This window comes from Pseudophryne corroboree, chromosome 6 (assembly GCF_028390025.1).
Source record: "Pseudophryne corroboree isolate aPseCor3 chromosome 6, aPseCor3.hap2, whole genome shotgun sequence".
Lineage (NCBI taxonomy): Eukaryota > Metazoa > Chordata > Amphibia > Anura > Myobatrachidae > Pseudophryne > Pseudophryne corroboree.
In genome coordinates, this window is record NC_086449.1 from 256,886,798 (window position 1) to 257,030,976 (window position 144,179).

The 144,179-nt window shown below is 46.3% G+C and overlaps 1 long non-coding RNA gene across 1 annotated transcript; it reads left to right on the plus strand.

The window, feature by feature from the left end:
* The first annotated feature begins 31,075 nt into the window (after positions 1 to 31,075).
* Positions 31,076 to 119,122, plus strand: LOC134935170 (uncharacterized). Its single transcript, XR_010179955.1, has 5 exons — positions 31,076 to 31,174; positions 61,334 to 61,503; positions 94,682 to 94,813; positions 98,342 to 98,497; positions 118,624 to 119,122. It is a non-coding gene; the product is annotated as an uncharacterized LOC134935170 (long non-coding RNA).
* Positions 119,123 to 144,179: the final 25,057 nt, after the last annotated feature.

The window sequence follows — 144,179 nt, forward strand, 5'->3', positions numbered from 1 at the left end:
TGTAATACAGTAGAAAGAGACACAGTGTAGTTCAGGTCCAAGGCACATATGTATGTAAACCATCACACAGGAAGCAGCAATATTTTAGCCTTACAAATACCATCTGCCACATAGAATAAGGGGTTCATGTTCTCATTGTTGAAGACTGTTACCATGAAGAGAGATAACGTTTTAGGCACTATTGCCCAGATTTATAAAGCCTTGCAGAGTGATTAATAGCACGGTGATACAGTACCAGCCAACCAGCTCCTGTCATTTTTCAAACACAACCTAAGCCATGGAAGTTAAGAGCTGATTGGTTGTACTTTATCACTGTGCTATTTATCTCTCTGCAAGGCTTGATAAATGGGGGCCTATGTGTTTAACTCACTTGGTCCTGCCTGCTTGCCTGGAACTTTCACTGTCAATACTGTTCTGCACTGAAAACACATGCATACACATACATACACTTGTAGAAAAATATGCTAAAGTATGTATACCTACAGTATCTAGCAAATATTAGCTAAAAATTACTAACAGTCTTATGTGCGCCCGCAAGTGTGCAAGTAGCTCTGGCTGGTGGCGTCCTAAGTCGGACCACCCATTCTCAAGCTGGACAATGGTCCTCCTTATACCAGTACGCAGGTGGCCCGCTTAATTGCGTTGGGTACATACGCAGCATGGGCTGCGGGGCCCATGTGCCTGTCAATGGCGGTGGTGAGGAGCAGCAGCTCCCTGGTGCTGAATGCGGCCGTTCTCATGATGGCAATAGTTTTGCCATATGTTTCAACTATTTATGTATTTTACTAGTTGCTGATTGGTTCCTTTTCTCAAAATGGATGACTGTATGCAAATATTCAAGTTAACTTTATTAAAGTCAAACACTTTACTTAAGCAACATGGTTTACCTGATGGGGTTGACAGCAAAGCCTTGAAATTTGCATATGCTTGTTACTGTACATCAAAACGCATCACCATGTAGAGTTTTTTTATATTATACATTTGCAAATGGTACTGTAATTTAAAATATCATGCATACAGTACTTAACTGTTTTGTTGTGTCCTTCAGCTGTACATTCCAAATGTCCATTATTTTAAAGGATATATCAAATCTGTAACAGGGTGCGACATTTGATTTGTAATGGCCAATTCTGATGCGATTCCCAAACTAGCGTCTGATGTGTACGCATTGCTTTTTATAGCCTACGATAATTCGCTCAGCAAGCGCAAAATGGCGCCTAAGAGGAAGAAAGATCCTACTGCACAGCGTTTGTCCACAATAACAGCAGACCTTCGTGCTAGGTCTGAGAGAGAGAGGTTGGCAGCTGATGCACAAGTGCCACAACTACCATATGCTGCACAAGGGGAGGCACTCAATATCCCAGCTGTCAGGATCCGGTGCTCTGCATACCGGTGCCGGGATACCGACAACTATTCTCCCTCTTGAGGGAGAATAAATAGCATGGCGCACAAGGGGCTGTCTGCGCTCGCCCCGCTGCCGGCATTCCGGCGGTCGGGATCCTGGCACCGGCATGCTGGGCGCCGGGATCCCAAGCGCTGGTATACCACAGTACACCCCTGGACAAGTGACTGAAGAACCATCTGCGGAACAAGTGCATCAATCGGGGCATTTTGAGGAGGAGGCAGCAGAAACTAGTAATCCACAAGAACCAGCATAGAGAGTTGTGAAAAGGAGATGGCCCCACTTTCTGAGGAGGGAGTTGGACATCCTAGTCCCACAGGAAATGGAGTACTTTGTTCATAGGCCAAAAATATGACTGCTGCAGCTAAGTAGCGTATCTGAAGAGACATTACTGATGCTGTCAATGCAGAGGCGCCCATTGTCTGGGAGTGGACAGAAGTGAAAAGATGGTATGTGTAAACATTATGGACACATGTTGCTTGTTGTGCTGAGACCTTAAGTTTTTCCAAAGATTTTTAGATTTTTATTTTTTTTATATGGTTAAATATATTTCCCAAAAAATCTATCAAGAAGTAGGACAGAGTTTAGATAATTCAGGGGTATTTGTGGTTTGTTCAACCACCTTTTCTTGGGGTTAATTTCCTTTAATGGAAGATCAAATTCAGATGGGATGTTGCCCATAGCACCCAATCAGATTCTACTGAAAATTGTAAAAGTCACTTTAAAATCCAGCCTGCTGTCACTTTTTGTTTGCACCCTTTACCAAATTATACTTTTTTTATTCTTGAAGTTCTTCTCTTTTTTAACCTAATTTACAAATTCTGGATAAATGTAATAAATGTCCAGACATATATCAGGGATCTCTCTGACATAATTGCCCATTCTTTCAGAATGTTCAGGAGACTCCAGAATATCTGGGAGACGAGTTGCCACTGACCTCTGGGAGAGCAGGTCATCCTTCTACATGCATCCCGTTCATATTCCAGTTAAATGGGTCTACTGATCATGTACAAGTATGACATTTGATCATTTTCATTACAGTGTTTAACCTAGCCACCATTACAAGATATGCACCGTTACATTGCATTGGAACACTTAAGTATTGTACAGTATGTTTGTTGACAGGTTTTGCTGCTACTTACATTAGAGAACAAATATCTGGATAACAGTTCTACAATCACCATAATCCATGCAATTTGTCATTTTTGTAGAGTAAGAATAATTACACACTTAAGCCCAATAACCAGGATAACAATCACAAACTTCTAGAGAAAGCAGATGCTCCGGAGGCCTTTACACAAGCCATATGTTGTACAGTTCTCACAGGGATCTCTAATAACTAGTAAATTATGTTCATCACATCTGGCACGGCCATTGATCTTTTGTCTATAGCCTTAGTGTCATGAAAAGCAGAGTGAGTTTGTTTGCCTCCATTAAACCCTTATTCCCCTCTTTCTTCTGTGTTGCCTGGTTTACAAGCTCTACAGTGCTGGTGTCCTTGAAAGTGTGATTTAATCTGCCTGTTAAAACAGCACAGGGAGCCCACTTGAGCCCAACTGTGTTCCAATACTCACTGCTGCCAACAGAAATTGCGGGGCCCAGGACTGTGGAATACCCGTGCCTTTTACCCATCATGAATGTAAATGATGTCATTTTTTTTGCCTACGTAGTTGACCTACAGTATTCAGTGAATAGTGACTAGCATATAGTAAGTATTATAAATTAAACTATATACCGGTATATAGAAAATTATATATCCTAATGGTTTATGATATAAAGTGGCATATATCCCCTTAGAATGTAAGCTCTCACGAGTAAGGCCCTCTTCCCTCATGTGCTTATCCTTTTCTTACTTTAATAATCCACAACTGCCCAAATCCCGCAGTTTTGTGGCCACCATGGAACTTATCTCTGTCATTTACTAGTATAGTTATGCTTAGTTACCCTGTACTTGTCCTATATTGTCTTCAACTGTAAGTCACTGTCTTCCTGTTTTGAGTATGTGTATATGTACTCTGTAGTTGGGCGCTGCGGAACCCTTGTGGCGCCATAGAAATAAAGGATAATAATAATAATAATAATAATAAAAAATTAATAAGTCAGTGCAGGAGAGAAGCCTGGGATGGATCAGAGGAGGCTGGTGGCCAGTTACAATTAAATTAACATAATCTCCATGGCGAAGAAAAATTTGTGAGCCCCCTCTCTGGCCAGGACTGGAGTCCCAGCAGTCCCCCCCTGATGGCGGCCCTGCCAATACTTTCTTGCTCCTCTTTGTCCCATCAATTCAACAGTAATTCTCTAATATCTAAAAAAGAGAGAAAGCCTTTAATATTACAGCGGCAAAGTCAGGATGTCTATTAAGGACTCCTGGGAAGATGTATCAAACATGGCACATCTAGGAAACAGAGCGGCACTGCAGTGGCAGACAGGATGGCTGTTTAGTATCAACTATACAACCAGGGCTGGAGCTACCATTAGGCAGCTTAAGCAGTTGCCTAGGGGCTCTGGCTCCTGGGAGGAGGGGGGGGGGGGGAGGAGGGGTGTGCTATTGAGGTCGCCAGCGCAAGAATTAAAGTCTTTATGCTAGAGATGTGCACCGGAAATTTTTCGGGTTTTGTGTTTTGGTTTTGGGTTCGGTTCCGCGGCCGTGTTTTGGGTTCGAACGCGTTTTGGCAAAACCTCACCAAATTTTTTTTGTCGGATTCGGGTGTGTTTTGGATTCGGGTGTTTTTTTCAAAAAACCCTAAAAAACAGCTTAAATCTTAGAATTTGGGGGTAATTTTGATCCCAAAGTATTATTAACCTCAATAACCATAATTTCCACTCATTTTCAGTCTATTCTGAACACCTCACACCTCACAATATTATTTTTAGTCCTAAAATTTGCACCGAGGTCGCTGGATGACTAAGCTCAGCGACCCAAGTGGCCGACACAAACACCTGGCCCATCTAGGAGTGGCACTGCAGTGTCACGCAGGATGGCCCTTCCAAAAAACACTCCCCAAACAGCACATGACGCAAAGAAAAAAAGAGGCGCAATGAGGTAGCTGTGTGACTAAGCTCAGCAACCCAAGTGGCCGACACAAACACCTGGCCCATCTAGGAGTGGCACTGCAGTGTCAGGCAGGATGGCCCTTCCAAAAAATACTCCCCAAACAGCACATGACGCAAAGAAGAAAAAAAAGAGGCGCAATGAGGTAGCTGTGTGAGTAAGCTAAGCGACCCTAGTGGCCGACACAAACACCTGGCCCATCTAGGAGTGGCACTGCAGTGTCACGCAGGATGGCCCTTCCAAAAAACACTCCCCAAACAGCACATGACGCAAAGAAAAAAAGAGGCGCAATGAGGTAGCTGTGTGACTAAGCTCAGCGACCCAAGTGGCCGACACAAACACCTGGCCCATCTAGGAGTGGCACTGCAGTGTCAGGCAGGATGGCCCTTCCAAAAAATACTCCCCAAACAGCACATGACGCAAAGAAAAAAAGAGGCGCAATGAGGTAGCTGTGTGAGTAAGCTAAGCGACCCTAGTGGCCGACACAAACACCTGGCCCATCTAGGAGTGGCACTGCAGTGTCACGCAGGATGGCCCTTCCAAAAAACACTCCCCAAACAGCACATGACGCAAAGAAAAATGAAAGAAAAAAGAGGTGCAAGATGGAATTGTCCTTGGGCCCTCCCACCCACCCTTATGTTGTATAAACAGGACATGCACACTTTAACCAACCCATCATTTCAGTGACAGGGTCTGCCACACGACTGTGACTGAAATGACGGGTTGGTTTGGACCCTAACCAAAAAAGAAGCAATTAATCTCTCCTTGCACAAACTGGCTCTACAGAGGTCATCATCATCCTCCGATATATCACCGTGTACATCCCCCTCCTCACAGATTATCAATTCGTCCCCACTGGAATCCACCATCTCAGCTCCCTGTGTACTTTGTGGAGGCAATTGCTGCTGGTGAATGTCTCCACGGAGGAATTGATTATAATTCATTTTAATGAACATCATCTTCTCCACATTTTCTGGATGTAACCTCGTACGCCGATTGCTGACAAGGTGAGCGGCGGCACTAAACACTCTTTCGGAGTACACACTTGTGGGAGGGCAACTTAGGTAGAATAAAGCCAGTTTGTGCAAGGGCCTCCAAATTGCCTCTTTTTCCTGCCAGTATAAGTACGGACTGTCTGGCGTGCCTACTTGGATGCGGTCACTCATATAATCCTCCACCATTCTTTCAATGGGGATAGAATCATATGCAGTGACAGTAGACGACATGTCCGTAATCGTTGGCAGGTCCTTCAGTCCGGACCAGATGTCAGCATCAGCAGTCGCTCCAGACTGCCCTGCATCACCGCCAGCGGGTGGGCTCGGAATTCTGAGACTTTTCCTCGCACCCCCAGTTGCGGGAGAATGCGAAGGAGGAGATGTTGACAGGTCGCGTTCCGCTTGACTTGACAATTTTCTCACCAGCAGTTCTTTGAACCCCTGCAGACTTGTGTCTGCCAGAAAGAGAGATCCAAGGTAGGTTTTAAATCTAGGATCGAGCACGGTGGCCAAAATGTAGTGCTCTGATTTCAACAGATTGACCACCCGTGAATCCTTGTTAAGCGAATTAAGGGCTCCATCCACAAGTCCCACATGCCTAGCGGAATCGCTCTGTGTTAGCTCCTCCTTCAATGTCTCCAGCTTCTTCTGCAAAAGCCTGATGAGGGGAATGACCTGACTCAGGCTGGCAGTGTCTGAACTGACTTCACGTGTGGCAAGTTCAAAAGGTTGCAGAACCTTGCACAACGTTGAAATCATTCTCCACTGCGCTTGAGACAGGTGCATTCCACCTCCTATATCGTGCTCAGTTGTATAGGCTTGAATGGCCTTTTGCTGCTCCTCCAACCTCTGAAGCATATAGAGGGTTGAATTCCACCTCGTTACCACTTCTTGCTTCAGATGATGGCAGGGCAGGTTCAGGCGTTTTTGGTGGTGCTCCAGTCTTCTGTACGTGCTGCCTGTACGCCGAAAGTGTGCCGCAATTCTTCTGGCCACCGACAGCATCTCTTGCACGCCCCTCTCGTTTTTTAAATAATTCTGCACCACCAAATTCAAGGTATGTGCAAAACATGGGACGTGCTGGAATTTGCCCATATTTAATGCACACACAATATTGCTGGCGTTGTCCGATGCCACAAATCCACAGGAGAGTCCAATTGGGGTAAGCCATTCTGCGATGATCTTCCTCAGTTGCCGTAAGAGGTTTTTAGCTGTGTGCGTATTCTGGAAAGCGGTGATACAAAGCGTAGCCTGCCTAGGAAAGAGTTGGCGTTTGCGAGATGCTGCTACTGGTGCCGCCGCTGCTGTTCTTGCGGCGGGAGTCCATACATCTACCCAGTGGGCTGTCACAGTCATATAGTCCTGAGTCTGCCCTGCTCCACTTGTCCACATGTCCGTGGTTAAGTGGACATTGGGTACAACTGCATTTTTTAGGACACTGGTGAGTCTTTTTCTGAGGTCTGTGTACATTTTCGGTATCGCCTGCCTATAGAAATGGAACCTAGATGGTATTTGGTACCGGGGACACAGTACCTCAAACAAGTCTATAGTTGGCTCTGCAGTAATGATGGATACCGGAACCACGTTTCTCACCGCCCAGGATGCCAAGGCCTCAGTTATCCGCTTTGCAGCAGGATGACTGCTGTGATATTTCATCTTCCTCGCAAAGGACTGTTGGACAGTCAATTGCTTGGTGGAAGTAGTAAAAGTGGTCTTACGACTTCCCCTCTGGGATGACCATCGACTCCCAGCAGCAACAACAGCAGCGCCAGCAGCAGTAGGCGTTACACGCAAGGATGCATCGGAGGAATCCCAGGCAGGAGAGGACTCGTCAGAATTGCCAGTGACATGGCCTGCAGGACTATTGGCATTCCTGGGGAAGGAGGAAATTGACACTGAGGGAGTTGGTGGGGTGGTTTGCGTGAGCTTGGTTACAAGAGGAAGGGATTTACTGGTCAGTGGACTGCTTCCGCTGTCGCCCAAAGTTTTTGAACTTGTCACTGACTTATGATGAATGCGCTGTAGGTGACGTATAAGGGAGGATGTTCCGAGGTGGTTAACGTCCTTACCCCTACTTATTACAGCTTGACAAAGGCAACACACGGCTTGACAAATGTTGTCCGCATTTCTGTTGAAATACTTCCACACCGAAGAGCTGATTTTTTTGGTATTTTCACCAGGCATGTCAATGGCCATATTCCTCCCACAGACAACAGGTGCCTCCCCGGGTGCCTGACTTAAACAAACCACCTCACCATCATCCTGGTCAATTTCCTCCCCAGCGCCAGCATCACCCATATCCTCCTCATCCTGGTGTACTTCAACACTGACATCTTCAATCTGACTATCAGGAACTGGACTGCGGGTGCTCCTTCCAGCACTTGCAGGGGGCGTGCAAATGGTGGAAGGCGCATGCTCTTCACGTCCAGTGTTGGGAAGGTCAGGCATCGCAACCGACACAATTGGACTCTCCTTGTGGATTTGTGATTTCGAAGAACGCACAGTTCTTTGCTGTGCTTTTGCCAGCTTAAGTCTTTTCATTTTTCTAGCGAGAGGCTGAGTGCTTCCATCCTCATGTGAAGCTGAACCACTAGCCATGAACATAGGCCAGGGCCTCAGCCGTTCCTTGCCACTCCGTGTGGTAAATGGCATATTGGCAAGTTTACGCTTCTCCTCCGACGATTTTATTTTAGATTTTTGAGTCCTTTTTTTACTGATATTTTGTGTTTTGGATTTTACATGCTCTGTACTATGACATTGGGCATCGGCCTTGGCAGACGACGTTGATGGCATTTCATCGTCTCGGCCATGACTAGTGGCAGCAGCTTCAGCACGAGGTGGAAGTCGATCTTGATCTTTCCCTATTTTTGGAACCTCAACATTTTTGTTCTCCATATTTTAATAGGCACAACTAAAAGGCACCTCAGGTAAACAATGGAGATGGATGGATACTAGTATACTTATGGATGACGAGTGACTGCCGACACAGAGGTAGCTACAGCCGTGGACTACCGTACTGCGTCTGCTAGTATAGACTGGATGATAATGATATAAAAAATATATATATATATCACTACTGCAGGACAGGTATATATTATATAATGACGGACCTGCTGGACACTGTCAGCAGACTCCTAAACTACTAGTATGAAGAAGATAGAAAAAAAAACCCACCACAGGTAGGTATACAATTATGGACGAGCACTGGCGACACAGAGGTAGCTACAGCCGTGGACTACCGTACTGCGTCTGCTAGTATAGACTGGATGATAATGATATAAAAAATATATATATATATCACTACTGCAGGACAGGTATATATTATATAATGACGGACCTGCTGGACACTGTCAGCAGACTCCTAAACTACTAGTATGAAGAAGATAGAAAAAAAAACCCACCACAGGTAGGTATACAATTATGGACGAGCGACTGCCGACACAGAGGTAGCTACAGCCGTGGACTACCGTACTGCGTCTGCTAGTATAGACTGGATGATAATGATATAAAAAATATATATATATCACTACTGCAGGACAGGTATATATTATATAATGATGGACCTGCTGGACACTGTCAGCAGACTCCTAAACTACTAGTATGAAGAAGATAGAAAAAAAAAAACCCCACCACAGGTAGGTATACAATTATGGACGAGCACTGCCGACACAGAGGTAGCTACAGCCGTGGACTACCGTACTGCGTCTGCTAGTATAGACTGGATTATAATGATATAAAATATATATATATATATCACTACTGCAGGACAGGTATATATTATATAATGACGGACCTGCTGGACACTGTCAGCAGACTCCTAAACTACTAGTATGAAGAAGATAGAAAAAAAAAAACCACCACAGGTAGGTATACAATTATGGACGAGCGACTGCCGACACAGAGGTAGCTACAGCCGTGGACTACCGTACTGCGTCTGCTAGTATAGACTGGATGATAATGATATAAAAATATATATATATCACTACTGCAGGACAGGTATATATTATATAATGACGGACCTGCTGGACACTGTCAGCAGACTCCTAAACTACTAGTATGAAGAAGATAGAAAAAAAAACCCACCACAGGTAGGTATACAATTATGGACGAGCACTGCCGACACAGAGGTAGCTACAGCCGTGGACTACCGTACTGCGTCTGCTAGTATAGACTGGATGATAATGATATAAAATATATATATATATCACTACTGCAGGACAGGTATATATTATATAATTACGGACCTGCTGGACACTGTCAGCAGACTCCTAAACTACTAGTATGAAGAAGATAGAAAAAAAAAAACCACCACAGGTAGGTATACAATTATGGACGAGCACTGCCGACACAGAGGTAGCTACAGCCGTGGACTACCGTACTGCGTCTGCTAGTATAGACTGGATGATAATGATATAAAAAATATATATATATCACTACTGCAGGACAGGTATATATTATATAATGATGGACCTGCTGGACACTGTCAGCAGACTCCTAAACTACTAGTATGAAGAAGATAGAAAAAAAAAACCCCACCACAGGTAGGTATACAATTATGGACGAGCGACTGCCGACACAGAGGTAGCTACAGCCGTGGACTACCGTACTGCGTCTGCTAGTATAGACTGGATGATAATGATATAAAAATATATATATATCACTACTGCAGGACAGGTATATATTATATAATGACGGACCTGCTGGACACTGTCAGCAGACTCCTAAACTACTAGTATGAAGAAGATAGAAAAAAAAACCCACCACAGGTAGGTATACAATTATGGACGAGCACTGCCGACACAGAGGTAGCTACAGCCGTGGACTACCGTACTGCGTCTGCTAGTATAGACTGGATGATAATGATATAAAATATATATATATATCACTACTGCAGGACAGGTATATATTATATAATTACGGACCTGCTGGACACTGTCAGCAGACTCCTAAACTACTAGTATGAAGAAGATAGAAAAAAAAAAACCCACCACAGGTAGGTATACAATTATGGACGAGCGACTGCCGACACAGAGGTAGCTACAGCCGTGGACTACCGTACTGCGTCTGCTAGTATAGACTGGATGATAATGATATAAAAAATATATATATATCACTACTGCAGGACAGGTATATATTATATAATGAAGGACCTGCTGGACACTGTCAGCAGACTCCTAAACTACTAGTATGAAGAAGATAGAAAAAAAAAACCCACCACAGGTAGGTATACAATTATGGACGAGCACTGCTGACACAGAGGTAGCTACAGCCGTGGACTACCGTACTGCGTCTGCTAGTATAGACTGGATGATAATGATATAAAAAAAAATATATATATATCACTACTGCAGGACAGGTATATATTATATAATGACGGACCTGCTGGACACTGTCAGCAGACTCCTAAACTACTAGTATGAAGAAGATAGAAAAAAAAAAACCCCACCACAGGTAGGTATACAATTATGGACGAGCGACTGCCGACACAGAGGTAGCTACAGCCGTGTACTACCGTACTGCGTCTGCTAGTATAGACTGGATGATAATGATATAAAAAATATATATATATATCACTACTGCAGGACAGGTATATATTATATAATGACGGACCTGCTGGACACTGTCAGCAGACTCCTAAACTACTAGTATGAAGAAGATAGAAAAAAAAACCCCACCACAGGTAGGTATACAATTATGGACGAGCACTGCCGACACAGAGATAGCTACAGCCGTGGACTACCGTACTGCGTCTGCTAGTTTAGACTGGATGATAATGATATAAAAAATATATATATATCACTACTGCAGGACAGGTATATATTATGTAATGACGGACCTGCTGGACACTGTCAGCAGACTCCTAAACTACTAGTATGAAGAAGATAGAAAAAAAAAACCCACCACAGGTAGGTATACAATTATGGACGAGCACTGCCAACACAGAGGTAGCTACAGCCGTGGACTACCGTACTGCGTATGCTAGTATAGACTGGATGATAATGATATAAAAAATATATATATATCACTACTGCAGGTATATATTATAATATAATGAATGACGGACCTGCTGGACACTGTCTGTCAGCAGAATGCGTCTATAGAATAAAAAAGAAAAAAACACCACACGAGTGTTTAACTTTTTCAGGCAGACAATATACTGGTGGTCACTGGTCAGTCACACTGGCAGCAAAAGTGTGCACTGTTATGTACTCCTGCTATAACTGCTCCCCAGTCTCCCCCATAATTAAGCTGTGTGAGCAGTGAGCACTCAGCACAGTCAGATATACATAGATGATATTATCAATCATGCAGCACACTGAGGCTGAGCACAGATATGGTATGTGACTGTGTATCGTTTTTTTTTCAGGCAGAGAACGGATTTTAAATAATAAATAAAACTGGTGGTCACTAGTATAACTATCAGCAAAACTCTGCACTCTCTGAGTACTCCAGTCCTAATGCTCCCCAAAATTACTAAAATTAAATTACTAGTAAATCAAGTGTCTCACTCTCTATCTAAACGGAGAGGACGCCAGCCACGTCCTCTCCCTATCAATCTCAATGCATGTGTGAAAACGGCGGCGACGCGCGGCTCCTTATATAGAATCCGAGTCTCGCGATAGAATACGAGCCTCGCGAGAATCCGACAGCGGGATGATGACGTTCGGGCGCGCTCGGGTTAACCGAGCAAGGCGGGAAGATCCGAGTCTGCCTCGGACCCGTGTAAAAAGGCTGAAGTTCGGGGGGGTTCGGATTCCGAGGAACCGAACCCGCTCATCTCTACTTTATGCTACTTAGTACTGACAGCAGAAGTGTATTATATAGACAGCTGCTGCACTCATACTTTTATTCTGCTCTTACTCCTATTAATGTATAACGTGCCTGGCTGGTAAAGCTTTGCAGACAGACAGCAGTGTCACTCCCCTCTCGTCCCTCCCTGCTAGTGATTCACAGGTGAAACAATGAGCTCAGCTAATCTCAGGCAGCACAAATCAATCCCACAGGTGCATACAAGGCATTGCTATGCTAGCCACCCTGCGCTGCTGCTTTTGAGTATGAGGAAACCTTGCGCTACCAGAGGAAGTAAGAGTGAGGCATCCTCTGGGCTCCATGCACGGGATGGGTACCCCACTTCTGCCAGGCAGACGTCCACCAGTAGTGCTGAAGTACTCTGTGGGGTTCGTGCAATGCTTTTTTATTTATTTTTAACGTGCCCGCCAATAGGACAATTTTTATGCAGTCGAGTGCTGGGGGGCGATAGGCCAAAGCTATGCCTAGGGTGCCCAGAAACCTTGCACTGGCCCTATATACAACCCCATAGAAACCAAGAATGTTTTCATTAATCAAGAACTAAGCCCAAGGGAGGTGGAGTATGTATGTAGTGGAATGCAAGTAAATGAATGAAGGAGTGATTAGTAAGTTAATTTAATTTGTTTGATTCCAAAAACTTTAATTAATCATTGGGTGCATTGATGACAATCTTTGTTGTATAGACAAAAAATGGATTGGTTATTGCCCTAATCTGACCATTACATATTTGCACCACATTTTTAATAACCAAACCAGAAAAAATTTTAATAGGCAAGGATTTCTGACAAGGTTTATGAAGCCAAGAAAATGAATAGCTGCACAGCAGAGCTGCAAATATTCCAAAATGCATAAACAGCCCATAATAAAAAAAAGCAGTGCAAGATGGAATTGTCCTAGGCCCCTCCCACCCACCCTATGTTGTAAAGGACATGCACTATTTAACAAACCAATCACTTCAGCGACAGGAATTACCACTTTTGTGGCTGAAGTGCTTAGTTTGTTTGGGTCCCAACAAAACAAACTACCAATGGGCAATTGACAGTGCTGGCAATGATCTTTACAGAGGCTCTACAGAGGCAAGCTGTCATCACCATTATCATCCCCACCATCATCAAGGTGTACATCTTCATACAATATTATTCATCCTCTCTGGAATCCACTGTTATAGGTGCATTTATACTGTGACTTAATTGCTGGTCAAAGTCTTCCTCATGGAATTTGTAGTTCATTATTATAAACATCATAATTTCCACATATTGAGGAAGTAGTTTTCTACACCGATCACTAATAAGGTTCCTGGCTGTACCAAAAACTATTTCAGAGTACACACTGGAGGGTGGGCAGGGGGTGCTTAAGTCATGCAAAGTCAGTTTGTACAAGGGCCTCCAATCATTTTTTTCCTCCAGTACTCAAAGGGACTGTCTGATTGCCTATTTGTATGCTGTTATTAAAGTAATCCTCCACCATTATTTGGATGTTGACCACATCAGATGGAGTCATGGTAGATACATTGTTAGTTTTGGGCAATTCTTTTAGACCTGACTTGATGTCAAAATGTTGTGTTGTAAACTCTTCTGCATCACCTATGGGTCTCTTGGAAAAGCTCAGTTTTTTCCTAGCAGCATCAGCTGCCAGAGAAGTCATCTTCATGTCACGTGCCACTTGAGATGACAACTTGCTCACCATGAGCTCTTTGCATCTCTTAAGATCTGTGTCCGTTGGAAAGAAAGACACAATGTATGACTTAAAGCTAGGATCAAGTACAGTTGCCAAAATATAGTAATCTGATTTCAAGAAATTGACAACCCTTGGATCCTTGCAAAGCAAACAAAGGACTTGATCGACAAGTCCAACAAATTTAGCCAACGTTTAATCTCACCTTTAGTTTCTCACACTGCTTTTCCAAAAGTCTGATTTGGTGAATCACCTTACTTAAGCTGCCAGTGTCTGAACTCACTTCACAGGTGACTACTTCAAAAGGCTTCAGCACTTTTCACAACACAGAAATTATTCTCCACTGTGCTGGAGTAAGGTACATTCCCCCTCCTCTCCCTATGTCATGGCTCGTTGTGTTGTTTTGGATGGCTTTTTGCTGTTTCTCCATCCACTGAAGCATATAAAGGGGGGAATTCTACCTTGTTACTACACCTTGCTTCAGTTGATGGTAGGGCAAATTGAACTGTTTTTGCAGGTGCTGCAAGCTTCTATAACATGCAGCTGCTGAATGGCGAAAATGTTTCATAATTTTTAGGCCACAGACAGCATCTCCTGCTCACATCTGTCATTTCTTAAAAAAATCTGCACCACCAAATTGATTGTGTAAGCAAAGCATGGGATCTTTGGAATTCCCCCAGCTGTAATGCACTCATAATATTTGTGGCATTATCAGAAATCCAAAATTTTCGATGAGAGTCCAAGTGGGGTAAGCCATTTTGCAATGACATCTCTGAGTTTTTCTAAGAGGTTTTCATCGGTATGCCTCTTAGTGAAGCCAGTGATACAGAGAGTAGCCTGCCTCTGAATGAGTTAGTGTTTGTTAGATGCTGCTGCTGTTCCTGCTGCCGAAGTTAATTCACTAACCCAGTGGGCTGACACAGTCATGTAATATTAAGTTTACACAGTTCTGCCTGTCCACATAACTGTGGTTAAGTGGATAGAGGGTACAACAGCATTTTGGAGGCCAATAATGACTTTTTTTAACGTTCATGTACAGGTGCGGAATTACTTTTCTAGCAAAATGGAATCTAGATGGGATTTGGTAGTGTGGACACAGGACCACAATTAACTGTATAAAACTGTCATGATCCATATCGATGCACTGCACAAATATTATGGTGGTAGCCCTGACTGGACCTACTGACTGTTAGACAAGGTAGCATAGCCTTCCTGTGTTGGCTGAATGCATGCGCACACACACACACACACACACACACACACACACACACACACACACTACTTTCTAATAGTGATGAGCGGGTTTGGTTTCCGAGAAACCGAACCCCCCCGAACGTCACCCTTTTTACACGGGTCCGAGCCATACTCGGATTCTCCCGTATGGCTCGGTTAACCCGAGCGCGCCCGAACGTCATCATCCCGCTGTCGGATTCTCGCGAGATTCGGATTCTATATAAGCAGCCGCGCGTCGCCGCCATTTTCACACGTGCATTGAGATTGATAGGGAGAGGACGTGGCTGGCGTCCTCTCCATACTACTACTAATACGAGACAGTTGGTTGATCTGATTGCTTGTTTTATTTTACTATAATTGTGGGGAGGATTGGGGAGCAGCTGTTAGAAGGAGTACAGTACAGTGCAGAGTTTTGCTGATAAGTGAGTCGTGACCACCAGTTTTTTATCCGTTCTCTGCCTGAAAAAAACGCTCCATACCATATCTGTGCTCAGTGTGCTGCATGATATATCTGTGCTGAGTGCTCACACTGCTTAATTGTGGGGACTGGGGAGCAGCTATAGCAGGAGTACAGTGCACAGTTTTGCTGACAGTGACCACCAGTATACGTTTGTCTGCCTGAAAAACACTCAAGTGGTGGCTTTTTTTATACTAGTTTAGCAGTTTGCTGACAGTGTCCACCAGGTCCATTATACTGTATATAGCAGTACGGTAGGCCACTGCTGTACCTACCTCTGTGTCGTCACTCGTCATCCATTAATAATAATAAGTATACTATCCATCCATCTACATTGTATACCTGTGGTGGCTTTTTTTTTTATACTAGTTTAGCAGTTTGCTGGCAGTGTCCACCAGGTCCAATATACTGTATATAGCAGTACGGTAGGCCACTGCTGTACCTACCTCTGTGTCGTCACTCGTCATCCATTAATAAGTATACTATCCATCCATCTACATTGTATACCTGTGGTGGCTTTTTTTTATACTAGTTTAGCAGTTTGCTGACAGTGTCCACCAGGTCCATTATACTGTATATAGCAGTACGGTAGGCCACTGCTTGTACCTACCTCTGTGTCGTCACTCGTCATCCATTAATAAGTATACTATCCATCCATCTACATTATACCTGTGGTGGCTTTTTTTTTATACTAGTTTAGCAGTTTGCTGACAGTGTCCACCAGGTCCATTATACTGTATATAGCAGTACGGTAGGCCACTGCTGTACCTACCTCTGTGTCGTCACTCGTCATCCATAAGTATACTATCCATCCATCTACATTGTATACCTGTGGTGGCTTTTTTTTATACTAGTTTAGCAGTTTGCTGGCAGTGTCCACCAGGTCCATTATACTGTATATAGCAGTACGGTAGGCCACTGCTGTACCTACCTCTGTGTCGTCACTCGTCATCCATTAATAAGTATACTATCCATCCATCTACATTGTATACCTGTGGTGGCTTTTTTTATACTAGTTTAGCAGTTTGCTGACAGTGTCCACCAGGTCCATTTATTATACTGTATATAGCAGTACGGTAGGCCACTGCTGTACCTACCTCTGTGTCGTCACTCGTCATCCATTAATAAGTATACTATTCATCCATCTACATTGTATACCTGTGGTGGCTTTTTTTTTATACTAGTTTAGCAGTTTGCTGACAGTGTCCACCAGGTCCATTATACTGTATATAGCAGTACGGTAGGCCACTGCTGTACCTACATCTGTTAAAAACAAATGTTAAAAGTAGGCGCAAACACTAAAAATGAGTCCTTACATAAGTATCCTTATGAACGGACAGTAGTAAGATCTTGGGTTAGTGTATACTTCGTGTTCTTGGATCCCTTGTCCACACAGCCTCAATGATAAGGAGTACTTCTTTTTCTCAATAAAGAAGAAGAGGTCATAGTGCAGATCACTTTTAACAGGGATAACATATTTATTTTACACAGAACACTTACAAAAATCATAAAACAACAAGCATATAACCACTTCTAGTGGGAAGAGAAGGGGTGCTGATATGGGGTATCTTCTAGTTACCCTCCCAAGATGGCACAAGGGGAAGTACCGGAGGTTCCGGACACCACAGCAGTACCAGGGAAGTCGAAGTACCAGGATCAGTCCACCCACGGTCCAGAGATCAGCTAGCACCACCTGCTTAACGCGTTTCGGACACTCTTGGTCCTTCCTCAGAAGCATGGTGGTGAGTGGCACTAGTAAGCATATTTATACCTATATCCTAATTACATAACCAGGTCCATGTGAACAATGTCCTCCCGCCGAAAACACCGGTTTCCGCCGCAACCGGAAGTCACGTGACCGGAACCGGAAGTCAGGTGCTTTCCAATATCTACTTCCTGAAGTCCCTTATGCATTCCACCGGCCGAATTCCACGACCGGAAGTCACGTGACCGGAACCGGAAGTTAGGTGCGTTCCAGCAATTCCTTATGCGTTCCACCTGCCGGTTTCCGCGGAAAACAAAGATTCTCAGGTCCAGTTCCAAATTTAAAATATTCTCAACAATATTGTAGTCCAAATAGGTTTGGGAGGTAGATCCATTACATACCCATAACAAAAAAGAATAAAAATAGAAATCAGATATAACATAATAAAAACATCTGAATAAAAACTTTGAATGATAAAAATACAATCTAAGAATAAGGGAAATAGCAGCAGGATATAATTCATAATTTGGTTAAAACATCCACAGAGGTTTTTTTTTAAATCTTACAATGAATAATAGATATAACAAAAGGTAGATAAATAAGGAGGATCATAGAGAGTGAGGGGATCTACAGGAACCACTTGAGCTCAAAGTCCCCGTTCAGCCCTACCGGGGACAGGGTTTTCAACATGTAGATCCACCTCATCTCTGCCTTTGCAAGTCTTATTTCAACATATTTTTCTCTCCATGAAGGGGTAATTCCCTGTATGCCCCAAAAGGCTTTAATAGCAGCTGGGTTGGAATTATGGAACTTTTTAAAATGTGAAGAGACAGTATGGCTTTCCAGACCCTTTCTAATATTATAGGTGTGTTCTGCCAATCTCACTTTTAAATTTCTACTAGTCTTCCCCACATAGACAAGGCCACATTTACATTCCAATCCATAGATCACATTTTTCGTATTGCAGGTCAGGAATTCTTTAATACTGTAGGACTTATCCTTCACACAGAATTCCTTCAATTTACTCGGACCTTTAACTAGTTTACACATAGTGCAGAGACCGCATCGATGAAATCCAATTGTTCTAATACTGGTCCTTTTAACCTCATCAATCGAGCTCTTAACTAATTTATCCTTAAGGGATGGAGCGCGTCTATATATAAAAATGGGATTGGCTGGTAATTTTACACCAATAATGGGGTCCTGTTTTAAGATTTTCCAATTTTTTTTGAAGACAGCCTCAATTTCTTTATGGTTGGAATTAAATTTACTGATGAAAGACCAATTAAATTGGTCAGTAGTTTTATCCTTATCTTTTTCAACCAAAAGGCTTTGTCTCTCTATATTCAAGGCTCTCCCTTTTGCCTTTTGTATTTGGGCTCTTTCATATCCCTTTTCTAAAAAACGCTCACCCATTTCTTCCATTTGTTCTTCACAAATTTTATCCTTAGTACAGTTACGTCTTACACGTAGGAAGTACTGGCCGTAGGGTATACCGTCCAGCCAGTTCCTATGGTGCAGACTTTGCTTATCTATGTAGCTGTTAGAGTCTGTGTTTTTCCTATGGGTTTTGGTCTGTAGTACCCCATCTGTTACATAAATACATAGATCGAGAAAAGACAATTCCTTCTTACTAGAATTAAAAGTGATCGAGATATTAAAATGATTAGTATTAAGAACTTCACAAAACTTTTTAAGATCTTCTTCTGTACCTTTCCAAAAGAATAAAATATCGTCAATGTATCTGACCCAGGACACCAGACCCGCACCCAGCCACCCATCACACCACACCACACTGTTAGGTCCTCCCAGTATGCCATGAAGAGATTAGCGTAGCTGGGTGCGAATCTGGTGCCCATGGCAGTCCCCACTATCTGCATATAATACGTGCCATTGTAATAAAAATAATTATTATTTAAAATAAATTTAATGCTCTCTAATATGAAATTCCTAACATTGAGAGATACATTTGACCTATCTAAAAAGTAGGACACGGCTTCTATTCCCAGATCCATGTTAATAATTGTGTATAGTGTGGATACATCTCCACTTACCATTATCATGTCTTCCTGCCACTCAAAGTTTCTAAGAAGGCGTAAGACATCTCCTGTGTCCTTAAGGAAAGCTCTAGTTTCCCTAACCAAAGGTTGAAGGTGTGCATCTATGACAGCAGATAAATTTGACGTAATACTGTTAACGCCTGACACAATAGGTCTGCCAGGTGGGTGGAGGGGGTCCTAATTGACTTTAGGTAATATATAGATAGTAGGTACTGACGGATGTAGAATATTGATAAAATCGGCTTTAGATTGACTCAGGGCACCATTAGACACTGCCTCCTTAGTAAGATTCGATAGTTCATTTTTAATTCTAGTGGTGGGGTCATTTTTCAATTTCTTATATGTCCCACCACTGGATAACTGTTTATCAATTTCCGCCATATAGTCAGTCTTGTCCATAAGGATCACCCCTCCACCCTTATCTGCAGGTTTAATTATTAATTCCTTGTCTTCTCTCAAGGACTTTAAAGCAAGGCGTTCTTTACTTGTCAGGTTACATTTTTTGTTATTCTTTTTCTATAAGATATTCTCCACCTCTTCATTGACTATCTTACCAAAACAGTCTATAAAGCTTCCTTTACAGTGGGTAGGATAGAAACTAGATTTAGGTTTAAAACCTGATTTTGAGGGTCCTTCATTTTCAATATCTGATATTCTATCACCCTCTTTATTTAAAAATAATTTTTTAATCGTTAACTTACGAGTACATTTTTCTAAATCAATGTAAAATTCAAATGGATCACTTTTACTTGTGGGGGCATATTTTAAGCCCTTTTTTAAAACACTTTCTTCATCCTTAGAGAGCTCTTTTTTATTAAGGTTAAATATTTTCATGGTCGGTAGTTTATTGTGATTTTCCTGACTACTGCAAATGGGTTTAATTTTCTTTTTATTTTTGATTCCTGCCCTCTTTCCCCTTTTAGACTTTCTCTTATTTAAAATCTTCTCCTTACAGACCTGGGACCCCAATCTAAAAAAGGGGTGTGCACTTCCTCATCTCTTTCTAAAGGTTGGAATCTATTCCTATTAATAGGGAAATCTTCCCTTAACGAATATTTCCTATTCCTCCTTTCACTGAAGATAGATGGGGTGAAAGAAGTGAAAGGAGGAATAGGAAATATTCGTTAAGGGAAGATTTCCCTATTAATAGGAATAGATTCCAACCTTTAGAAAGAGATGAGGAAGTGCACACCCCTTTTTTAGGTTGGGGTCCCAGGTCTGTAAGGAGAAGATTTTAAATAAGAGAAAGTCTAAAAGGGGAAAGAGGGCAGGAATCAAAAATAAAAAGAAAATTAAACCCATTTGCAGTAGTCAGGAAAATCACAATAAACTACCGACCATGAAAATATTTAACCTTAGTAAAAAAGAGCTCTCTAAGGATGAAGAAAGTGTTTTAAAAAAGGGCTTAAAATATGCCCCCACAAGTAAAAGTGATCCATTTGAATTTTACATTGATTTAGAAAAATTTACTCGTAAGTTAACGATTAAAAAATTATTTTTAAATAAAGAGGGTGATAGAATATCAGATATTGAAAATGAAGGACCCTCAAAATCAGGTTTTAAACCTAAATCTAGTTTCTATCCTACCCACTGTAAAGGAAGCTTTATAGACTGTTTTGGTAAGATAGTCAATGAAGAGGTGGAGAATATCTTACAGAAAAAGAATAACAAAAAATGTAACCTGACAAGTAAAGAACGCCTTGCTTTAAAGTCCTTGAGAGAAGACAAGGAATTAATAATTAAACCTGCAGATAAGGGTGGAGGGGTGGTCCTTATGGACAAGATTGACTATATGGCGGAAATTGATAAACAGTTATCCAGTGGTGGGACATATAAGAAATTGAAAAATGACCCCACCACTAGAATTAAAAATGAACTATCGAATCTTACTAAGGAGGCAGTGTCTAATGGTGCCCTGAGTCAATCTGAAGCCGATTTTATTAATATTCTACATCCGTCAGTACCTACTATCTATATATTACCTAAAGTCCATAAGGACCCCCTCCACCCACCTGGCAGACCTATTGTGTCAGGCGTTAACAGTATTACGTCAAATTTATCTGCTGTCATACATGCACACCTTCAACCTTTGGTTAGGGAAACTAGAGCTTTCCTTAAGGACACAGGAGATGTCTTACGCCTTCTTAGAAACTTTGAGTGGCAGGAAGACATGATAATGGTAAGTGGAGATGTATCCACACTATACACAATTATTAACATGGATCTGGGAATAGAAGCCATGTCCTACTTTTTAGATAGGTCAAATGTATCTCTCAATGTTAGGAATTTCATATTAGAGAGCATTAAATTTATTTTAAATAATAATTATTTTTATTACAATGGCACGTATTATATGCAGATAGTGGGGACCGCCATGGGCACCATATTCGCACCCAGCTACGCTAATCTCTTCATGGCATACTGGGAGGACCTAACAGTGTGGTGTGATGGGTGGCTGGGTGCGGGTCTGGTGTCCTGGGTCAGATACATTGACGATATTTTATTCTTTTGGAAAGGTACAGAAGAAGATCTTAAAAAGTTTTGTGAAGTTCTTAATACTAATCATTTTAATATCTCGATCACTTTTAATTCTAGTAAGAAGGTATTGTCTTTTCTCGATCTATGTATTTATGTAACAGATGGGGTACTACAGACCAAAACCCATAGGAAAAACACAGACTCTAACAGCTACATAGATAAGCAAAGTGTGCCCCATAGGAACTGGCTGGACGGTATACCCTACGGCCAGTTCCTACGTGTAAGACGTAACTGTACTGAGGATAAAATTTGTGAAGAACAAATGGAAGAAATGGGTGAGCGTTTTTTAGAAAAGGGATATGAAAGAGCCCAAATACAAAAGGCAAAAGGGAGAGCCTTGAATATAGAGAGACAAAGCCTTTTGGTTGAAAAAGATAAGGATAAAACTACTGACCAATTTAATTGGTCTTTCATCAGCAAATTTAATTCCAACCATAAAGAAATTGAGGCTGTCTTCAAAAAAATTGGAAAATCTTAAAACAGGACCCCATTATTGGTGTAAAATTATCAGCCAATCCCGTTTTTATATATAGACGAGCTCCATCCCTTAAGGATAAATTAGTTAAGAGCTCGATTGATGAGGTTAAAAGGACCAGTATTAGAACAATTGGATTTCATCGATGCGGTCTCTGCACTATGTGTAAACTAGTTAAAGGTCCGAGTAAATTGAAGGAATTCTGTGTGAAGGATAAGTCCTACAGTATTAAAGAATTCCTGACCTGCAATACGAAAAATGTGATCTATGGATTGGAATGTAAATGTGGCCTTGTCTATGTGGGGAAGACTAGTAGAAATTTAAAAGTGAGATCGGCAGAACACACCTATAATATTAGAAAGGGTCTGGAAAGCCATACTGTCTCTTCACATTTTAAAAAGTTCCATAATTCCAACCCAGCTGCTATTAAAGCCTTTTGGGGCATACAGGGAATTACCCCTTCATGGAGAGAAAAAGATGTTGAAATAAGACTTGCAAAGGCAGAGATGAGGTGGATCTACATGTTGAAAACCCTGTCCCCGGGAGGGCTGAACGGGGACTTTGAGCTCAAGTGGTTCCTGTAGATCCCCTCACTCTCTATGATCCTCCTTATTTATCTACCTTTTGTTATATCTATTATTCATTGTAAGGTTTAAAAAAAACTCTGTGGATGTTTTAACAAAATTATGAATTATATCCTGCTGCTATTTCCCTTATTATTAGATTGTATTTTTATCATTCAAAGTTTTTATTCAGATGTTTTTATTATGTTATATCTGATTTCTATTTTTATTCTTTTTTGTTATGGGTATGTAATGGATCTACCTCCCAAACCTGTTTGGACTACAATATTGTTGAGAATATTTTAAATTTGGAACTGGACCTGAGAATCTTTGTTTTCCACGGAAACCGGCAGGTGGAACGCATAAGGAATTGCTGGAACGCACCTAACTTCCGGTTCCGGTCACGTGACTTCCGGTCGTGGAATTCGGCCGGTGGAATGCACAAGGGACTTCAGGAAGTAGATATTGGAACGCACCTGACTTCCGGTTCCGGTCACGTGACTTCCGGTTGCGGCGGAAACCGGTGTTTTCGGCGGGAGGACATTGTTCACATGGACCTGGTTATGTAATTAGGATATAGGTATAAATATGCTTACTAGTGCCACTCACCACCATGCTTCTGAGGAAGGACCAAGAGTGTCCGAAACGCGTTAAGCAGGTGGTGCTAGCTGATCTCTGGACCGTGGGTGGACTGATCCTGGTACTTCGACTTCCCTGGTACCGCTGTGGTGTCCGGAACCTCCGGTACTTCCCCTTGTGCCATCTTGGGAGGGTAACTAGAAGATACCCCATATCAGCACCCCTTCTCTTCCCACTAGCAGTGGTTATATGCTTGTTGTTTTATGATTTTTGTAAGTGTTCTGTGTAAAATAAATATGTTATCCCTGTGAAAAGTGATCTGCACTATGACCTCTTCTTCTTTATTGAGAAAAAGAAGTACTCCATATCATTGAGGCTGTGTGGACAAGGGATCCAAGAACACGAAGTATACACTAACCCAAGATCTTACTCCTGTCCGTTCATAAGGATACTTATGTAAGGACTCATTTTTAGTGTTTGCGCCTACTTTTAACGTTTGTTTTTCTTTGTGATTTATTCTTGGAATTTTGTGTGAAGGTTCCTTGTTTATTAGTGGGCTGCATTCACATAATAGGCAGCGCATTTGTACAATAACTTCTTTGCAAATTGTACCTACCTCTGTGTCGTCACTCGTCATCCATAAGTATACTATCCATCCAAATACATTATATACCTGTGGTGGCTTTTTTTTTATACTAGTTTAGCAGTTTGCTGGCAGTGTCCACCAGGTCCATTATACTGTATATAGCAGTACGGTAGGCCACTGCTGTACCTACCTCTGTGTCGTCACTCGTCATCCATTAATAAGTATACTATCCATCCATCTACATTGTATACCTGTGGTGGATTTTTTTTTTATACTAGTTTAGCAGTTTGCTGACAGTGTCCACCAAGTCCATTTATTATACTGTATATAGCAGTACGGTAGGCCACTGCTGTACCTACCTCTGTGTCGTCACTCGTCATCCATTAATAAGTATACTATCCATCCATCTACATTGTATACCTGTGGTGGCTTTTTTCTTTATACTAGTTTAGCAGTTTGCTGACAGTGTCCACCAGGTCCATTTATTATACTGTATATAGCAGTACGGTAGGCCACTGCTGTACCTACCTCTGTGTCATCACTCGTCATCCATTAATAAGTATACTATCCATCCATCTACATTATATACCTGTGGTGGCTTTTTTTTTATACTAGTAGTTTAGCAGTCTGCTGACAGTGTCCACCAGGTCCATTTATTATACTGTATATAGCAGTACGGTAGGCCACTTCTGTACCTACCTCTGTGTCGTCACTTGTCATCCATTAATAAGTATACTATCAATCCATCTACATTGTATACCTGTGGTGGCTTTTTTTTTATACTAGTTTAGCAGTTTGCTGACAGTGTCCACCAGGTCCATTATACTGTATATAGCAGTACGGTAGGCCACTGCTGTACCTACCTCTGTGTCATCACTCGTCATCCATAAAGTATACTATCCATCCATCTACATTGTATACCTGTGGTGGCTTTTTTTTTATACTAGTAGTTTAGCAGTCTGCTGAGTGTCCACCAGGTCCATTATACTGTATATAGCAGTACGGTAGGCCACTGCTGTACCTACCTCTGTGTCGTCACTCGTCATCCATTAAGTATACTATCCATCCATCTACATTGTATACCTGTGGTGCCTTTTAGTTGTGCGCATTAAAATATGGAGAACAAAAATGTGGAGGTTAAAAAAATAGGGAAAGATCAAGATCCACTTTCACCTCGTGCTGAAGCTGCTGCCACTAGTCATGGCCGAGACGATGAAATGCCATCAACGTCGTCTGCCAAGGCCGATGCCCAATGTCATAGTACAGAGCATGTAAAATCCAAAACACAAAAGATCAGTAAAATGCCTCAAAAATCAAAATTAAAAGCGTCTGAGGAGAAGCGTAAACTTGCCAATATGCCATTTACGACACGGAGCGGCAAGGAACGGCTTAGGCCCTGGCCTATGTTCATGGCTAGTGGTTCAGCTTCACATGAGGATGGAAGCACTCATCCTTTCGCTAGAAAAAAGAAAAGACTTAAGCTGGCAAAAGCACAGCAAAGAACTGTGCGTTCTTCGAAATCACAAATCCCCAAGGAGAGTCCAATTGTGTCGGTTGCGATGCCTGACCTTCCAAACACTGGACAGGAAGAGCTTGCGCCTTCCACTATTTACACGCCCCCTGCAAGTGGTGGAAGGAGCACCCGCAGTCCAGTTCCTGATAGTCAAATTGAAGATGTCAGTGTTGAAGTACACCAGGATGAGGATATGGGTGTTGCTGGCGCTGGGGAGGAAATTGACAAGGAGGATTCTGATGGTGAGGTGGTTTGTTTAAGTCAGGCACCCGGGGAGACACCTTTTGTCCGTGGGAGGAATATGGCCATTGACATACCTGGTCAAAATACAAAAAAAATCAGCTCTTCGGTGTGGAATTATTTCAACACAAATGCGGACAACAGGTGTCAAGCCGTGTGTTGCCTTTGTCAAGCTGTAATAAGTAGGGGTAAGGACGTTAACCACCTCGGAACATCCTCCCTTATACGTCACCTGCAGCGCATTCATCATAAGTCAGTGACAAGTTCAAAAACTTTGGGCGACAGCGGAAGCAGTCCACTGACCAGTAAATCCCTTCCTCTTGTAACCAAGCTCCTGCAAACCACACCACCAACTCCCTCAGTGTCAATTTCCTCCTTACCCAGGAAAGCCAATAGTCCTGCAGGCCATGTCACTGGCAAGTCTGACGAGTCCTCTCCTGCCTGGGATTCCTCCGATGCATCCTTGAGTGTAACGCCTACTGCTGCTGGCGCTGCTGTTGTTGCTGCTGGGAGTCGATGGTCATCCCAGAGGGGAAGTCGGAAGACCACTTGTACTACTTCCAGTAAGCAATTGACTGTACAACAGTCCTTTGCGAGGAAGATGAAATATCACAGCAGTCATCCTGCTGCAAAGCGGATAACTGAGGCCTTGGCAGCCTGGGCGGTGAGAAACGTGGTTCCGGTATCCATCGTTAATTCAGAGCCAACTATAGACTTGATTGAGGTACTGTGTCCCCGGTACCAAATACCATCTAGGTTCCATTTCTCTAGGCAGGCGATACCGAAAATGTACACAGACCTCAGAAAAGGACTCACCAGTGTCCTAAAAAATGCAGTTCTACCCAATGTCCACTTAACCACGGACATGTGGACAAGTGGAGCAGGGCAGACTCAGGACTATATGACTGTGACAGCCCACTGGGTAGATGTATTGCCTCCCGCTGCAAGAACAGCAGCGGCGGCACCAGTAGCAGCATCTCGCAAACGCCAACTTGTTCCTAGGCAGGCTACGCTTTTTATCACCGCTTTCCAGAATACGCACACAGCTGAAAACCTCTTATGGCAACTGAGGAAGATCATCGCAGAATGGCTTACCCCAATTGGACTCTCCTGGGGATTTGTGACATCGGACAACGCCAGCAATATTGTGCGTGCATTACATCTGGGCAAATTCCAGCACGTCCCATGTTTTACACATACCTTGAATTTGGTGGTGCAGAATTATTTAAAAAACGACAGGGGCGTGCAAGAGATGCTGTCGGTGGCCCGAAGAATTGCGGGCCACTTTCGGCGTTCAGGCACCGCGTACAGAAGACTGGAGCACCACCAAAAATACCTGAACCTGCCCTGCCATCATCTGAAGCAAGAGGTGGTAACGAGGTGGAATTCAACCCTCTATATGCTTCAGAGGATGGAGGAGCAGCAAAAGGCCATTCAAGCCTATACATCTGGCCACGATATAGGCAAAGGAGGTGGAATGCACCTGTCTCAAGCGCAGTGGAGAATGATTTCAACGTTGTGCAAGGTTCTGCAACCCTTTGAACTTGCCACACGTGAAGTCAGTTCAGACACTGCCAGCCTGAGTCAGGTCATTCCCCTCATCAGGCTTTTGCAGAAGAAGCTGGAGAGATTGAAGGATAAGCTAAAACAGAGCGATTCTGCTAGGCATGTGGGACTTGTGGATGGAGCCCTTCATTCGCTTAACCAGGATTCACGGGTGGTCAATCTGTTGAAATCAGAGCACTACATTTTGGCCACCGTGCTTGATCCTAGATTTAAAACCTACGTTGTATCTCTCTTTCCGGCAGACACAAGTCTGCAGGGGTTCAAAGACCTGCTGGTGAGAAAATTGTCAAGTCAAGCGGAACGTGACCCGTCAACAGCTCCTTCTTCACATTCTCCCGCAACTGGGGGTGCGAGGAAAAGGCTAAGAATTCCGAGCCCACCCGCTGGCGGTGATGCAGGGCAGTCTGGAGCGAGTGCTGACATCTGGTCCGGACTGAAGGACCTGCCAACGATTACTGACATGTCGTCTACATGACCGCATCCAAGTAGGCACGTCAGACAGTCCGTACGTATACTGGCAGGAAAAAGAGGCAATTTGGAGGCCCTTGCAGAAACTGGCTTTATTCTACCTAAGTTGCCCTCCCTCTAGTGTGTACTCCAAAAGAGTGTTTAGTGCAGCCGCTCACCTTGTCAGCAATCGGCGTACGAGGTTACTTCCAGAAAATGTGGAGAAGATGATGTTCATTAAAATTAATTATAATCAATTCCTCTGTGGAGACATTCACCAGCAGCAATTGCCTCCAGAAAGTACACGGGGACCTGAGATGGTGGATTCCAGTGGGGACGAATTAATAATCTGTGAGGAGGGGGATGTACACAGTGAAAGGGGTGATGAATCGGACGATGGTGAAGAGGTGGACATCTTGCCTCTGTAGAGCCAGTTTGTGCAAGGAGAGATTGATTGCTTCTTTTTTGGTGGGGGCCCAAACCAACCAGTCATTTCAGTCACAGTCGTGTGGCAGACCCTGTCGCTGAAATGATGGGTTCGTTAAAGTGTGCATGTCCTGTTTATACAACATAAGGGTGGGTGGGAGGGCCCAAGGACAATTCCATCTTGCACCTCTTTTTTCTTTCATTTTTCTTTGCATCATGTGCTGTTTGGGGAGTATTTTTTTAAAGGGCCATCCTGCCTGACACTGCAGTCACTCCTAGATGGGCCAGGTGTTTGTGTCGGCCACTTGGGTCGCTGAGCTTAGTCACACAGCTACCTCATTGCGCCTCTTTTTTTCTTTGCATCATGTGCTGTTTGGGGACTATTTTTTTCAAGTGCCATCCTGTCTGACACTGCAGTGCCACTCCTAGATGGGCCAGGTGTTTGTGTCGGCCACTAGGGTCGCTTAGCTTAGTCACACAGCTACCTCATTGCGCCTCTTTTTTTCTTTGCATCATGTGCTGTTTGGGGAGTATTTTTTTCAAGTGCCATCCTGTCTGACACTGCAGTGCCACTCCTAGATGGGCCAGGTGTTTGTGTCGGCCACTAGGGTCGCTCAGCTTAGTCACACAGCTACCTCATTGCGCCTCTTTTTTTCTTTGCATCATGTGCTGTTTGGGGAGTATTTTTTTCATGTGCCATCCTGTCTGACACTGCAGTGCCACTCCTAGATGGGCCAGGTGTTTGTGTCGGCCACTAGGGTCGCTTAGCTTAGTCACACAGCTACCTCATTGCGCCTCTTTTTTTCTTTGCATCATGTGCTGTTTGGGGACAATTTTTTTGAAGTGCCATCCTGTCTGACACTGCAGTGCCACTCCTAGATCGGCCACTTGTGTCGCTTAGCTTAGCCATCCAGCGACCTCGGTGCAAATTGTAGGACTAAAAATAATATTGTGAGGTGTGAGGTGTTCAGAATAGACTGGAAATGAGTGGAAATTATGGTTATTGAGGTTAATAATACTATGGGATCAAAATGACCCCCAAATTCTATGATTTAAGCTGTTTTTTTAGTGTTTTTTGAAAAAAACACCCGAATCCAAAACACACCCGAATCCGACAAAAAATTTCCGGTGAGGTTTTGCCAAAACGCGTCCGAACCCAAAACACGGCCGCGGAACCGAACCCAAAACCAAAACACAAAACCCGAAAAATTTCCGGTGCACATCACTACTTGCTAATAAAAATAACAAGGTTTTTATTTTTTTGGGGGGTGCAACATACAACACACCGACCATTAGACAAGGTATCTGACACTGAGGATGTTGATGATTATGTAGTTTGTGTAAGTCATCCACCAGTGGCTGCAGTTATTGCCCGTGATAAAAAGAAAGCCATTGTGATTCCTGGGCATAAGACCAAAAAAGCCACCTCTTTGGTGTGGGATTATTTCTTCCCAAATCCTGACAATGTCTGTGAAGGCATCTGCTCCATGTGTGAGGCCAAAGTTTGTAGAGGTAGGGGCGTTAGCCATCTATGCACCTCCTCCATGTTATGTCATTTGCGGCGAGTTCATTAAATGTACTGTACAAGATTATAATGTAACTAACACCCTTATCAACCTCCTTATTAGTTATCGGAGGTAGTCCTTCCAAAAAATTGTTTTGTGGGGGCCCAAACAAAGCATGCACTTCAGCCACAAGTGTAATTCCCCGTTACTGAAGTGCTTGGTTTGTTAAACTGTGCATGTCATTTTTAATATCCACATGGGGCGGGGGGTTTCCCAAGGACAGTTCCATCTTACACCATTTTTCTTTTCTGCTACTGCTGTTTCATAGATGTGCTACAAATTGCTGTGTGTTTGTACCACTGCTCTGTCATTTAGTAACCAGCCAGCTCGCTGCAGCCTTTGTCCAATATTGGTGAAAACAATATTGTGCGGTGAGGTGGTCAAAATTGACTGCACATGACTGGAAATTAATGTTATTGAGGTTAATAATATTGTAGGAACAAAACAGACCAAAATTCTGTGATTTTAGCTGTTTTTATGATTTTTGGACAAAAATACAGATCCAAAACCAAAACACACAAGGGCAGTTTTTAGCAAAACCAAATGCAGATTAGAAACACGAGGGAGATACATAAAAGGTTGACACATGAAAAGGTTGACATGGGAAATGGTCGTCACAAAAAAGGTCAACATAATATGTTTTTGCATTTTTTGTGTAATTTTCACCGTCAGAGCATAAAGAACATCAATTAGTGTGCTGTATTGCATGGCTCGCTTCGCAGGTTACTATTCCCAATCATAGTCCACGTGGATGGTAAACTATAAAAAAGGTGGGAAATATGGCAAAAAAATTAAACAGTTGTGCTGACCATATGTGTGTCGATCATTGTCATGTTCGACCGTTTGTACCTGTCGACCATTTAAATGTCGACCTAATGACCATGTCGACCTAATCCATGTCTATCATTTGGTGTCGACCTAATGCATGTCTATCATTTGGTGTCGACCTATTGACTGTTTAGCTAGACACTGTAGATATATAGACCACATACCCCCCAAATTGCTATACATTTAGAGATTGAAAAAATGAAAAACACATAATACAAAATAAACTTAAATGTTAACAGATTACAGAAGAGAGCATTTGAGTTGTATTCTTTTTTTATTTTTCATTCATTAGAAAGTAAAGGGGCATTAACAAAATACTAGAATAATGAGGAATGTATTGAATGTGTTTTTGAAGGTTTCTAGAGTGGAAGCATCTTGAACTGTGTGAGGAAGCAAGTTCCAGAGACTTCAAGCCAAACGTTGTACGCGTAACCCCCAAATGAAGTAACAGAGATTCTAGGTACTATTAATAATCCTTCATCTGCTAATTACAGTAAGTGAGCGTGAGTATAAGGAATCAGAAACTGCTTGAAGTACCTTGGACAATGGTTATGTGGAGCTTTGAAGGTTATTAGGCCGGTCTTGAAATAGATTTGCCCTCTTGCATGTAGCTTGTGAAGGGAGAAAAAAATGGGTATTATACAACAGTAACAGGGAAGCGTAGTTAACAGCCTGGCTGCTGCGCTTTGTACCAGCTTCACATGCTGAAATCCTTTTGCTGGGACATCCAGGTATAGTTTATTGCAGCAGCCCAAATATGAGGATACAAATGTATGCATGAGTGTAGGACGATCTCCTGAGCAAACCAGGGGCCTAATTCAGACCTGATCGCAGCTGTGCAAAATTTTGCATGGGTACGATCAACCACCCTGACATGCCAAGGGACGCCCAGCACAGGGCTAGTCCGCCCTGGATGTCTGGCCCTTCCCCTGCCGCACAGGTACAAAAGCATCGCACGGCGGCGATGCTTTTGTACCTGAAGAGTAGCTCCCTACCAGCGCAGCTCCTGCGCGCTGGCAGGGAGCTACCCATCGTTATCCGGGTTGCAGTGGCTGCGTGTGACGTCACGCAGCCACCAAGGCCCGCCCTCTGCACGGTCCGGGCACCCTTGCATTGCCCGGACCACGCCCCCAAAATGGCGGCCCAACACCGCTGGCCTGCCTTCTCCCACCCAGTGAACGCCTCTGCCTGTCAATCAGGCAGAGGCGATCGCTGGGCAGAGATGCCGATCGCATCTCTGGCATGTGCTGGAGCACTGCGGTGCCTGCGCATGCGCTGTTCAGACTTGATCGCCCGCTGTGTTGTCCACTTGTGTCGCTTAGCTTAGTCATCCAGCAACCTCGGTGCAACCTTTTGGCCTAAAAAAATATTGTGAGGTGTTCAGAATAGAATGGAAATGAGTGGAAATGATTGTTATTGAGGTTAATAATACCGTAGGAGCAAAATTACCCCCAAATTCTGTGATTTTAGCTGTTTTTATGTTTTTTTCAAAAATCATCCAGATCCAAAACCAAAACACGAAAGGGTGGTTTTGGCAAAACCAAGCCAAAACCAAAACACAAAAGTGGCATTAGAACCAAAACCAAAACACAAAACACGAAAAGTGTCAGCCGCACATATAAATATCTTCTGTGTATTATTTTAATAATTATGACAGGGGAGGCAGTGCCTCCCCTGACTGCACATCCCTGGTAAAAGGTACATTTACAAGCAGTGGTGGCACCCAGTGTGGCCAAGAAACACCCTGTCTGAAAAGGAGGTGTGGTTTCCTGGACAGGAAGCATGGACTTGGGGGACCCCCGCTGACATCACTAAAGGAGGTATTGGCTCATCGAAATCCCCCAATTACCTCACATATGTGCTGCCCCTGGAGACGCTTCTAGCACTGCTGGCTCCTAAACCTCCTATTGGCTAAGGATTGCCCTGTATTCATTGATTATAAAACCAACATAATACTTAAATATTAAATAAAGACACGGAGACATGAGTTTGGCAGAAAATTGTCAGCTATTTATTTAAATGAACTAATGTAATCTAATAACTGCATGAATATAAAAATTTAAAGTATGGAGGCACGAAAGAATGGCTAAAACAACCCTAACCCACGAACAAATCCTACTCTATAGAACTGAAGCACATCTAAAACACAAAAGGTATCCACTCAACCTTTTTCTTGACTACCCACCCGTAAAGGTGATGAGGCTGCGCCCGTGAAGGCGGTCCAGCAGATATAAACCAGTCAACGAAGGTGAGCGCACCTAAAATCAACCACCAATCGAACTCCAAGCAATTTTCTAATCCAACAAACAGGTACTTGCCGTTCTTTCCCGCCAACAGCGATGTTCTGCTTACAGAAACCACGCTCCATCACCATACTCCTAAACCAAAGAACCCACCACCGAAAACAGATCCTCAATGAATATAAACAATCCCTCTCTAGCTAAGTGAACCCCATCTGGTTTAAATAAGTAAAAATATCAAAACTTGATTCTTTGGTGCCAAACCACTGCACCTCCACTAGCTAACACAAATTTAGCTACAGCTGAATTGTCTTTCCTCCAAGCCACATCAATTGCTCTACAATCGGTCACTCCTCGTCAACATAAACGGGGCACCATACAAGACCAAACCAGTCTACAACACGGCCAAGCACTCATAATCTCCTCCAAATCACGTACCATTGACAACCGTAGATCCACTGCCTTCCTTTTACCCAGATCATTCCCACCTAAGTGAATCACCAAGATCCTAGGCAAACCAAACCATCTAGCCTGCTCAAGAAGTTTTACCTTCAATTCCTGCCAAAGCATACCCCTCACTCCTATCCACCTCACATCTGTCGACCTTGTAAAACGAGGAGCCTCGTCCGAGGCCATAAACTCAGCCGCCCAAAAAATATATGAGTGACCAATCACCCAAATACCAAATCTATCGTCCCGCAAACCTGTAAGAAGGGAAAAAGCCAATAAAAATAATTTTAATTTAAAACCACCAAAATTAAACCATAACGGGAACCAACTACTAGAAAATTGAGGATCTGCCAAAAAGAAAATATTAATAGGGAATATAAATTTCTCTTGGACAAGCTTCAGGCCAATCGAAGCAACATAAAGATACAGCAGGATCAGTCAAAATAATAAAAAGGAAGGGGGAGTGTTAGGGTGTGTGTGTGTGTGTGTGGGGGGGGGGGGGGGTTGGGCTCACACAGAAGAACTCGGCTGAAGGTGAAACTTAAAAACCTGCTGAGGGACTTTTAATTAGAATCCAGTTATCCAAATTAAAGTTTAATAAGCCAAATTCAGTCCGTCAGTCCAGGTAAAAAATTGTCAAACTCGACTCCCACTGCTAACAGTGACGAGTAGCTAGCCATTCAAGTAGGGAGGACAGGGGAGACAAAACAAGAATGCAATGACGCAAAAAAAAACACTGAACAACCGAACTGTTAATATTAACAACAACACACCTACTCAACAATGGGCCAAATGTAACGCTTGTAACTAGCCGACTTCCATCGGCCCAAAGCCTTAATTTCAGCCACGGAAAACCCTGCCGATGCTGCGGAATTGGCGGCCCCAATTCTAAACGAATGCGAGCCGAAGTCCTGAGGGGAAAGGCCCAAACCGGACAGGCAGCGCCGCATCATCCAATTAAATTGGTACCTTGTCAAAGGCAACCTATCATAATGCAGAAGCCAAGAACCCTCTAACCTCCACGTCATGATTAGCCAATGTCACCGGACAACATCTCCTGTGAACCGATGGCACCAAAGTGCCAAAGTCTTAGCCATGAGAGCCCCGGGGCCACATCCCCGCACCATACCAAGGGCATCATCAAAAGACTGATAAACTACCGAACAATACTCTGGCGGAATAGCATCGTTAACAGATGACCCTGATAGATAAGACAAATGTTGAATGAGCCGGAACTTCCCTGGGGCTTTCTTGGGCACAACACCCACTGGGGAAATGATTAAGTTCCCCAATGGAGGCCGCGCAAAGGGGCCCGCCATCCTTTTTAGCTGCACCTCCAGCTCGACCTTTCCCCGAAGAACCTCAGGAAAATCTGGAGCTGATTGTAGGTTCCTGGGAGCCCAAACCACAACATCGCCCTCAACCGGCAACCGAAAACCAAACTTAAAAACCGCAAAAAAGAAATTCAGCATCTTCTCTATTTGGATACCACCCCAACCATTTGGACATGGCCTCCAAACGTATTGGGGTGGGTGCCCTTGTTAGCGGCGGCACCACTGACTGCCTTAAGGCTGCGCCGCCGGCTGTCTTAGCGCTTGCCGTCCAAATCGAAAACAATTGGATGCTGGGTGGAATCCATTACAACGCATACAGAGGTGTTGAAAATGACACCGCTGACCAAGGGAGCATGCAGAATTGTTGAATGAATAAAGGAATGACTGATTGCGCTATATAACCAGGTGCGTATATGAATAAAGACACATTTAAAATGACCTCTCTGGTTTTTATTTAAATTAAAAAATATCACAAATGTGAATATATATATAAAAACCTCAATATGTATGCATATTCACTATGAGCTCACTTAAAAACTGTAACACTAATTCTATGTTTAAGCATCCAGTGCTCAGATCTGTTTTTAGGGACAGTTATTTCTTCCACTGATGTATGTAAATAAATAACTTGTATTCCCACAACAATAGGTGATGTTTTTCCAAATATATTGAGACTCAGTCCTCTAAATAGAGACACAGTTCCTGTTTGTATACTGGCCACAGTCTGTAGACTGTCAATTTTAAGATAGATGAATGCCGCTTACCACCGCAGCCGTGAGCACGGACATGCTGGGGAGATCCTCGCTGTGCACAGCGGCGGTGTTTAGCTCTCCCGTCTCTCTTTCGCAGTGGTGGCGGTGCTGGATGGTCTCTACCCCTCAGCGTGCTGGAGCCGCTTGTATGCAGACACATGCAGAGCAGACTCCCCACCTGGCTAGCCGCGTCTCCTCCGATTACGGCTCAGCTGGAGCGGCAGGTGTGTGGAGTCTCGTTTGTTGTCCTTAGCTCCCAGTCCGGTAGGGTAGATCCAAAAGTCGAGTAACACTTGTCAGGGTTACCCCACTTTTGGATCTACCCCTCCCTTAGCGGCCTGCTTCGCATCCTGCGCCCTCGTGACTCTCAGCCATACCTCCACATCCATGCAGGCAATCATGTTTCTGTCTGAACTGCTTGTCATAAACCATCCACGCAGCGTCTTTTCACTAACGTTGCATGTCGTGAACCAGGTGTATGTACCTGATCACGTTCATATGCTCCTCCGTACGATCCTCTAAATAACATGCTGCGAACACGCAAAACCCCGCCAACCAATTGTCGTAAGATCGGAAGGCCTCAACACCTATGCCGCCCTTCGCCTGTGCTTCCTTATACTCTTTTTTAGCATCATCCGTCAGTGTAAAAATATCAACGTACTCCCCCTGCTGAATTTTCTTCCTGCAACTCTCCCGCAGCCCTCGCAAGACAGCTGTGTAATCGCAACGAACCACGCCAGGCAAATTACGACACCTTCTGGCCTTACGCGAACTACTATAAACCCCATCACGCCTCCGCACCTCACGCTGCACATATTTATAAGCTCTCTTCTTCGCCTTCGCTGCACTAAAAGCTGCCGATTGCACAGAAGAGAATGAAGAGGAGGAAGACCTACTAAAACCCCTGGATGAAGAAGAAGATGATCTAACGACCCTCACATCTGAATCTTCCTCCAACTCACCTGAGGTCCCAGGCCAAGATGATGATGTTTCCTCCGCAACCGGCACTTCATCAAGGTCATCCTCCTCCGCCGAGTCTGAAAAAGATGGTAGAGCCGCCCCTGGAGCCGGAGCCCTACTGGCTGGAATTGAAACGGACATCCCTGCGGGGTCCCTAACACCTTCTGCCGGTGTATTGTCACCTATTCACCTATTAATGCTGCGTCAGACCCCAAATTATGGCACCCTTGCAAAGACTGCGCCATGGCGGGGCCGGAAATACTAGGGAGAGTAACCCTGCCCACCGCTGCAGGCATCGCAAAACCACTCCCCGGGGACAAAGCTGACATGAAAGGTGCAAACGCAGTGGCCACAGCAGACACCGCAGATGCAATGGCGGAGGGGTCAAATATCTCAGCTGACGCTACTCCAGCCCCTACATTCCCTTCTCTTCCCTGCTCAGAAGCATCAACAGCCCCTCTGCCCACAGCACGCTGCCCTGTCTGCTTTCTAATGGATCTTGAGCCAGCTGCAACCTGATCCCTTACTCCCCCTCCTGCTCCCCCTCCTGATGCAGCTTGCCTATGCTCCACCCCTCCTCTAGCTGCAGCGACAAGCAAATGGCCGCCACCCCCCGACAGCTCAGCCACATGAGCCTGGTCCACATTCCTAATGTTAACCTGGTAGCTTCTCCTGCTAGACTGCTGAGAGCTCCCAGGTAAAAACACTGTATTGCTGGCTCTCCGGTGCGCGCGTGCGTGCCCCCGCGAAACCGCATTATTAGGGGAATGGGTGCTACCAGGCCTCCTCCTGGTCCAACCATTCCCCACAGCTATGAATGCCTCAGCACCCTGTCCGGAGCCGGCGCCATTTAAACTGCGCCTCGGCGTTAACACGCACGCCCCCGCCCACCCGCGGCCGGAGGGGGATTCCCGCCAGCAGGCTTCCCCGCTGTCTTCCCCCACCAGCTGCGCACAGCCACCTCCTGCCTCTCATCTCCCCTTGCCCCTCCACTTACCGCTGCACCAGATTGATCATCCGGCACCCGCGGGAGCAGAGGGGGAGACAAGCCGCCATGCACCGCTGCGCGCCCCGCACACGGGCACACGCAGCAGCGCCGCAAGCACCCAAACGCTGCGAGCTCTGGCCAGAGGGGGATAAAACACTGAGACCCGTTGAGTCCAGGTACCGGGCGGGGGTCTGGGGCAGACACTACTGTCGGGGCATGGCGGCCAAACGCTATCACAACAAAAATCCCCACAGTAGCACTCACTAAAACTCCCTACCTACAACTCCTGCACTACTGGGATACAATAAGCTATGGGGAGAGCAATGTAAAGGAAAACTTTATTTTAATAAGGAAAACCTTATTTAAGAGGACTGGGACAGCACTTACCAGACCCAAGATTAAAACAAAAGAGGCTAACCCAGCCCCCTCACCAGACTCAAATAACCCCTGACCACCCCCACCCTCTAATCCCATAGGACACAAAACCACAACCCATAATGCCTCTTACAGGCCTGCCCCCAGCCTATGAGGTTTAACCCACTCCTTTCCTATTCTGTCAATTTGTTTTCTTTCTCAGGATAATGTCACACTACAGCACCCAGCTCCTGTCGCTGTGTAGGAGTTGGCATTGTGGTGTCACCCCGTGGAAGGGAGTTACTGCCACATGATTGCATTAACAAAGAGTACAAGTGTACCTAATAAAGTGGCTAATTAAAGTAGTGTATGTACATATGGAAATCCCCCTCTACAAACCTGAGTTTCTCTCTGATTATGGGCCTAATTCAGACCTGATCGCTATCAAGTGATTTTTGCACTGCTGCAATCAGATAGTCGCCGCATACAGGGGGAGGGTATTTTAGCTGTGCAAGTGTGTGACTGCATGTGTAGCAGAGCTGTACAAACAGATTTTGTGCAGTCTCTGCGCAGCCCAGGACTTACTCAGCCGCTGCGATCACTTCAGCCTGTCCGGGACCGGAATTGACGTCTGGAAGCCTCACTGCAAACGCATGGACACGCCTGCGTTTTCCAGACACTCCCTGAAAACGGTCAGTTGACACCCACAAACGCCTTATTCCTGTCAATCTCCTTGCGATCGCCCGTGCGAACGGATCCGTCGCACAAACCATCGCTGAGCGGCAATACGCTTTGTACCCGTGCCACATGCCTGCGCATTGTGGTGCATACGCATGCGCACTTTGGACCTGATCGCCCGCTGTGCTAAAACACACAGCAGCGATCAGGTCTGAATTACCCCCTGTGTGCAGTATGTTTCCTATACTGTCACTAGCAGTCCTGCAGTATGTGTGATCCCCATCCTGGAAAGGTCTTTAGCAGTCATTTGTATGAGTCCAATAGATTTTACAATTGTGTAATATTTGTGAGCTCTTTCGTGGAATGGTCTACAGGTCAATATAATAGCAGTACAAGAAATTATATCGGATTCTCTAGTGCCCCTTTTACACTGTGACCCAGGAAATTGCCGGGTCTATCAACCAGCCAATTTCCCGGGTCTCAGCTTCATGACCCTAGTCAGGAGCAGGGTCGGGAACCCAGGTAGTAAACTTTTACACCAACCAAACTCCCAGGTGAACGTTCAAAACCCCAGGATTTTTATGGTAAAAGGGGCTTAAGTGACAGAGCATTGCTTTTATTTTGCCCCTCCTCTCAATTTTCTTGTTGCTTTGGAATTTTAAACACAGGTGATCCCCTTTAATAAGGGTGTGGTATAGAAGATCTACATGCATTAAGTTTACAGGCACTAAGTCAACATGGACAAATGGCTGACAGGGTTGAAAGGTCAACCAGACGATGGTCGTCACACCTTTTTGTTTTTGCACTTTTGGGATAAGTGTGGATAGTTATGGCATACGACCATATGTGTGTCAACCTTTGTCATGTCAACAATATGAACCTGTCAACCTTTTGAACCTGTTGACCGTTTCCAGTGTTGCCATTTCATATGTCAACCTTTTATCCATGTGCGACCTTTAGTCCATGTCAACCTTGTGTCTGTCGACCATATGGGGTCAACATATTGACTGTCCACTTAATGTATGTTGACCAATAGTCGGGATCCCCTTTAATAATGTATATGAAGGCAATGAAATGTGACTATGCAGGCAATAATTTTAGTTACTGATAATGCATCAATAGATAATTACGTAGATTACGTGATATTGGAATACAATGCAGGTTATGTATATAATTAGTGAAATGAGAAAAGAGCCTTTCAGCAGAACCTTTAATCACATAATGTACGGTGACTGTTAACTTGAACTAATACAGAATAAGATTGTCCTTTAACATATTACTTAGTAGTCACAATCTTTACTCTCAGGGAATGTTAATTACAGTTGTATTAATGTGCTGTAAAGGGAATGGAATAGCTCATGTAGTTGATATGAAAAAAACAGAATCTAGTTAAGTCTATTCTAAGATTACGGGGGTCTATTTATCATCACTTAAGTTATACAAAAACAGGTGAAAATTAAAATTTTCACCTGCTTTTGTATAACTTCGGTTTCAGGGATATTCATTATAAAGGTAACGCAGGATAAAGATCAAGGATATCCCCTGCTTACCTTTCACTCTAGATCTGGCCTGTTGTCCCCATACACTAAGAAATATATTTACTAAAGTGTGGGATTAAAAAAAGTGGAGATATTACCCATAGCAACTAATCAGATTCGAGCTATTATGTTCTAGAAGGTGCTAGATAAATTATAAGTACAGATGTAGCCATGCTCATCTATCCTCTGTGTGGAGTGTAATGCAAAAGACGAGTTGCATTTTGTATGCCTGCGTCTGGTCGCGGTGAGGCGTGATCAGCTGTAAGGTAGCATATTTAATCGCAATGTAATGAATTGTTTCTCCGGTGGGTGCATTGCTTGTATTCATCCACCAGGTCGCACTATTGAAAACAGCCATTGCGCATGCATGAAGTCTCCATTGTAAAGTACTGCACTGTATGTTTTACAAGCCTTACCATGATAACAGTTGTTTCTTTACACACTTCAAATTTTACATGTAGCTGATAGCTTGTGTCTATTACCCCTCTGAAAATGACACTAAACAACTAGGGCACACATCAAGAGAAACATAATTATCAACACACTGCAAATTTTGCCTTGCTCATATGCATCTATTACCCTATTAAGAAAATGACAATGCATAGTGAAATGAATGATGGTACTGTGTAGCTGGTAGCGTGCATCTATTACCCCTCTGAAAATGACATTAAACAACTACCGCACACATCAAGAGAAACAATTTTCAACACACTGCAAATTTTGCTGTGCTCATGATCATGTGCATCTATTACACTATTAAGAAAATGAGAATGAGCAGTGAAATGAATGATTGTGCAATCATTGATAGTGGGCTACTTTAGTCTAGAGGTACTGACAACGCTTAGCATGCCCATGTACAAGTTGTAGATTCCCTGAAATAACTCTTTTATAAAAAATATTATTATATTTTTTTGTGTGTCATCTGCTGCGGCAGTGATGCTTCTATATTATGATCACCAGGGCCGCAACTAGGGGGGGCTAAGGGGGCATGCGCCCCGGGTGAAGGATTTGAGGGGACACGGAGGAGTTACAGAGGAGCAGGGTTTTGTTTTGTTTTTACTGGCAGTGCTGTGCAGCTCCAGTGAGACAGCAGACGGCTCCCGGGGAAGTGTCTCTGACCCACCTGTCTGCCCGCAGCTGGCTCCGATGGTCAGTGCCAGATTGAGGTCCATATGGGCCTGGAGCTGAAATTTCCAAAGGGCCTATTATGCGCTGCTGCTGGGGGTGTGACTAATTATGTGGGGGCATGACCAGTGGTGTGGGGGGAGTGGTCTGCGTCAATGGGCTGTGGCAAGTGCCTTCCTTCAATCACCTTAATTGTAGAGATGAGCGGGTTCGGTTTCTCTGAATCCGAACCCGCCCGAACTTCAGCTTTTTTTACACGGATCCGAGCGACTCGGATCTTCCCGCCTTGCTCGGTTAACCCGAGCGCGCCCGAACGTCATCATGACGCTGTCGGATTCTCGCGAGACTCGGATTCTATATAAGGAGCCGCGCGTCGCCGCCATTTTCACACGTGCATTGAGATTGATAGGGAGAGGACGTGGCTGGCGTCCTCTCCATTTAGATTAGGGTTGAGAGAGAGAGAGAGAGATTGACCTGAGGCTGTGATACTGTAGAAGAGAGTGCAGAGTTTAGTGACTGACGACCACAGTGACCACCAGACAGTGCAGTTGTTTGTTTTATTTAATATATCCGTTCTCTGCCTGAAAAAAACGATACACACAGTGACTCAGTCACATACCATATCTGTGTGCACTGCTCAGCCCAGTGTGCTGCATCAATGTATATATATATATCTGACTGTGCTCAGCTCACACAGCTTATAATTGTGGGGGAGACTGGGGAGCACTGCAGTGCCAGTTATAGGTTATAGCAGGAGCCAGGAGTACATAATATTATAGTAAAATTAAACAGTGCACACTTTTGCTGCAGGAGTGCCACTGCCAGTGTGACTAGTGACCAGTGACCTGACCACCAGTATATATAATATTAGTAGTATACTATCTCTTTATCAACCAGTCTATATTAGCAGCAGACACAGTACAGTGCGGTAGTTCACGGCTGTGGCTACCTCTGTGTCGGCACTCGGCAGCCCGTCCATAATTGTATATACCACCTAACCGTGGTTTTTTTTTCTTTCTTTATAGTCATACTAGTTACGAGTATACTATCTCTTTATCAACCAGTCTATATTAGCAGCAGACACAGTACAGTGCGGTAGTTCACGGCTGTGGCTACCTCTGTGTCGGCACTCGGCAGCCCGTCCATAATTGTATATACCACCTAACCGTGGTTTTTCTTTCTTTCTTTATACATACATACTAGTTACGAGTATACTATCTCTTTATCAACCAGTCTATATTAGCAGCAGACACAGTACAGTGCGGTAGTTCACGGCTGTGGCTACCTCTGTGTCGGCACTCGGCAGCCCGTCCATAATTGTATATACCACCTAACCGTGGTTTTTTTTTCTTTCTTTATACATACATACTAGTTACGAGCATACTATCTCTTTATCAACCAGTCTATATATTAGCAGCAGACACAGTACAGTGCGGTAGTTCACGGCTGTGGCTACCTCTGTGTCGGCACTCGGCAGCCCGTCCATAATTGTATATACCACCTAACCGTGTTTTTTTTTTCTTTCTTTATACATACATACTAGTTACGAGTATACTATCTCTTTATCAACCAGTCTATATATTAGCAGCAGACACAGTACAGTGCGGTAGTTCACGGCTGTGGCTACCTCTGTGTCGGCACTCGGCAGCCCGTCCATAATTGTATATACCACCTAACCGTGGTTTTTTTTTCTTTCTTTATACATACATACTAGTTACGAGTATACTATCTCTTTATCAACCAGTCTATATATTAGCAGCAGACACAGTACAGTGCGGTAGTTCACGGCTGTGGCTACCTCTGTGTCGGCACTCGGCAGGCAGTCCATAATTGTATACTAGTATCCATCTCCATTGTTTACCTGAGGTGCCTTTTAGTTGTGCCTATTAAAATATGGAGAACAAAAATGTTGAGGTTCCAAAATTAGGGAAAGATCAAGATCCACTTCCACCTCGTGCTGAAGCTGCTGCCACTAGTCATGGCCGAGACGACGAAATGCCAGCAACGTCGTCTGCCAAGGCCGATGCCCAATGTCATAGTACAGAGCATGTCAAATCCAAAACACCAAATATCAGAAAAAAAAGGACTCCAAAACCTAAAATAAAATTGTCGGAGGAGAAGCGTAAACTTGCCAATATGCCATTTACGACACGGAGTGGCAAGGAACGGCTGAGGCCCTGGCCTATGTTCATGGCTAGTGGTTCAGCTTCACATGAGGATGGAAGCACTCAGCCTCTCGCTAGAAAAATGAAAAGACTCAAGCTGGCAAAAGCAGCACAGCAAAGAACTGTGCATTCTTCGAAATCCCAAATCCACAAGGAGAGTCCAATTGTGTCGGTTGCGATGCCTGACCTTCCCAACACTGGACGTGAAGAGCATGCGCCTTCCACCATTTGCACGCCCCCTGCAAGTGCTGGAAGGAGCACCCGCAGTCCAGTTCCTGATAGTCAGATTGAAGATGTCAGTGTTGAAGTACACCAGGATGAGGAGGATATGGGTGTTGCTGGCGCTGGGGAGGAAATTGACCAGGAGGATTCTGATGGTGAGGTGGTTTGTTTAAGTCAGGCACCCGGGGAGACACCTGTTGTCCGTGGGAGGAATATGGCCGTTGACATGCCAGGTGAAAATACCAAAAAAATCAGCTCTTCGGTGTGGAGGTATTTCACCAGAAATGCGGACAACAGGTGTCAAGCCGTGTGTTCCCTTTGTCAAGCTGTAATAAGTAGGGGTAAGGACGTTAACCACCTCGGAACATCCTCCCTTATACGTCACCTGCAGCGCATTCATAATAAGTCAGTGACAAGTTCAAAAACTTTGGGTGACAGCGGAAGCAGTCCACTGACCAGTAAATCCCTTCCTCTTGTAACCAAGCTCACGCAAACCACCCCACCAACTCCCTCAGTGTCAATTTCCTCCTTCCCCAGGAATGCCAATAGTCCTGCAGGCCATGTCACTGGCAATTCTGACGATTCCTCTCCTGCCTGGGATTCCTCCGATGCATCCTTGCGTGTAACGCCTACTGCTGCTGGCGCTGCTGTTGTTGCTGCTGGGAGTCGATGGTCATCCCAGAGGGGAAGTCGTAAGCCCACTTGTACTACTTCCAGTAAGCAATTGACTGTTCAACAGTCCTTTGCGAGGAAGATGAAATATCACAGCAGTCATCCTGCTGCAAAGCGGATAACTGAGGCCTTGACAACTATGTTGGTGTTAGACGTGCGTCCGGTATCCGCCGTTAGTTCACAGGGAACTAGACAATTTATTGAGGCAGTGTGCTCCCGTTACCAAATACCATCTAGGTTCCACTTCTCTAGGCAGGCGATACCGAGAATGTACACGGACGTCAGAAAAAGACTCACCAGTGTCCTAAAAAATGCAGTTGTACCCAATGTCCACTTAACCACGGACATGTGGACAAGTGGAGCAGGGCAGGGTCAGGACTATATGACTGTGACAGCCCACTGGGTAGATGTATGGACTCCTGCCGCAAGAACAGCAGCGGCGGCACCAGTAGCAGCATCTCGCAAACGCCAACTCTTTCCTAGGCAGGCTACGCTTTGTATCACCGCTTTCCAGAATACGCACACAGCTGAAAACCTCTTACGGCAACTGAGGAAGATCATCGCGGAATGGCTTACCCCAATTGGACTCTCCTGTGGATTTGTGGCATCGGACAACGCCAGCAATATTGTGTGTGCATTAAATATGGGCAAATTCCAGCACGTCCCATGTTTTGCACATACCTTGAATTTGGTGGTGCAGAATTTTTTAAAAAACGACAGGGGCGTGCAAGAGATGCTGTCGGTGGCCAGAAGAATTGCGGGACACGTTCGGCGTACAGGCACCACGTACAGAAGACTGGAGCACCACCAAAAACTACTGAACCTGCCCTGCCATCATCTGAAGCAAGAAGTGGTAACGAGGTGGAATTCAACCCTCTATATGCTTCAGAGGTTGGAGGAGCAGCAAAAGGCCATTCAAGCCTATACAATTGAGCACGATATAGTAGGTGGAATGCACCTATCTCAGGCGCAGTGGAGAATGATTTCAACGTTGTGCAAGGTTCTGATGCCCTTTGAACTTGCCACACGTGAAGTCAGTTCAGACACTGCCAGCCTGAGTCAGGTCATTCCCCTCATCAGGCTTTTGCAGAAGAAGCTGGAGACATTGAAGGAGGAGCTAACACGGAGCGATTCCGCTAGGCATGTGGGACTTGTGGATGGAGCCCTTAATTCGCTTAACAAGGATTCACGGGTGGTCAATCTGTTGAAATCAGAGCACTACATTTTGGCCACCGTGCTCGATCCTAGATTTAAAGCCTACCTTGGATCTCTCTTTCCAGCAGACACAAGTCTGCTGGGGTTCAAAGACCTGCTGGTGAGAAAATTGTCAAGTCAAGCGGAACGCGACCTGTCAACATCTCCTCCTTCACATTCTCCCGCAACTGGGGGTGCGAGGAAAAGGCTCAGAATTCCGAGCCCACCCGCTGGCGGTGATGCAGGGCAGTCTGGAGCGACTGCTGATGCTGACATCTGGTCCGGACTGAAGGACCTGACAACGATTACGGACATGTCGTCTACTGTCACTGCATATGATTCTCTCAACATTGATAGAATGGTGGAGGATTATATGAGTGACCGCATCCAAGTAGGCACGTCACACAGTCCGTACTTATACTGGCAGGAAAAAGAGGCAATTTGGAGGCCCTTGCACAAACTGGCTTTATTCTACCTAAGTTGCCCTCCCACAAGTGTGTACTCCGAAAGAGTGTTTAGTGCCGCCGCTCACCTTGTCAGCAATCGGCGTACGAGGTTACATCCAGAAAATGTGGAGAAGATGATGTTCATTAAAATGAATTATAATCAATTCCTCCGCGGAGACATTGACCAGCAGCAATTGCCTCCACAAAGTACACAGGGAGCTGAGATGGTGGATTCCAGTGGGGACGAATTGATAATCTGTGAGGAGGGGGATGTACACGGTGATATATCGGAGGGTGATGATGAGGTGGACATCTTGCCTCTGTAGAGCCAGTTTGTGCAAGGAGAGATTAATTGCTTCTTTTTTGGGGGGGGTCCAAACCAACCCGTCATATCAGTCACAGTCGTGTGGCAGACCCTGTCACTGAAATGATGGGTTGGTTAAAGTGTGCATGTCCTGTTTTGTTTATACAACATAAGGGTGGGTGGGAGGGCCCAAGGACAATTCCATCTTGCACCTCTTTTTTCTTTTCTTTTTCTTTGCATCATGTGCTGATTGGGGAGGTTTTTTTGGAAGGGACATCCTGCGTGACACTGCAGTGCCACTCCTAAATGGGCCCGGTGTTTGTGTCGGCCACTAGGGTCGCTAATCTTACTCACACAGTCAGCTACCTCATTGCGCCTCTTTTTTTCTTTGCGTCATGTGCTGTTTGGGGAGGGTTTTTTGGAAGGGACATCCTGCGTGACACTGCAGTGCCACTCCTAGATGGGCCCGGTGTTTGTGTCGGCCACTAGGGTCGCTAATCTTACTCACACAGCTACCTCATTGCGCCTCTTTTTTTCTTTGCGTCATGTGCTGTTTGGGGAGGTTTTTTTGGAAGGGACATCCTGCGTGACACTGCAGTGCCACTCCTAGATGGGCCCGGTGTTTGTGTCGGCCACTAGGGTCGCTAATCTTACTCACACAGCTACCTCATTGCGCCTCTTTTTTTCTTTGCGTCATGTGCTGTTTGGGGAGGGTTTTTTGGAAGGGCCATCCTGCGTGACACTGCAGTGCCACTCCTAGATGGGCCCGGTGTTTGTGTCGGCCACTAGGGTCGCTAATCTTACTCACACAGCTACCTCATTGCGCCTCTTTTTTTCTTTGCGTCATGTGCTGTTTGGGGAGGGTTTTTTGGAAGGGACATCCTGCGTGACACTGCAGTGCCACTCCTAGATGGGCCCGGTGTTTGTGTCGGCCACTAGGGTCGCTTATCTTACTCACACAGCGACCTCGGTGCAAATTTTAGGACTAAAAATAATATTGTGAGGTGTGAGGTATTCAGAATAGACTGAAAATGAGTGTAAATTATGGTTTTTGAGGTTAATAATACTTTGGGATCAAAATGACCCCCAAATTCTATGATTTAAGCTGTTTTTTAGTGTTTTTTGAAAAAAACACCCGAATCCAAAACACACCCGAATCCGACAAAAAAAATTCGGTGAGGTTTTGCCAAAACGCGTTCGAACCCAAAACACGGCCGCGGAACCGAACCCAAAACCAAAACACAAAACCCGAAAAATTTCAGGCGCTCATCTCTACTTAATTGCCCTCTGTGCATCCATTAACCCATCTCTCCTCAATTCATTATCAATCCCTTCTCACAGTAGCCATTAGCACATTTATCCACCCTTTCAGCTCCTATAAAGCTCCCACACACATCATCCCTTACTACACACACAGCACCCGTTACAACACTCACACAGCAGCACTCCTTACTACACACACCGCAGAACCCCTTACTACCCTCACATGCAGCACCTTACTACACACACAACACCCATTACTACACTCACACAGCAGTATCCCTTACTACACACGCAGCAGCACCCGTTACTACAATCACAGCAGGAACTGTTACTACACACACAGCACCACCCATTACTACACTCACAGCAGGACCTGTTACTACACACACAGCAGGACCTGTTACTACACACACAGCAGGACCTGTTAGTACACTCACAGCAGGACCCGTTAACTACCCCCACCAAGAACTCATTACCCATTCATCAATCAATTTCAACATCCCAGTGCCCAGTAACACATTCACCTCCCCACACAACCACCTAAACACACACACATATAATGTACACACGCACACAACCACACAAACACACACACACACACACACACACACACACACACACACACACACACACACACACCCTCCACCACATATATACAGTATATATATATATATACACACACACACACACACACACACACACACACACACACACACACACACACACACATTGTGTATGAATCTGGAACTTGTTGGTATATGGATACCTGCCCTGGTGCCCTCCGTGATATGAGATTGATATTCAAGCAGAAAAACAGTAGCGCTTCTGGGTCTTCAAGTGGTTAAAGCATATATTTACACTATCACAAACAGGTTTCCAATGTTTCTGAGCTCTTTTGTCAAGGCGTGATCTGAACAAAATTATGAAAAAGGTGCTTGCCTATAAAGGTGAGAAGCCCGCCAGTGAAAAACCATGCTCCCTGTGGCATCCGCTCCAGGAGACTTCCGGGACCGCTCCGAGTCCCTGGCTGATGACGTCACTCCCCCCCAGTGCGCGGGTTGTCATTACACCACTCCATGCCAGATGGGAGCATGTGGGGTCCATGCAGGGTGCTTTTTTCTAGAGATGAGCGGGTTCGGTTCTCCGAAATCCGAACCCCCCCGAACTTCACCTATTTTACACAGTTCCGAGGCAGCCTCGGATCTTCCCGCCTTGCTCGGTTAACCCGAACGCGCCCGAACGTCATCATCCCGCTGTCGGATTCTTGCGAGATTCGTATTCTATATAAAGAGCCGCGCGTCGCCGCCATTTTCACTCGTGCATTGGAGATTGAACGGAGAGGACGTGGCTGCGTTCTCTCCCTAAAAAGCTCCATAATCTGTGCTCAGTGTGCTGCAAATATCTGTGCTCAGTGTGCTGCAAATATCTGTGCTCAGTGTGCTGAAAATATCTACGTTCTCTGCCTGAAAACGCTCCATATCTGTGCTCAGTGTGCTGCAAATATCTGTGCTCAGTGTGCTGCATTGTGGGGACTGGGGACCACCAGTATATAATTATAGTAGTACAGTACAGTAGGCCATTGCTGTATCTTGCAGCTCTGTGTCAAGTATACTATCAATATCTGTGCTGCATTATTGTGAGCAGTATATAGTAGGACAGTGCAGCATTTTGGTGACCAGCAGTATACATATAGTACAGTACAGTAGGCCATTGCTGTATCTTGCAGCTCTGTGTCAAGTATACTATCTCTGTGCTGCATTATTGTGAGCAGTATATAGTAGGACAGTGCAGCATTGTGGTGACCAGCAGTATACATATAGTACAGTACAGTAGGCCATTGCTGTATCTTGCAGCACTGTGTCAAGTATACTATCTCTGTGCTGCATTATTGTGAGCAGTAGCGGATCTTGCCACGGGCAAGCAGGACTTTTGCCCGGGGTGCCGCCTTCCGGAGGGCGCCGCACCATGGCAAGATCCGCTGCTGCTGTGGTGCCCCCTGCTGCCGCTGTCCCGTGAAGGGAAACTAGACGCTACGCATCTAGTTTCCCTTCGTGGGCTGCCCGCTGTGAAGGGAAACTAGACGCTACGCGTCTACTTTCCCTTCCTGGAGAGGACCTTAACTGTAATGATGTGCAGTGCGCGTTGACGTCATCGCGCACCTCACAGCAAAGGTCCTCTCCACGAAGGGAACTAGACGCTTAGCATCTAGTTTTCAATCTTGGAGGGGACCTTTGCTGTGCGGTGCGCGATGACGTCATCGCGCATTGCACATCCTACTACAGTACAGGGGGCGTAACTGACCATGCCCCCTGTATGAAGCCACGCCCCCTAATGCCGCCCGTGGCACAAGAAGCCCCGGAACCGGCCTTGATTGTGAGCAGTATATAGTAGGACAGTACAGCATTTTGGTGACCAGCTGTATACATATAGTACAGTACAGTAGGCCATTGCTGTATCTTGCAGCTCTGTGTCACTTCTAGTATCCTGATCAGTGCTTAATATCTGTGCTCAGTGTCAGTGCTGCATTGTGGTGACCAGTATACTACAGTACAATAGTCCAGTGCTGTTCTCGCTGCTCATTGTCAGTTCTCCGTAGTATCATCAGTGATCAGTACAATCAGTTCTCAGTATAATCAGTGCGCTGTTAGACGTGTGCCCATTTTCCGCCATTATTGCAGTGGGATTTAGACAATTGATGAAGTTATTGTGTCCCCGGTACAAAATCCCATCTAGATTCCACTTCACTAGGCAGGCGATAGCGAGATTTTACCAATTAATATCAGTGATTTATAATTATTAATTACAGTGATCTTGCCAAATAATTCCAGTGATTTTGTCATTTTCTTCCAGTGATTTGGACCAATAATACCATTGATTAGAACGAATAATTCCAGTGATTTTGTCATTTTCTTCCAGTGATTTGAACCAATAATACCATTGATTAGAACGAATAATACCAGTGATTTTGTCATTTTCTTCCAGTGATCTGGACCAATAATACCATTGATTAGAACAAATAATTCCTGTGATATTGAGGTGTTTGTGTCGCTTAGCTTAGCCGTCCAGCGACCACAGTGCACCTCTTTTTCTCTTTTCTTTGCATCATGTGCTGTTTGGGGCCAATTTTTTTAAGTGCCATCCTGTCTGACACTGCAGTGCCACTCCTAGATGAGCCAGGTGTTTGTGCCGCCCTCTTGGGTCGCTTTGCTTAGTCATCCAGCGACCTCGGTGCAAATTTTAGGACTAAAAATAGTATTGTGAGGTGTGAGGTGTTCAGAATAGACTGGAAATGAGTGGAAATTGTGGTTATTGTGGTTAATAATACTATAGGATCAAAATTACCCCCAAATTCTATGATTTAAGCTGTTTTTGAGGGGTTTTTGAAAAAAAAACATCCGAATCCAAAACACACCCGAATCCGACAAAAAATTTTCAGGGAGGTTTTGCCAAAACGCGTCCGGATCCAAAACACGGCCGCGGAACCGAATCCAAAACCAAAACACAAAACCCGAAAAATTTCCGGTGTACATCTCTACTTTTTTCAAGGCTCTATGCTGTTTGTTCTACAGCATAGAGCCTTGAAAAAAGCGCCCTGAGTGGCGCTGAAACGTTGGCAAGCTATGCCCTAATTGCATTTTTGTCACACTAAAACATAATTTTTTCACCATGTCTACTGAGTGCCCCCACATTGTTTGTTCCCAGAGTGTAAGTAATGTGTGTAGCAAGTTTGGTGTAAATTACTCCAGGCATTCCAGAGTTATGCTGTCTGCTGAAAAACCTCTGTGCTGCTACCTCAACCCTAGGGGTGCTAGGCGTGTCTTATCCCCACAGTGTTTGTTCCCATCTTGTAAGTCATATGTGTACCAAGTTTGGTGTTAATTTGCTTCAGGCCTTCCACAGTTATGCTGTCTGCTGACATACTCTGTGTTGCTGTCCCACCCCTAGGGGTGCTAGCGGTGTCTGACCACATTGTTTGTTTCCCGAGTGTAAGTGATATGTGTACCCAGTTTGTTGTAAATTGGTCTAGCCATTAGGGAGTTATGCTGTCTCCTGAAATACTATGTGCCGCTGTCCCACCACTAGGGGTGCTAGTGGTGTCTAACCCCCACAGAGTTTGTTCCCAGATTGTAAATCAGATGTGTACCAAGTTTAGTGTCAATTGATCAAGGCCTTCCACAGTTTTTCTGGCTGCTGACCTACTCTGTGCTGCTGTCCCACCCCTAGGGGTACTCGGGGTCTCTGACCCCCATAGTGTTTGTTTCCAGAGTGTAAGTCATATGTGTACCAAGTTTGTTGTAAATTGCTGCATGCATTCCAGAGTTATGCTGTCTGCTGGAATACTCAGTGCTGCTGCCTCACCCCTAAGGGGGCTAGGGGTGTCTTCCTCCCACAGTGTTTGTTGCCAGCTTGTAAGGGATATGTGTACCAATTTTTTTAGTACATTGCTCCAGCAATTCCGGAGTTATGCTGTCTCCTGATATACTCTGTGCTGCTGTCTGCCCCCCTAGGGGTGCTAGGGATTTCAAATAGTTTTAGTTGCCTCCGCCATGTTTATATACGCTTATATGTGAAATTTTACGATCTTCGCTTGTAAACTGTGGATTTGTATAGAAAGACAGAAGGACAAGATGTATGCGCACCTGGAGCAGCCGTCCCAGTGCGAATAGATATGCGCGAGATGTGTGTGAACGGTTGACCTGGAAGCCCAGGTAACTGATCTAGAGCAAACCGTTTCGCGACTGAGATATATTCATAATCTCGAGCAAGGTTTAGATAGAACGGTGGAGGAGTTGCGGGATGGGTCACCGGTAGATGAGGAAAATAAGGTAGCCAGCTGGGTCACTGTTAGAAGGAAGAAAAAGAGGGGGAGGCACGACATCTCTGATCTATCAAACCCGAACAAATTTGCCAGATAGCAAGGAAATGACAGAGTCGGAGGAGACTGCTCCCTCTAGCAACCGGGGGAGTGGTTCCTCTGGCTCAGATGGGATGAAAGATAGAGAGGTACCCAGGCAGATGGTGGTGGTAGGGGACTGTATAATCAGGAAGGCAGATAGAGCAATCTGCTACCGGGATTGTGATCGCGGACCAGGCAGATAGATTGTTGGGAAGGGCTGGGAAAGACCCGGCGGTCTTGGTGCACGTTGGCACCAACGACAAAGTTAGCGGCAGGTGGGATGTCCTTAAGAAAGATTATAGGGACCTAGGCCAGAAACTAAAAGAAAGGACATCTAAGGTAATATTTTCCGAAATATTACTGGTGCCACGCGCTAGCCCAGGGAGGCAGAGGGAGATTAGGGAGGTAAATGTGTGGCTTAGAGACTGGTGTAGGAACCTGGTGTAGGTTTGTGTTCTTGGAAACCTGGGTGGACTTCTCAGTCAGGCACCATCGTTTTTGTCGCGATGGATTGCACCTGAATGAGGAAGGGGCTGCAGTGCTGGGGCGAAGGATGCTTAGTAGGTTGGAGGAGCTTTTAAACTAGGAGCCTGTGGGAGGGTTTAGTTAGAAAATACAGGTCATGCAGTGAGAATAGTAAAGATGGTGGTAGTGAGCTAAATGGGGGTGGAGAAGGTGGGGGTAAGAGCAGCCGGCAAGGGCAAGGGTATTAGCATGGGTTCTAAAAAGGGTATTAACAAATGCATTGCAAAAGCATTAACCAACAACATCTATGTGTCATCTTTACAGCATATAGAAAAAGATGTACATAGCATAAGGGAAAATACTTATGTCAGGGCTCCAGGGAGGCTCTAGTAAACCATGATAGGATACCTTTAAAAAAACAAGCGAATAAGGGAACCACTAAACTAAAATGTATGCTTGCAAATGCAAGAAGTCTACCAGGTAAAATGAGGGAATTGGAATTGTTAGCATCAAAGGCTGAGTATGATATTATAGGTATTACAGAAACATGGTGGGACGACTCTCATGACTGGGTTGCAAACTTGGAGGGGTATTCTATTTTCAGGGGGGACAGGGTAAACAAAAGAGGAGGAGGTGTATGTCTTTAGGTTAAACCGTCTCTTAAACCAGACTTAAAGGAGGTTATTTATGAGGGGACAGGCGATAATGTGGAGTCACTATGGGTTGAAATCTCAAGTGGAGGTAGAGATGCAAAAAAATTAGTTATTGGCACGTGCTACAAACAGCCAGATATTAGCATATATGAGGAAGAACAACTCTTGCAGCAAATCGAAAAGGCTGCAGGATTGGAAGACATCCTAGTGATTGGGGATTTTAACTATCCTGATATTAATTGGAGTAACGATTCATGTGTTAAAGCTAGGGGCAACAGGTTCTTAAATATGTTAAAAGATCACTACTTGTCTCAATTAGTCGAGGACCCAACTAGAGGTACAACTGTTCTAGATCTAGTAATTACTAATAATGTGGACATCATATTGGATACTAAAGTTGGGGAGACCTTGGGTAACAGTGATCACTATATGATCACTTTCGATATCAGTTTCAGGAAACATAGCTATAAGGGTTCAACAAAAACATTTAACTTTAGGAAGGCTAACTTCAGTATGCTGAGATGTGCATTAAACGACATTGATTGGGAAGGTTTGTTTCATGGTAAGAACACTTCGGAAATGTGGGATGCTTTAAAAGGGTTGCTGGATAGCAATATTCACAAATTTATCCCCATGGGTAGTAAGTGCAGGAGTACCAAACTCAAACCGATGTGGCTTAACAAGAAGGTCAAGGCCGAAATTGATAAAAAGAGGCATGCTTTCCAAGCATTTAAATCTAATGGAAAGGAGGATTCATTCCAGTACTACATGGAATGCAATAAAAGAAGCAAAAATGCAATAAAAGCAGCTAAAATTGAAAACGAAAAGCTAATTGCTATAGAGAGCAAAACCAATCCTAATTTTTTTTTAAATACATAAACAGTAAAAGGTTAAAAAGGGAGAACATAGGTCCATTAAAAGATGAATTTGGAGTATTGTTAAATGATGACGAATCAAAAGCAGAAATACTGAACACATTTTTGTTCATCAATGTAGTATATTTTTAAGTTTTGCATGCTATATATGTGGAAGCTAATGAATTTGTTTTTGCTTTTAAAAGGCAGGAATTTTAAACCAAAAATTACCTGTTTGGTAAACCTAAAGTAGGGCAATTAGTCTGAAATCACAGAGGCTTTTATTGCTTGGACAATGACATCTGCTGGCTGAAGTCTGAACAGAAAGTACCTGAGCCTCAAATAAACCACTAACTGCAACTACAGTATCCTAGTATTCCCTGTAAGTTCTTCATTATGAATAGAAATTAGAAAAATTGTCAAAACTGTTCTGCAGGGATTGAATTATTAAATATTTTCTCTAAAACATTGTTTAATATGCAGGCACCATATAAATAAATAATAATAATAATAATAATAATAATAATAATAATAATAATAATAATTAAGATATATAAAAAAACTATTGATGTTATTAAGTCAGGGGAAAGAACAGGAAGAATATCAATATGTGTTAGTCAGTAATTAGTGAGACAAATTGTAATAGTACAATCTTCATGTTAACTAATTTCTAATTATGAACTAAAAGCAATTACAGCAAGCAGAAAGTAAAAAGATTCATGGTGACTGAACTATTTCCCCCAAAAAGATAATAGAAAAAAAAATATGTAAAAATAACTATTACAAAATGGCACCCATTGCGTGTGTTGTCAGTTTATTGATCCATAGTCTCCCCAAAGTAGGGTTAATGGACCAAAAACACAGAAGCTGTAATAGCATACCCGTGCTTTTATCTATTGTGGATACTCGAGCCATGGGGCAAAGATCTGTTCTGATGAAAGACTAGTGTACCTGTGGCTGTCAGCACCACTAATTATATTGCCAATGCATTACTATGAGCCTTACTGCTCTTACTGTCCATCTATAATATGCAACCCAAAGTTTCAGTTGATATGATCAATATAGGGGCGTGACCACGTTACTATGGGGTCATGTCAATGTTAAGGTGGAGGTGACAAAACTGCCCAACTGTCGGCCCATAAGACACTACAGTCCTGATAGGGATGGCAGATCAGAACCTTCAAATTGGGACTGTCCTGCCATAAATGGAGTAGGGAAGTATCCTCTATGTTCAGGGGTGGTTTATGAGAGGAGGGGGCCCGTGTCCAGACTTCCAGTGGTTCCCCTCCTCTCTGCAGTACAGTAGATGCTGGAATTCTGCCAGAGTCTACTACACATGCACGGGTCTCTAGGAACATGGTACCCACACGTTGTTCCGTGAGACTTGTCTACGGCGCTTGTGCAAATCTCTGGGAAAATATCCACTGCACCATTTTCCCAGTGATTTGTACTGCTGCTGCAGCGGCAATGTGGGACTTCGGCAAGGTACTTAAACATGGGTGTGCGGTATAGATTCCCCTGGACCCAGTGGTTTGTTTGCAAGGGTTTCGTATGGGTTCACTACGATATGCCGGCGGTCGGGCTCCCGGCGAGCAGCATACCGGTGCCGGGAGCCCAACCGCCGGCTTACCGACAGTGTGGCGAGCGCAAATGAGCCCCTTGAGAATATGTGTCGGTATGCCGGCTGTCGGGATCCCGGCGCCGGTATACTGTGCGCCGGGATCCCGTCATTCGGCATACTGAAGACCACCCTTCAGTATGATTTGCCAGCGCACGGGATCCCGGCAGTCAGAATACTGATGCCGACAGTTGCAATCGCGACCTGAACCTAGCCTCCTCCCAGTGGTGTCTAACCACAACCCCTTCCCCGCAGCCTAAACCTAATGACCCCCCCCCCAGCCCTAACCAGCCCGCTATACTTACGTTTACGATGTTGGCTGTCAGGAGTCTGGCATCAGTCTTCCAGTGTCGGCATTCCGACTGCTGGGAATCCAGAGAGCTGGCATCTTGACTACATCCCGCACAGCACACTCTACACGCATTATAGATATGCCAGTGGCTATGTTGTCACTTTTACATATTCACATATGTAAATGTTTTACATACAGTAAGTATTACAAGATGCCTTTCCAACTTGAAATAACTTGGATTTCACACTGTAATTTAGTTCAGCACTTTGTAAAGTAGCACATGAAGCTTTGTTTTTTAGCATGTTTGTTTAGAGAATTCAATGGTTAACAAATTGTTTATTATGATAAGTAGAAATATGTAATATTGTGATTGTTACGTATCACAGACTCTGAGATCCATTTCCTTTAACCAGATGATTCCACCTACATATGCTGCTATGCCTTTTCTGTCAACCAGACCTAGTTTATTAAAACAATAATGTTTTCCAGGCCTCTTCATAAATATATTTTTTGTGCCTGAAAACTGAAACATTGAGCATCACTTCCAGCAACAGATCGGAGATTGTCACGCAGAGCTGTGCAGTGCCAGAGGCAGTGTCCTCAGAGTGGAATATAATCTTCTAGACTTATTATTTATAAACTATGGGGGATGGTTATGTATCAGCTTGGAACGCTACAGAAATTGCCATTGTTCTGTGTATCACAAATAGCTAGTGGACTGCAGAATAGGACATTGCTTGCATTATGTAGCTGGTAGGAGGCAACAACGTTTTCATCAATGCCATCATAAGCAGCAGCTCTTCCGTTATAATGGTCTGTTGCAGTGGTTGTCAAACTTTTTTGAATTACGGCGCCCTAGAGTTTCAGAATTTTTTTTCGCACCGCCCCTAGGCCAAAAGTTCCTTATTGAGAAATTTAGAAATAAATATTAACAAGTATATTGTGTTTATTTGTCATCCTTAGGGTTAACACTGTGGTGAGGGACAGGATTTGCTTCTGTTTGTACACAGTTTATGATTGGCAGCTACTAGCCCTGCTTTTGCCTATTACATTGACAATAAATAATTTGAATTGGTCCTGGACCACCAACCCAAGGCACCCCTGCAAGTGCCTCGTGACACCCCAGGGTGCCACGGCACACAGTTTGAGAACCACTGGTGTATAGTATTATTACTGCATAATATATACATTTTACCCTAAAGGAGTTTAGATCTTTTTGGTTTCACCAGCACTGAAAAGTTTGCAACATCTTGCAATTGGACCAGTACATTTTGACAACCATGCTTGATCCAAGGTTTAAGTCCTACTGTATTTAATGTTTTTCTTTCCAACTGACACAGATCTTAAGAAATGTAATGAGCTCCTTGCCAGCAAGTTGTCAGCTCAAGTGGCACATCACACAACCACGTCACCGGCTTCAGCTTCTCCTGCAAATGCTGCTCTCAGGAATAAACTGCCATTTTCCAATAGACCTCCTGGTGATGATGATGATGATGAGTCAACTCAGAGCACCAGAGTAGAACAACATTATGACATGTGGTTAGGCTTAAAATAATTGATCACATATGTTTACACTTCTACTGTGACTCAATTTGGTACAGTAGACCTTAATAGGATGGTAAAGGATTACTTTTATGATAATGTACAAATTAGCATATGACACAGTCTCTTCGAATACTGGGAGGAGAAACAGGCAATTTGGAGCCCCTTGTACAAACTCGGTGCGTGATCGGCGTAGGAGGCTACTTCCCAAAAATAATAAATAAATGTAAAATTCTATATGAAACAACTCTGCCACCAATTACAGCAAACAGAGACTCCTTCTGTAACAGTGGATTCCAGTGGGGATGAGCTAATATTGGGGGTAATTCCAAGTTGATCACAGCAGGATTTTTGATAGCAATTGGGCAAAACCATGTGCACTGCAGGGGAGGCAGATATAACATGTGCAGAAAGAGTTAGATTTGGGTGGGTTATTTTATTTCTGTGCAGGGTAAATACTGGCTGCTTTATTTTTACACTGCAAATTAGATTGCAGATTGAACACACCACACCCAAATCTAACTCTCTCTGCACATGTTATATCTGCCTCCCCTGCAGTGCACATGGTTTTGCCCAATTGCTAACAAAAATCTTGCTGCGATCAACTTGGAATTACCCCCATTCTGTGATGATATTAACAACAGTGAAGAGGGTAATGATGAGGATGATGACACCTTCCAAACAACACTGTGAGATACCCTAAGTCCATTGGTAGCTTGTTTTAACAAAAACACCAAGGTGTTTTCTTTTGTCTCTGTCATTGTTTGCTTGGTTTGTTAAATTGTGCATGTCCTTTTTCAATATATAACATAAGGGACAGGGTGGGGTGGGGGTGGGGGTTGCAAGGACAATTCCGTTTGACAATACTTTTCATGATGTAGTTATGTCAAGATTCTGTGTGTTTGACAGGCAGCATATATTACTGTACTTTACTAGGGCGTTGATGTTTTGTATCTTGCAAAACCATCCATCACCACTTTCTTTTCCAGGCGTATCAGCCTTATTTCTGGCAACTTCCCCACAAATACAAAGTACTATATATATATTTTTTTTTTCAGTCCTGACCCCTGAGGACTGTGATTTGCTGCATAGTTTGTGATTGAATTAACTTCTAGGTGTGGAGCAATGTATTGAGTTCAGCAGAGTTCCAATAAGAATAATGAACATTAGAGATGACCGGGTTCGGTGTTCCGGGAACCAAACGCCCCCGACCTTTGCGATCTGAGCCCGGCTCGGGTTTTCCCATCCACCTTGACTACGTTATTGAGGCAAAACGTCATCATCCCGCTGTAGGATTCTTGTGGGTTTTGGATTCTATATAAGTCCCCGTGCACTCCGGCATTGGTGAGTGTACTGGACGGGCATGTCCATCTCAGTACTGCGAGGAGTGGCGTGTGGCGGGTGGGGGTGCCCTGTGTGCTGTATATGAAAAAGGGGTGCTCTCTGTCTGCTGTATTTAAAAGGGGTGCTCTCTCTCTGTCAGCTGCATCTGAAAAAGGGGTGCTCTCTGCTGTATTTAACAGGGGTGCTCTCTCTGTCTACTGTATCTGAAAAAGGGGTGCTCTCTGTCTACTACTGTATTTGAAAGGGACGCTCTCTCTGTCAGCTATATATGAAAAAGGGGTGCTCTCTGCTGTATTTGAAAGGGGTGCTCTCAGTCAGCTGTATTTAAAAGGGGTGCTCTCTCTTTGTCAGCTGTTTCTGAAAAAAGGCGTGCTCTCTCTGTCAGCTGTATCTGAAAAAGAGGTGCTCTCTTTGTCAGCTGTATCTGTAAAAGGGGTTCTCTCTCTCTCTCTGTCTGCTGTGTCTGTAAAGGGATGCTCCCTCTCTGTCTACTGTATCTGAAAAAGGGGTGCTCTCTGTCTACTGTATTTGAAAGGGTGCACTCTACGTCAGCTATATATGAAAAAGGGGTGCTCTCTGATGTATTTAAAAGGGGTGCTCTCTTTCTGTCAGCTGTGTCTGAAAGGGGTGCTTTCTCTCTGTCAACTATATCTGAAAAATAGGTGCTTTCTCTCTGTCAGCTGTATCTGAAAAAGAGGTGCTCTCTGTCAGCTGTATTTAAAAGGGGTGCTCTCTCTCTCTCTGTCAGCTGTATCTGAAAAAGGGGTGCTCTCTTTGTCAGCTGTATCTGTAAAAGGGGTACTCTCTGTCAGCTGTATCTGAAAAAGAGGTGCTCTCTGTCTGCTGTATTTGAAAGGGGCACTCTCTCTGTCAGCTGTATCTGAAAAAGGGGTGCTCTCTGCTGTATTTGAAATGGGTGCTCTCTCTGTCAGCTGTATCTGAAAGGGGTGCTCTCTGTCTTTCAGCTGTATCTGAAAAAGGGGTGCTCTGTCTGCTGTATTTGAAAGAGGACCTTTCTCTCTGTCAGCTGTATCTGAAAAAGGGGTGCTCTCTCTGCTGTATTTAAAAGGGGTACTCTCTCTGTCAGCTGTATCTGAAAAAGGGGTGCTCTCTCTGTCAGCTGTATCTGAAAAAGGGGTGCTCTCTGATGTATTTGAATGAGGTGCTCTCTATGTCAGCTGTATCTGAAAAAAGGGTGCTCTCTCTGTCAGATGTATCTGAAATGGGTGCACTCTCTGTCAGCTGTATCTGAAAAAGGGGTGCTCTCTCTCTGTCAGCCGTATCTGAAAAAGGGGTGCTCTCCCTGTCAGCTGTATCTGTAAAACTGGTGCTCTCTCTCTCTGTCAGCTGTATCTGAAAAAGAGGTGCTCTCTGTCTGCTGTATTTGAAAGGGGTGCTCTCTCTGTCAGCTGTATCTGAAAAAGAGGTGCTCTCTGTGTTAGCTGTATCTGAAAAAGAGGTGCTCTCTTTGTCAGCTGTATCTGTAAAAGGGGTGATCTCTCTCTGTCAGCTGTATCTGAAAAAGGTGTGCTCTTTCTGTCAGCTGTATCTGAAAAAGGGGTGCTCTCTGATATATCTGAAAGAGGTGCTCTCTCTGTCAGCTGTATCTGAAAAAGTGTGCTCTCTCTGTCAGATGTATCTAAAAGGGGTGCTCTCTCTCTGTCAGCTGTATCTGAAAAAGGGATGCTCTGTCTGCTGTATTTGAAAGGGGTGCTCTCTCTCTGTCAGCTGTGTCTGGAAGGGTTGCTCCCTTTCTTTCAGCTGTATCTGAAAAAGGGGTGCTCTGTCTGCTGTATTTGAAAGAGGTGCTCTCTCTCTGTTAGCTGTATCTAAAAAGGGGGTTCTCTGTCTGCTGTATCCGAAAGGGGTGATCTGTCCATCCTTCCAGGGGCTCTGCCCTAGTGTAAAATTAAAATAATAAAAGCTAAAACCAAAAAGCCAAAAATTATAATTATAAAAAATATATATATTTTTTTGTTTGTGTTGTACCCCAGTGTACTATACAATTTTTATTTTATTTTCACTAAGGCACTGCAGGTCAGACCACATTATATTATTTCCTACTCATACACATATTGTGCAACGCTGCCGGTGAAGTCAACCGCAGTGTGAAATTATTATTATATACATTTCTGACTCATTTGTATGACTCTGACGGTTAAGTCAACCACAGTGTGTAATTATTTATTGTATACATTTCTAACTTATTTGTGCAATGCTGCCAGGGAAGTCAACCGCAGAGTGTAACTATTTATTATATGTATTTCAGACTAATTTGTGCAACACTGTCGGTGAAGATCAACCCCACTTTGTGTTGATAGAAATGGAGGCTACTACTAGTGCTGAAGCTGCTGCCACTAGTCATGACATTGACAATGCAATTCCATCAACGTCATCTGCTAAGGCAGATGCCCAGGGGCATAGAGGTCTTAGGCTAGGGTATGTAAAATCATTTAATTTTAGAGTGGTAAAAATAATCAAATCAAAAGGAAAGTTAGCTGCAGATGCATTAATACAAATTATGCATTCAGAATCAGAACCATCAGACATTTTTGAGGGACATTTAAGGGTGTCCACGTCAGGTGAGATTTCTCACACTGTTCTCATAGAGAAGCCTCTTTCACATTCTTCCACCATTTCTGACCCACCTGAACATGTGGGGAGCAGCACACGTAAAGATGGTGATGAATCTGATGAGGAGGACATAATACAAATTGAGGATTTGTGTGTGGAAGTGGGACAGGATGAGGGGGATATGTGTGTACTCTCTGACAGTGAGTATGTTGATGATGATGTTTGTGTAAGGTGGCTGCAGTTGTTGACCGTGATAAAAAGAAAGCCATTGTGATGCCTGAGCATAAGACCAAAAAGTCACCTCTTGGGTGTGGGATTATTTTTACTCCAATCCTGACAATGTTTATGAAGGCATCTGCTCCATTTGTGAGGCCAAATTTAGTACAGGTAGGAGTATTAGCCATCTAGGCATCTCCTCCATGTTTGTTACGTCATCTGCGGCGAAGACATGAAATTTATTGTACAAGATTATAATGTAATTAACACCTCATCATCAACATCCTTAGAGTAATTCTTAATGAAAGAAGTACTTCTACACATTTGTTTTGTGGGGGCCCATACAAACCAATTATTTCAGCCACAACTTAATTAAGTGACGGTCCCTGTCGCTGAAATGATTGGTTTAACTGTGCATTTCCTGTTCAATATATACAACATAAGGATGGGTGGGAGGGCCCAAGGACAATTCCATCTTGCACCCTGTTTCTTTGTGTTATGTGCTCTTTGGAGCATTTTTTTTGGCATACTGTAGTTTATGAAACTGCCATCCTGTCTGCCACTGCAGTGTGTCTCCTAGATGTGCCAGGTGTTTGTGCCACCGACTGCTGTTGCTTAGCTTAGTCATACAGCTACCTTGGTGCAACCTTTTGTTATGATTCCAGTACTCAGGTCTGGGGAGATTTTATAGCAAAGGACCTGAGTACCAGAACGTAATGCTGGGAAAAGGGATAGGAACAGGAATAGCCCCTGGCACCCTATCTCCGTTGTCTCGCCCGTGCTGTCAGAACTCTCTTGCGAGACTATGGTTGCTTGAGCCCATGGCAGCCGCGTTTCAAGGGCGGATTACGTCTGCCCAACTCCGATGCCCCCTCAGGTCTTAATGGGAGACAAAGAGAGAACCGAGACAGGGTGATAACAAGGGGCCCTCTAACTGAACAACAAGGCCAGGGGCTAATGACTAACCTAAAACCAAGTATGCGCGGAATACCGCCAGGGAAAAGGACAACCAAAATACCCACTTGTCCACTCTCCTACACGGCACCGCCGAGTTCCAGAGAGGACTGTGGGAGCGGAAACCTCCGCAAATGCTCCAAAACCAGAATACAAAATTAAGCGGCCTAGGCCGCAGCACACGGCAGAGCCGCCACTCACGAAATCAAATGAGATCCTCAAACGACTGTTGCAGGTAAATGAGGACCAAAAGAACTCCTTGGGATGAGATGACAGACACCAAAACTCGGGAACTCTGAGGACAGGAACGACCGGACACAGCAGACCAGGAACAGATCAGCAAACATGAACAGCATGCAGGAAGCTATAACCGGCATCTGTGTGAGGCACTGAGAAGGCTTTAAGCAGTGAATCCCCCAATCAGAGTACAGAACCTAATTACCATGAATGTCGTGCAGCTGCCTTGCTGCACGACCAGAAGACATGTGTGTCTAGTTCAGTAATCATACCTGCAACGGGGAACACGGTCCGCTCGTGGCGTCCCCGTTGCTAGGGTCCCGGCGGCTCGGCGCGCCCGGTGTCCTAGCGTTGCTAGGGAGCCGGCGGCTCAGCGCACACGGCGTCCTAGCGTTGCTAGGGACCCGGCGGCTCAGCACGCTAGGCGTCCCTAGTTGCTAGGCGCCGGGCCGGGCGGAAGTCTCGGACCGCGGCGCCTAACAGTATCCCCCCTTGAGGAGGGGTCAACGAACCCCTAAAGCCAGGTTTCTGAGGAAATTCCAGAAAACATAATCTCCTGAGTTTAGGGGCATGTAGATCCTTATCCAGGACCCAAGACCTTTCCTCCGGACCATAGCCTTTCCAGTGAACCAAAAAATAAAGCCGGCCCCGGGACACTTTAGAATCTAAAACCTTCTCTACCAAGAACTCCTGTTGTCCCTGCATATCCACTGGAGATCTACCCTGAGAGGTCCTCCGAGGAAATCTACTGGAAGAAACATATTGTTTCATCAGGGAACAGTGGAAAGTATTTCCAATTCTAAGAGATCTTGGCAAGCGTAGCTGAAAGGCAACTGGGTTGACCTTCTTAATGATAAGAAACGGTCCTATAAATTTGGGTCCCAGTCTAGCTGAGGATTGCCGAAGCTTGATGTTGCGAGTTGACAACCATACCTTATCTCCCACCTTAAAAGTGCAAGGACGTCTGAGCCTATCAGAAAATTTCTTTTCTCGGAAGGCCGCTTTTCTGAGAGCAAGGTGCACTTTTCTCCAAATAGCTCTGAGATGGGAGGTTAAGGTCAGCGAGGAGACTGGAGAATGATGGAAAAAAGAGTTGGCTCTAGTATGAAAACCAAAGACTGAAAAGAATGGAGACTCTTTGGTGGAGGAATGACAAGAGTTATTATAAGCATATTCGGCCAAAGGAAGAAACTCGGACCAATCATTCTGGAGTTTGGCCGAATACAAACGTAAGTACTGTTTTAATGACTGGTTGACTCGTTCGGTTTGCCCGTTAGACTGTGGGTGGTAACCAGATGTTAAAGACAGTTTCATCTTCAAAGAGGCACAAAAACGTTTCCAGAATCGTGCGATGAATTGTGGACCCCGATCAGAAACAACATCAGTGGGCAAACCATGAAGCCTGAACACATGGCGGAGGAACAAAACTGCCAACCCTTGAGCAGAGGGTAATCGGGGAAGAGCAACGAAATGAGCCATTTTACTAAAACGGTCCACTACCACCCAAATGACTCGTAATCCGGCTGAAAGGGGAAGGTCAACCACGAAATCCATGGAAATATGAGACCATGGCCTGAGAGGAACGGTTAAAGGCATGAGTTGCCCGATAGGCAACGAACGAGGAACCTTATGCTGTGCACAAACCTGACAGGAATGGACGAATTCCTTAACGTCTTTAGAAAGACTAGGCCACCACACTGAGCGAGAGACTAACTCCAAAGTCTTAGTGATACCCGGATGCCCTGAGACCTTGTTGTCATGAAACTCAGTTAAAACAGTGCCTCTCAAAAATTCGGGAACAAAAAGACGACCAGCAGGAGTAAGTCTAGGAGCTTGGTGTTGAAGCTGGTTTAACTGAGTATATAAATCCTGTGTGAGGCCTGCCCGGATGACCGAAGATGGAACAATGGGAGTAACAACAGGATTGCTATTGTGAACCGGAAGAAAGCTACGTGACAGGGCATCAGCCTTCGTATTCTTGGAACCAGGCCTGAAGGTGATTATAAACCTGAAACGAGTAAAAAATAATGCCCAACGTGCCTGCCGAGCATTAAGCCGTTTAGCTGATTCAATATATTGCAGGTTCTTATGGTCAGTAAAAACTGAAATAGTATGTCTAGCTCCCTCCGGCCAATGCCTCCATTCCTCGAAAGCCCATTTTACTGCCAGTAATTCCCGATTACCAACGTCATAGTTGGATTCAGCAGAGGAGAATTTCCTGGACATGAAGGCACAAGGATGCAACTCCTGAGACTCCGGATCTTCTTGAGAAAGGATAGCCCCCACTCCAACCTCTGAGGCATCAACCTCCACAATAAAGGGAAGTTCCGGATTAGGATGTCTGAGGACAGGAGCCGAGACAAAGGCTTGTTTCAAGGCCCGGAAGGCTAACTCAGCTTCATGCGACCAATTGGAGGGATCCGCTCTTTTTTTAGTCAGAGCTACTATGGGAGCGACCAGGTCAGAAAAAGTATGAATGAACCGCCTATAATAATTAGCAAACCCTAAAAAGCGCTGAATTGCTTTTAATTAGTGGGTTGCGCCCAATTAAGGATGGCCTGGAGTTTATTCGGTTCCATGGAAAATCCCTGGGGAGAAATTATGTACCCCAAGAAAGACACCTCTGTGATGTGAAAATCACACTTCTCAAGCTTGGCATATAAATGATTCTCTCGTAACTTTTGAAGAACCAGACGCACCTGGGTAACATGTTGTTCAATCGACTCAGAATATATCAAAATGTTGTCTAAATAAACGACCACGAATTTCCCTAGGAAGTCACGGAGAACATCGTTAATGAGGTCTTGAAAAACCGCCAGAGCATTTGACAGGCCGAACGGCATCACCAGGTATTCATAGTGACCCGACTGAGTGCTGAAAGCCGTCTTCCACTCATCCCCAGATTTAATTCGGATGAGGTTGTAAGCTCCTCTAAGATCAATTTTCGAGAAGATCACGGCGGAACGTAACTGATCAAAAAGTACTGAAATTAAAGGCAAAGGATAGGTGTTTTTCACAGAGATCTTATTCAGAGCCCTAAAATCAATGCATGGTCTAAGCGAGCCATCTTTTTTCTCCACAAAAAAAAATCCAGCACTTAATGGAGATTTTGAAGGTCTAATAAAACCCTTTTTTAGGCTTTCCTGAATATAATTATTCATGGCCGTGGTTTCTGGCCCGGACAGGGCATATAATCTCCCCTTAGGCAAAGTGGCACCTGGTACTAGCTCAATTGCACAATCGTAGGACCGATGGGGAGGCAGAATGTCCACATTGCCCTTGGAGAACACATCGGCAAAATCCTGGTATTCCACAGGAATAAACTCTGGGACGACTGCTGCAACCCTGACCGGATAAGAAATACATTCTTTAGTAAAAAAAGAACCCCATTGAGAAATCTCCCCGGACCGCCAATCAATGGTGGGATTATGAAAGGCAAGCCAAGGGTGACCCAAAACTACAGGAACTGCCGGACAATGTGTAAGGTAGAATTCTATATCTTCAGAATGTAAGGCTCCTACTGTAATCAATACTGGAGGTGTACGGTGAGTAATTATCCCATTGGAAAGCGGACCCCCATCTAACCCATGCATGGTGATACGTTTATCCAACGGTATATGTGGAATGCCTAAGGCCTTAGCCCAAGTTAAATCCATAAAGTTTCCTGCAGCTCCACTGTCGACAAAGGCCGACACCAATGAACTGAGGCTGCCAAAGGAAACCTTAACAGGGACTAATAGAGAGTCCTTTGAGGAGATAAGCTGCAGACCTAAGTGAACCCCCTCACAATTCACCTGGTCAGAGCGTTTCCCGACTTGTTCGGGCAGTTACGAGCAAAATGTCCCTTACCACCACAAAGACCGGAACTTAGTCTTCTGGTTTTTTCCTCAGGAGACAGCCGGGAGAGACCCACCTGCATGGGCTCCTCGACGTCCTCTGGGAAGGTATAAACACAAGGACTAGGCCTAACAGTTGTTCCTCTTTCAGCCCTCCGCTCTCGGAGACGACAATCTATTTTTATAGCAAGCTCCATGAGTTTATCGAGAGTCTCAGGAGCGGGGTACTGGAGGAGACTGTCTTTAATAAGTTCAGATAAACCGAGGCGAAACTGACTGCGCAGGGCCGGGTCATTCCAGCCACAGTCGTTCGACCAACGGCGAAATTCGGTACAATAAACCTCCACTGGATTTCTACCTTGTTTGAGAGCGCGCAGATGACTCTCGGCTGACGCTTCTCTATCTGGGTCATCATACAAGAGCCCTAATGACTTAAAAAAGGCGTCTACAGATAACAACGCAGGATCCTCAGCTTTTAAACCAAACGCCCAGGTCTGAGGATCCCCCTGGAGTAACGAAATAATAATCCCAACCCGCTGAGATTCAGTACCAGAGGATGTGGGCCTTAAACGAAAATATAGCTTACAAGCTTCTTTAAAATTAAAAAAATCTTTTCTGTCACCGGAAAAACGGTCGGGTAAATGCATCTTCGGTTCTGGGACTACCCTCGGGGAGGCTCGCAAAAGATCTTCCTGCGATCTCACCCGAAGAGAAAGATCCTGAACCATCTGAGTAAGTTCTTGAATTTGGTTAACTAAGAGCTGACCAGGATTTGGTCCTAACCCTGTCGGATTCATGAAGCCGATAAACTCTCACCAAGAAAAAATGGGAAAAAATTAAACCCCCTTTATTTTAAGTTTTTATTTTTTTTATTTTGGGCCGGTTATAATGTTATGATTCCAGTACTCAGGTCTGGGGAGATCTTATAGCAAAGGACCTGAGTACCAGAACATAATGCTGGGAAAAGGGGTAGGAACAGGAATAGCCCCTGGCACCCTATCTCCGTTGTCTCGCCCGTGCTGTCAGAACTCTCTTGCGAGACTATGGTTGCTTGAGCCCATGGCAGCCGCGTTTGAAGGGCGGATTACGTCTGCCCAACTCCGATGCCCCCTCAGGTCTTAATGGGAGACAAAGAGAGAACCGAGACAGGGTGATAACAAGGGGCCCTCTAACTGAACAACAAGGCCAGGGGCTAATAACTAACCTAAAACCAAGTATGCGCGGATTACCGCCAGGGAAAAGGACAACCAAAATACCCACTTGTCCACTCTCCTACATGGCACCGCCGAGTTCCAGAGAGGACTGTGGGAGCGGAAACCTCCGCAAATGCTCCAAAACCAGAATACAAAATTAAGCGGCCTAGGCCGCAGCACACGGCAGAGCCGCCACTCACGAAACCAAATGAGATCCTCAAACGACTGTTGCAGGTAAATGAGGACCAGAAGAACTCCTTGGGATGAGATGACAGACACCAAAACTCGGGAACTCTGAGGACAGGATTGACCGGACACAGCAGACCAGGAACAGATCAGCAAACATGAACAGCATGCAGGAAGCTATAACCGGCGTCTGTGTGAGGCACTGAGAAGGCTTTAAGCAGTGAATCCCCCAATCAGAGTACAGAACCTAATTACCATGAATGTCGTGCAGCTGCCTTGCTGCACGACCAGAAGACATGTGTGTCTAGTTCAGTAATCATCCCTGCAACGGGGAACGCGGTCCGCCCGTGGCGTCCCCGTTGCCAGGGTCGCGGCGGCTCGGCGCGCCCGGCGTCCTAGCGTTGCTAGGGAGCCGGCGGCTCAGCGCGCACGCCGTACTAGCGTTGCTAGGGACCCGGCGGCTCAGCACGCTAGGCGTCCCTAGTTGCTAGGCGCCGGGCCGGGCGGAAGTCTCGGACCGCGGCGCCTAACACCTTTTGGCCTAAACTTATAAAAACAATATATTTTTTTAATTGTGAGGTGTTCAAAATACACTGGAAATGAGTGGAAATGAATGTTACTGGGGTTAATAATAATGTAGGAACAAAAACACTCCCAAATTCTGGGATTTTAGCTGTTTTTATGATTTTTTTTTAAAATTAGAACCAAAACCAAGGGCCAAATGTAATAGTGAGAGTTTCAGAAAGTGAGATTTGGTAAGATTTTTCAGTTTTTTTTAAAGTGGAAATCATTTACACTGCTAAAACCAGGTTGATCTTGTGTGTAAACGATTGCCACTTTAAAAAAATCTACAAAACCTTACCAAATCTCTCACGTTTTGAAACTCTCACTCTATTACATTTGGCCCCTAAACACACAAGGGCGGTTTGGCAAAACCAATTCAAAACCAAAACACGAAGAAAAACCAAAACCAAAGACCGAAAAATGGCCAAGCGCACATCTCTAATGAACATGCATTGATCTCGTTATAATGGAAGCTGTGTGTGCATCTCCACACCAGGTGGCACACTGCAGTAAGTAGCATAGAAAGAAAGGGTGGTGGGAAGTGGCAGTAACCTTTTTTTTATTTTTTTATTTTAGTTTTGAGAATGCTGTGTCCTTCTTTTACCTTCCTCCACAGCAGACACAAGCTACAGTGGATACAGCAATTTATTAACATAATAACTTACAGATATTATTATTATTATTATTATTAAGGGGTAGCAAGGATCAGTGCCGTAACAAGACATTTTAGCGCTGTGTGCAAGAAACAGTATCAGCGCCCCTCCATATTTAAAATAGGGCCAGTGCATGCCGGAGGTGTGCAACCAAAATGTAGGGGCTTGGCTTCATGGGGAAGAGGCATAGCCACAAAATAATAATAATTCATATTATGCTGCACAGTAGTCGCCATTATTCAAATTATGCTGTAGAGTAGTGCCCCTTACACACATTACACCAGATAGATCCCCTTTTACACATTACGCCAGGTAGAGCCGCTGTCACACATTTCACCAGGTAGAGTCCCTATCACAAAATACGGAAAAATCCGATATCCAAAATACTTCTGGTCCCAAGCATTTTGGATATGGAATACTCAACCTTTATCATGTGTTTAGGTGCCGCATTGCTGTGCAACCCTCAGCCAGGGGCAGATCCGGCGGGGGGGGGGGGGGGGGGAAACGGGACACAATCAGTGTGCTCGCTCACCCCACTGCAGGCATCCTACCTACACCCACAGCAGCTCAGCACGCAGATGCGTGTGCAGGTCTGGGGAGAGAGGGTACTGCCAGCTGAAGGGTAAGAGGGGTGGATTGTAGGCCTGCAGACCCCCTCCCCCCCCCCCCAGGCCCCCCCAATAAGCCTGAGCCCAGGTAATTAGTACCTGCTCCACATCTCAGAGCAAATGGTAGTGATTTGCACACAGACCACTTATAATGCTGATAGACCTATAAGCTAGATAAAACAGAATGAACAAAATGTTAAAATGTTGAAAGGGGTCTTCATAAAAGTAGTCACAAAAAAACAGTAGGTTTATAGGACATATTTATTTTGATTGGAAGGAGGTATTTTCTATTTAAAGGTAGTAATTATATACACAAAATTTATCTACTCATGATTTAAGGCAATACATTACTGCCTTTTGCAATGCAACTGGCAATTCACCTGCAGAAACAGGGCACTTATCGGCCTTCAAAGTGGGCGGGGATATGCCACAAGAATACAAATTGTATCATTATTGGCCAGTACACACGGGGAGATGTGGCCAGAGATGTGCGCTGAGCGATCTAGCACAGACCGCTCAGCACACATCTCTCCCCCGATCAGCACACAGCACCGGTGATAGCAACGCGTATGGCCGCACATCGCTATCGTTGTGGGGCATACACACAGAGAGATCCGTGCTTAATTTCTAAGCAATCTAGTCAGATTGTTTAGAATTTAAGCACGGATCTCTCCATGTGTACCCCCCTTAAGACTCAGTAATCAGGGGTCATGGTGCAAGCAGCTAGGATACTCATAAACCTTGCCGTGTTCACCTCTTTTTTCATACCTCTCTCCTTTATCGCCATGAAAGGAAGAATGAAAAGTTGCCAAGTATTATATTAACCCAGGAAATGTTTTTTTTTTTTTGTATTTAATTTCCCTCTTTGTGTCTGCACAGTGCACACTAGTGTTTTTGGACAGTAATTGTACATAAATCGCTATTTTTATATAGTTTGGTTAATTAGTGATTCAGTTTAAATACATAACCACTAAAAACATACAGCTGTGGTTAGACAGATGTATCTTGAAAACATGTGCTGTGTGTCTTCGCATAGAATGTAAAGTATAACATAAAGTCTCATACTTGTACTGTCCACCAGGTGTCCACACAGACCAGCATAAAGAAATACAGAAGCTGCACTATTAAGTGAGAACAGCCAACTTCTTGTCATTACTGTATGTTGAGTACCTTGTAAGAGGAAAGGAGAGGTGTTATTTATTAACAGAGTAAGGCAGATCCTGTAACTGTACTAAATTCTATGAAAAATCTATTATATATATATATATCTATATCTATCTATATCTATCTATCTATATCTATCTATATCTATCTATATATATATATATATATATATATATATATTCAAAACAAATACTTTCCCTCTGCGCTAGTTTGTTAAAACTATCACCCTAAAATGAAACGTATACTTTTTGGTACAGGCAGCCTATTCGACTAAGTCCCCTGTTAGAAGGGACTAAAGATAGAGAATATGCAACAATAGAAGAATTGGCGCCAAGGAGTCACATCAACTCCCACTATTCCAACCCTAAATTGGTTGTCACTTTTTTTTTTAAACATTAAGTTTTTTATTGAAGAATTTACACACAGAAATGGGGAACAGAATAAAGAGACAGGGAAACACAGGGGAAGTCCGGAATGGTTACCATAAGCAAACTTAAACAACGCACAGTCTGAGGAGTATACAATTGGTTACATCGAGTGTACAGACACAAGAAAAGGAGAAAGCACTACAAGAAGACATGAAGAGAACATATCTGGTATCACGGCATTCTCGTAGAGGTCATACTAGGAGAGGTCGAGCACGGACATGTCAATTGGAGAGCTGTATACCGTTAGCCTACCTTCTCTACTTCTATAATCAGACCATCCCAACCATTTCATGTGGATAGAGTTAGCCGATGAGGAGTATTTAGCCTCCGCGGTTTCAAAAATGAAATGTTTGTGAATCTTATTTTGGATGAGCTCTAAGGTGGGAACACTTTCGGATTTCCACAACTGTGCTATAGCAGCTATCAGAATATGCCCCAAGACATAACGATCACCTGCGGAGAGGCGATCTACGTACAAGTGAAATAGCGCCAGAGCTGGGTCCATTGGGACGCTGAGCCCTAACACCATGCCGGCCATATTTAAAACTTCTCTCCAAAGTGGTTGTACACGAGGACATGCCCAGAAGATATGAAAGATATCCCCCGTGGAGCCGCATTTCCTCCAACATAATTTAGATTGGGAGGGCCAGATTCTGTGCTGTCTGGCAGGGGTAAAGTAGGCCCTCTGTATAAGCTTGTAAAACATTTCAGAGTTGTTAACACATTTGGAGACTTTAAAACAAGACCTACTGTAAATATACCATCCCACTCTACCTCAGTAAAGGACCTGTTCAAATCTCGTTCCCATAAGGTCTGAGCTTTCAATTTGATCTGGGTGCCGTTTGTCATTTGATATTGATACCACCACGTAATCCCATATTTATGCGAGGGTGTCTCCAATCGACTTACAATATAAGCCGGAAGAGACAGTTTGTGGAGATGTGAGGGAGTATATGAGTGCAACCAACTTCTCACCTGCAGGTATTTAAAGAAATTCTGGGTCCGAATCCCAAATCTCTCCTGTAATTGAGAGAAGGACATCAGGACGTCCCCTACAAACAAATCGCCCACGGTATAGAGCCCCTTCTGTGTCCACTCCACTAGGGAAACATTAGGGTAGGGATCAATGACATAAGAGCAGTTAACGACAGGCAGGGGGCGGGTAAATTAAGCTCATCTGAAGAGAGTACTAATTTATGCCAGGAATCTATGGTCGTTTTAATAGACTTGCAGGATTCGGCCCTACTCCGAGCAGCATGCAGTGGTAACCAAAACAAATCAGGGAGAGAAACCGCGTCCAAGCATGAGGCTTCCAGAATAACCCAAGGCTTCAGACTCGAGGTGTCAAATCAGTCCCTAGACTGACTTATCAGACATGCCGCATGGTACTTTTCTATATCTGGGAAAGCAACCCCCCCAGACAGTTTAGGCCGAACAAGAGTCTTCTTAGCAATTTTCGGTCTAGATCCTCCCCACACATATCTTAACAGGACCTGGTTAAATTTATTATAGAAGAGTCTGGGAAGGGGCCTTGGTATGGCGCGAAACAGGTACATGAATTTCGGCAATAGGACCATCTTAGCAGCAGCAATCCTACCCAACCAAGACACCTCCTGCAACATCCACTCTCCGGTCAGCTCAGTAAACGCTTTTAACACTTACACTCAATCAAGTTATCTTTCCTGGTTAAGTTTATACCCAGGTATCTCAAGGAGCAGGACTTCCAGGCATATTTATACAAATCCTTCAACTTAGAGACCACATTCGGAGGTACATGGAGTGGGAGGGCTTCAGTTTTATTTGTATTTAACTTATAAAAAGAAACATCTGAATAGCTTTGAAGGACCTCATGCAAAACTGGCAAGGAAGCTTCGGGGTCAGTTAGACATAGCAGAATATCGTCTGCAAACAAGCTAATTTTGTGAGAAATGCCCCCTATAACAGGGCCACTAATCGCATCCCGAGATCTAATGCAAGCAGGCAGGGGTTCTATCGCCAACGCAAAAATAAGAGGGGATAGCGGGCATCCCTGACGCGTGCGATTCGAGATATTGAAAGGTGATGAAAGGCATCCGTTAACAAAGACCCGTGCACTAGAAGAGGAATAAAGGGCCAAGATAGAGTCCAAGATCCTTCCAGAGTTAATCTCATAAAATCCCAATTCAATCTATCGAACGCCTTTTCGGCGTCAAGAGACAAGACTAGGAGGGGTTCTCTTTTACCGGCAGAATGCTCAATCACATTAATCACCCGGCGGGTATTATCCGGGGCCTGTCTGTTCAATACGAAACCCACTTGATCAGGGTTGATAAGAGAGGGGAGCAGAGGGCTGATACGGTTGGCAATTAATTTGGCATACATTTTTAAATCCGTATTTAATAAAGCGATTGGTCTAAAGTTTTGGACGGAGGAGGGGTTTCTTCCTGGTTTGGGAATGGTAATGATTTGAGCTTACAGCATCTCTTTAGGGAAGTGGCCTGCCTCTGAGGCTTCATTGAACACCGACAAGAGCACCGGGGCCAAGCTCTCCCTAAAGGATTTATAGAAACCGGCAGGATAACCGTCGGGACCTGGGGCCTTATCCGCTGGGAGGGAGTCAATAGCCTTTTCGACTTCAGCTAAAGTCCAAGGCGCACTTAAAGAGCTACATGACTCCGATGATAGCGAGGGGAGAGGAAGGTTGCATAGAAAATTCTGAACATCTACGTCTTTAGGTTGAAAGGCAGAAGAGTCCCCTTTCAGGTTGTATAGTTTGGAGTAATAGGTTGCAAAGACATCTGCAATTTCGTCAGGATCGCAGACTCTTTTACCCCTATCCGAATGGACAATGTGGATTTTTTCGTTTGCCTTCTTACCCCTCAGCTTCCTCGCCAGCAGTCTACCCGCCCTATTACCAGAAACATAAAATTTTTGGTTCAGTCTATGTAGGTTGCGTTGAACCTCCGCTAGATATAAAACATTCACCGCCTCCCTTGCTTCTTTTAATGACTTAAGAAGGTCTTTATCGTGCGGATGTGCCTTGTGAGAACTCTCCAGGGAGGCGACTGTAAGCTCAGCCTGTTCAATTTTTTTGCGATATGCCCGTTTAAGTTTAGCCGCTGTTTGAATTGCCGTCCCTCGTGTCACTGCTTTGAGGGCGCACCAGAATGTGAAGATAGACGTCTCCTGAGGAGAGTTCTCAAAAAGATAATAATCCAAGGTGGATTGGATCGCCTGCGTGGTCTCCGGCTGAAGAAGACTTGAGTTTACCCAAACGCCAGGGAGTCGGGGTAACCTTTCTATTATTTACATCCCATTCGATGAATAGTGGGGAGTGATCCGACCAGGACATGGGAAGGATGGAGATTTTACAGATGGACTGTAGAGTCCACTTATCTGCTAATGCTAGATCTATTCTAGAGTAGGATGTGTGTACAGAGGAATAAAATGTGTAATCTCTATCCATTGGAAGCTTAACGCGCCAGAGGTCTAAAAGATCATATTCCGCCAGTAGCTGACTAAAGCCCTGTGCATTCCTATGGAGCTGACTGGAGAGTGAGGGTCGCTTGCCAGAGTTATCAACTAAAGGGTCCAGAGTCAAATTAAAGTCCCCCATTAAGAGTAAAGCACCCTTAGCCAATTGTTGCACCTTAGCGCAGAGTTTCCTGCAAAATGCTAGTTGCTTGGTGTTAGGGGCATAGCAAGAAACTAATGTCACCTCTTTGTTTTCAAGAGTACCAACTAGAATGAGGATTCTCCCCTCAGGGTCACAATATTGCGAGGTGAGGGAGAACGCGCAGTGCTGAGATATCAAGATTGCCACTCCAGCCTTCTTAGCCAGCCCGTTAGCCAAATAGCAATGGGGGAATCTCCCATTAGTAAACCGTGGAGGGGCGGATTTAATAAAATGAGTCTCTTGGACTGCTATGATTTGAGCTTTAAGTTTATGAAAATAATTAAGCGCTAATCTCCTCTTGTGTGGGGAATTAAGCCCTTTTGCATTTATAGAGACAATGTTAACCATAATGTAAAACTGTCGGGGAATGCGTATCTATCAACAACCAACTGGCAGGTAAAAAGTGTGTGGAACATACCCGGACAAAAGGAGAGGAAAGGGGGAAAAAAGGACAAATGGGAAGAAGAAATACAGAAAGAAAAAACAGAAAGAAAAAACAGAACATTAACCCCTCTCGGGGGCACATTTGGACGCCTAACCATGGCGACTCAGAGTTAAACGGTAGGGAGTAGTCGCAATCCGCCCGTACCCGAACCTAAATTAAACAAAAAGTAGTCCCTCATCACCCCAGCTCTGGGCCCCCGACTGCCACCGGTAATGAAGGAAACTCAGGTAGAATTCCCAGCCAACAAAGAAATGCGGATGGCAGTCGGGGCAGCAGAGACAGACAGTAGACAGTGAAATACCGTTGAGGAGGTAACACTGAAAGACATTCTTGAAACACTCACAAATCACATAAACAACCTCCTCAGATAATCGCCAAGGAGTTGATGCAATGTAGGAATATACGACATGACAAACTGATTAGGAAACATGAAAACAATGCAAGTATAGTGAATCAAACAATACTCAAAGTTCTGCAGCCGAGGAGGCCCAGTCCCGCTGAAGGCCCCGTTCGGGAGAGGTATGTGTAGGAGAACTTGCAGAGTTCCATGACGCTAGGATCTTTTTACCCTCCTCGACATTCGTTATAACAACTGTGGACCCCTCTCGAGAGATGAGCAGCTTCGTAGGAAATCCCCATCTGTATAAAATATTCTCTTTCCGTAGCACTGATGTGATGGGGTAAAGAGAGCGCCGTTTCGCTAAAGTAGCAGGGGACAAGTCTCCGAAAATTTGAAGTGAGCCCAAAGCCTCTGACGCAGCATCCGAGGGTCTAGCAGCTTTCAAGATTGCCTCCTTCACATGGTAATAGTGTAGCCTCATAGGGACATCCCGGGGGACACCATCGGGAGCATCCCTGGCTTTTGGAAGCCTATGGATACGATCAATTAGGAAGTCCACGGGGCGGTTCGAAGGAAGAAGTTTGCTAAAGAGGTCAACTGCAAAGTCGTTTAAAGCGCTATTAGCGACAGTTTCCGGAACACCCCGTAGCTTTAAGTTATTACGCCTCGATCTGTCTTCTAAATCCGAGATTTTGTCTCTCAGCGCCGTGACCTCAGTTTGAAGCAGTTCATGTGAAGAGATTAGGTCATTGTGCGACGACACCACTTCACCCATTTTTGTTTCTAGGTGATCGGTGCGACCACCGATCTCGTCAATAGATCGCTGGCATTCCTTCATAGTCGCTCTAAATTCTGCCGCGACTTCATCCTTAAATTGCGTTAGGAGCTGCTTCATAGCACCCACCGTAAGCGCTTCGCTGTCGGCAATGGAGCTGACGTGTGCAGTTGCAGGTATGGGCGTATCTCTAAGTGGTGAGGACACGAGAGCAGCGGGTTTAGAGGCACCACCCCGTGTGTCCTTTGCTTTAGCGGCCTGGGGAGAAGGTTTAAAGAACGCCACCTGGGAAACAGTTTTAGCAGCCTTATATTTCTTGGGAGGCATTGCAACGCTGAATGACAAAGGTAGAGGAACTAGAGGCAAGAGGCGTCTGGAGCGTCAGTCGAGGAAGGATCCACAGTCTTGTCGGGCTGTCATATCATGTCATAAAAGCATTCGGGCGCAGGCGGGGCCTTCTCAGAGCAATCAGAACATAATGTTATTCAGCCATGTGGACATCGCGGCCGCTCGTCTCAGCGGGAGCCGGGAAATCTCCGGTCCAATAAAGTCTGCAGAACACTATGTATTATATATCCAGCACACTGAGAGGGAAATGTGGGCTATTGCAGCTAGAGGCCACCAGGTGGGGCACGTGCAGTAGAAAAGAATAGTGCCAAGTGTAAGTCTATTTCTGCACTTATAGGTATATGCACAAATCCCACCACAGGGACCCCAAAGCAAGAGCAGTGAGGGATCAATACCAGAGGGCCACCAAACCCAAGGTAGCCCCAATCTAGAGACCCCCACAGCCGCAAGAGCACCCTGCTACCTCAATTCCAGCTCCACCAGAAGGACTTAAGATGGCCGCCGCATCTCCCTGGCTGTCTGTTTCACCTCCGTCTCCCGCTGCCAGGCTTCCCTCCGATCCTCTGCCTCGGGGGGTGTCTGCCCTGGGGGTCAGGGGAGGGCCCCTGTATGATCCGGAACTTGAGTGCGGGGTCCGCGCTGCTTCCCGGTGCCGCGCTCCCGCCGTGGAGCTCAAGACGTGGGCGCCGGGAGTATGCGAGTCCCCGGCTTCCGTATGGGCGAGGGCCGCAACCTGCAAAAGCGGTGAAAACCACTCCCCGGCTCCGCAGCAAACGCCACAGGGCTGAGGGGACCCACAGGGAGGGATGGGGAGCCCCCAGAGAGGATATCCAGTGGGTGAGCACCCAGAAAACACTAATATAGAACACTGGAGATGGAGAGCAGCAGACACGCGTCTGCTCTCTTCTCCAGGCAAGCCACGCCCCCGGTTGTCACTTTTTAACATAACATAATAACATGTTCCATCATAAAACATTTATTAAACATTTATAAAATATCACTGACCTGGTTTGGAAGTGTTGTGGACTCTGGGTTTCTTCCGGTGACCGGGAAGAGGAACCGCTACTGGGTCGCAGTAGAGATGGCCGGATGTAGGTCTTCCTCATACAGGATTAGGACAGTAGGCAGGAGGCACGGGTGAATGCTTGAAGGTCTCCTGAAAGTAATACACAAGGTGGAAAGCTGCTCAATCAGATTGTAATGTCACTCAGGTGCTAAAAGGGGAGGGGTAATTCTGTGTAGGAAAAAAAAAACTGTGTTCCCTAATGCACACCGAGTGAATAATATTACTATATAATAATAGTCAGATAATACGGAGATCTTAGTTGCGTATATCTGCAGATATAGGGTTAAGCCCCCAGGCCGATCGACAAGGCTTCTCCGTCACTGGGGGTCCCTAATACTAGGTATGGGCCTGGGGTGCAGGACCCCACAATGTCGGCACAGGTCGGCCACCCCAGGTCAGCACACAGGTGAAAATTAATAGGGGTTAATAAGAAGCACAGAAGTGCTATGTAAGTGATGTGATTAAAATAATATATACAAAGTGATAGGAAAAATAATAAGTGTTAATAAAGTGTTAGGGTGTGCCGACCTGCAGCAGCCCACCCATACCGACACAGGGGCCACTGCACCCCACACCCACCCCATAAATAATTACATATATATATCTGGGTTAAATTCCCAGTGTAAGGCCACATGGTAATGGCACCTACAGGTTTAAAGAACGCCACCTGGGAAACAGTTTTAGCAGCCTTATATTTCTTGGGAGGCATTGCAACGCTGAATGACAAAGGTAGAGGAACTAGAGGCAAGAGGCGTCTGGAGCGTCAGTCGAGGAAGGATCCACAGTCTTGTCGGGCTGTCATATCATGTCATAAAAGCATTCGGGCGCAGGCGGGGCCTTCTCAGAGCAATCAGAACATAATGTTATTCAGCCATGTGGACATCGCGGCCGCTCGTCTCGGCGGGAGCCGGGAAATCTCCGGTCCAATAAAGTCTGCAGAACACTATGTATTATATATCCAGCACACTGAGAGGGAAATGTGGGCTATTGCAGCTAGAGGCCACCAGGTGGGGCACGTGCAGTAGAAAAGAATAGTGCCAAGTGTAAGTCTATTTCTGCACTTATAGGTATATGCACAAATCCCACCACAGGGACCCCAAAGCAAGAGCAGTGAGGGATCAATACCAGAGGGCCACCAAACCCAAGGTAGCCCCAATCTAGAGACCCCCACAGCCGCAAGAGCACCCTGCTACCTCAATTCCAGCTCCACCAGAAGGACTTAAGATGGCCGCCGCATCTCCCTGGCTGTCTGTTTCACCTCCGTCTCCCGCTGCCAGGCTTCCCTCCGATCCTCTGCCTCGGGGGGTGTCTGCCCTGGGGGTCAGGGGAGGGCCCCTGTATGATCCGGAGCTTGAGTGCGGGGTCCGCGCTGCTTCCCGGTGCCGCGCTCCCGCCGTGGAGCTCAAGACGTGGGCGCCGGGAGTACGCGAGTCCCCGGCTTCCGTATGGGCGAGGGCCGCAACCTGCAAAAGCGGTGAAAACCACTCCCCGGCTCCGCAGCAAACGCCACAGGGCTGAGGGGACCCACAGGGAGGGATGGGGAGCCCCCAGAGAGGATATCCAGTGGGTGAGCACCCAGAAAACACTAATATAGAACACTAGAGATGGAGAGCAGCAGACACGCGTCTGCTCTCTTCTCCAGGCAAGCCACGCCCCCGGTTGTCACTTTTTAACATAACATAATAACATGTTCCATCATAAAACATTTATTAAACATTTATAAAATATCACTGACCTGGTTTGGAAGTGTTGTGGACTCTGGGTTTCTTCCGGTGACCGGGAAGAGGAACCGCTACTGGGTCGCAGTAGAGATGGCCGGATGTAGGTCTTCCTCATACAGGATTAGGACAGTAGGCAGGAGGCACGGGTGAATGCTTGAAGGTCTCCTGAAAGACAAGACTTGTAAAGATGCTGATGAATGGGTGAAAAGTACCAAAAGCTTACTGTGAGCGATGTTGGGGTGCTGGAGGCACTGAGGTGCTGGAGGCACCGAAATGCTAGAGTTACTGAGGTGTTTGAAGGCGCTGAGGCGCTTAGAGACGTTGAGATGCTTGGAGGCACAGTGGTGCTGGAGGCACAGAGGTGTTGGAGGCACAAAGGTGCTGGAGGCACAGAGGTGCTGAGTGCTGAGGCACGGAGGTGCTGAGGGCTGAGGCACGGAGGTGCTGAGTGCTGAGGCACGGAGATGCTGAGGCACGGAGATGCTGAGTGCTGAGGCACGGAGGTGCTGAGGCACGGAGACACTGGAGGCACGGAGATGCTGAGGTACGGAGACACTGGAGGCACGGAGATGCTGAGGCACGGAGGTGCTGGGAAGCACGGAGATGCTGAGGCACGGAGGTGCTGGGAAGCACGGAGATGCTGAGGCACGGAGGTGCTGGGAAGCACGGAGATGCTGAGGCACGGAGGTGCTGGGAAGCACTGAGATGCTGAGGCACGGAGGTGCTGGGAAGCACGGAGATGCTGAGGCACGGAGGTGCTGGGAAGCATGGAGAAACGGGAGCTCTGGAGATCACCACCACAGTCGCAGCAACGATGATGCTCAGGCGCCGGAGCATTGCCCGGCATATGAATTTGAACTTCCCGCCAGGGCCTGATTGGTGGAGGTACCGAGGACGTCACCCGCACCTCCCGTGGACGTCGAGCGCACACGCTGGCCGGACAGAGCGCTGGACACCGGGAACCGCCAGCGAGGACGGCCGCACGGAGACCCAGCACGCCCGGAGGGGTAAGTATGGAGACCGCGGCGGCGCTGTGACATAAAACATGTTCCATCTGTATTGATTTGAATATGTTTTTAATAAATGTTTTATTAAAATTCTTCTATTGTTGCATATATATATATATATATATATCTAACAATAATCCCTTATCCTGCGCTATCACCAATTAACGCAAATAACAGTAACAGCCACTACATGCTGCTCCCCATGGTTAACCCCATGGTTAGACACAAAATACACAGAGAGGATGCATCTAACTTTCCAGTAATTTTAAATCAAATGACACCGTTACAATATATGTATGTATAGATGTATGGGGATGGATTGCATCATGACCGTGATGTTCCCAATAGATAAACTCGAGAACTACAGAACTGATTTAAATCTGGTTTTCACTGAAATATTCCTTGATATCCTCCAAGTAACATAGGTTATGAAGCATCTCGCTATTATGTTAATTGGCTAATTAACAAACAAAATCATCTATATATCTATATCATGTTAACTGGCTATACACACACATAACACTGATATATATATAAATATACACACACACACACACACACACACACACACACCATATAAACACACATACACACACACACCACACATATACATACATCACACTCATATACACACACTACACATACATACACACACATCACACCACACATATACACACATATATATCATACTTACCTACTCTCCTGGATCCTGTGGAAAACACCTGATTTTTGGGGTAATACCTTGCAGCCACAGAAGAGGTAATAAAGCAGGTAAAGTGGGAAGATAAATATAAAGAATCCTTTGATGTGAATCATATACACACCACACATATACACCCACACATATCCCACATATACACATGCAACACACTTATACAACACACACCACACATATGTCACGTTTAGCAAAGTTTGAGGATCCGGCCGCTGAGATTTGCCCGAGGAGGTAGCAGGCTGTGAATGAACCAGATGAGGGGGCTGGATATAGTTCCTTCGCATGGGACACAGAGCAATGAAAAACATAGGTGGGGTTTGAGAGTCAATGGAAACTATTTATTATGTACAGGGCTGAGGTAGAGGACCGAGGCTGGAGCACGATGGTTAAAGATGTGGCAGGGGGTGAAGAACTGTGGACTGTGATTTGAAAGACGAGACTGTAGATGATGAACTGTGGAACTATGGATGGTGGTTGAAGACGTGGCTGGAGACAAGGACTGTGGACTGTGGTTTGTTAAACGAGGCTGAAGATAATAATCTGCAGGCTATGGTCGGTGGTACAAAGGCGTGGCTGGTGAAGGAAATCTGTGGAGTGTGGCTTGAAAGATGAGGCAGAAGGCCCGGGGCCGACTGTGCCCAAAGAGTCTTACTGGACCGGGTTTTCCAGGAGCGCTTCCACAGGCAGTAACAGGCTAGAAACGGCAGGGCTGCAGCAGCAACAGAGAACCAACCAAGCAGGATCAGGAGGAACCAGAATACAGCAGGAATCCTGGGAGCACAGGCTAAAGCACCTACAACAGGGTTGTAACTTGAAGCACTGGCATCCCTGTCCTAAACCAGCCCCCTTTTATAGGGAGAGCTTTCCCTGGATTGGCTGGAAGAAACAGGAAACAGGAACTATGCTTAAAACTTGGTCTCCAACATGGCGGCGCCCAGTAATGCAGACCTTTTTGCAAAGCCACATTGCTCACTGCCCCTGGTCTCCAAGCAACGGCTCAGCAAGAGCAACCCACTGTATCGGCGTCCCGCCGCCATGAGCAGAACCCCTCACCACCGCTACTGCTGCCCACGGATCTGGCGCAGCAGCCCACCTCCGCTGCTGCCCGCACATCGCCAAGGAAGCCAGCCCCGCGGCCCCAGCGTACCGGTAAGACTCCGGACGCTGACAGTACCCCCCCTTTGCGGGTGGACTCCGGACACCTATGTGGTTTAGTTGGAAACTTGGCATGAAATGTCCAAAGAAGTCTTGGAGCATGGACATCCTCTGCATCTACCCAAGATCTCTCCTCTGGCCCATACCCCTTCCAATCAACAAGGTACTGGATGCGACCATAACGTCTGCGAGAATCGAGGATTTTGTGAATCTCAAATTCGTCTCCATGTGCTGATTGGATCTTGGGTGATTTAGGCAGAGCGGCTCTGAACTGATTAAGTACCAATGGTTTTAAGAGAGAAATATGAAATGCATTAGGAATTCTTAACTGCTGAGGTAATTTCACTTTGTAAGCCACAGAATTCAACACTTTTTCGATTGGGTAAGGCCCAATAAATCTGGGAGCAAACTTTTTTGTAGGAACCTTTAATCTTAGGTTACGTGTGGAAACCCAAACCCGATCTCCTACCTTAAGGCTTGGTACAGCTTTTCGTTTCAGATCTGCATAGGTCTAATATCTCTTAGATGTCTTGAGCAAAGTCTTGTGAACTTGTTTCCAAGCTTTAGTAAATTGTCGAAGTGTAGACTCTGCGGCAGGAACCTCGAGTGTAGGCAGAAGTTGGAAGTCAGGAACTCTTGGATGGTAACCATAATTAATGAAGAATGGAGAAGATTTTGTGGCAGAGTGATAAAGATTGTTATGGGCAAATTCTGCGAATGGGAGAAAGTCCAGCCAGTCGTCCTGTGAGGAGGACATGAATAAACGCAGAAAAGTCTCCAGATCCTGGTTCACTCTCTCTGTTTGACCATCCGTTTGGGGATGATATCCTGAGGAGAAGTTTAATTTCACGCCAAGAGCAGAACATAGGGATCTCCAAAACTTGGCCACAAATTGAGGACCTCTATCAGACACGATTTCCTGTGGTAGACCATGGAGTCGAAAGATCTCTGCTATAAACAATTTTGCCAACTGGGATGCAGATGGAAGATTAGCCAGACGAACAAAGTGTGCCATTTTAGAGAATCCGTCAACTATGACCCATACGGTGTTCCACCCACCAGACGTAGGTAAATCTGTAATAAAGTCCATAGAAATATGCGTCCATGGTCTTAGTGGTACCGGCAAAGGATGGAGTAACCCGGCTGGTGGACCTTTGGGACTTTTATGCTGGGCACATTTTGGACAGGCAGCTACGAATTCCTGAACCTCAGTCCTGAGATGAGGCCACCAGTAGGAGCTCTGAATGAATTTAAATGTCTTATGACCGCCCACATGGCCCATGAAGGAGGAGGAGTGAGCTCATGTAAGAAGTTTTTTGCGAAGATTTGGTGCAACGAAGGTCTTCCCTGGAGGAGGAAGTGGAGAGGTATTAGTTGCAGAAAAAGAGTTGGATTCCAGGATAAATTGCTCTTTTGAACGGTCAGAGGGTTCTTCTGAACTTAGGGAGCGAGATAATGCATCTGCCTTTTTTTGAGGGAACCTGGTCGGTAACTGAGTTTAAAATTAAAACGGGTAAAGAGGAGTGCCCATCTTGCTTGGCATGGGTTCAGACATCGGGCCGCCTGTAAATACAGGAGGTTCTTGTGATCCGTGGTCACCGAAATTGGATGCTGAGTTCCCTCCAACAAATACCTCCACTCCTCAAAGGCCAACTTAATTGCCAGTAATTCCTGTTCCCCAATAGCGTAATTCTGTTCAGCGGGGGAGAATCTTTGCGAGAAGAACGCACAGGGATGGACTTTCTTGTCCTCGAAAAGCTGGGATAATACTGCTCCTACAGTACTTCTAAGGTAGAGGCATCAACCTCCACCAAGAACGGACGGCTGAGATTGGGTTGTCGAAGAACTGGAGCAGTCGTGAAGGCCGCCTTTAAAGATGAAAAAGCTTCCAAAGCCTTCGGAGACCCCTAGGCAGGATCGGCTCCCTTCCTAGTTAATGCGGTTATAGGAGCTATGACAGAAGAATAATTTTGAATGAATCGTCGGTAGAAGTTAGCAAACCCCAGGAAACGTTGAATTCCTTTAAGGGTAGCTGGAAGTGCCCAATCCTGAATCGCCTGGACTTTAGCGGGGTCTATCTGCAACCTCTGCCCTGAAAGAATGTAACCGAGGAATGGAATCGTGGGTACTTTAAAGGTGCACTTCTCTAACTTACAGAATAACTGATTCCTTCGTAAATGAGTTAACACTTCTTTGACTTGTTCCCAATGGGTCTTCAGATCCCTAGAAAAAATGAGGATGTCATCCAGATACACTACCAAGCAGTCATAGAGGAGATCTCTGAAGATTTCGTTAACGAACTCTTGAAAGACGGCTGGGGCGTTACATAGGCCAAAAGGCATTACCAGGTATTCGTAATGGCCGTCGCGGGTATTAAATGCCGTCTTCCATTCATCCCCTGGGCGAATACGTATTAGATTGTAGGCCCCCCGTAAGTCCAACTTAGTAAATACAGTAGCTCCTTTAACATGGTCGAATAGTTCTGGAATCAGAGGTAATGGATATCTGTTCTTAACTGTTATGTCATTGAGACCTCTATAATCAATACAGGGCCGCAACCTCCAATCCTTCTTTTTGACAAAGAAAAACCCAGCTCCGGCCGGAGATGTAGAAGACCTGATGAACCCTTTCTCCAATTTCTCCCGGATATACTCCGGCATGGCCTGTGTCTCGGGAAGTGAGAGGGTAAATTCGACCTCGGGGAGGAGTCTTACCGGGTACTAGCTCAATGGGACAATCCAAAGTACGATGCGGAGGCAAGGTGTCCGCCCCATGCTTACTGAAAACATCTTGAAAAGCTTGGTACTCCACAGGAAGGCTGGAAGAACAGAGAGGTCTAACTGAAGGTAAACAGTTCTGAAAGCAGTCTTGTCCCCAAGAGAGAACATCCATAGTTTGCCAATCTATGTGGGGATTGTGTCTGATTAACCATGGAAACCCTAGGATTAGTTCATGAGAGGCTTTAGGAATTACAAGGAAAGAGATTTCTTCTGAATGGAGAACTCCGACCTTCATCTTGAGAGGAATTGTACGAAAGTATATAATACCCTCAGGGATATAACTTCCATCCACTGCGGTAACAGAAATGGTACGATCCAAAGGAACCATTTGTATTCCAGATCGTTTGACCAGAGCTGATGTAATGAAGCTTTCGGCGGCTCCAGAGTCGAGTAGTGCAGGGATGAGAAGAGAAGAAGAAGGGAGCTCTAATTGGGTTAACAGGACAGACTTTTTCTTGGTATGTAATTCTGAGAATTCTCCTAGCTTGACTTCTCCAGCACAAACTAGGAGTGGGCGTTTCCTGGACGTAGATTGCAAGTTTTAACAAAGTGATCAGATGCACCACAATACAGGCAGAGGTTCCCTTGTCGCCGTCTCTGATGTTCTTCATTGGAGAGGTGGTAGCGATTAATCTGCATGGGTTCTTCCGCAGTTGGTGATGATGGTGTTGGTGGAAGAATAACTCTAGGCTTAGGACGATCTGACCGCAACCTCTCCATACAGCGTTCTCTGTACCTCAGGTCTAACTTATTGCATAAAGAAATTAGTTTATCCAACTTATCAGGTACGTCCTGAGTTGCGAGGTCATCTTTGATCTTTTCAGAGAGACCGCTCCAGAAAGCTGCAATGAGAGCCTTCTCATTCCAGTTCAATTCTGAGGAAAGGGTGCAAAACTGGATCACGTACTGACTGACCGTACGTGTGCCCTGACGCAGGCGCATGATCTCCAATGAGGTGAAGCCCATTCCAACGCTTGCCCGGTAAGTAAAGAAATTATATAGGCTACTTTGGTTCGTGCTGATGGGAAATTGTCCGACTGTAGTTCGAACTGGATTTCGCACTGGTTAAGAAACCCGCGGCATTGTTTTGGATTCCCATCGAATTTACTGGGAGGTGGCAAATACAACCGTAGAAGTAGTACTGGTACAGGAGGAAGCAGGACCGGAGGTGCTAATGTGGGAGCAGCTGTAGATACTTGAGGGGCCGTCATGGCAACACAGAGAGAATCGAGACATTCGAACATACTCTGCATGAACTGCACGATTTGAGATTGTGTGGCCTCCTGCTTACTTAAGCGAGACCAGATATCTGCAGTTGAATCCCCTCCTGAGGCCTGATCACCTGTCGAATCCATTGGGCCAGTGCTTACTGTCACGTCTAGCAAAGTTTGAGGATCCGGCAGCTGAGATTTGCCCGAGGAGGTAGCAGGCTGTGAATGAACCAGATGAGGGGGCTGGATATAGTTCCTTCGCATGGGACACAGAGCAATGAAGAACGTAGGCGGGGTTTGAGAGTCAATGGAAAGTATTTATTATGTACAGGGCTGAGGTAGAGGACCAAGGCTGGAGCACGATGGTTAAAGATGTGGCAGGGGGCGAAGAACTGTGGACTGTGATTTGAAAGACGAGACTGTAGATGATGAACTGTGGAACTGTGGATGGTGGTTGAAGACGTGGCTGGAGACAAGGACTGTGGACTGTGGTTTGTTAAACGAGGCTGAAGATAATCTTCAGGCTGTGGTCGGTGGTACAAAGGCGTGGCTGGTGAAGGAGATCTGTGGAGTGTAGCTTGAAAGATGAGGCAGAAGACCCGGAGCCGACTGTGCCCAAAGAGTCTTACTGGACCGGGTTTTCCAGGAGCGCTTCCACAGGCAGTAACAGGCTAGAAACGGCAGGGCTGCAGCAGCAACAGAGAACCGACCAAGCAAGATCAGGAGGAACCAGAATACAGCAGAAATCCTGGGAGCACAGGCTAAAGCACCTACAACAGGGTTGTAACTTGAAGCACTGGCATCCCTGTCCTAAACCAGCCCCCTTTTATAGGGAGAGCTTTCCCTGGATTGGCTGGAAGAAACAGGAAACAGGAACTATGCTTAAAACTTGGTCTCCAACATGGTGGCGCCCTGTAATGCAGACCTTTTTGTAAAGCCACATTGCTCACTGCCCCTGGTCTCCAAGCACCGGCTCAGCAAGAGCAACCCGCTGTAGCGGCGTCCCGCCACCATGAGCGGACCCCCTCACCGCCGCTACTGCTGCCCACGGATCCGGCACAGCAGCCCACCTCCGCCGCTGCCTGCACATCGCCAAGGAAGCCAGCCCCGCGGCCCCAGCATACCGGTAAGACACCGGACGCTGACAACATATACATACAGTACCCCACATATTAATGCACACACACCACACATATACAGTATACGCACACACTATACACACATCACACACACATATGTGTATATATACACTGCTCAAAAAATAAAGGGTACACTTAAACAACACATCCTAGATCTGAATGAATGAAATATTCTTATTAAATGCTTTGTTCTTTACATATCACACAAACATTATCAATGGAAATCAAATTTATTAACCCATGGAGGTCTGGATTTGGAGTCACACTCAAAATTAAAGTGGAAAAACATACTACAGGCTGATCCAACTTTGATGTAATGTCCTTAAAACAAGTCAAAATGAGGCTCAGTAGTGTGTGTGTGGCCTCCACGTGCCTGTATGACCTCCCTACAATGCCTGTGCATGCTCCTGATGAGGTGGCGGATGGTCTCCTGAGGGATCTCCTCACAGACCTGGACTAAAGCATCCGCCAACTCCTGGACAGTCTGTGGTGCAACGTGGCGCTGGTGGATGGAGCGAGACATGATGTCCCAGATGTCCTCAATTGGATTCAGGTCTGGGGAACGGGCGGGCCAGTCCATAGCATCAATGCCTTCATCTTGCAGGAACTGCTGACACACTCCAGCCACATGAGGTCTAGCATTGTCTTGCATTAGGAGGAACCCAGGGCCAACCGCACCAGCATATGGTCTCACAAGGGGTCTGAGGATCTCATCTCGGTACCTAATGGCAGTCAGGCTACCTCTGGCGAGCACATGGAGGGCTGTGCGGCCCCCCAAAGAAATGCCACCCCACACCATTACTGACCCACTGCCAAACCGGTCATGCTGGAGGATGTTGCAGGCAGCCGAACGTTCTCCTTGGCGTCTCCAGACTCTGTCACGTCTGTCACATGTGCTCAGTGAGAACCTGCTTTCATCTGTGAAGAGCACAGGGCGCCAGTGGCGAATTTGCCAATCTTGGTGTTCTCTGGCAAATGCCAAACATCCTGCACGGTGTTGGGCTGTAAGCACAACCCCCACCTGTGGACGTCGGGCCCTCATACCACCCTCATGGAGTCTGTTTCTGATCGTTTGAGTAGACACATGCACATTTGTGGCTTGCTGGAGGTCATTTTGCAGGGCTCTGGCAGTGCTCCTACTGTTCCTCCTTGCACAAAGGCGGAGGTAGCGGTCCTGCTGCTGGGTTGTTGCCCTCCTACGGCCTCCTCCATGTCTCCTGATGTACTGGCCTGTCTCCTGGTAGCGCCTCCATGCTCTGGACACTATGCTGACAGACACAGCAAACCTTCTTGCCACAGCTCACATTGATGTGCCATCCTGCATGAGCTGCACTACCTGAGCCACTTGTGTGGGTTGTAGACTCCGTCTCATGCTACCACTAGAGTGAAAGCACTGCCAGCTTTCAAAAGTGACCAAAACATCAGCCAGAAAGCATAGGAGCTGAGAAGTGGTCTGTGGTCACCACCTGCAGAACAACTCCTTTATTGGGGGTGTCTTGCTAATTGCCTATAATTTCCACCTGTTGTCTATTCCATTTGCACACCAGCATGTGAAATTGATTGTCAATCAGTGTTGCTTCCTAAGTGGACAGATTGATTTCACAGAAGTGTGATTGACTTGGAGTTACATTGTGTTGTTTAAGTGATCCCTTTATTTTTTTTGAGCAGTGTATATATATATATATATATATATATGGGATCCGGTCTCTAGGTCAACAGTAAGTAGGTCAACAATGTTTAGGTTGACCATTATTGGTCGACAGTAACTAGGTCGCCAGGTCTCTAGGTCAACAGGGTCTTTAGGTCGTCATGTGCTTGGTCGACAAGTCAAAAGGTCGACATGAGTTTTTCAAATTTCTTTTTTTGAACTTTTTCATACTTAACGATCCACGCGGACTATGATTGGGAATAGTACGGTGCACTAATTGGGGTTCCCGGTCACTATACGGAGAAAACTACACAAAAAACCATTAAAAAACTCACGGCGACCTTCTGACCTGTCGACCTAGACCATGTCGACCTGAAGACCCTGTCGACCTGGCATCCCTGTCAACCTACTTATTGTCGACCAATAGTGGTAGACCTAAACATTGTCGACCTACTTACCATCGACCTTACATACCACACCCAGGGCCGGCTCAGAGGCGGAACTACCGGCAGGGCAAGCAGTGCGTGCACTGGGGCCCGCCTCTGTCCAGGGGCCCAAGCATGTAATGAGTCAAACTGACTCATTACATGCCGCTGTGCGCTGCGGGCAATCGCTGCCCGCAGCGCACAGCCGCCCACAGAGGAGAAGAGCAGCGGCACGGACGGGGGAAGGAGGAGGACGGAGGTGAAGGAGGGAGCCGCAGCAGCGCTTTGTTACTGGTGGAGGCGCTGCTGCCCCTCTGCTTCACTATAGGCTGTCTTCCGAGACCAGCCTATAGTGAAGCAGGGGGGCAGCAGCAGCAGCGCCTCCACCAATAACACAGCGCTGCTGCGGCTCCCTCCTCCACCTCGTCTACTGCCCGGGAATCGTCAAGCTGCACGAGGAGCCTGAGCCAGCGAAGCGGGTAAGTATGATTCTACTTTCTTTCTTTCTCTTTCTTTCTTTCTTTCTTTCTTTCTTTCTTTCTTTCTTTCTTTCTTTCTTTCTTTCTTTCTTTCTTTCTTTCTTTCTTTCTTTCTTTCTTTCTTTCTCTTTCTTTCTTTATTTCTTTCTGTCTCTTTCTTTCTTTATTTGTTGGGACTGTCTGCCGCTATGTGTAAAAATGGGGGACTGCCTACTGCAATGTGTAAAAAGGGTGGACTGCCTGCCGCTATGTGTAAAAATGGGGGACTGCCTGCCGCAATGTGTAAAAAGGGGGGACTGCCTGCCACAATGTGTAAAAATGGGGAATCTGCCTGCCGCAATGTGTAAAAATGGGGAATCTGCCTGCCGCTATGTGTAAAAAGGGAGAATCTGCCTGCCGTAATGTGTAAAAATGGGGAATCTGCCTGCCGCAATGTGTAAAAACGGGGGACTGCCTGCCGCAACGTGTAAAAAGGGGGAATCTGCCTGCCATAATGTGTAACAAGGGCACGCTGTCTGCCGTAATGTGTAACAAGGGCATGCTGTCTGCCGTAATGTGTAACAAGGGCACGCTGTCTGCCGTAATGTGTAACAAGGGCACGCTGTCTGCCGCTATGTGTAAAAAGTGTACGTTGTCTGCCGTTATGTGTAAAAAGTGTACGCTGTCTGCCGTAATGTGTAAAAAGGGGACGCTGTCTGCCGTAATGTGTAAAAAGGGGGACGCTGTCTGCCGTTATGTGTAAAAAGTGTACGCTGTCTGCCACTATGTTTAACAAGGGCACGCTGTCTGCCGTTATGTGTAAAAAGTGTACGCTGTCTGCCGTAATGTGTAAAAAGTGCACGCTGTCTGCCGCTATGTGTAACAAGGGCACGCTGTCTGCCGTTATGTGTAAAAAGGGGACGCTGTCTGCCGTAATGTATAAAAAGGGGGACGCTGTCTGCCGTAATGTGTAAAAAGGAGACGCTGTCTGCCATAATGTGTAAAAAGAGGAATCTGTTCGCTGTAAGGTGTAAAAGGGTCTCTACCTGGTGTAGTGGTGCTACTGTGCGGCGTAATTTGAAGAATGGAGACTACTGTGCACCGTTTCAGGAATTGGTATTATTTTGTGGCCACACCCCTTCCCCGCGAAGCCACGCCACTATGTATTTTTGCGCGCACCTACGGCGCGCACTGCCCCTGTTTTGCATGCAGGGGTGGGGCTCCGATGCCGTTTCTTGCACAAAGTGCTAAAATGTCTAGTTACGGCACTGTTGCTAGGTAACCATTTCTCTGGCCCTGAGCAGGTCCCCCTCACCAGATCCTCTCAAGGGGTGAGGGGGTGGACTTGGATGGGATGGGGGGGGGGCCCAAAGCATTTTGTCGCACCTGGGCCCACCGCTTGCTAGTTCCGCCACTGGGCCGGCTCCAGGCATGTTCGAATAGTGGGCGCCGCACACTTGCGCCGCCATATTCGTGCCTGGAGCCTGGTCGTCTGTGTGTGCCTCCAGGATTTAGCACTGCGCCATATTCGTGCCTGGAGCCTGGTCGTCTGTGTGTGCCTCCAGGATTTAGCACTGCAGCATCCGTCCGGTCCGTCCCCACCCTGCCTCCCAGTCCCACTCCCAGCCAGCAGTCAGCGCAAAACTACTCAGTACGCGATATGCGCGTTGTTCGGTGCCGGCATCTGACGTCAGATAGTGCACACTGTATAGTTTAGGAAGAGGCCGCCCGCGGCCCTCAGCACTCCCCCTCCCAGCACAGCAGGTACTGTGGGGGCATTTATGTATCTGGCACTGTGGGGGCATATCTGGCACTGTGGGGTCATTTATGTATCTGGCACTGTGGGGGCATTTATGTATCTGGCACTGTGGAGGCATTTATGTATCTGGCACTGTGGGGGCATTTGTATCTGGCACTGCTGGGGGCATGTCATGTGTATCTGGCACTGCTGGGGGGCATGTCATGTGTATCTGGCACTGCTGGGGGGCATATCATGTGTAGCTGGCACTGCTGGGGGGCATGTCATGTGTACCTGGCATTGCTGCGGGGCATGTCATGTGTAGCTGGCACTGCTGCGGGGCATGTCATGTGTAGCTGGCACTGCTGCGGGGCATGTCATGTGTAGCTGGCACTGCTACGGGCATGTCATGTCTATCTGGCACTGCTGGGGGACATGTCATGTATATCTGGCATTGCTGGGGGGCATATCATGTCTCTCTGGCACTGCACTACTGTAGACATTATGTGTATTTGGCACTATACTGGAGACATTGGGGATTATTTACTAAGCTTTCGATTTTGACCGATTTGGTGTTTTTTGTTCAAAGTGTCATCTCGGGAATTTACTAAACTCAAATCTCGGCAGTGATGAGGGCATTCGTATTTTTTGGAAGTCCAAGAAAAAAAATACGAATGAATACACCTTCGGTCAAATACGACTGTTTTTTGATACAACTCGGTAATTTACTAAAAAGTGTATTTCACGAACACTGCTGGCAATAGCCAAACACTGCCGTGAAAAAATACAAATCGTAAAAAAAAGCAGATTTAAAACAGACCTGCTTTTTTTTACCGTGTTCTGATAGGCATGCACGGATCCATGAGATCCGTGAATGTTTATCAGTGGGAAGGGGTGGGAAAGTGTTACATTTTCTGGAAAAAAATGCGTGGGGTCCCCCCTCCTAAGCAAAACCAGCCTCGGGCTCTTTGAGACGGTCCTGGTTGAAAAAATATGGGGGGAAAAATGTCAGGGGTTCCCCCATATTTCAACAACCAGCACCGGGCTCTGCGCCTGGTCCTGGTTCCAAAAATACGGGGGACAAAAAGCGTAGGGGTCCCCCGTATTTTTGAAACCAGCACCGGGCTCCACTAGCCATGTACATAATGCCACAGCCGGGGGACACTTTTATACTGGTCCCTGCGGCCCTGGCATTACATACCCAACTAGTCACCCCTGGCCGTGGTACCCTGGAGGAGTGGGAACCCCTTAAATCAAGGGGTCCCCCCCTCCAGCCACCCAAGGGCCAGGGGTGAAGCCCGAGGTTGTCCCCCCATCCAAGGGCGGCGGATGGGGGGCTGATAGCCTTGTGAAAAAAATGTGAATATTGTTTTTAGTAGCAGTACTACAAATCCCAGCAAGCCTCCCCCGCAAGCTGGTAGTTGGAGAACCACAAGTACCAGCATACGGTGGAAAACCGGGCCCGCTGGTACCTGTAGTACTACTACTAAAAAAAAACCCCCCAAAAAACAGGACACACACACCGTGACAGTGTAAGTTTATTACATACATGCACACCTCCAAACATACATACTTACCTATGTTCACACGAGGCTCGGTCCTCTTCTCCATGTAGAATCCTAGGGGTACCTGTGAAAAAAATTATACTCACATAATCCAGTGTACCTTCTGTTCTTTGTATAATCCACGTACTTGGCAAAACAAAAAAACGGAAACCCGACCACGCACTGAAAGGGGCCCCATGTTTACACATGGGACCCCTTTCCCCGACTGCCAGGACCCCCCCCTGACTCCTGTCAAAGAGGGTCCCTTCAGCCAATCAGGGAGCGCCACGTCGTGGCACTCTCCTGATTGGCTGTGTGCTCCTGTAGTGTCTGTCAGGCTGCACCCGGCAGAGATACAATGTTGCGCCTATGCGCTCCATTGTATCCAATGGTGGGAACTTTGCGGTCAGCGGTGAGGTTACTTTCGGTCAACCGCTGACCGCTGTCCACTAACTTCGTAAACCCAGACAGGTTGGGCTATACGGCCCCATATACCTGCAGCCCAACCTGTCTGGGTTTACGAAGTAAGTGGACGACCGTGCTGACATATAGTTAGAGAGCAATTTCCTTCAAGCACAAGATATTCAATAATATGTATTATATTGCATTTTTATTTGTGATAGGGATTAGAATCAGGACAGCCAGTAGCTGCATGTTGTAAGAGCAGCAGCACGCTGCACGTTCACTTATGCACTGATATAAAATGTGAATAAGCACTGTTTTTAGATATGTATTAGTATTGTATTTAGATCTGCATCAGCACTTTAACCAGTTTGTATTTTGCACATTATCCTAGCATGACATTGGGTGTGTTTTTTCTGTTTTTGTTGCCAGCGTCTCCATGGTTACGCGGCTGACTCCCACGACGTCACTTCCGGTTGCGACTGACGTGCCCGGAGGTGCCGGGCGGTGAGACTGGTGGCGTGACCGGCTGGAGACGCCAGGTGAATGGTTGTTTGTTGCGGGGTAAGTACTACCTCTAAGTATTTAAATGTTTGTAGTGCACTGTTAACACTTATCCTGAAGAAGGGGAACTGGTACCCGAAACGTTGATGATTGCTTTTTGCACCAATATATGATTATTTCACAGTCTCCGAGTGCCGCCTTTTCTTTGGTTGAAATATTTCAGGGGGCAGCAGCAAAGCCCTCTGCGGAGGAGGGCACCGGAGCAGGACATATCCCGCAGACATTACGAGGCCATTTTCAGGAATGCCAGGCACATGAACCAGTGTATATGCAAAACAAGAGAGCCAGCACCTCCAATTTAATGCAAAACTTGTGTTTATATTAAAACATCATAAAATCCAATGGAGTGCAAAAAATGTTTAGTACAAAACAACTTGGAAAAAGCAGAGGATCATAGATTCAAACTTATACTCATCTTAAAATGTCAGGGTGGTCACAAAAGCATCCTGATGCTAAATAGCAGCCACTGGTATGATAAACTTAATGGACAATTACAAATCTACAAGCGCGACCTTATTAAATTCAAGGCACAAAAACGTAGTAAAGTTGATGGTGACTACGAAAATCACAATGTTTACAAATGGACTGACTCTTCTACGCGCCAGGAACAGAAGAAACAGTTTTTTCGTCGTAGACGTTATAGACAGAGGGACCTTGAGTCATCCTATGAACACACCCCGACGTCCAGTGAGTCCGACTCAGTGAGTCAATCATCACAAGGGGCTCACCCTTTAGGGGTTGCCACACGGACTTTGGTCCAAGACAAAAGAGATGCCAGCGCCCGTATACAAGAAGGAGCAAACAATGGCAGAGGCAGAGTGGGGAGGCCACCCAAAAATCAGAGACGCTAATAGTAAATCTATCTGACTATGAATTGTCTGCTGTTGAACAACGGGTGCTATCGAGAGGCTTGTCCTTTGTCCCAGCACGCAAACAAGATCCGATTGTTTGGCAGATCGAAAAGTACCGTCTGCAGCGACAACTTAAGTTAAAAGAATTTTTCAATAAACAGCCAACTACTATGGAACGTCCTGAAATACCAGCAAAATTACAGAAGATATTACCAAAATCTAAATTCGAGACACAGTCGCATAATGCCTCAATTAAGACATTTTGCACGTCTTTTGGATGAACAATCTAGTGCATACATGTCAAACAATGCACAGATTCGCCACAATCTCACAAAAGCGGAAAGTGAGGCCCTTCGCCATTTATCAACACAAGAAAATCTCGTATTCCGCCTGGCGGATAAAGGGGGTGCCCTTGTGATCCAAAATTTACAGGATTATAAAACCGAAATTGAGCGTCAGTTGCAAGACTCTGATACATACTGTTGTTTAAGTAGGGATCCTACTGGTGAATTTAAAGAACAACTTATGAGGACTTTAGATAATGCGGTCCGGGATGGCAAACTCTCTAGTGCTATACGTGATGCCCTTATTCCCTCACATCCGGTTATGCCGGTATTATACACGACACCCAAAATACATAAATCTCTTCATAACCCACCAGGATGCCCCATAATTTCCGCCAGGGCATCTTTATTTCATAATGCAGCCGTGTATACAATCCCACCCCCGCTTTTTGCTTTACACTACTACACTCCTATACAAACTTCAGCAGTTGCCTATTTTTGAGTCAAATGTGTTGTTATGTAGCATAGACGTGCAAAATCTGTACACAGTCATTCCCCATGAGATGGGGTTGGCTTCAGCAGAACTTTATCTTACTAATCATGTGAACTATCAGGGTCCTGATATACAGTTATGTATGCAGTTATTACAGATGACGCTAGAGAAAAATTTCTTCCTGTATGATGGGTGCATTTATTTGCAGCGTAAGGGGTGTGCCATGGGGTCCTCTGTGGCCACTTCATATTCGAACATTTTCATGTTTGAGATAGAAGATCAAATATTTTTTACAGATCCCGATGTAGCTGGAGAATTTTGTTTTACTGCCACTACATCGATGACCATTTATTGATATGGCAGGGTTCTCAGGTACAGCTTGAAACTGTTATTCTTGGGCATAATGCAAAGCAACATCCTATCAAACTTACATATACAATCAGTGATCAAGTGCTTAACTATTTAGATGTCCAAATATCAATCGATAAGGGGCGTATTATGACTTCTCTTTTCTGTAAACCTACTGACAAAAATAATGTTTTACATTATATTAGCTTTCATCCTCAACCACTTAAGCGGGGTCTGCCGTTTTCTCAACTTCTTCGCATTAGACGCATTACATCTGGCCCAGTTCTTGCGATTTCACAGATGGATGCAATGATCGCCCAGTTTACAGAACGCGGGCACCCTATCAAGCTTCTACAGGAAGCATTAAACATCGATAGAGCCACACTTATTGGTCCATCACAGTTGCGCAGTGAATCCAGCCCTATCTTTCCTTGGGTGACACAATATCATGCAGCCAGCACTGGCATTAATCATATATCCAAACAACTATGGCCCATTGTGCAGAGCGATCCCGAGTTGGGATTACAGAATACTAAATTAATGTCCTGTTATAAACGTAGCAAGACTATACGGGACATTTTAGTTAAAACTGATGTGACTAAGTATACTACCATCACTAACCCCACTGGGGGCAGACATAGGGGTTGCGTTCGCTGCACCTGTACAACATGCCAGTTCATGATAGCGGGCGACACTTTTCAACACCCCCATTCCGGGAAAACATTGTATATACTACACACTCTAACATATGCGTCCCGTTTTGTGGTTTATCAATTGGTGTGCCCCTGTGGCCTGTCATACATTGGTAAGACCCAACATATGTTTAAAGAACGTATGGCAGCCCACAGGTCTGCTATCAAGTTGGCCATCAGCAAGGGTACTAGTGAACAACCTATCGCTAGGCCTTTGCATCCCAACACCACCCACTTACCACGCTTAGATATCGCATGATTGATCATGTGCAAGCCTCCATTAGGGGCGGAGATCGTGGGGCGAAACTTCTAAGGCTGGAAGCTCGGTGGATCTACCATCTGGACACAGTTTACCCACGGGGACTCAATGAGTCTCAAGGTTTCAACAGCTTTTTATAAGACAGCCTTATATTATGTAGCCATATAGTGTTGTGTAATTGGTACTAAGCGTATTAGTGATGTTAGTGTTACTGTACATCATGTATGGGGGTGGTCCTTGCATACTTTTATGTGTAGCTGTGGTCCCACCCATTCTTTATTCCCTGAGGTCATTATACCATGAGGACGGGTATATTACCCACACAATGTTGGTATATAGCTTGGGCATGTTCTTAGGTTGTTGACTTGCTTACGGTTTATATATAAACCTTTTTTTCTCATCTAAAAACTTTTTTGTCTAATTTAGATACCTTATTATATTAGTATGACGATAGTTGTATCTTTTCCACTGTATTTTGATGTTGTTATTATGTAGTAATATGCATTCATTTAGTGCATTATCAACAATGGTGTCATTAATGTCATGTTTTACTGTCATAACCATGTTTTGATGCCAAGTCTGTATTACGTTCTCTTTGCAGCTGTCCGTTTGTTGTTATTATTGTTGCTATGGTGATGGGGAGCACGGCCGGGGGAAGTGACGTGGCGCATCGTCACTTCCGGCACGCTGGACGGAGCGGGCGGCATCCCGCTGACCGCAGGCGATCCACACACAGGGTGATGATATCCTTTATAAGGTAAGACTTGTTTTGTTGTTACTTAGACCTGAGGAAAATGACTAAATAAAAGTCATTGAAACGTTGTTACCTTCCATCTGCCTGTTCAAGAGCTTTCATTGAGTTAGACACCAGGAGTGCCGCGGCTGCAGTATATATATATATATATATATATATATTTATTTATTAAGGAGCCCATAATTTTCTTGTGATTAACATAAACACTTCTTAAGCTAGCTTACCACTAAAATAAACGACACACACCAAAATAAAGACACGGACACGGTAGCTGGAGTTAAAAGTCAGACGATATTTATTGATCGCTGACCAACTCTTTAAACTATAATTGTAACTGAAATTGAAATTAATTTAGATTGTGAAATTAAATTTAGATTGCAGGATGGCAAAGGAAAAGCCACTACCAGACACCAGCTCCAGTCACTTAGATAAAGTCCAACAAACCAAGGAGGGGACTAGCCAACAACACCGCCTCCTACCTGCATAACCCGCATTGTGCTGGCCTCACCACTCTTATCTCTGGCAAACGTTCTGTTCCCGCAGGAGAACGTCTAAATGTCCACCTGCAAGGGAAGGACACACCTGCTGTCCTTCTAAAGAGGGTGCCTCACAATGACCCCTTATGCCTATCTGACTGCTGGTTGGTAGTGACTTCCCACCAATCTGGCTGTCAAGAGCCAACTGCAGAGGATAAGAACAATGGAAAAAGAATCAGGGAGGGCGGGAGGGCATTCAAATGGCAAGAGGAAGTCTGAGGCACATGACTCTGAATTATATACCATCCTAGGACCAGCCCCTAAACACCTTGACGGACAGCCCAATAATCCTATAGGAAAAGTACAACTGAAAACCATAACTACCTAGCAACTGCTTAGTCATAGACAACCAATCACAAAAAATTGGGCTCTTATATGGCCTCAGGCTTATGCAGCCTTCAGCTAATCTAAGGCGCCCATAATTTTATTGTGATTAACATAAACACTTCTTAAGCTAGCTTACCACTAAAATAAATGACACACACCAAAATAAAGACACGGACACGGTAGCTGGAGAAAAAGGTCAGACAATATTTATTGATCGCTGACCAACTCTTTAAACTATAATTGTAATTGAAATTGAAATTAATTTAGATTGTGAAATTAAATTTAGATTGGAGGATGGCAAAGGAAAAGCCGCTACCAGACACCAGCTCCAGTCACTTAGATGAAATCCAACAAACCAAGGAGGGGACTAGCCAACAACACCGCCTCCTACTGCATAACCCGCATTGTGCTGGCCTCACCACTCTTATCTCTGGCAAACGTTCTGTTCCCGCAGGTGAACGGCTAAATGTCCACCCGCAAGGGAAGGACACACCTGCCGCCCTTCTAAAGAGGGTGCCCCACAATGACCCCTTATGCCTATCTGACTGCTGGTTGGTAGCGACTTCCCGCCACAAAGGTTTAACAAACCGCCACCGCCATCCAACAAAAAAACAAGAAAAAAAAAAGACTAAAGACCCCTAACGAAAAGGACCAAAAACATCATGAAGAAAAACCTGAACTCCGGCCGGAGAAAGGTGAACCCCATCATCCTTGTAGAACTGCCTATTACGCAGCACAAGTAAAGGATGCCTGACAGCCACTCCACCTATGGCCCTAACAAACATTGAAACCGCCGAATTCACCTTCTTGCGAGCCTTCTCAAGAGCCGAAAAAAGCACCTCACCCCTCCAATGAAAACGCGGAACTATCTCCGACCACACAATCTGGACTCCTGGCCAGTGACAACGAATCGCCACCAAATCAGCCTTAATGGACAAAATTAGGTTGATGCCTTTAACTCGGCCCAAATCGTTGCCACCCAAATGCAGGACAATACAGCTGGGGCGACCCCAGCGGCGCTCACGGTGAAAAAGGAGCCACAACAAATCACCCCAAGGCATGCCACGAACACCTAACCAACGAAACTCCCTAGCCCCAAAAACGTCAGCTGACCTAAGTGCCATAGGATGCCTTGCCGCCCAAAAATTGTAAGAGTGGCCAACCAGCCACACTTGCTCCCCAAAATCGACGACGGATGAAAAAGAAGAACACCCTAACATCAGAAAATTGAAATACCATACATAGAAAACAAAATCAAGAAACAGAAATAACCCAAGTGAAGGAGAAAACTCAAAAAACCTCCCGTGGACCTTCAGAGTATAGCCAATTGAAATTAGGCCCCCTCGGAGGAAAATGTAAAAATTCACTTCACACCCTCGATTCCTGAACGTTAAGTGTTCAAAAACCGACGAGTAAACAAGTTTTTGGGTTAGCGCAACAGGCGCTCTTAAATCTTATCAAAATGAACATAAGACCTATAGGAGGCAGACTTCCAACGGCCCAGCTCCCGAATAGCCGCCGGGGAGGAGCCCGTAGCCGCTGCATGGGTAGCCGCCCCAATCCGAAAGGAATGGGTACCGAAGTCCGCACCACACAAACCCAGAGCCTCCAAACATTTCTTAAACACCGAAGCAAATTGGAACTTAGTCAGGGGACCTGCGTGCGCATGCACTAGCAACTGGTCGCCACCTGGAGGCCTCAACCGGAAATACTCCTGTGCCAGGCGCAGCGGGCAGACACCCGCATCCTCCCGGGCCTCCAAGGACACCCAGCGACCCCGACCTGTTTGATCTGTCTTGGACCGCACAATCTTACAGAGCAACAGGCCATCCTGCAGGCGCACATTCCCGTAAAGCATACCGGAATCACGGGAGGCCTTACTGTACGCCACTAACTCGCTCACCCTGAAAGCCCCAAAGAAAGCTAGGGCAAAAGCAAATCTAAAAAGGGCCACCTCAAACTCCGAGGCCGCGATTCGAGGCAGCACACCCAGCAACTCTGTTAGAAGCTGCAAAGTCACGGGTCTACGGGAGTCCGCGGCCGCCGGTCGCACCCTAGCCCATCCCTTAAGTGCTCTGGAAAGGACAAAAGACCCGGTGGGGTCCGTCATCCCGTGGAGCCGAGAGTGAAAGGACCTACCCCTTTGATAATGCTCCCAAACAAAGGCCATCAAAACGTCTACCGGGGACTCACCTGCCATACCGTACCTACTTTGAAAGGCCGACCAATCACGCCAGGCCGCATCATACGCCCTGAGCGTGGAAGGAGCCAACGCACACCTGGCCAGAGCAGCTAACCCGACTCGACAATCTGCCAGACAGAAGGCGGGCACGGTAAACCCTCAGCCTTCGCTCCCGGAACCAACTCACGGAACTTATCAAACTGAAATCGAGACACAGCATCCGCAATCCCATTGTCGATTCCGTAAACGTGACGGGCCCTGAAATTAATACTGCGTCACAAGCAGACAAGCACAAGATGTCGCAACAGCCGCAAAGCCTGGGGAGAAGAAGAACGCTGATTATTGATAGAGTGTACCACTCCCAAGTTGTCGCAACGGAACGAAATGTCCCGATTCGAGAACTGGCAGGCCCACAACTCCAGGGCAACAATGATCGGGAAAATTCCAGCAAAAGGAGGTTCCTAGTGAAACCCCGTGCAACCCAAGAAGGCGGCCAAGCAGCAGCGCACCAGGACCCGGCAAAAAATGTCCCAAAGCCATGATTGCCCGAGGCATCCGTGAACAACTGGAACCAACTGTTGGAACAACGAGGGGGAGGCCACAAAACCTCCCTGTTGAAGGACACAAGGAAAGAAGACCAAACTCGCAAATCATCCCTGATCTCGCGGGAGAGGTATACTGTGTGATGTTGCCTGGCCGTCCCCGAAGAGGCCCGTTCAAGTTTGCGACAGAAAACGCTCCCCATGGGAATAATCCGGCACGCAAAGTTGAAGGAGCCTAGCAACGACTGCACCTGCTTAAGCCGAACCCTGCGCTTACCCAAACAATCGTCAATTAAACCTAAAAACGTTCGCACTTTATCAGCGGGGAGGCGGCAGCAACCCGCCACGGTGTCTATCTCAATCCCCAGATAGCTCAGACAACTAGAGGGGCCCTCACACTTGTCCGGCGCAACGGGAACCCCCAACCCTTCGAACAAGGACTAGGCGACCGACAGAATATCGCCACAGACAGAACTGCCTCCCGGACGTACAAAGAGAAAATCGTCCAGGTAGTGAGTAACCCCGGGGTGGCCGGAGGCGGCCTGGACGCACCAATGCAAAAAAGTGCTAAATCTCTCAAAATAGGCACAGAAGTCTGAACAGCCCATGGGGAGACAACGATCCACGTAAAATTCGGCCCCCAATTTGAAACCCAGAAACCGCAGGGAATCAGGGTGCAGGGGAAGAAGCTGAAAAGCCGACTTAACGTCTAATTTTGCCAACAGGGCACCCGGACCACAGTCTGGAACCAAGCGCAGAGCCTCATCAAAAGACTGATAACGCACTCTGCACACGGCCTCGGGAATAAAGTCATTAACCGAACCACCATGAGGATGCGACAAGTGCTGTATCAGGCAGAACTTACCTGGTGCCTTCTTGGGCACCACCCCCACGGGGGAGATGCACAAGGCGGGAAGAGGGGGAAAGGCGTAGGGCCCACACATGCACCCCAAGCCGATCTCCGCGTCCACCTTCCGCCGATCCTCATGCGGGAATTTGCGAGCCGGCTTCAAATTCTGGCGCGCCACCACATGCACCGAATCCGAAATGGGCAGGCGAAAACCGTGACTAAAACCCTCCAAAAGGAATAATGTGGCCGACCTGTCGGGGTATAAACTAAGCCAGCACCATTTCCGTAAAACGGGGGGGGATCAGAGGGAACCGAAGGCGCCGGCGCCTTTCGAGATTCCTTAGCCACGCGCCGCACAATAAGCCTAACCAGTTTACACGGGCGCCAAGGAGAACCTGAAGAAACACTACTAGAAGAGGTAGAAAAAGTGCTAGAAGAACAGGGAGAAGGAACAGCATGCTCACCAGTGCCTGAAGGACCCGGAACTGCGTCATCCGCTTCACCCGCCATCGGTTGGGGCGGAACGTCTCCTGTCGGTGCCGCGGCCGTCGATCTCCTCGACCTCTGACTCCTCCGCGACGAAGTCCCCGATGCCCCCGAACTCGCCATCACCTGAGCGGAGGAAACAGAAGGGACAACAGGCGCAGGAGAAACCAGCGCATCAACAGAAATGGGGGGAACAGGCGGGTGTGGGGGCAAAGCACATTCGCTCGGCGGAGCGGGGCCAGTGGGCAGCGGCGGGGGAGGACACCCCGCGGAGGAGGACGAACCGACGGAGGGAAGGTAGCCCCGACCCCAGGTGTGCCACTAATGGTGTAGGCAGGAAGCCATGCGGGCGGGGGAAGATACCCAGCCGACCTGGGAAACCCCGACAAAACAGGATGGAACGGAGCAGGAGCGGGGGATGGCTGCCAAAACTGGGCAAACGGGTTCGCCCCAGCAGGGGAGGACCCGAAAAATGAGCCCGCAAAAGCAGGTGGGGGGATCGCAACCCGAGGGCCGCCGACTGACCACGTGGGCTGGACCCCAGCGGCCGAACTCGAGAAATACGGTGAAAATTGCGGTGCAGAGGAAACCGGGAGACCTGTGAAAGGCGCCCCAGAGGACGTGGGAAACGCCTGCGCAACTGGCCAGGGGAGGCCACTGGGGAAAAACTGACCCCCGGTAAACCCGTGGGGCGCAACAAACGACAGAGGAGGGCCAGGCAGTTGGAACGCAGCAGCAATGGACGACTGCGTCGCCACCATCTGCACCACGCCAACCGGGCCGGAAGGAAGCGCATGGAGCCCGACGACAGGGGACGCCGACGAGCACAGAGACCCAGCGGGTGACCGGGAGCCATGCAAAAGTGCCCCCGCCGAGAGAAGCCCAGCCGGGGACCCCAGCGCTGGAGCTGCCCGCGAGGCCTCCAACGCGGCACCCCGTTGAGTCACCACCCCCCTTAAAACACCTGGGCCTGCCCCACCAGCCCCATCTCCCACAGTATATGCGGGTGAAAACGGCCCCCCCGAAGAGGGGAGCCCATCAGCAGCAGCCCTGGCCGGAGGATTAGAGGGCACAGGAGACCCCTGCTGCCCCACAGAGACCGTTTCCCCCTGTAGCCGTTGCTCCCCCTCACCCCCGCAGCCCGCCCGCAGACGCCAGGCACCACGTGGGCGCCCGCGCCGCTGGCCAGAGCCGCCGGCGGGGGGGAAAGGGGAGATGCGCTGAAAACCGCTGCGCCGGGCGAGACACCACCCGCAGCGGCCTGGGCAGCACGCCCGCCGGCCGCACGAGCAGCACCGGCAGGGGCGCGGGCCGCAGCGGCCCGACCCTGCCGCGACACCTCAGATGCGGGGAGTAACATTCGGGGGGCCGCGCTCCCTGATCGCGGGCGCTGGGTACCCGCGGCCTCTAAGAGGCGACGAGAGGGGGGGGCGGACCTGCGGGGACGCGGCATGATGTATGAGGGGGAAAACAGCACAAAGCCAGGGCACAGCAAATAGCAGGAGGGAAGGCAAGGGAGGGAGATAAAAACGATATATACAGTGAATAATAAATAAGGAATAAGAACAGACACGAGGGCAATATCAACTGTAAAAGTACTCAGCCTTCCTGGGCCATTCAAAATGGCAAGAGGAAGTCTGAGGTACTGTACATGACTATGAATTATATACCATACTAAGACTAGCCCCTAAACACCTATAGGAAAAATACAACCGAAAACCATAACTACCTAGCAACTGCTTAGTCATAGACAACCAATCACAAAAAATTGGGCTCTTACAGTATATGGCCTCAGGCTTATGCAGCCTTCAGCTAATTATATATATATATATATATATATATATATATATATATTAGTGATGAGCGGGTTCGGATCCTCCGAACCCCCCCGAACTTCACCCATATTACACGGGTCCGAGGCAGACTCGGATCCTCCCGCCTTGCTCGGTTAACCCAAGCGCGTCCGAACGTCATCATCCCGCGGTCAGATTCTCGCAAGATTCGTATTCTATATAAGGAGCCGCGCGTCGCCGCCATTTTTCACTCGTGCATTGGAGATGATCGTGAGAGGACGTGGCTGGCGTCCTCTCAGTTTCTATGTTCAGTGGGCTGCAAATTGTGCTGCAAATATCTGTGCTCAGTGTGCTGCAAATATCTGCTCAGTGTGCTGCAAGTGCAAATATCAACGTTCTCTGCCTGAAAAACGCTCCATATCTGACTGTGCTCAGTGTGCTGCAAATATCTGTGCTCAGTGTGCTAATTGCTTTATTGTGGGGACTGGGGACCAGCAGTATTATATAGTAGGAGGATAGTGCAGAGTTTTGCTGACCAGTGACCACCAGTATTATACGTTCTCTGCCTGAAAAATGCTCCATATCTGTGCTGCATTGTAGTATATAGTAGGAGGACAGTGCAGAATTTTGCTGACCACCAGTATAACTATATATATAGCAGTACGGTACAGTAGGCCACTGCTCTACCTACCTCTGTGTCGTCAAGTATACTATCCATCCATACCTGTGGTGCATTTCAGTTTTGCACAGGTTGCTGACCACCAGTATATAATATACAGCAGTACGGTACAGTAGGCCACTGCTCTACCTACCTCTGTGTCGTTAAGTATACTATCCATCCATACCTGTGGTGCATTTCAGTTGTGCGCAGTATATATAGTAGTAGGCCATTGCTATTGATATATTACTGGCATATAATTCCACACATTAAAAAATGGAGAACAAAAATGTGGAGGTTAAAATAGGGAAAGATCAAGATCCACTTCCACCTCGTGCTGAAGCTGCTGCCACTAGTCATGGCCGAGACGATGAAATGCCATCAACGTCGTCTGCCAAGGCCGATGCCCAATGTCATAGTAGAGAGCATGTAAAATCCCCAAAAAATAAAGCTCAGTAAAATTACCCAAAAATCTAAATCAAAATCGTCTGAGGAGAAGCGTAAACTTGCCAATGTGCCATTTACGACACGGAGTGGCAAGGAATGGCTGAGGGCCTGGCCTATGTTCAAGGCTAGTGGTTCAGCTTCACATGAGGATGGAAGCACTCATCCTCCTGCTAGAAAACTTAAAAGAGTTAAGATGGCAAAAGCACAGCAAAGAACTGTGCGTTCTTCTAAATCACAAATCCCCAAGGAGAGTCCAATTGTGTCGGTTGCGATGCCTGACCTTCCCAACACTGGACGCGAAGAGGTGGCGCCTTCCACCATTTGCACGCCCCCTGCAAGTGCTGGAAGGAGAACCCGCAGTCCAGTTCCTGATAGTCAAATTGAAGATGTCACTGTTGAAGTACACCAGGATGAGGATATGGGTGTTGCTGGCGCTGAGGAGGAAATTGACAAGGAGGATTCTGATGGTGAGGTGGTTTGTTTAAGTCAGGCACCCGGGGAGACACCTGTTGTCCGTGGGATGAATATGGCCATTGACATGCCTGGTCAAATTACAAAAAAAATCACCTCTTCGGTGTGGAATTATTTTAACACAAATGCAGACAACAGGTGTCAAGCTGTGTCTTGCCTTTGTCAAGCTGTAATAAGTAGGGGTAAGGACGTTAACCACCTAGGAACATCCTCCCTTATACGTCACCTGCAGCGCATTCATCATAAGTCAGTGACAAGTTCAAAAACTTTGGATGACAGCGGAAGCAGTCCACTGACCACTAAATCCCTTCCTCTTGTAACCAAGCTCCTGCAAACCACACCACCAACTCCCTCAGTGTCAATTTCCTCCTTACACAGGAAAGCCAATAGTCCTGCAGGCCATGTCACTGGCAAGTCTGACGAGTCCTCTCCTGCCTGGGATTCCTCCGATGCATCCTTGAGTGTAACGCCTCCTGCTGCTGGCGCTGCTGTTGTTGCTGCTGGGAGTCGATCGTCATCCCAGAGGAGAAGTCGGAAGATCACTTGTACTACTTCCAGTAAGCAATTGACTGTCCAACAGTCCTTTGCGAGGAAGATGAAATATCACAGCAGTCATCCTGCTGCAAAGCGGATAACTCAGGCCTTGGCAGCTTGGGCGGTGAGAAACGTGTTTCCGTTATCCACCGTTAATTCACAGGCAACTACAGACTTGATTGAGGTACTGTGTCCCCGGTACCAAATACCATCTAGGTTCCATTTCTCTAGGCAGGCGATACCGAAAATGTACACAGACCTCAGAAAAAGAGTCACCAGTGTCCTAAAAAATGCAGTTGTACCCAACTAAACCATGGGCATGTGGACAAGTGGAGCAGGGCAGACTCAGGACTATATGACTGTGACAGCCCACTGGGTAGATGTATTGCCTCCCGCAGCAAGAACAGCAGCGGCGGCACCAGCAGCAGCATCTCGCAAACGCCAACTCGTTCCTAGGCAGGCTACGCTTTGTATAACCGCTTTCCAGAAGAGGCACACAGCTGACAACCTTTTACGGAAACTGAGGAACATCATCGCAGAATGGCTTACCCCAAATGGACTCTCCTGGGGATTTGTGACATCGGACAACGCCAGCAATATTGTGCGTGCATTACATCTGGGCAAATTCCAGCACGTCCCATGTTTTGCACATACATTGAATTTGGTGGTGCAGAATTATTTAAAAAACGACAGGGGCATGCAAGATATGCTGTTGGTGGCCCGAAGAATTGCGGGCTACTTTCGGCATTCAGCCACCGCGTGCCGAAGACTGGAGCACCAGCAAACAGTCCTGAACCTGCCCTGCCATCATCTGAAGCAAGAGGTGGTAACGAGGTGGAATTCAACCCTCTATATGCTTCAGAGGATGGAGGAGCAGCAAAAGGCCATTCAAGCCTATACATCTGCCTACGATATAGGCAAAGGAGGGGGAATGCACCTGGCTCAAGCGCAGTGGAGAATGATTTCAATGTTGTGCAAGGTTCTGCAACCCTTTGAACTTGCCACACGTGAAGTCAGTTCAGACACTGCCAGCCTGAGTCAGGTCATTCCCCTCATCAGGCTTTTGCAGAAGAAGCTGGAGACATTGAAGGAGGAGCTAAAACAGAGCGATTCCGCTAGGCATGTGGGACTTGTGGATGGAGCCCTTAATTCAATTAACCAGGATTCACGGGTGGTCAATCTGTTGAAATCAGAGCACTACATTTTGGCCACCGTGCTCGATCCTAGATTTAAAGCCTACGTTGTATCTCTCTTTCCGGCAGACACAAGTCTGCAGAGGTTCAAAGACCTGCTGGTGAGAAAATTGTCAAGTCAAGCGGAACGTGACCCGTCAACAGCTCCTCCTTCACATTCTCCCGCAACTGGGGGAGCGAGGAAAAGGCTAAGAATTCCGAGCCCACCTGCTGGTGGTGATGCATAGCAGTCTGGAGCGAGTGCTGACATCTGGTCCGGACTGAAGGACCTGCCAACGATTACTGACATGTCGTCTACTGTGACTGCATATGATTCTCTCACCATTGAAAGAATGGTGGAGGATTATATGAGTGACCGCATCCAAGTAGGCACGTCAGACAGTCCGTACGTATACTGGCAGGAAAAAGAGGCAATTTGGAGGCCCTTGCACAAACTGGCTTTATTTTACCTAAGTTGCCCACCCTCCAGTGTGTACTCCGAAAGAGTGTTTAGTGCAGCCGCTCACCTTGTCAGCAATCGGCGTACGAGGTTACTTCCAGAAAATGTGGAGAAGATGATGTTCATCAAAATTAATTATAATCAATTCCTCCGTGGAGACATTCACCAGCAATTGCCTCCAGAAAGTACACAGGGACCTGAGATGGTGGATTCCAGTGGGGACGAATTAATAATCTGTGAGGAGGGGGATGTAGACAGTGAAAGGGGTGAGGAATCGGACGATGAGGAGGAGGTGGACATCTTGCCTCTGTAGAGCAAGTTTGTGCAAGGAGAGATTGATTACTTCATTTTTGGTGGGGGCCCAAACCAACCAGTCATTTCAGTCACAGTTGTGTGGCAGACCCTGTCGCTGAAATGATGGGTTTGTTAAAGTGTGCATGTCCTGTTTATACAACATAAGGGTGGGTGGGAGGGCCCAATGGAATTGACAATTCCATCTTGCACCTCTTTTTTCTTTCATTTTTCTTTGCATCATGTGCTGTTTGGGGACTATTTTTTTGAAGTGCCATCCTGTCTGACACTGCAGTGCCACTCCTAGATGGGCCAGGTGTTTGTGTCGGCCACTTGGGTCGCTTAGCTTAGTCATCCAGCGACCTTGGTGCAAATTTTAGGACTAAAAATAATATTGTGAGGTGTGAGGTGTTCAGAATAGACTGAGTGGAAATTATGGTTATTGAGGTTAATAATACTATGGGATCAAAATGACCCCCAAATTCTATGTTTTATGCTGTTTTTGAGGGGTTTTTGTAAAAAAACACCCGAATCCAAAACACACCCGAATCCGACAAAAAATTTTCAGGGAGGTTTTGCCAAAACGCATCCGAATCCAAAACACGGCCGCGGAACCGAATCCAAAACCAAAATACAAAACCCGAAAAATGTCCGGTGCACATCACTAATCTCTTGCAGTTTACATAATCTTGGGTAGTATCAAGTGATAATAAATTATTGTTTATATAAGTTTTGTTGTTTGATGTCTATTGTTAAAAAAAAAAAAACAAACAAACAACTATTTGTATCAGCAAACAATAATTGAATCTATGGTAAATTTTGACACATAGGGGGTAATTCCAAGTTGATCGCAGCAGGAAATTTTTTAGCAGTTGGGCAAAACCATGTGCACTGCAAGGGGGGCAGATATAACATTTGCAGAGAGAGTTAGATTTGGGTGGGTTATTTTGTTTCTGTGCAGGGTAAATACTGGCTGCTTTATTTTTACACCGCAATTTAGATTGCAGATTGAACTCACCACACCCAAATCTATCTCTCTCTGCACATGTTAAATCTGCCCCCCTCCCCCCCTGCAGTGCACATGGTTTTGCCCAACTGCTAACAAATTTCCTGCTGCGATCAACTTGGAATCACCCCCATAATTACAAATTTGTTTCTGTATTAAAGCAAAAAAAATCTAAGCCAAAAAATTGGTGGTGTGTGTGTGTGTGTGTGTGTGTGTGTGTGTGTGAAGGGGGGCAGCCACTTTTGTATTAGCCTAGGGTGGCTGGAACCCTTAATCAGCCCTGTTCTCTTGGGTCTGTGGGAAGGCGTCCAGGTAATATATTTTTTTTAGTGGAGTGCCAGTGTAATTGTGTGATATATATACATATAGTATCCGGACTATAGATCTACACTGAAAAGGTCTACGGTCAAAAGGTCTACCACTAATGGTACACATACATTAGCTCGACAGGGTCAAAAGGTTGAGATGTAAAGGAATACAATTCAAAAGGTTGACAGGGTCAAAAGTTCAACATGTCAAAAGGTCAACATGACAATGGTCGACACATAAGGTAGACACAATTTAAAAAAAAAATTCTATCATATTTTTCATACTTTACCATCCACGTGGACTGGGATTATGAATAGTAACCTGTGCCGAGCGCACAGAAGCATGGTGAGCGAAGCGAGCCATGCGAGGGGTTGTTGTAAACTAATTGGGCTTGTTTGTGGCAGAAAAGTGCCAAAAAAAACCCTCCCCCCCAAAAAAAAGAAAAAATTGTGCCTACCTTTTTTTGTGTCGACCATTTACATGTCGACCTATTGACCCAGTCAACTTTTTGACCCTGTCGACCTTTCCTACTGTCTTCCTTTTCTATGTTGACCCCTTGACTCTGTCGATCTTTTCACTCTATCGACCTCATGCATATCTACTATTACTGGTAGCAGTGTCGGACTGGGACATGAAGGGCCCACCGGGGGAATGCAGTTATAGGGGCCCATACTTAGGGTTGTGGCCAGCCTACAAAGGTGTTGTGGCCAGCCTCCACAGAGGCTTGAAATACACAATAGTTTAGTGCAGTGTAATGCAACATATCTACCATGTATAATACAAGTGCATAGTCTGGAACCTGATGCCTAGAGGAAGGAGTGGGCCCTCAGGCAGTGGGGCCTACCGGTGGTTTCCCTGGTACCCCTGTGGGCCAGACCGACCCTGACTGGTAGACCTTTTTAGTGTAATCCACACCCATATGTATACTTCCAGTAGCTACTGGTGTAATCTGGGGCTGACAGGCTCCATAGAACCCCAGTGCAGGAAAGGACTGAAGGAGAGGGAAGGAGTGGCCACCGCACTGCCTGCACAGCTCTAAGCAGGCAGACTGACTGATCTCACTGATAACCAGGTGAGACTCCCCATCCACATAATACTTTAATTGTCAATTCAGTAAAATACCTAAAGCAAAATCAAAAATTCTAGAAATGCTAGACAAGTGGCGCAGTCTAGAACAATTGAGATTGAGCCCACCCCTGAAAGAGAGAGACGCTTAGAAGAGATATACACAACTCTCAGGCTAGGGCAGTGGAGTCCAGTAACCAGAGAGAGCTGCGTTTACATGATCAATGTGATCATACTGTGTGAATCAGAAATGCAACTTCTACTCTCAGGGTTAGATCAGCATTTGGTTATGACCCTTCTACAGATTATGCTAATCACTCCCATATGTCTGGTAAACAACAAGAAAATAATTATATATACATATATATACATATATATATATATATATATATATACATATACACATATACTCTACTGTGCAGATCTACGGGTAAATGGCCTGTCGACCATATTCCCTGTAATTTCTCTACTGCTCATGTGCAGAACTCTGTGAAAATGGATGCAGCTCCATTTTCACTGTCTTTTACCTGCGCTGCTGACATCGAAGGGGGACTCTGGAGGGGTGAGTATTCAAAAAATGGGTGCAGCGTGTACAGTGTGAGTATTCCCTGGACTCAGGGGCCCGTGTACACACTGCACCCATTATAAATACAGCAGTGTATGGGTGCTTAATATGGTGCAAGGGGCATTACTGTGTGGGGCATATTATGGTGTAAGGGACACTATGTCGGTGAAAAGTAGCCTTTTCCTGCAAGACCACACCCATTGCAGCAAAGCCATGCCCATTACAGTGAGACCATGCCCCCTTTTTAGAATGTTACTTTTTTATATGTATATTGGGGAGGGGGCACTTTTTTTAGTGTTTGCACTGGGAGCCAAATTGGCTAGAAATGGCCATGGGTGAGGTAAATAGCTGAGGAATACAATACAACAGATAGCAATTATACAATTTATATAATTGCGAAATCAGCCACTCTGTTGAATAAAACAAAATAAATGCTGATCTTATCAGCCCCTTTTTAAATTATAGCAGCTCCCATACGAGTATTCTGTATTACTCGTGATCAACCTAACAAACTATGACAATAAAATATCACAAGAGAGCGCTTATAAAAGATAAGTAATTTTGTCTCAGACAATTTATTAATATTATGAAATATTATAAATATTTTTTTAAAACCATATATAAGAACAATAAATATCACTGCTGATATTAAAGCACAATATGGCACATTATTTATATATAAGATCACCTGATAATGATAAACCAACAGTCAGTCCATAAGCAGAATGCAGTTCAAGTTGTAATCCACTGAATGCTCACAGCACACGTTAGTAAATCTCAAGACAGTCTCATTGAAAATATAGTTCAAATGCTTTTAAAGTAGCTGTTTAAGCTGAACTGTGGCCATAGAGAGTACGCTATACTACCACCTCCCCATCCGACTGAAGAATTGTTTGCTCACCACTGGTTCCAGTGTGATCTCAGCGAGACCAATGATCAGTACACAGGGTCCGTGATTTTGATGTGGGAGCGGCGGTGTCAGCAGAGCCGGCCCTAACCAATATGATGCCCTAGGCAAGATTTTGGCTGGTGCCCCCTAGCACCGCCGCTAGTTCTGCAGGAGATGCCTGGCATGAGTCAGCTGGCAGCTCTGCTAATGTCAGGCGCCTTTTGTTTATAAAAATGCATCTTATTTGCATTACTATGTGGCTAGGATGCACAAGCAGCTTCTGCTGATTAAAATGATATGCAGCATGCCTATATTCTGTGTGCGACTGTGGCTGTATCTGCATATGAAATGCTACATTACAGTGATTTCCAGGACTACACTGCAACGTAGCATTTTGTATGCAGATACAGCTGCAGTCACACACATAATATAGGCATGCCGCATATCATTTTAATCAGCAGAAGCTGCTGGTGCCCCATAGCAGACCAAATGCCCTAGGCAATTGCCTAGTTTGCCTATGCCTAAGGCCGGCTCTGGGTGTCAGCTTGATGTATGAGGGGAGGGAGGGCGCAACTCTCTGCCGGATGGCTAAAAGCTGTAGCAAGTGCCGCTGGTGAGAAGGCTCTGGCTGTGGCGGTGAGTGGATAACGTGCAGGAGCTTGTAATAGCAGCGTAGCAGGTCCTTAACGCGTTTTTCTGTTAACCCCAGCAATGGTTTTATCGGAAGCTGAGGAGGCCCTGGCTAGTACCAGAGCCAGATTTACACACACATATAGGAGCCAGAGGGATCATGAGAGCATTATGCACAGGTGCAGCAGTATGTACTGCTGGAATTTTGTTGACTTTTGATAAGAGATGTGCAGAGAAGGTAGGCAGGGAAGGCAGTACCTCATCTGTCATACTCCAGCATACGCAAGAGTTTTTACTATAAACTTGATTAGAATAATACACAAAAGATATTTCTAAAATCTTCTTTGCATATTTCATATCATTTTTATAGTGAAAACTCTGGAGTATACATACTGGATATGACAGGAGAGGCTCTGCCTTACCTGACCGCACGCCACTGCTACCTACAGTAGTAGCTACCTGTACCTGGCTCCACTCGCCAGTACATACCTCCCAACTTTCTAAACATGCTAATCGTGACCATCGCGCGACCCGAGGAGGGGGCGTGGCCTAGGGTGAGAGGGGTGTGGCTCCACTTGGTGGGCATGGCCTCGTACCGCCAACCTGTTTTTCTTCATTGTGGGGGTGTTCTAAGCGCTCCCAGAGCAGCTGGGCAGCCCCCTGCTGACCTCCAAGCATTGAATACATGACGTGCTCGTGCACACAGCATGTATTCAGCGATCACTCGCTGCTTTGCATAGCAGAGCAGCGGGTGATCAAAGCCTCCCCAACTGACCCCCCCTCCCCGCCCGCGAGACACTGCGACCCAAATGTGTCCGAATAGCGGGACTGTCCCGCTGGAATCGGGACAGTTGGCCAGTAGCCCTGCACTCATATCTGTTTTCCTGCTGCTAATTCCACAGCATTATGGACCTAATTCTGAGTTGGGAGAAAAGCACAACAGAGCAAGTAACCGTGCACCTTGGTAAAACCATGCTGCACTGCAGGTGGGGCAGATGTAACAGGCAATCACTGATATTAAGTTTGTCCCGTCGCTGGCGGGTGATAAGTCTCGCCACCGGGGGCTATCTAATTGGCCCCGATAAACTGGCGCGTGCCGTGGCTTATCGAGGAATTTGCTTCACCTGATGCCCGATAACAGCCCCGTTTTCATCTGAAAACAGGGCTACTTCACCCAAAAACACACAGGTTTCACTGTTACCGGCCGAGATAATTAAATAGCCCGACCGCAGCACCCCAAGAAACATCGGGGGTTTTTGCTCCCGATGTCTCTTCGGGCCAAATTGAATATCCCCCAATATGTTGCTTACTAATGCTGCCTGAACAATTTTGTTTAACAAAGCACTACTAGGACTAAATATTTTTTCTGCACTTGCCAACTGCTAATTGTACAAATACTGTACCCCTTTGACATCACAACTGGTGTATTTTACCACAAACACTGACTGGTGCAAAAACACAACTTCTTGCTCTATTTGTCATTATCTCCATTAGTTATACTGGTGCAAAAAGACCAATTGCCAACTCAAGCAATGTTATATTTACTACACTCTGACTGACACGTCAAAACACAGGTTTTTTTCTGGTGCAGAATATACAGGTAATCCAGTGTGATCTCACATTTTTTGCCATATTATTCACTAGTCAATCTGTCCACCTTCGCTTATTATTAGGGATGTGCACCAGCCCAAATCATGGGTTTGGGGATTTTGGTTTTGGATCTGTACCTCCCTCGTGTTTTGAATCTGTATTGGTTTTGCCAAAACCGCCCTTGCGGATTTTTGTTTTGGATCTGTAATTTGTTATGTGAAAAATCATAAAAACAGCTAAAATTTCAGAGTTTTGACCTGTTTTGTTCCTACAATATTATTACCTCAACAACATTTATTTCCTCTCATTTCCAATCAATTTTGACCACCTCACTCACAATATTATTTTCATCCAGCGTCGGATCTTGCGGGTTTTGGATTCCATATAAGGGAGACAATTTCACTCCCTTTCTGCCAGGATGTCTGCAATAAAGTGAAGATATGTTCAATTAATACAAAAAATTGTTGTGTATATTGGTCAAAAACATACATATTTATTTAATAAGTACATACATTACGTAAATCTGACTGAGGCATTCCACCTGTTGTTGCCAAACTATTCCAATGGGTCGATCCTTCTCCAGGTCAAACATGCCTTTCAGGAACTGATCCTACATTGAGGCTGAAAATAATCTGTACAGATGATTACAATTTTTAAAAAAATATATATTGTAATTATATATTTTTCATTGTTTGTATTGTGGTCAAAAATGCCTGGAAATGCCTGGAAATTAATGTTATTGGGGTAATAATACTCTAGGAACACAAAAGGCCAAATCATGTGATATTAGCTTTTTTGGTCTGACACAGATCCTTATCAATAACTAGATCAGGGGCCCAAGGTAGGTGTCAAGGCAGGCTGTTTTTGTGAATCCATTGAACTCAGACCATCCGAAGGAGCAGATGCTCTGGAGTGCAGGAAACAAGGAGAACGAAGATAATTCCTTTTCATATATTTATTAACGGCAACAAACAGAATAAAGCAGTAGGAAGTCAAACTAGTTCGGGATTGATAAACTGTAGAGAATTAAGTCTCTGAACTCCTGAAGGAAGAGGTTGGTGCTTGCAGAGAGAGCTGGTTTGAAGAAGGGGCATGACTGTGGAACTATGATGAGGTTTGCAGGGTGACGTGGGGCGTGAGATGAACTGCGAAGAATAGGTTTCTGGATGGGATGATAACGTGAGTGAAAAACTGTAAGAATGTCCAGTGAATGATACGAAGTCGAGACTGAAGAACTGTGAAGAGTTTGCTTTAGATGATACGAAGATGTAGCTGAAGAACTGTGAAGTTAAGTTGCTGTATGATGCGAAGACGTGGCTTAAGGAACTGCAAATATTGGTTGTTGGATAATACGAAGACGTGGATGAAGAACTGAGAAGACTGGTTGCAGGATGATGCAAAGACGTGGAAGGAGAACTGTGAAGACTGGTTGCAGGATGAAGCGAAGACGTGAATGAAGAGCTGTGAAGATGGGTTAGCTAGCTGAAGCGAAGATGTAACTGAGGAGCTGCGAGGATTGCCCACTGGATGATGTGGAGACATGACCGAAAGACACAGACTGACGAACCACCACAGGAATCCTGGAGAACTCGAAGACACCGGCGGGAGAGTGGTTGACCGTGGCCGCGCACTGGGGAGCTGGCGGACGTAGTGCAGCGTGACCTGGCTAACAACTCGGAGAGCAAGATGGGACCAAATTACCTAGAGATGCACAAGGTAATCTGTGGGAGCACAGAGCTAGGGTACAGAATAACCACAACAAAGCACTGGCACAGAATGCAAAAATCCCAGCCTATTTATAGGCAGCAGAAAAACAGGATTGGCTGACACTCACCCATTACGCTCATTGGTGCTGCACTTGATCTCCAACATTGCCGCCCCCTATACTGCAGACACACAGGGAGGCTGCGGGCCACTAGGTCCTCCCTCCAGTCTCAAGGAAGCCGTCACTCTTACCACTGATCGTGCCGCGCCCCCATGCGGCCACTAAGCACCAACGCTAGCCGCGGCGGCAGGGGACGATTCCTGGGACCTGCGGTGGTAAGTACCCGCCGTGTGACAGGAGGTAGAGTATGTATGTAGTGGAAGGAAGAATTGATTAGTAATTTAATTTTTGATTTTTAAAATTTAAATAATCATTGGGGGCATTGGAGACTGTCTTTATTGCATAGACAACACTTTTTATTGGTTATTGTACTAATCTGACTTTTACTTTTTCTTTGATTTTACATGCCCTGACTTAGCCCTTGGGCATCGGTCTTAGTAGATGACATTGATGGACTTGTGTCATCATGACTGGTGGCAGCATCTGCAGCACTAGTATGTGCTTCCTGCTGTCCTCTCAACTGTTTGCCCTGCATATCTATCAACAAACATGAACCAAGTGGGGTAGAGCACACACCACAATTTGTACAAAAAATGTACCACCTACAGTGTCACAATATGTATATGAGTCAGAGATAATAATCTAACACTATGGTTTACTTTGAGCTACAGTGTCACACAATACGTGTATGAGTACGAAATAAAATATGTTACTGTGGTACTAACTTTACCCACAGTGTCACACAATACGTGTATGAGTCAAAAATAGTAATCTAACACTGTGGTTTAATTTCAAAAACAGTGTCGCACAATACGTGTATGCGTATGAAATAAAATATATTTCTGTGGAGCCAACTTCACCACAGTGTCACACAATACGTGCATGAGTCAAAATTAGTAATCTAATACTGTAGATTAATTTCACCAAAAGTGTCGCACAAAACGTGTATGAGTAAGAAATAAAATATATTACTGTGGTACCATCTTCACCCACATTGTTGCATAATACGTGTATGAGTACAAAATAAAGTATATTACTGTGGTACCACCTTCACCCACAGTGTCGCACAATACGTGTATGAATACTAACAAAATTATGTAACTGTGGTACCACCTTCAACCACAGCATCACACAATACGTGTATGAGTACGAAATAAAATATATTACTGTGGTACCACCTTCACGCACAGCGTCGCACAATATGTGTATGAGTATGAAATAATAAAATACTGAGGTCTGACCGCAGTACTTATGAAAATAAAATAAAAATTGTATAATACACTGGGGTACAGCACAAACAAAAATGTTTTAGTTTTTTTTATAATTATATTTTATGCTTCTTAGCTTTTATTATTTTAATTTTACACTGGGCCTGAGCCCCTGGATGGATGGACAGAGCACCCCTGTACATACACAGCAGCCCCTGGATGTATACTGGGGTACAGTACAAAAAAAAAATTTTTAAAATAATAAAATATTAGTTTTATTTTTTTATCACTAGGGACGGAAAGAGCACACCTGGAGGACACAGTAGCACCCCCTGTATGGACAACACTGCACCTCTAACGGACAACACAGCACCTCTGATGGATAGCACAGCACCGCTGGACAGATACAGCACAGTCACGTCTACACTGTACAAGATCCACAGCTGGAGTTAAATACCGCGATCCCTGGGGACCTTTATAATATCCAAGACCTACGAGAATCCGAAAGCGGGAGGATGATGTTTTGCCTTGTTTTGGGATCCGAGTCAGGCAGCAAACCCCGAGCAGGACTTGGATCCTGGCTCGGATCGTTAAGTTCGGGGGTGGATCCGGTTCCCACTCATCTCTACTTATTATAGCATACCTCCCAACATGACCCTGTCCAGGAGGGACAGAATGTTCTGCTTCTGGAATTTTCTCTTAATTTGTGATTACTGGCACCTAACAGATTACTGGATAAGAAAGATGTTCCGGCACAGGTGCATACCTCCCAACATGACCCTCTCCAGGAGGGACACAATGCTCTGCTTCTGGACTTTTCTCTTAATGTATGATTGCTGGCACCTGTGCTGAACAGGTTAATGGATAAGAAAGGTGTTTCACTACAGGTGATGGCAATCATACATTAAGAGGGAAGTCCAGGAGCAGAGCATTTTGTCCCTTCTGGAGAGGGTCATGTTGGTAGGGATGCAATTATGTGTATGTGCACGTAATAAAATGGAGTGAATTTCAGGGACAAAATGCCCAAGGGACCACCTAGACTATTAATCATTTTTATAGTACATCTTTATTAGTACATTTGTTCTACACATCAGTATATCTGCTATTTCTTCAAAAACACTTCTTACAGACAGTTGCTTAGTACAGAGTTTTCCAAACTCCACCATTACTGTCAGGTTTTAAGGATATCCTTGCTTAAGAACAGGTGACTTCATTAGTAACTCTGTCAATTTGATTTAACTATCTGGACTGAAACATGTTTATTTTTAAAGCCTGGACTGTAATGGTGGAGTTTGGGATACTTTGATTTAGGGGGAAATTTTCTAAGCTCCCGAATCCATTCGAGATTGCATTACGGACAAAAATGCATTTCATTAATTTTCTAAGCACAAAACACGTCAGAGTTTGTTAAATTCCTATTGAGATACACAGCCATCCACATAAATACGAATCAATAGACCATCGGCCAAACACGGTGGTATTTTCACATACACCTCATAGAACACAGGAATTTACTAAGGATTCACATTTTCAATCACTGCTGACAATAGCCAAAGTATAGCCTATTTTCATTGTGAAGTGACTATATTCAGTTTATAAATGTCAGTTATAGTTGTATCAGACAAGCACTTTATTGCCAGTGCTATTCCAGCTGGAAAAAACTGGCATTAATAGAGATCAATTACACCTGTGCTGACACAATGAAGTAAAGGGGAAATGTTCCTACCCTGTTACAAAGGTAGCCACTCTCTCTCCCCTGACTACAATATAGGAGAGATTGAGCTCTATGAAACATAACGTTTCTTCAGCTGGGAAAGTGCAAGCGCTAAAGGCATCAGTCTGTCACAAACGATCAATGATAGCTGCTGCTTCTGCTGATCCACACAGTTGTAAAACGAGTGACAGAAATCCCCTGAATGAAAACTGGGTAGTGTGTGACTGTGTGTGAATAACAAATCCTCAATTTACACCTGCAGTTTTTGATTGTAGCATTCTATAAGGCGCCCATAACTTTATTGTGATTACATAAACCTTTCTTAAGCTAGCTTATCACTAAAATAAAATGACACACACACTGAAATAAAGACACGGACACGGTAGCTGGAGTTAAAGGTCAGACGATATTTATTGATCGCTGACCAACTCTTTAAACTATAATTGTAATTGAATTGGAATTAATTTAGATTGCAAAGTTAAATTTAGATTGGAGGATGGCAAAGGAAAAGTCGCTACCAGACACCAGCTCCAGTCACTTGGATGAAATCCACCAAACCAAGGAGGGGAGTACCCAAACCCCGCCTCCTTCCTGCATAACCCGCATTGTGCTGGCCTCACCACTCTTTTTTCTGGCAAAAGTTCGGTTCCCGCAGGGGAACGTCTAAATGTCCAACCGCAAGAGAAGGACACACCTGCCGTCCTTCTAAAGAGGGTGCCCCACAATGACCACTTATGCCCGTTTGACAGCTGGTTGTTAGCGACTTCCCGCCAATCTGGCTGTCAATAGCCTACTGAAGAGAACAAAACAAATCAAATGTAATCAGGGAGGGCATACAATAAATGGCAAGAGGAAGTCTGAGGCACATGACCCTGCCCTATATACTATCCTGAGACCAACCCCTTAAAGCTTGACGGACAACCCTCTGATCCTATAGGAAAAACCCACCGGAAACATGATCTGCCTAGCAACTGCTTAGTCATAAAACAACCAATCACCAAAAGTTGGGCTCTTATATGGCCTCAGGCTTATGCAGCCTTCAGCTAATCTAAGGCGCCCATAACTTTATTGTGATTACATAAACCTTTCTTAAGCTAGCTTATCACTAAAATAAAACGACACACACACTGAAATAAAGACACGGACACGGTAGCTGGAGTTAAAGGTCAGACGATATTTATTGATCGCTGACCAACTCTTTAAACTATAATTGTAATTGAATTGGAATTAATTTAGATTGCAAAGTTAAATTTAGATTGGAGGATGGCAAAGGAAAAGTCGCTACCAGACACCAGCTCCAGTCACTTGGATGAAATCCACCAAACCAAGGAGGGGAGTACCCAAACCCCGCCTCCTTCCTGCATAACCCGCATTGTGCTGGCCTCACCACTCTTTTCTCTGGCAAACGTTCGGTTCCCGCAGGGGAACGTCTAAATGTCCAACCGCAAGAGAAGGACACACCTGCCTTCCTTCTAAAGAGGGTGCCCCACAATGACCACTTATGCCCGTTTGACCGCTGGTTGGTAGCGACTTCCCGCCACCAAAGGTTTACAAAACCGCCACCGCCATCCGAACCAACAAATAAGAACAAACTAAGAACAAACTAAAGAGCCCTAACGAAAAGGACCAAAAACATCCTCCAGGAAAAACTGCACTCCGTCCGGAGAAAGATGAACCCCATCCTCCTTGTAGAACTGACGGTTACGCAGCACAAGTAAAGGATGCCTGACAGCTACTCCCCCTATGGCCCTAACAAACAGAGATACCGCCACATTCACCTTCTGGCGAGCTTTCTCCAGAGCTGAGAAACGCACCACACCCCGCCAATGAAAACGCGGCACTATCTCTGACCACACAACACAGACTCCTGGCCAGTGACAACCAATCGCCACCAAATCCGCCTTAATGGACAAAATTAAATCTATGCCCTTAACTCGGCCCAAATCATTGCCACCTAAATGCAGGACGATACAACTGGGGCGACCCCAGTGGCGCTCACAATGAAAAAGGAGCCGCAACAAAATCACCCCAAAGCAAGCCCCTGACACCTACCCAACGCAACTCCCTAGCTCCGAAAACATCAGCCGCCCTAAGTGCCATGGGATGCCTCGCCGCCCAAAAAACATAAGAATGGCCAACCAGCCACACATGCTCCCCAAAATCAACGACAGCTGAAAAAGAAAAACACCCTAACATCAGAAATTTGAACACAAAACATAGATAATGCAATAAACGAAATAACCCAAGTGAAGGAGAAAACTCAAAAAACCTCCCGTGGACCTTAAGAGAACAGCCAATTGAAATTAGGCCCCCTCGGAGGAAAATTTAAAAATTCACTTCACACCCTCGATTCCTGAACGGTAAGCGTTCAAAAACCGACGAGTAAACAAGTTTTTGGGTTAGCGCAACAGGCGCAACTACATCTAATCAAAACGGACATAAGACTTATAGGAGGCAGACTTCCAACGGCCCAGCACCCGAACAGCCGCCGGGGAGGAGCCCGTAGCAGCGGCATGTGTAGCCACCCCAAACCGAAAGGAATGGGTACCGAAGTCCGCCCCGCGCAAGCCTAGCGCCTCCAAACATTTCTTAAACACTGCAGTAAATTGGAACTTATTCAGCGGGCAAGCGTGCGCATGCACTAGCAACTTGGCGCCACCCGAAGGCCTCAACCGGAGATACTCCCGTGCCCGCCGCAGCGGGCAAGCACTCCATCCTCCCGGGCCTCCAAGGACACCCAGCGACCCCGACCTGTTGATCTGTCTTGGACCGCACAATCCTACAGAGCAACAGGCCATCCTGCAGGCGCACATTCCTGTAAAGCATACCGGACTCACGAAATGCCTTAGTGCACGCCCCTAACTCGCTCACTCTGAAAGCCCCAAAGAAAGCTAGGGCAAAACACAACTAAAAAGGGACCACCTCGAACACCGAGGTCGCAATTCGAGGCAGCACACGCAGCAACTCTGTTAGAAGCTGCAAAGTCACGGGTCTGCGGGAGTTCGCGGGTGCCGGTCGCATCCTAGCCCATCCTTTAAGTGCTCTGGAAAGGACAAAGGACCAGGGGGTCCGTCATCCCGTGGGGCCGAAAGTGAAAGGAAAAAATGCCCGCAAGGGCAGAAGACATGCCCGATTTTGACTCACCCCCTCGATAAGGCTCCCAAACAAAGGCCATCACAACGTCCGACGGGAAATCCCCCGCCACACCGTACCTACTTAAAAAGGCCGACCAATCACACCATGCCGCATCATACGCCCTGAGCGTGGAAGGAGCCAACGCACACTTGGCCAGAGCAGCTAACCCGACTCGACAAACCACCAGACAGAAGGCGGGCACGGTAAACCCTCCGCTGCCGTTCCCGGAACCAACGCCCGGAATTTATCAAACTGGAACTGAGACAACGCATGCGCAACTCCGTTGTCGATTCTGGGAACGTGACGGGCCCTGAAATTAATATTGGACCACAAGCAAACCAGCACCAGATGTCGCAAAAAAACGCAAAGCCTGTGGAGAAGAAGAACGCTGATTATTGATAGCGTGCACCACTCCCAAATTGTCGCAATGGAACGAGATGTCCCAATTCGAGACTGGCTGGCCCACAATTCCAGGGCAACTATGATCGGGAACAACTCCAGCAAGGAGGTTCTTGGCGAAACCCCGTGCCACCCAAGAGGACGGCCAAGCAGCAGCGCACCATGACCCGGCAAAAAATGCCCCAAAGCCATGACTGCCCGAGTCATCAGTGAACAACTGGAGCCAACCGTTGGAACAACAAGGGGGAGGCCGCAAAAACCTCCCCGTTGAAGTACACCCGAGAAGAAGCCCAAACTCGCAAATCATCCCTGATCTCGCGGGAGAGGTACACGGTATGATGCTGCCCGACCGTACCCGCCGTGGCCCGTTCAAGTTTGCGACAGAAAACCCTACTCATGGGGCCAATCCGGCACGCAAAGTTGAAGGTACCCAGCAACGACTGTATCTGCTTAAAACGAACCCTGCGCCTGTCCAAACAATCGTCAATTAAACCCAAAAGCTTACGCACTTTATCCTTAGGGAGGCGACAGCAACCTGCCACTGTGTCTATTTCAATTCTCAAATAGCTAAGACAACTACAGGGACCCTCCCACTTGTCCGGCGCGACGGGAACCCCCAAACTTTCGAACAAGGACCTGGCAACCGACAGAATATCGCCCCAGACCGAAATGCCCCCTGGGCCCACAAGAGAAAATCGTCCCGGTAGTGAGCCACCCCGGGGTGACCGGAGGCGGCCTGGACAGACCAACGCAAAAAAGTGCTAAATCTCTCAAAATAGGCGCAGGAGCCTGAACAGCCCATGGGGAGACAACCGATCCACATAAAACTCTGCCCCCAATTTGAAACCCCGAAACCGCAGGGAATACGGGTGCAGGGGAAGGCGCCGAAAAGCCGATTCCACGTCTAATTTTGCCAAACAGGCCCCCCGGACCACCGTCCCGAACCCAGCGCAGAGCCTCATCAAGGACTGATAACTAGGGATGTGCACTTGAAATTTTTCGGGTTTTGTGTTTTGGTTTTGGGTTCGGTTCCGCGGCCGTGTTTTGGGTTCGAACGCATTTTGGCAAAACCTCACCGAATTTTTTTTGACGGATTCGGGTGTGTTTTGGATTCGGGTGTTTTTTTCAAAAAACCCTAAAAAACAGCTTAAATCATAGAATTTGGGGGTCATTTTGATCCCAAAGTATTATTAACCTCAAAAACCATAATTTCCACTCATTTTCAGTCTATTCTGAACACCTCACACCTCACAATATTATTTTTAGTCCTAAAATTTGCACCGAGGTCGCTGGATGACTAAGCTAAGCGACCCAAGTGGCCGACACAAACACCTGGCCCATCTAGGAGTGGCACTGCAGTGTCACGCAGGATGGCCCTTCCAAAAAACACTCCCCAAACAGCACATGACGCAAAGAAAAAAAGAGGCGCAATGAGGTAGCTGTGTGACTAAGCTCAATGACCCAAGTGGCCGACACAAACACCTGGCCCATCTAGGAGTGGCACTGCAGTGTCACGCAGGATGGCCCTTCCAAAAAACACTCCCCAAACAGCACATGACGCAAAGAAAAAAAGAGGCGCAATGAGGTAGCTGTGTGACTAAGCTCAACGACCCAAGTGGCCGACACAAACACCTGGCCCATCTAGGAGTGGCACTGCAGTGTCACGCAGGATGGCCCTTCCAAAAAACACTCCCCAAACAGCACATAATGCAAAGAAAAAAAGAGGCGCAATGAGGTAGCTGTGTGACTAAGCTCAACGACCCAAGTGGCCGATACAAACACCTGGCCCATCTAGGAGTGGCACTGCAGTGTCACGCAGGATGGCCCTTCCAAAAAACACCCCCAAACAGCACATGACGCAAAGAAAAAAAGAGGCGCAATGAGGTAGCTGTGTGAGTAAGCTAAGCGACCCTAGTGGCCGACACAAACACCTGGCCCATCTAGGAGTGGCACTGCAGTGTCACGCAGGCTGGCCCTTCAAAAAACTACTCCCCAAACAGCACATGACGCAAAGAAAAAAAGAGGCGCAATGAGGTAGCTGTGTGAGTAAGCTAAGCGACCCTAGTGGCCGACACAAACACCTGGCCCATCTAGGAGTGGCACTGCAGTGTCACGCAGGATGGCCCTTCAAAAAACACTCCCCAAACAGCACATGACGCAAAGAAGAAAAAAAAGAGGCGCAATGAGGTAGCTGTGTGAGTAAGCTAAGCGACCCTAGTGGCCGACACAAACACCTGGCCCATCTAGGAGTGGCACTGCAGTGTCACGCAGGATGGCCCTTCAAAAAAATACTCCCCAAACAGCACATGACGCAAAGAAAAATTAAAGAAAAAAGAGGTGCAAGATGGAATTGTCCTTGGGCCCTCCCACCCACCCTTATGTTGTATAAACAGGACATGCACACTTTAACCAACCCATCATTTCAGTGACAGGGTCTGCCACACGACTGTGACTGAAATGACGGGTTGGTTTGGACCCCCACCGAAAAAGAAGCAATTAATCTCTCCTTGCACAAACTGGCTCTACAGAGGCAAGATGTCCACCTCATCATCATCCTCCGATATATCACCGTGTACATCCCCCTCCTCACAGATTATCAATTCGTCCCCACTGGAATCCACCATCTCAGCTCCCTGTGTACTTTGTGGAGGCAATTGCTGCTGGTCAATGTCTCCACGGAGGAATTGATTATAATTCATTTTAATGAACATCATCTTCTCCACATTTTCTGGAAGTAACCTCGTACGCCGATTGCTGACAAGGTGAGCGGCGGCACTAAACACTCTTTCGGAGTACACACTTGTGGGAGGGCAACTTAGGTAGAATAAAGCCAGTTTGTGCAAGGGCCTCCAAATTGCCTCTTTTTCCTGCCAGTATAAGTACGGACTGTCTGACGTGCCTACTTGGATGCGGTCACTCATATAATCCTCCACCATTCTTTCAATGGGGAGAGAATCATATGCAGTGCCAGTAGACGACATGTCCGTAATCGTTGGCAGGTCCTTCAGTCCGGACCAGATGTCAGCATCAGCAGTCGCTCCAGACTGCCCTGCATCACCGCCAGTGGGTGGGCTCGGAATTCTGAGCCTTTTCCTCGCACCCCCAGTTGCGGGAGAATGTGAAGGAGGAGAAAGTGACAGGTCGCGTTCCGCTTGACTTGACAATTTTCTCACCAGCAGGTCTTTGAACCCCAGCAGACTTGTGTCTGCCGGAAAGAGAGATCCAACGTAGGTTTTAAATCTAGGATCGAGCACGGTGGCCAAAATGTAGTGCTCTGATTTCAACAGATTGACCACCCGTGAATCCTTGTTAAGCGAATTAAGGGCTCCATCCACAAGTCCCACATGCCTAGCGGAATCGCTCTGTGTTAGCTCCTCCTTCAATGTCTCCAGCTTCTTCTGCAAAAGCCTGATGAGGGGAATGACCTGACTCAGGCTGGCAGTGTCTGAACTGACTTCACGTGTGGCAAGTTCAAAGGGCAGCAGAACCTTGCACAACGTTGAAATCATTCTCCACTGCGCTTGAGACAGGTGCATTCCACCTCCTATATCGTGCTCAATTGTATAGGCTTGAATGGCCTTTTGCTGCTCCTCCAACCTCTGAAGCATATAGAGGGTTGAATTCCACCTCGTTACCACTTCTTGCTTCAGATGATGGCAGGGCAGGTTCAGGCGTTTTTGGTGGTGCTCCAGTCTTCTGTACGTGGTGCCTGTACGCCGAAAGTGTCCCGCAATTCTTCTGGCCACCGACAGCATCTCTTGCATGCCCCTGTCGTTTTTTAAATAATTCTGCACCACCAAATTCAATGTATGTGCAAAACATGGGACGTGCTGGAATTTGCCCAGATTTAATGCACACACAATATTGCTGGCGTTGTCCGATGCCACAAATCCACAGGAGAGTCCAATTGGGGTAAGCCATTCCGCGATAATCTTCCTCAGTTGCCGTAAGAGGTTTTCAGCTGTGTGCGTATTCTGGAAACCGGTGATACAAAGCGTAGCCTGCCTAGGAAAGAGTTGGCGTTTGCGAGATGCTGCTACTGGTGCCGCCGCTGCTGTTCTTGCGGCGGGAGTCCATACATCTACCCAGTGGGCTGTCACAGTCATATAGTCCTGACCCTGCCCTGCTCCACTTGTCTACATGTCCGTGGTTAAGTGGACATTGGGTACAGCTGCATTTTTTAGGACACTGGTGACTCTTTTTCTGAGGTCCGTGTACATTTTCGTTATCGCCTGCCTAGAGAAATGGAACCTAGATGGTATTTGGTACCGGGGACACAGTACCTCCAACAAGTCTCTAGTTGGCTCTGCAGTAATGATGGATACCGGAACCACGTTTCTCACCACCCAGGATGCCAAGGCCTCAGTTATCCGCTTTGCAGCAGGATGACTGCTGTGATATGTCATCTTCCTCGCAAAGGACTGTTGGACAGTCAATTGCTTGGTGGAAGTAGTAAAAGTGGTCTTACGACTTCCCCTCTGGGATGACCATCGACTCCCAGCAGCAACAACAGCAGCGCCAGCAGCAGTAGGCGTTACACGCAAGGATGCATCGGAGGAATCCCAGGCAGGAGAGGACTCGTCAGAATTGCCAGTGACATGGCCTGCAGGACTATTGGCATTCCTGGGGAAGGAGGAAATTGACACTGAGGGAGTTGGTGGGGTGGTTTGCGTGAGCTTGGTTACAAGAGGAAGGGATTTACTGGTCAGTGGACTGCTTCCGCTGTCGCCCAAAGTTTTTGAACTTGTCACTGACTTATTATGAATGCGCTGCAGGTGACGTATAAGGGAGGATGTTCCGAGGTGGTTAACGTCCTTACCCCTACTTATTACAGCTTGACAAAGGCAACACACGGCTTGACAAATGTTGTCCGCATTTCTGGTGAAATACTTCCACACCGAAGAGCTGATTTTTTTGGTATTTTCACCAGGCATGTCAATGGCCATATTCCTCCCACGGACAACAGGTGTCTCCCCTGGTGCCTGACTTAAACAAACCACCTCACCATCAGAATCCTCCTTGTCAATTTCTTCCCCAGCGCCAGCAACACCCATATCCTCCTCATCCTGGTGTACTTCAACACTGACATCTTCAATCTGACTATCAGGAACTGGACTGCGGGTGCTCCTTCCAGCACTTGCAGGGGGCGTGCAAATGGTGGAAGGCGCATGCTCTTCACGTCCAGTGTTGGGAAGGTCAGGCATCGCAACCGACACAATTGGACTCTCCTTGTGGATTTGGGATTTCGAAGAACGCACAGTTCTTTGCTGTGCTTTTGCCAGCTTGAGTCTTTTCATTTTTCTAGCGAGAGGCTGAGTGCTTCCATCCTCATGTGAAGCTGAACCACTAGCCATGAACATAGGCCAGGGCCTCAGCCGTTCCTTGCCACTCCGTGTGGTAAATGGCATATTGGCAAGTTTACGCTTCTCCTCCGACAATTTTATTTTAGATTTTTGAGTCCTTTTTTTACTGATATTTGGTGTTTTGGATTTTACATGCTCTGTACTATGACATTGGGCATCGGCCTTGGCAGACGACGTTGATGGAATTTCATCGTCTCGGCCATGACTAGTGGCAGCAGCTTCAGCACGAGGTGGAAGTCGATCTTGATCTTTCCCTATTTTTGGAACCTCAACATTTTTGTTCTCCATATTTTAATAGGCACAACTAAAAGGCACCTCAGGTAAACAATGGAGATGGATGGATACTAGTATACTTATGGATGACGAGCGACTGCCGACACAGAGGTAGCTACAGCCGTGGACTACCGTACTGTGTCTGCTGCTAATATAGACTGGATGATAATGAGATAAAATTAAAATATATATATATATCACACTAGTACTGCAGCCGGACAGGTATATATTATGTAATGACGGACCTGCTGGACACTGTCTGTCAGCACTGCAGACTCCTAAAGTAAGCTACTAGTATCAAGAAGATAGAAAAAAAAAAAAAACCACGGGTAGGTGGTATACAATTATGGATGGACGAGCGACTGCCGACACAGAGGTAGCTACAGCCGTGGACTACCGTACTGTGTCTGCTGCTAATATAGACTGGATGATAATGAGATAAAATTAAAATATATATATATATCACACTAGTACTGCAGCCGGACAGGTATATATTATGTAATGACGGACCTGCTGGACACTGTCTGTCAGCACTGCAGACTCCTAAAGTAAGCTACTAGTATCAAGAAGATAGAAAAAAAAAACCACGGGTAGGTGGTATACAATTATGGATGGACGAGCGACTGCCGACACAGAGGTAGCTACAGCCGTGGACTACCGTACTGTGTCTGCTGCTAATATAGACTGGATGATAATGAGATAAAATTAAAATATATATATATATCACACTAGTACTGCAGCCGGACAGGTATATATTATGTAATGACGGACCTGCTGGACACTGTCTGTCAGCACTGCAGACTCCTAAAGTAAGCTACTAGTATCAAGAAGATAGAAAAAAAAAAAAACCACGGGTAGGTGGTATACAATTATGGATGGACGAGCGACTGCCGACACAGAGGTAGCTACAGCCGTGGACTACCGTACTGTGTCTGCTGCTAATATAGACTGGATGATAATGAGATAAAATTAGAATATATATATATATCACACTAGTACTGCAGCCGGACAGGTATATATTATGTAATGACGGACCTGCTGGACACTGTCTGCAGAATGCGTTTATAAAAACACCATACGACGAGTGTTTAACTTTTTCAGGCAGACAATCACAATATACTGGTGGTCAGCAGACAATCACAATATACTGGTGGTCAGTGGTCACTGGCAGTGGCACTCTGGCAGCAAAAGTGTGCACTGTACTTAAAATATGTACTCCTGCTATAACTGCTCCCCAGTCTCCCCCACAATTAAGCTGTGTGAGCAGTGAGCACTCAGCACAGTCAGATAATGATATACAGTATTACATATGATGCAGCACACTGGGCTGAGCACAGATATGGTATGTGACTGTGTCACACTGTGTTTGTATCGTTTTTTTTCAGGCAGAGAACGGATTAATTAAACTGGTGGTGGTCACTGGTCACTGGTCACACTATCAGCAAGTAGTACTCCGTCCTAAGCAGACAATCACAATATACTGGTGGTCAGTGTGGTCACTGGTCAGTCACACTGGCAGTGTGGCACTCTGGCAGCAAAAGTGTGCACTGTACTTAAAATATATTATTTATGTACTCCTGCTCTAACTGCTCCCCAGTCTCCCCCACAATTAAGCTGTGTGAGCAGTGAGCACTCAGCACAGTCAGATATACAGTATTACAATACATATGATGATGCAGCACACTGAGGCTGAGCACAGATATGGTATGTGACTGTGTCACACTGTGTATCGTTTTTTTTCAGGCAGAGAACGGATTAATTAAACTGGTGGTCAATGGTCACTGGTCACACTATCAGCAAGTAGTAGTACTCCAGTCCTAATATGCTCCCCAAAATTAGTAAATAGTGTCTCTAACTCTCTACTCTCTTCTCTATAAACGGAGAGGACGCCAGCCACGTCCTCTCCCTATCAATCTCAATGCACGTGTGAAAATGGCAGCGACGCGCGGCTCCTTATATAGAATCCGAGCCTCGCGAGAATCCGACAGCGGGATGATGACGTTCGGGCGCGCTCGGGTTAACCGAGCAAGGCGGGAGGATCCGAGCCTGCTCGGCCCCGTGTAAAAAAAGCTGAAGTTCGGCAGGTTCGGATTCCGAGAAACCGAACCCGCTCATCACTACTGATAACGCCCCTGCACGCGGCCTCGGGAATGGAGTCATTAACCGAACGCCAGGAGGATGCGATAAGTGCTTTATCAGGCGGAACTTACCCGGGGCTGTCTTGGGCCCCCCCATGGGGGAGATGCACAAGGAGGGCAGAGGGGGAAAGGCATAGGGCCCACACATGCGCCCCATGCCGATCTCCGCGTCCTCTTTCCGCCGGACCACGTGCGGGAATTCGCGAGCCGCCTTCAAATTCCGGCGCACCACCACGTGCACCGAATCCGAAATGGGCAGGCGAAAACCATGACTAAAACCCTCCAAAAGGAAAAACGCTGCCGGCTTGTCGGGGTATAAACTACTGTAAGCCAGCGGCGCAATTCGGGAACCCGAATAGGGGAGGGAGCCTTACTTACCAACTCCCCTGGCCTCGGCAGGAGCGGAGGGCTTACCGCTCGCCGCCGAGGTGCAGTCCCTTGCCGGGTGACCGGCCCCGCACAACTTGCACGAGTGGCGAAAACGACAATCTACACCCCCTAGTGCATTTACCTTCGTTATGGCAAAACCCTTGCCGTTCTTCGAGGAGCAGGAACCCTAAACACCGGACGCCACGGGCATTTTGACCGCGGCGTCCGCTGTGGTCTTGACCTGCTGCGTGACCTCCAACCAAACCGCGACATCCTTGAAACCCGCGGGCAGAATGGGGTTGCCAACCCGGTTACGACGGAATCTCCCGTCGCAATCTCGCCAAGCGGAGCCCTTGGACTTCAAGTACATGTCATGCACCAGAAAGAGATATTTAACCAAGGTGGGATACTCTGCGGGCCACGATTCGGTGTAGCAGCCGCGAAAACTGAGAAACCCCGCAACCACAGGTGAACAGTACGGAAAGCGTTGTCCCCAATGCCCCCGTTTTCTTAGCTGCGTCAAAAGTCTGCCGCGTCTCATCCGTACTTCCCTTTCCCGATTGTCTCCCGCAACCGCTTGCGAACACCCCGCGTAACGGCCGTATTGGCGCAACGCACCAGTACCGGATAACTGGGAGGCTCAGATGGAACCGATGTCGCCGGCGCCATCCGCGCTGCCTTAGCCACGCAATAAGACTAGCAAGTTTACGCGGGCGCCAAGGGGAACCTGAAGAAACACTACTAGAAGAGGTGGAATAAGTGCTATAATAACAATGAGAAGGAATCGCATGCTCACCAGCTCCTGAAGGACCCGGAACAGCGTCATCCGCTTCACACGCCTCCGGTTGGGGCGGAACATCTCCCGTCGGTGCCGCGGCCGCCACTCTTCCCGAGCTCCGGCCCATTCGTGACGAAGACCCCGATGTCCCCGAACTCGCCATCATCTGAGCGGAGGAAACATAAGGGACAACAGGTGCAGGAGAAACCTGCGCATCAACAGTAATGGGGGAAACAGGCGGGGGCGGGGGCACAGCAGCCTCGCTCGATGGCGGGGGGGAGGGGGCAACCCGCTGAGGGGAAAGGACCGCCGTTGGAGATGGCCGGACCGACTGGGCCAATGAGGCCGGAGCGGCCGGGGAAGGCCCGAGATACGGGCCCGAAAACGCTGGGGGCGGAAGTGCAACCCCGGTGCAGCTGACTGACCACGGGGGCCAGACCCCAGCGACCGAATTAGCGAGACCTGTCACCAAATGCGGCGCGGAGGAAACTGGGGGGCCCAGCGGACATAGCCCACGAGGTTGCAGGGAACGCCTGCGCGACGGGCCAGGGGAGGCCGCCGGGGAACCGCTGACCCCCGGTTAACCCCCCAGGCGCAGGAAGTACGGAGGAGGGCCGGGAAAGTGGAACGCAGGGGGGGAATGGGGGCCGTGTGGAAGAGCCCCCCGCCGGGGGCACCCCCATTGGGGACCCCCTAACTGGCGGCGCGGACGAGGCAGCAATACCCCTGACAGTGCCACTGCCCACCCCATCCACACCAGCACCCACTATATCTGCTGGGTGAAAAACCGGACCCCCGTAACTCAAGAAGGGGCACAGGAAAAACCCGTTGCCCGAGAATCACACTGACTCCCAGCGGTGGCCGCCCCCCTCCCTCCCCGCAGCCCGCCCGCGAACGCCGGGCACCACGTGGGCGCCAGCACCGCCGGCCGGAGCCGCCCGCGGGGAAGAGACGGGGGAGGCGCTGGAAGCCGCTGGGCCGGCGAGGTAGCCGCCAGGCGAACACCGCTCTCCGGTGCAGCCCGCGCCCGGAGCCCAGCATAGACCTCACCCGTCACGGCCGGGGCAGAGCGTTCCCCGGCTGGACGAGCGGAAGAGAAGCAGCAGCGGCGTGGGCCGCAGCGGTCAGACCCCGCCGCGAACCCGTGGTCACAGGGACCAACCTGGGGGAGGCTGCGCTCGGGGGAATGGGAGAGCTGGGCGCACGAGGCATCGCAGAGGCGCCGGGAGGGGAAAGCGGATCTGCAGGGCCGTGGCATGCCGGAGTTGGGGGGGACAAAAGGGGGAAGCAAATGGTTTGAGCAAACAGGGGGAGGGGGTGCAAATTAAAACTGAACAATACAAATAAAGGAGAAGAAAGAACAGAAAAACTAAAACCACAAATGGCCTTATCTGATAAACAATTACTCAGCCTTCCAGGATCATACAATAAATGGCAAGAGGAAGTCTGAGGCACAGGACCCTGCCCTATATACTATCCTGAGACCAACCCCTTAAAGCTTGATGGACAACCCTCTGATCCTATAGGAAAAACCCACCGGAAACATGATCTGCCTAGCAACTGCTTAGTCATAAAACAACCAATCACCAAAAGTTGGGCTCTTATATGGCCTCAGGCTTATGCAGCCTTCAGCTAATCAAAACAAACATTTTGTTATATATGCAAAATTTGAGCACAGTGTGATTAAATTAAGCTAAACCACTGTAGTGCCAGGCTTTGTCATGATTTCAGTGACTTTTGCCATCAGTTACCGGGAGGACTAGAGAGCAAAACAAGGTGCAGGTCTTGTGTGATATGGGGCTGGAAATGTGGAATAGTTGGTGCATACCTCCCAACATTACCCCCTCCAGGAGGGATAGAATGCTCTGCTGCTGGACTTCTCTCTTAATTTATGATTGCCAGCACCTGTGCTGAAACACCTTTCTTATCCATTAACCTGGTAAGCACAGGTGATGGCAATCATAAATTAAGAGAAAAGTCCAGAAGCAGAGCATTCTGTCCCTCCTGGAGGGGGTAATGTTGGGAGGTATGGTTGGTGTGGTGTGAAAGGAACTAACATTGGCTATAAACCACCCATGACTTTATTCCGACGAATTTAACATTTATAACTAGCTAGCTTATCGCTAAGAAATAACCACACGGACACCAACTGCTAGATTTAAAGGTCAAACAGATATTTATTGTTTGATGACCTGTCGTTTAAACTAAGAATATTGGAGGATGGCGAGAAAAGGCGCTACCAACTCACCAGCACCAGTCAACTATAATAAACAATAAAATAGGAGGGGCCTCACAACCGCCTCCTTAACATAACCCGCACTGCGCAGGACTAGAGATGAGCGGGTTCGGTTCCTCGGAATCCGAACCCACCCGAACTTCAGGGTTTTTTACACGGGGCCGAGCGACTCGGATCTTCCCGCCTTGCTCGGTTAACCCGAGCGCGCCCGAACGTCATCATCCCGCTGTCGGATTCTCGCGAGGCTCGTATTCTATCGCGAGACTCGGATTCTATATAAGGAGCCGCGCGTCGCCGCCATTTTCACACGTGCATTGAGATTGATAGGGAGAGGACGTGGCTGGCGTCCTCTCCGTTTAGACTAGAGTACTAGAGAGAGACACAAATTTTGGGGAGCATATTATTAGGAGGAGTACTACTTGCTGCTGATAGTGTGACCAGTGACCACCAGTTTAATTAATCCGTTCTCTGCCTGAAAAAAAACGATACACAGTGTGACACAGTCACATACCATATCTGTGCTCAGCCCAGTGTGCTGCATCATATGTAATACTGTATATCATTATCTGACTGTGCTGAGTGCTCACTGCTCACACAGCTTAATTGTGGGGGAGACTGGGGAGCAGTTATAGCAGGAGTACATATTTTAAGTACAGTGCACACTTTTGCTGCCAGAGTGCCACTGCCAGTGTGACTGACCAGTGACCACTGACCACCAGTATTGTGATTGTCTGCTGACCACCAGTATATTGTGATTGTCTGCCTGAAAAAGTTAAACACTCGTCGTGTGGTGTTTTTTTTTATAAACGCATTCTGCAGACAGTGTCCAGCAGGTCCGTCATTACATAATATATACCTGTCCGGCTGCAGTACTAGTGTGATATATATATATATTTTAATTTTATCTCATTATCATCCAGTCTATATTAGCAGCAGACACAGTACGGTAGTCCACGGCCATCCATAATTGTATATCACCTACCCGTGTTTTTTTTTCTTCTATCTTCTTGATACTAGTAGCTTACTTTAGGAGTCTGCAGTGCTGAGTCTGACAGACAGTGTCCAGCAGGTCCGTCATTACATAATATATACCTGTCCGGCTGCAGTACTAGTGTGATATATATATATATATTTTAATTTTATCTCATTATCATCCAGTCTATATTAGCAGCAGACACAGTACGGTAGTCCACGGCTGTAGCTACCTCTGTGTCGGCAGTCGCTCGTCCATCCATAATTGTATACCACCTACCCGTGGTTTATTTTTTTTTCTATCTTCTTGATACTAGTAGCTTACTTTAGGAGTCTGCAGTGCTGAGTCTGACAGACAGTGTCCAGCAAGTCCGTCATTACATAATATATACCTGTCTGGCTGCAGTACTAGTGTGATATATATATATATATATTTTAATTTTATCTCATTATCATCCAGTCTATATTAGCAGCAGACACAGTACGGTAGTCCACGGCTGTAGCTACCTCTGTGTCGGCAGTCGCTCGTCCATCCATAATTGTATACCACCTACCCGTGTTTTTTTTTTCTATCTTCTTGATACTAGTAGCTTACTTTAGGAGTCTGCAGTGCTGAGTCTGACAGACAGTGTCCAGCAGGACCGTCATTACATAATATATACCTGCAGGGCCGTCTCTTCGTATGGGCTTAATGGGCTCTTGCCCAAGGGCCCCAGGAGTGTAAGGGCACTAGGCTGATAGCTGAGGGTCCCCTCTTTCCAGGGGTACCAGATTGTTTAAAATCGGACCTGGGGAACCGGAGATATCTGACTTCAAAGCAGTGGTCCCCATCCAAGCCTGTTAATTGTTTTTACCAGCCAGATATCTCGGGTTCTGTCTGACTTAGAGTTTTTATGAGGATATACTTCAAAAGCTGGGAATCTCCCCTTTCAGTTGACACTGGCAACTTGTCTCTACTATGCCCAGAACCAGAGATATCAGCCTTCCAGTAGCTGGTCCCTGCTCCAGCTCCACACGCCTGGTATGCAGTTTTATATGTTTGTTGGTGGATTGCTCTGGTTCCTCAAGTCTGATCCCCAAGTCCCCAGTACGTCCTGAAAGGTGGGATTCTCTAGTTTTTTTTATCCTATTAAAGCTAAGAAATCTATTTCCAGGAACTGGAGATATCTGCAGTAAAGCAGGCTGCCCTGACCCCAGAAAATGATGAATATTAAGCCCACTCCACTATCCACCCCTCCCTTGTGTATTAAACACCCCCTGCCACCCTTGAAGTCATGTACCAGGGCCCCTTCATTCAGCACAATGTCCCCTTCTACAGTTTAGTGTTCTCCTTCCCGCCCCATTTGTGCAGTAAAGGAGTAATTAGCAGAAATAATTTCTCCAGGTCCTACATGCTGAGTGAAAGATAGAACCCCCCTACCCCCCGCGGAACATCAAAGCTGCCACTGATAGCACCCCCACCCCTACCGCTGATGGGTGGATAGGGGCCCCAGTGCATTGCTGTGCCCAGGGGCCTACACTGCTGTTAAGACGGCTCTGTATACCTGTCCGGCTGGAGTACTAGTGTGATATATATATATATATATTTTAATTTTATCTCATTATCATCCAGTCTATATTAGCAGCAGACACAGTACGGTAGTCCACGGCTGTAGCTACCTCTGTGTCGGCAGTCGCTGGTCCATCCATAATTGTATACCACCTACCCGTGGTTTTTTTTTCTATCTTCTTGATACTAGTAGCTTACTTTAGGAGTCTGCAGTGCTGACAGACAGTGTCCAGCAGGTCCGTCATTACATAATATATATATACCTGTCCGGCTGCAGTACTAGTGTGATATATATATATATTTTATTTTTATCTCATTATCATCCAGTCTATATTAGCAGCAGACACAGTACGGTAGTCCACAGCTGTAGCTACCTCTGTGTCGGCAGTCGCTGGTCCATCCATAATTGTATACCACCTACCCGTGGTTTTTTTTCTATCTTCTTGATACTAGTAGCTTACTTTAGGAGTCTGCAGTGCTGACAGACAGTGTCCAGCAGGTCTGTCATTACATAATATATATATACCTGTCCGGCTGCAGTACTAGTGTGATATATATATATATATTTTATTTTTATCTCATTATCATCCAGTCTATATTAGCAGCAGACACAGTACGGTAGTCCACGGCTGTAGCTACCTCTGTGTCGGCAGTCGCTGGTCCATCCATAATTGTATACCACCTACCCGTGGTTTTTTTTTCTATCTTCTTGATACTAGTAGCTTACTTTAGGAGTCTGCAGTGCTGACAGACAGTGTCCAGCAGGTCCGTCATTACATAATATATATATACCTGTCCGGCTGCAGTACTAGTGTGATATATATATATATTTTATTTTTATCTCATTATCATCCAGTCTATATTAGCAGCAGACACAGTACGGTAGTCCACGGCTGTAGCTACCTCTGTGTCGGCAGTCGCTCGTCCATCCATAAGTATACTAGTATCCATCCATCTCCATTGTTTACCTGAGGTGCCTTTTAGTTGTGCCTATTAAAATATGGAGAACAAAAATGTTGAGGTTCCAAAAATAGGGAAAGATCAAGATCCACTTCCACCTCGTGCTGAAGCTGCTGCCACTAGTCATGGCCGAGACGATGAAATGCCAGCAACGTCGTCTGCCAAGGCCGATGCCCAATGTCATAGTACAGAGCATGTAAAATCCAAAACACCAAATATCAGTAAAAAAAGGACTCAAAAATCTAAAATAAAATTGTCGGAGGAGAAGCGTAAACTTGCCAATATGCCATTTACCACACGGAGTGGCAAGGAACGGCTGAGGCCCTGGCCTATGTTCATGGCTAGTGGTTCAGCTTCACATGAGGATGGAAGCACTCAGCCTCTCGCTAGAAAAATGAAAAGACTCAAGCTGGCAAAAGCACAGCAAAGAACTGTGCATTCTTCGAAATCCCAAATCCATAAGGAGAGTCCAATTGTGTCGGTTGCGATGCCTGACCTTCCCAACACTTAACGTGAAGAGCATGCGCCTTCCACCATTTGCACGCCCCCTGCAAGTGCTGGAAGGAGCACCCGCAGTCCAGTTCCTGATAGTCAGATTGAAGATGTCAGTGTTGAAGTACACCAGGATGAGGAGGATATGGGTGATGCTGGCGCTGGGGAGGAAATTGACCAGGATGATGGTGAGGTGGTTTGTTTAAGTCAGGCACCCGGGGAGACACCTGTTGTCCGTGGGAGGAATATGGCCATTGACATGCCTGGTGAAAATACCAAAAAAAATCAGCTCTTCGGTGTGGAAGTATTTCACCAGAAATGCGGACAACATTTGTCAAGCCGTGTGTTGCCTTTGTCAAGCTGTAATAAGTAGGGGTAAGGACGTTAACCACCTCGGAACATCCTCCCTTATACGTCACCTGCAGCGCATTCATAATAAGTCAGTGACAAGTTCAAAAACTTTGGGCGACAGCGGAAGCAGTCCACTGACCAGTAAATCCCTTCCTCTTGTAACCAAGCTCACGCAAACCACCCCACCAACTCCCTCAGTGTCAATTTCCTCCTTCCCCAGGAATGCCAATAGTCCTGCAGGCCATGTCACTGGCAATTCTGACGAGTCCTCTCCTGCCTGGGATTCCTCCGATGCATCCTTGCGTGTAACGCCTACTGCTGCTGGCGCTGCTGTTGTTGCTGCTGGGAGTCGATGGTCATCCCAGAGGGGAAGTCGTAAGCCCACTTTTACTACTTCCACCAAGCAATTGACTGTCCAACAGTCCTTTGCGAGGAAGATGAAATATCACAGCAGTCATCCTGTTGCAAAGCGGATAACTGAGGCCTTGACAACTATGTTGGTGTTAGACGTGCGTCCGGTATCCGCCGTTAGTTCACAGGGAACTAGACAATTTCTTGAGGTAGTGTGCCCCCGTTACCAAATACCATCTAGGTTCCACTTCTCTAGGCAGGCGATACCGAGAATGTACACGGACGTCAGAAAAAGACTCACCAGTGTCCTAAAAAATGCAGTTGTACCCAATGTCCACTTAACCACGGACATGTGGACAAGTGGAGCAGGGCAGGGTCAGGACTATATGACTGTGACAGCCCACTGGGTAGATGTATGGACTCCCGCCGCAAGAACAGCAGCGGCGGCACCAGTAGCAGCATCTCGCAAACGCCAACTCTTTCCTAGGCAGGCTACGCTTTGTATCACCGGTTTCCAGAATACGCACACAGCTGAAAACCTCTTACGGCAACTGAGGAAGATCATCGCGGAATGGCTTACCCCAATTGGACTCTCCTGTGGATTTGTGGCATCGGACAACGCCAGCAATATTGTGTGTGCATTAAATATGGGCAAATTCCAGCACGTCCCATGTTTTGCACATACCTTGAATTTTGTGGTGCAGAATTTTTTAAAAAACGAGAGGGGCGTGCAAGAGATGCTGTCGGTGGCCAGAAGAATTGCGGGACACTTTCGGCGTACAGGCACCACGTACAGAAGACTGGAGCACCACCAAAAACGCCTGAACCTGCCCTGCCATCATCTGAAGCAAGAAGTGGTAACGAGGTGGAATTCAACCCTATACAGGTTGAGTATCCCATATCCAAATATTCCGAAATACGGAATATTCCGAAATACAGACTTTTTTGAGTGAGAGTGAAATAGTGAAACCTTTGTTTTTTGATGGCTCAATGTACACAAACTTTGTTTAATACACAAAGTTATTAAAAGTATTGTATTAAATGACCTTCAGGCTGTGTATATAAGGTGTATATGAAACATAAATAAATTGTGTGAATGTACACACACTTTGTTTAATGCACAAAGTTATAAAAAATATTGGCTAAAATTAACTTCAGGCTGTGTTTATAAGGTGTATATGAAACACAAATGCATTCTGTGCTTAGACTTAGGTCCCATCACCATAATATCTCATTATGGTATGCAATTATTCCAAAATACGAAAAAATCCGATATCCAAAATACCTCTGGTCCCAAGCATTTTGGATAAGGGATACTCAACCTGTATATGCTTCAGAGGTTGGAGGAGCAGCAAAAGGCCATTCAAGCCTATACAATTGAGCACGATATAGGAGGTGGAATGCACCTGTCTCAAGCGCAGTGGAGAATGATTTCAACGTTGTGCAAGGTTCTGCAACCTTTTGAACTTGCCACACGTGAAGTCAGTTCAGACACTGCCAGCCTGAGTCAGGTCATTCCCCTCATCAGGCTTTTGCAGAAGAAGCTGGAGACATTGAAGGAGGAGCTAACACAGAGCGATTCCGCTAGGCATGTGGGACTTGTGGATGGAGCCCTTAATTCGCTTAACAAGGATTCACGGGAGGTCAATCTGTTGAAATCAGAGCACTACATTTTGGCCACCGTGCTCGATCCTAGATTTAAAACCTACCTTGGATCTCTCTTTCCGGCACACACAAGTCTGCTGGGGTTCAAAGACCTGCTGGTGAGAAAATTGTCAAGTCAAGCGGAACGCGACCTGTCAACATCTCCTCCTTCACATTCTCCCGCAACTGGGGGTGCGAGGAAAAGGCTCAGAATTCCGAGCCCACCCGCTGGCGGTGATGCAGGGCAGTCTGGAGCGACTGCTGATGCTGACATCTGGTCCGGACTGAAGGACCTGACAACGATTACGGACATGTCGTCTACTGTCACTGCATATGATTCTCTCCCCATTGAAAGAATGGTGGAGGATTATATGAGTGACCGCATCCAAGTAGGCACGTCAGACAGTCCGTACTTATACTGGCAGGAAAAAGAGGCAATTTGGAGGCCCTTTCACAAACTGGCTTTATTCTACCTAAGTTGCCCTCCCACAAGTGTGTACTCCGAAAGAGTGTTTAGTGCCGCCGCTCACCTTGTCAGCAATCGGCGTACGAGGTTACTTCCAGAAAATGTGGAGAAGATGATGTTCATTAAAATGAATTATAATCAATTCCTCCGTGGAGACATTGACCAGCAGCAATTGCCTCCACAAAGTACACAGGGAGCTGATATGGTGGATTCCAGTGGGGACGAATTGATAATCTGTGAGGAGGGGGATGTACACGGTGATATATCGGAGGATGATGATGAGGTGGACATCTTGCCTCTGTAGAGCCAGTTTGTGCAAGGAGAGATTAATTGCTTCTTTTTTGGTGGGGGTCCAAACCAACCCGTCATTTCAGTCACAGTCGTGTGGCAGACCCTGTCACTGAAATGATGGGTTGGTTAAAGTGTGCATGTCCTGTTTATACAACATAAGGGTGGGTGGGAGGGCCCAAGGACAATTCCATCTTGCACCTCTTTTTTCTTTCATTTTTCTTTGCGTCATGTGCTGTTTGGGGAGTATTTTTTTGAAGGGCCATCCTGCGTGACAGTGCAGTGCCACTCCTAGATGGGCCAGGTGTTTGTGTCGGCCACTAGGGTCGCTTAGCTTACTCACACAGCTACCTCATTGCGCCTCTTTTTTTCTTTGCGTCATGTGCTGTTTGGGGAGTGTTTTTTGGAAGGGCCATCCTGCGTGACACTGCAGTGCCACTCCTAGATGGGCCAGGTGCTTGTGTCGGCCACTAGGGTCGCTTATCTTACTCACACAGCTACCTCATTGCGCCTCTTTTTTTCTTTGCGTCATGTGCTGTTTGGGGAGTGTTTTTTGGAAGGGCCATCCTGCGTGACACTGCAGTGCCACTCCTAGATGGGCCAGGTGTTTGTGTCGGCCACTAGGGTCGCCTATCTTACTCACACAGCTACCTCATTGCGCCTCTTTTTTTCTTTGCGTCATGTGCTGTTTGGGGAGTGTTTTTTGGAAGGGCCATCCTGCGTGACACTGCAGTGCCACTCCTAGATGGGCCAGGTGTTTGTGTCGGCCACTAGGGTCGCTTAGCTTACTCACACAGCTACCTCATTGCGCCTCTTTTTTTCTTTGCGTCATGTGCTGTTTGGGGAGTGTTTTTTGGAAGGGCCATCCTGCGTGACACTGCAGTGCCACTCCTAGATGGGCCAGGTGTTTGTGTCGGCCACTAGGGTCGCTTATCTTACTCACACAGCTACCTCATTGCGCCTCTTTTTTTCTTTGCGTCATGTGCTGTTTGGGGAGTGTTTTTTGGAAGGGCCATCCTGCGTGACACTGCAGTGCCACTCCTAGATGGGCCAGGTGTTTGTGTCTGCCACTTGGGTCGCTTATCTTACTCACACAGCTACCTCATTGCGCCTCTTTTTTTCTTTGCATCATGTGCTGTTTGGGGAGTGTTTTTTGGAAGGGCCATCCTGTGTGACACTGCAGTGCCACTCCTAGATGGGCCAGGTGTTTGTGTCGGCCACTAGGGTCACTTAGCTTACTCACACAGCTACCTCATTGCGCCTCTTTTTTTCTTTGCGTCATGTGCTGTTTGGGGAGTGTTTTTTGGAAGGGCCATCCTGCGTGACACTGCAGTGACACTCCTAGATGGGCCAGGTGTTTGTGTCGGCCACTAGGGTCGCTTAGCTTACTCACACAGCTACCTCATTGCGCCTCTTTTTTTCTTTGCGTCATGTGCTGTTTGGGGAGTGTTTTTTGGAAGGGCCATCCTGCGTGATACTGCAGTGCCACTCCTAGATGGGCCAGGTGTTTGTGTCGACCATTAGGGTCGCTTATCTGACTCACACAGCTACCTCATTGCGCCTCTTTTTTTCTTTGCGTCATGTGCTGTTTGGGGAGTGTTTTTTGGAAGGGCCATCCTGCGTGACACTGCAGTGCCACTCCTAGATGGGCCAGGTGTTTGTGTCGGCCACTAGGGTCGCTTAGCTTACTCACACAGCTACCTCATTGCGCCTCTTTTTTTCTTTGCGTCATGTGCTGTTTGGGGAGTGTTTTTTGGAAGGGCCATCCTGCGTGACACTGCAGTGACACTCCTAGATGGGCCAGGTGTTTGTGTCGGCCACTAGGGTCGCTTAGCTTACTCACACAGCTACCTCATTGCGCCTCTTTTCTTCTTTGCGTCATGTGCTGTTTGGGGAGTGTTTTTTGGAAGGGCCATCCTGCGTGACACTGCAGTGCCACTCCTAGATGGGCCAGGTGTTTGTGTCGGCCACTAGGGTCGCTTAGCTTACTCACACAGCTACCTCATTGCGCCTCTTTTTTTCTTTGCGTCATGTGCTGTTTGGGGAGTGTTTTTTGGAAGGGCCATCCTGCGTGACACTGCAGTGCCACTCCTAGACGGGCCAGGTGTTTGTGTCGGCCACTAGGGTCGCTTAGCTTACTCACACAGCTACCTCATTGCGCCTCTTTATTTCTTTGCGTCATGTGCTGTTTGGGGGGTGTTTTTTGGAAGGGCCATCCTGCGTGTCACTGCAGTGCCACTCCTAGATGGGCCAGGTGTTTGTGTCGGCCACTTGGGTCGTTGAGCTTAGTCACACAGCTACCTCATTGCGCCTCTTTTTTTCTTTGCATCATGTGCTGTTTGGGGAGTGTTTTTTGGAAGGGCCATCCTGC